Below are 122,263 nucleotides of genomic sequence, written 5' to 3'. Positions count from 1 at the left end.
ATAATTTTACAAACAAATGCCCAGTACTTCTTCCACCTGCCTTTACTGTCTTGCTTTGTTATTTTTAGTAGTACAGGCCTTGGGAAGCTATGTGTTCTCAGTGCGTCCTGGAGGCATTCAGCAGTATCATATATTCAAATTAGACACAGTGTCTGACTGATAAATACATGGATAATCAGCCATGGAGAGGCAGCCTTGCTAAAACAATATTCTGGACCCATCCACAAGTGAAGTTAATGTGGACTGGTAAAAAAAGTGTGGAAGTTATGTTGGCAGGAGCAAACCTAGAGTAAATCTGCGGTGCAGTGTGAACTGTGTATGGTCACACAACACAGCAATAGCAGGATACAGACCTATGTGCTGGGAAAAAATGTAATTTTTACTTAAGCTGCTAAATATACACGGTAGCAAGGGCTCTGTCATTCCTTTGCATGTACTCTCATGTTTCTGCCATAGGAGGTGGTAGAACTTGACATCCACAGGTACTCAGATAAACCATGAACTCGTTCATTTCAGGCACCTGACCACTTCACTGTGCCGCTGATACACCAGCCACGCCTCTGCTCAGGCGGCGAACCTGTGCCGCCGGTGCCTGGGGGCTCCTGGCTTCCCCTGGGGGGAAGTCCCGAGCGCCTCCCCTCAGCGGGGGAGTGCCGTGGCAGCCTGAGGTGCTGTGCGGGGGGGATAGCGAGGAGCAGCGGAGGCGCCGACGGGCCGGCCCGGACCGAGGCCTGTGCAGGGAGAGAGGGCAGCGCCCTCAGGGCGGCGCCGCCCGGGCCTGGCCGCAAGGGGGCGCCTCGCGGCGGCAGCGCGGGGGAGGAGGCGGGGGCGGTGTGGCCCTGGCTGTCAGCGCCGCCCGAGCCGGGCTGAGAGCGGGGCTGCGAGCGGGCTGCGACCCGAGCTGTGAGCCGAGCTGTGAGCCGAGCTGTGAGCGGGCTGCGACTGGGCTCCGAGCCGCACGCAGGCTGAGCCCCCGCGCTGCCATGGAGCCGCAGGCACGCGGTGAGTCTCCGGCGGGGGTCTCGTCCCTGCCGCCCGGAGCTGCGCTCACCCCTCGGGGAGGGCCGAGCCGGCGAAGGGACAGCGCGAACTGGGGAAGGGGGTACCCGGGACGGGGTGCTCGGGACTGGGGGGTGCTCGGGGCGGGGAGAGCCCGGGGCGGGGAGCGGGCCGGTGAGAGGAGCGCTGTGAGGGTGTCCGTGAGAGCTGCCCGGCGCCCTCCGCCTGTGGCGGCCCCAGGCTCGGCCCGGGAGCGCGGCATGACCCGGCCCGGTCCGCGGAGCGTCCTCGCCCTGCGCCCCGTCTTCCATCCCGAGCCGGGATCCCCTTGGCTTTCCTTATGCTTGGGATGTTGGCGGCCGCTTTCTCCTCCTGCTGGCTTTAGATGTTTCGCGGTCAGGTGGCTGGCTGACAACAAGTCCTTGTTTAAGTTAGTGCCATCGAGATTTGTTGGTTGGTTGAGGTATTTTTATGTGTCCCGCTCCGCTGCCCGTCCCCCTCCCCCGGTCGGGCTGCAGCCACCACCGGGGCGGTGCGAGCCGGAGCCGGCATCGCCACCCCTGTCCCGGAGACAGCCGGAGGGCGGGAGCCGCCTCCAGCGGCAGAGAGCCTGGTACCTGGCAGAGCTCTGGATCCATCGAGAGCCGCTTAAAATTGGATCCGCTGAAATATTTCTGCAGCTTTGCAAACACGGCATTCATTCACCTAAAGTGAACATTTTCTATTGCAACAGTTACGGCTTACTTAGCTGTTCCTATCTTTCTCTGGATAAAGTTAATTTGCGTCCAAAGAAGAGAAGAAACTTTTCATGCGAGTTACAAATGATGTTTGGGTCAGTTTAAGAGATTTAGCACAGACAGGTCTTGCTCATCTTTATAATCTTCATTCTGTTTTCTAAAGAACCTCAGGGCTTTGTCACACAGGACTAAGCAGGTGGTACAAATATTTCTGCAAAGTCAAAATGTTTAGGAAACATTTTAGGTCACCTAAAACAGGGAGATGAAATAAGCAGAAGACATATGCTCATTGAAACAAACTAAAAAAATAGGCTTCCTAATTCCTAATAGGATAGTTAAAATGTGCCTTAAATGCACTTAAAAGAGATAATGTTGGCTACAAATACATTTGTATGTGCAGGAATACAGTAGGAAGTTTGAATTCACAGTGCTAATGAATGAGAGCCTTTTTTGCAAGTGTTGTGTATGTGCTGTCCCAATGGATGCATGGCTGAAGATGCCTGCCGAAATAAATAGATCAGTGGCTCAGTTCTTGGGATTTTTAGAAGTCAGTATTAAGACTTTAAACTAATTTTCTGAATACATCTGTATAGGTACTATGATGGGAGTTCCTGTTCATTAAATAGGAACTTCATATGATACAGAATTTGGATAATTTCTTGTTTTGTAGAGCTGATAGAAAAGAGTATCAGATTCTGGTTAGCTGGATAGTGATAGATGTACATGTGACTCTTGCTTTCTCTGACTAGTAAGATGAGTAAATATGCATGTTTTCAGTGTGTGTCAAAAATTTAGGTCAATAAATGTATTTTGCTAATGTATATTTAGGTCAGCAACTCTGTTACTTCCCCAGATCTTGAATGAATTCTTCTGAATGAGTATCTAATTCTTGAGTCACTTTTTTCTTTGGTTTCTCACCTGTGTGTTTCATTTCTACAGTCTCCCATTACTTAAAAAAAAAAAAAAAAAAGTATTGCTTTGATAAACTAGCAGTAGAATCCAAGATTTTTGTGGTAGGTATTTGCGTGCCAGCAAACCTTTGTTTTTACCCTCCCTTTCCTTCTAGACTTAATTTAGTGCATGCTACTGCAGTTAGGGAGCCTTGCTGGCAAGAAGAATTCAACCTGTGTCTGATGCTGTCAAATTCAATTAAATACATCTAAGCACTGGTCAGAAGTCTGAGTTTTTCAATCCCAGTTACACGTTTTGCAGAGCACAGTTATAGCAGTTTATTAAAACAGTAGCAATTTGCTTGAAACACTGCTCTAATTCCAGTATCTCCTTAAGCAGCAGGAGAAATGTGTATATATTTCAATGAGTTTATTAATTGCTTCTAAAGAACTTTCAGATGCCACAGAGAAATGAGTCCTGAATGGTTTGTTCCAGCGTGCTCTGCTGCAGTATTGTATTCCAGCTGAAAAGATAAAGCTATGCATTTAAAAGCATAATTGTGTTGTTTGTGCCATTTTATATTGTCCTTAAGGCAGGCTGTGCCTGAGTAGAGCAATTTTATGTTCAAGAAATGCATGGAAGAATAAAACACAGATTTCTTCAGAGCAGGAAAATAATTTTTGTCAGCATTTTTACCTAGCAGCATGAGTCAACTTTATGAGTCTTAATGCAACTGTGGACAAAAGAAAAGTAGTATGTGCAAATGTATCAAGGTACTGGGTAGAGGTCACAGGTAAATGCCATGAGTTTCTGGGTGGTTCAAAGCACAACGTAGTGTCTGTCCATGCCCCAAAGACTGTGAAAATTAAATGCTCTGATATTTACTTTAAAGTAGTAGAGTTCATGGACTGAAACAGAATGACTCCTATGCTTAAACATATTGAATATGTCTGGCAGCATTCATGTGAATGAACTAGATGAGATGGACATCAGACAGAGGGTAATAGTAATTTGTGTTAAAATTATTTTCTAAAAAAATAACCATATGTTCCATGTAAAAAAAAATCATAGTTATAATAAAAATAATAAATTTTACATTATATAAGTTTTATCTTTAAGCCTCTGTGTGCTTTTCTCTTCGATTACTTTTCTCTTTGATTACTTTTTGTTCTTAATGGATGAGCTGATCTGGGAACGCACCAGCTAGGCTTCTACTAGGCACTAAACATTTCCTGAGAGCATATTTGGTTTCCTTCCTATGGCTGCCATTCTCAAGTGAATTCACATTTCTCAGGTGAGAAGTTTGAAAGTCTGAAGAACAGTGTTTCTCTTTGAAAGGGAGGAAGGTCTGAACTGTGTATTTGCCTCTCGTCATACACATTCTACTCCAGGTCCAGGTTAATTATCACATGTAGTCCTGCTTTCCAATTTAAAACTGTGTATGTCCTGTAATAATTTATAATAATGTATAATAATCCATGTACCATGGGTGTCTTACTCTGTCTCTCATCTGAGAATTCCATGTGACTTTTAAACACTGGAGCTTTGCTCCTTACACATTTCTCTCCTTTTGCAATAATTCTTCATGCATCTAGATATAGTTGTACCTTCTTTCCCTGTCACATCCTCTCTTGATTCTTACTCTGATAAAAAGCTTTGATGTGCAGCTTTCTGCTCCCCTTTTACCTACACAGGTAGCTCAACCAGCTGCTTGCACTCCTGGCCTCTGAAGGGGTTTTTGAGGCATTTCCCTGTCCTAGCAATTCTCCTTAGAGCTGTTCCTGACAGATGTTCTGCATGGCCAGCTCTTCGTTGTAGCCATAATAGCTTGCGGTGGCTACACCTCACCCCTGTCAGGTATTGTGGTGAGAGCTGTGGTTAGCTCAGATGTTGGATGACTCCTCAAGGCCTTACCTTGTGGGCTTGCTTTGTCCCTCTGCTGTGTGCAGCTGGCACGCTCCTTCTGGGATCCTCAAGCCAGCTGCGTCTGCCCTGTGGTGTTACAGAGCAGAGGCAGCACCTTGGCATGTGCATTTGAGTGAAGCTTGTGTTCAGAGGAGTATCTTCAGAAGTCACAGCATTAGCCCAGTGCACTCACTCTGCCACGGTGGCACCTGCCATCTCAGTCAGGTGATCTGAGGTCTCCAAGGTGAGAGGCAGTGGTGAGGAGGGCTTGTGTTACCTGCGATACGGTGTGCAAGACTTGCCAAAATGGCACTGCCAGCTTGGTCAGTGTTCTCTGTTCTTGCTAGCTACTCCTGTGGTTACTAATCCAGATAGGAATCTGGATAGTCAATCTTGCAGTGGGGAGATGGGGATAGAGAGCACACAGTGATGTTACCTCACTGCAGCAGCAGTGCTGTAGCCATCACACCAAAGCAGTGTCTTGCTGGAGAGGGCAGCATCTTCCCTATCCTTGTGTTTGGGTCTGGTGCTTTGCCAAGGGGCACTGACTCTTCCGATCTATGTTCACCTTTTCCCTAAGGACAGAGTAAAACTACTGGTTTGGAGCTGATTTAGTATAATTGTTTTATGAGAAGTGCTTGTCCACATGTGCTTTTCAAGGCATCAGGATTCGCTCTAGCTGTCCAGGGGTTTGTGCTGTCTCTGCCTTCTAGAGCTCAGCATTGCCCCTCTATGAAAAGCAGGAGAGAGGACTTTGCAAAGGGTCAGGAGGATATTAGAGTAATTGAACCAGCCAGCGATAACCTGCTTATTTCACTGCACAGTGGAGGTTTCAGCTGCTCTGCTAGTAAGACCACATGAAGAGGAGGTCAAGTGAAAAAGGCAGGGTTATAATTTATGATAGGATTCTTAAATATTTAACAAGAGTGCACAAAGCTCGAAATAATAGCTCTTTCATGCTTCTTATACTACAAGGAGAGAAAATGCATGTGTGGAATGAGTTATTTGGTATATCGGATTTTAAGCAAGTAAATGTCTGAAATCAAATTCAATGCTTCTCTTTTACATTTTTGAACCTGTACTGTTCAAGCTTCATGACTCTTGTCACAGGTTGAAATTCAGTTTGCTGAGGCTGAGAAAACTTGAGTGGCTTCATGCTATACCTGAGAACTTAAAATAGCATCCTATGGGATTCAGAAATGAGATATAAAAAAGAGACCTGATCTAAAAACTAGGGCCAGTCTTACAAGTCTTTTTAACTTAGACAGTTTTGCAGCCATGAGGACATAAAATGTAGAACATGCTAAAACAAAGACATCTAACCCTAAATCATGTTTTAAAATTCTTGCACTATTTTTTTCTCCTGTGTCTTATTCTCACAGGTCCGGTGGTATGAGCCCTACAAAGCAGCACGAGTATAATCTGAGTCTGCTCTCTGTACTAAAAGTGTGCTAGTGGAAAGATGAGTCTGCTGATGCTGTCCTGACGTGCCTCACTGACTAGTACAGTAGAGAAACGTGTGGAACTTTTGAGGTGCTTTGCTTAAGCCATGTGCTGCTTGAAGGATGTGGCAAAACCTTGGCTGCAGATTGCAGAGGGTTTGAAGGAAGGTTGCCATATATAGAAATTTATGTATCAATTGGTAGCTTATTTTAGCACAATCCTGGAATTTAGATTTAGAAAGAAGATACTCAACCCTTGGTTCAGAAAGTGTTTTGAATTCTTGCTTTCTAATTAGAAAATGTCTCTTGAGGTAATAGATAAAAGTGAGGCCTGGCCAGGCTAGTTTTATCTAATTTTATTTGTATCTCATAAAATGCACAGTTGCAATGCCAAATTTTATATATACAGTACGCTGTAGTCATATCACTGCTGTCTAAAGTGGGCCTTTCGGCTGCTGCATCCTCTAAAACCATCTTGTGTGAGAAATGGTGAGAGGGGACTGACAAGTATGGATTTTAGTATCAGATGTCAAAATGACCTTGTTCAAAACCCTTCAAAACTATGAGAGTGGATTCTTTAGGACAGAGGTAATATTACTTAGCCATCTTTGAGGTCCATGAATCAAAATCTTATCTAACTAAGCTATCATGATTACACTTCTGCATCCATGATGTGGTTAAGTGTTGCAGGTGAGTAATTATAAAAGACATATTTAGCAAGTGCTTGTATTGTACTTGAGCAGTGAATCTCCCTTTTCTTTCTCTTGTGCTCTCTCCGTCCCTCTTTCACTTCATACAAAGAAATAGAACAGCAGCAGTGAGGATCTTGTTGCAGAAGTTCTTATTAAAAAGTGTAAAACAATTGCAAGAAAGCAACAATTACAATTCTGATACTTCCTGAAGTGCCAGCCTACCATAATGATAAAACTCTTACAGTGTCTTCAATTTTCCCTCTTCTGCTTGGGTAAATTTTACTTTTTCTGTGCTTTTAGGATTTAAAATCGCCAGATCATAAAAAGGGCTTCTAAAAGGCTGCTTGTGTTAATTAATTACTTCTGTGTAAGATTTCTTGAACTTTTTGATCCTTTGTTACTTATTCGAGCAAAATTTTATTGTGCTTATATTAATGGCATGTGGTTAATGGCATGATTAACCATGAAGGATCCACTATTGGATCCCCTAGCAGACAAGAAAGATCCCACTGCTAGTTGCATAACATGCTAGGAATTTCTGTATTCTCTTCACATTACCTGTCATGTTTTCTTATATAAGCTGGTTGTTGAAAAATGCTTGTAGCTAAAACCCCAGTCTTTTACAGCAACCAAATAATAATACATCAGTAAAATTTATAAAGACAGGTTTACAGAGAAAAGGAAGAGTAATGGTTATATGTGTGTATCCCATGGCCAGATAAAATAGCTTCTCTCACTTAGCTTGCTTTCCAGCTAATGGGCTTTGAGATGCTTATGAGCCATGTAGTCAGGGATCCAGTTCCTAGATTTTTTTACATCTTTGCATTTCTAGTGACTGAAGGAGAATCCAGGGAGCTCAGAGAAGTAGTCTGCATGTGTAAAGAACAGAAGGAGGTCTAATGACTTGTGTCATTTCCAGAAATGGAAGACAATAATATGTCTTGAGCAGTCAGTTCCTTCTGAAGCAAGAAGGGCTGTCAGGAAGAGTGCATACTTCTGTTGTTCCTGTTGGTCTTCTAGGGTTTGGTTTCTGTAAAGCTGTCCTGCTCTCACCACTAATGTACTTTAACCAGCAATTATCCTTGCTGTCCACCAAGAACATAATGAAAGTACACAGGAACTAGAACACTAGTTCTAGTGTGCTTTAGGCAGAGAGAGACCTAAAGCTGCATTTGGAAAACATTTTTGATATTCATACAAGTGTAAGGTGCCTATAGATATGGTGTTGATTTTCCCAGTGAAAAATGTTTGCACAAAATGTTTATGTACCAGGCAGTGCAGTTTATTTTCATGTGCTTTCTTGATGAAAGGGTTAATTTTGTTTGTTGATCAGTGAAGTTGTTAGGACCAGATCCTCTCCAATTTGTTTCTTCCTCTTGTGAACCTTTCCTTTTGTTTTTTCTTTGCATTTATACAGTCTGATTTTTCTCTGGGTTATTAATTGTGAAACACCCTTCCTCCTTAGCCATCCAAATACAGTTGTCTCTCTTTAGTACCTGTGCCATGCTTTCAAATTGTATTTAATAATTGCCTAATAATTAAAGTTACTAATATGTAAATTGTAAATAAAAGATAATTTAAAACTATGTATGGTATGAATTTAAAAGGCTGTATGATGTATATTCTGTAAATATTTATAAATGGTTGCTGAAGGGAGGTAGGTAATGCTTTCTCTGTTTACTTCTTCAGTAAAGAGTTAGGTTTTTCTGTGTTGAGATTCTGTGTTCTATGTTTGCAATTATCTTTTCATCAGTTTCTTCACCAGGAAATTGCCTTGCCACCTGGGTGGGACTAAGGTGATGCAGGTTTGTGGTTACAAAAAGGTGGCTCATAACCCTCTAGAAGTTTTAAAATACTTCTGCATAGTTGACTCAGAATAGCTGTTTTCATTGTGCTTTAGGTGGATTTAGTAGTAACTTGTCAAGCTGATATTGGCTCAGGCATTTTAGGTGCTTATCTAATTCCTCTTTCTATGTTTCTCACTTGAATTAAAATGTTTTTAACTGCACAAAGTAGACTTCAGGTCACACTAAGATTTTTAGAGGATGATATGGAGCAAATGGGTCTAGTTAGAAAATCTTCTGAAGGCCTTAGATACTTTATATTATTTCTCTAGTGCATGCTACGCTGTTGCTGGCTAAATTTTCACTAAGAAATGATCAGAGATAGTTGTATTTAAACATACCCAGATTTTTCTTAGAGACGAGTAAAATATATGTACATTACAGAGTTAGAGGGGCAATTATGCCAGGAACAGAAGATTATCTTGTGCTTAAAGTATTTTAGGTAGATGGCAGCTATTTAACTTATTATTGTGGGAGGAAGGAATCAAAGTCATAACCAGAGAGAAGGATTTTTGCCATGTCATTATCTAACTGGTGCTGTGCACTATTATGTGCATATGAAGAGCCAGTTAAGCCATGTGCTCTTGCAAGAGAAAATCCTTCAGTCGTGTAGTAGGACAGGTGGTTCTGATATCAAAGAAAAGATGACTGTGAAGAAGGAACAATTACTTCAATAGCCTGATTAAAAAAAAAAAGGCTGCTGAATAATGTCATTCAAACATTCATATAAATAGAATCACAATACAGACTTGAAGACTTAAATAAGGTATTTGCAGAGCTAAATAACAGATATTATGAGGAAACTGGAAGTCAAATACTACAGGTGGAGGAAAAATGTGTTCTCTTGGTTTTAAATTGCTTCAGAAAATAGAGAAGCATAGATAATCAGCAATATAGATGAAGCCTGCAGTAAGCACAAGGAATAAAGAAGAGTATGTAATGATAATAGTTTGTACCCATTTAGGAGAGGATCAAAGATAGGAACTAGATATAAACCTGAATCCAGAATTAGAAGGCTTCTCAGTTGTGTCCAGTTCTGCACAGAAATGTGGAGCATGGACATGTCCTGAAAAGGGAGTGGCAGTATTTTGGTCACAGTTATGTGCTGTGCATGGGTATCAAGGATGGAGAGGGTAAGAAGGGAGAAAAATTTTAACAATTAAGTTGAGTAGGGATGAAGATGTGAATGAAACTTATTAGCAGAAATGCAAGTATTGGAGTTCTCATTTATCTCAGAAAAGTAAGTTGTGTTATGTCCATCTTGCAACAACTTCCTCAGTAAAATATTCTTACTTAAGGTAGTAGGAGAGTGAAGAGAAGACAAGGACTGTCTTGTGCTCATTTTCTTGACCTTCTTAAGGTACTGAAGTTAAAATAGGCATTATTTCACACTGGGTGATCTGTAAAGATTCTAGGTCGGAGGTCTGAATTATATTCTTGCCACTTGAGTGTGGTCTATGCATGCATGCAACTTCAGCAGCATGGTGACTCATGCCATGTACTTAGCTAAACCCCATCCTTCTCTTGCCAGTTGGCCTGCCATTGCCTATGCCCACAGCAGCTGTCAAAGAAGCTCACCCTATTTGGTCCGGGGCTTATTTTCCCAGCTGATCTTCAAGGGAAAAAAAAAACCCACACTCTGCCTGTCTCAGCTGCCATTTTCTGCTGGTGTTTGAGGCTGAATTGGGGACCTCAAAGATTGAGACTGTATGATGTAGCTGGAAGTGCCAGTCTCTGTCTCCTGGTCCAATAAGTAGCCCCTTTGAAGCATGGTCTTGGTGTCACTAGGATGGCTGCATGGGGCATGCCACCTGTTTGTACACAGATAGCCAGGGCCCTAAACCCCAGATGCCTCCACTCAGAGCCCCGCTAAACACACAGATTTCTTTGATGATTTTACATAACACTGAGCGAGCAAAGCCACAAAGTTAATGACACCAAAAACTCTGAAGGCCTTAATATGGAGCTTAACACTCGGAGCAGAATAGTAAGTGCTTCATTTCACACCTCAGGATGCTGGCAAAAATGCTTTTGGGAAAAACAAATGAACCTTGGAGCTGGACAGACCGAGATAGATGGTACTATTCTGACTGAATAGTGTTCTGTGTGGCCTGTGTGCAGAGAATTACTGTTACGCTAATTCCAAATTCCAGGTTTATCAGAGCAACCCGCTGCAGCAAGACATCCTGGCTGAAAAGCAGTGCATCTGCAGGAAGTGGTGTGGCACTCAAATGAGCTGTTTGTCAATATATTTGGAGTATTTCCTTTAAAAAATAAAAAATTGTTTGATCTTGAATACAGGGCATATGCAACAGAGCATTGCCATTGTGTCTATTAAAATGTGTTGTTTTCAAATAATATTCATATAAATGAGCTTTATTTTTATTGGTTTTAAATAAATTGAGTTGCAGGTAGATGCATCCAAGGGTGGGTCAAGTTTATTTAGGGAAGACTAGCGGAAGTTCCTACTGTCATGACACATACCCCCACCTCCCAATCCTCTACCCCATTAGGAAGGCAAAAGTGCACTGGTGCAAAGTAGCTAGTCTTAATTATGAAGGGATTAAAGGGTGAAGCAGGTGGTGCTTAAAAAATGGGGGGCTGGGAGGGAGGAAGACACAACATACAAGACATACCTGCTCTGAGAAGTGTGTTGATTCACTGCCTCATTTTGGTGGCAATGAGCTTTTACATAATGTGACATAAAATTTAAGAAAAACTCTGGGAAAAGGAACTGTGTCTTCCTCCAAACTTAGGGGGTGATGTCAGCTCTGGGGCCTCCAACTTTAGAAAGGTATGGAGGGCCATAGAGATAATGAGAGAGCTGAGCACCTGTCCTAGGAAAACAGGTTCAGAAAGTTAGTGTTGTTCAGCTAGGAGAAGAAAAGGCTTTGAGGAGACCTTACAGCACCTTCCAGTACTTGAAGGGGATCTACAGGAGAACTAGAGGGACTTGTTTCAAGGGCATGTAGTGGCAGGACAAGGGGAAGTGGCCTTAAACTGACAGGAAGAAATTCTTTACAGTGAGGGTGGTGATACAAAGGAACAGGTTGCTTGGAGAAGTTGTGGGTGTCCCATTCTTGGAAGTCCTCAAGGCCAGGTTGCATGGGGCTTTGAGCAACCTGGTCTAATAGAAGGTGTCCCTGCCCATGACAGGGTGATTGGAAGTAGGTGATCTTTTACGTCACTTCCAGCTTAAACTATTCTATGATTTATTGTTGCTAATTTGTAATTATGCTGCCTACAAAGCTTAGTCACAGATCATGGATATTTTGTGCCACAGTATGCAATAAAATAGTCCTGGTCCTTTAAAACTGTGATCTTTACTCTCCCAGTATGGGAGACTGATCACAGAGGGGAAAGATAATTTGTCTCTTTTCTCCCAGCATTCCTAAATGTGAACATTATTATATGTAACAACATAGAGACATTTATTTTGTATTAAAACAATGGGGGTAATGAATTTAAGTGTGAAGAGAATAAAGAATCTATCATGTACCCAATTATAATTATTTCCTGTGTATTTCCCTAGTACATTTGCAGGACCAAAAGTGACACATCTGTCTTACAGGTTGAAATAGCTGAAAGGGGGTATGAGGAAAGAAAGCAACCTGCTGGCTTCAGCATTATTTTGCTAGCTTTTAAATTACACTTTTAAAGATCTTGTTAGTTATGTGTTTTGTGATCTAAAGGACGCAAAATATGGCTAGATGAAGAATTTATTTTGTAATTAAAAAATATAATTTTATTACTTTTTGCAGTACAGATACATTGTTGGAAGTTAATTGAGGAGGCTTTTGAGTTTAATTATACTGCAGTTAGATTTCTATCTAATTATATTCTTTTGCACCTGGCTTTAGAAAAGTACAATAAACTGATTCATTCTTAGGAGAGAAAGGTTATTAAATCCTGCCATTAAGTTTCAGTGATTTTGATTCAGTGGAGCAGATGCGTGATCTTAATTATACAATTGATGGGATTGCCGTCACTTCTACCAGCTGAGGATGGGACCCCAGGTGCCTCTCTATCCAGAGATGAGAAATATGTACTGTCATGTATTTTTAGTAGGAAAGGGTGGGTTTAAGAAATGTGACTGACAACTTCCACCTCTGACTGCCAGCATTTCCATGTCATAGCTCTTATCTTCCCCTACATTGTTTTTTCTCTAGTTTGATTACATATGCATTATTCCTTCATTTGTTTTATGCTGTGTGTTACAGTTTCTAGAGTACCTTTTTTGTAGAGAACAAGTCCCTTTTGTGATGCAGTGTTATCCACTTTCTCATTCCCTATTATTCCATTGTGACTTCATCTTTTTCCTTTTTTTTCCTTTTTTCCTAAAGAAAAAGAGATGACACCTCTTCCACTTGAGGCATTTTTTTCTTACCATTGACATCACAGAAAGTTGTGCAGCGTGATAAGTAGAAAGCACAGAAAGTTGTACAGTGCTGTCATTACTTACTTTCAGTTTGACATAATAGAAGGAATCTTCTACTGTCTTTAAACTGTTACATTTCACGACAGTTGCTTTGTTTTTGCATAGCTACAGCTTGAAAATTTTGCCCCTGTCTTGTCCAGGCATTCAGGATTATTATTCTATACAAGGAGATCTTGCTATAGGGTAGAATGTGTAAGATCATCCTTGCATTCAGAATGTTTCAGGTGATTATTTTGTTTGGAAGATCAGTTCCCAGGTTGAAATCTTAGGCTCAAGCAAATTATATGTATTTTTTTAACTGTTATTGCTATTCTCATTTTATCCGTTGTGTTTCTGTGTTTGGCATGATTATCAAACTCCTTATCCATGTGTACAGTTTCTTGGTGCGGCGGTCAAGCTGTTGTCTCTTTTCTGCCATTTTTTTGAGTGTAGATTGTCTCTTTTCACTGGCATAGATTGGAAGCTGTGTCAGCAGTTTCTGGAGGAAAAAAAAGGTAGAGACATCCTCAAGGTATGATTAATTAATTTTTATTATAATAAAACTGAGAAAAGAATCAGCACATGGATAAACTGACTGTTTATCCGGGAGCTTCAAATAGAAGCCTTTTTCTGCCTTTGTTTGGAAATCTGCCGGTCTATCTTATAGCTATGGATAGATTTTCTTACTGCTTGGGTTTGCAGGTGTTAAGAAATTGAAGGGAAAGCTTTAATAAAGTCAGCAATAAGCTCCTCCAGAGTGACCGGGGACATCTACTGCGAGATTTTAGACTACATCCTGGAACTCTTGAATACCCAAAAGCTGTACTCTCTCCCTCTCCTTGACACTACTGCCAACCAGCTCAGTTGAGAGAGGGTGTGAACACAATTGCTCATCCATCTCTCTTTTCCAAGGAGCATACTCAGAGCAAAGAGAAGACTGAGCTCACATGGTTGCAGAAAGTAGAAGCTACATTTTTCTGTAATGTTTACATTTTTAATCTACATCACCTGTGCATCTTGAATATTTCTCTCTCTTAGCCAACATCTTGGTCTCTGAGTTTGTTTTTCAATCATAACTTCAAAATCAACCTTATATTCTCAGTTCTCAGTCCTTTAGGAGAATGGCAGGCTGTATGTAATTGTTAGGCTCAAGCCTAAGCAAATTCAACACAAGTTCAGACTTGTCCACAGTTAGAACCAGACACAGAAGGGACAATCTACCTTCACTAGTTTGTTTTCTAGGTGAATTAAATTATAACATATTTTCCTATTTTGATCTTCCAATAATAACTTTGTAGTGGAAAAAATGGTATGGAAATCCTTGCAACTTCTGGTACTTTTTTCTGATCAGCTTAGTTATTTAGTATATGCTTCTAGTCCCCCTTCTCCCCCCCTCAATCTCTACATCTGGCATTAAGACAACATTATAAAGAAGATCAAAGACGCTAATGCAGTGTCTGGACAGTTCCTTTGTTCTACTTACCATTTCATCCCTTTGAAGACTTAATTGTAATTTAAATTTGTGAACAAGTGTTCTCCAAATTTAAATAAGGAACTCTAATGACATGACAAAAGAAGCTGTAGCAAGTAGTTTTGCTTACTAGTAGGGTTATGTAATTTGTTTTCTCACTGTTTGATTTGAATGCTAGATAACAAGGTAGATATGGTATTTTTAATTAGCTGGAAAACAAGAAAGCAGAGAAGTAAAAGCACTTCAATTCTTAAATGCTTTGTTAACACAAAGGATCATCTGTATATTTCCCTGAATGAATGTTAGAAAATGTAGACAAATGGAAGTTTGGTGTTTTTAACCATGATTTTACTGTCATTATGGTTAATTCAGCAGATATCAGTGCCTATAGTGTAAGCTTTTCCTTTTGTTGGGTTTTTTGGGGGGTTTGGGGTTGTTACTCTTTTTTAAGCAATCAACATACAAGAAATAGTCTGATACATACTGCTCTAGAACATGGGTCTGAGATGATTACAGAGAAAATACATAAAAAAACACTAATAAAAACATCTTTATGTAGTTAACCTTTAGATACCTGAGCAAGTCTAAAAATCTGTCATGGACTTTATCATTAGTTATTTTAAATTTGCAGAATAGTTAAAGATCTTCTAGATTCTAAGTGGTTTATTAAATTTGTCATTCCTGCAATTCTACTGGCAAACATATGCACAGGTATTGATCAGTGCTGAAGCAGTTTCTTGCATTAAATCAGATTTAGCAGCAGGCTGTAGAATTAGGGTCACTAGTCTTAGCCACAACTACCATGAAGAGTTTTCTTTGGGAGAAAACTCAAAATGCCCATTTCAGCAAACTGGAACTACTTGCATGGTTATTCTATTATCTTGTTATATGAATCTTTCAGAACACAATAAACGTGTTCCCCCAGCTATCCACCTCCTACTTCTTTCTATATAAATCTCCTAATACAAAGGGTTTTCTGCTCATTTGTTTCATCTTGGATCTTTCTGTATGACTTGCAGTTCCTAATTACTGGTAATCCCATAGTTTTAACGTTTCATTCATATTTTATCTAATTATATGTGACAGTAAATACTAAAACTTCCTTTAAAGTAGAAGCCAAACAGCATTTTGCATTGATTCAAACCTACTATATGATTTCCCATGTTTTATGGGGGAGGGGCTTTTTGATATTTTGAAGTAACATATGTCCAGAGAATCACTAGTTTGCCTGTTTGTGGAGGATAAATGAGTTACGCATGAGTATATTATTAGTGTAATTTGCTGTAGCAACAGGAGGCTGTATGAGACCATAGGACCTGCAGTCTTGTCTCCAGTAATCCTATGCCACAAGAAGAGGCTATCTGGAAGAGATAATGAGGGAGGTGGTCTGGGTCTTGCATCTGTCTCTGGGCAGAGTCTTGTGACAGCATATCCCAGAGCTAATTGTTGATTGATTGATTGATTGATTGAGCTCTGAATTGAGCTTCATTGCAAATGGAAGTGGAGAGAAGGGGATAGGTAATGAGAACTCCTTAGTTGACCATGGAGAGTGAGGGAGGGGAAGTTCAAGGAATAGGTTCTAGGACAGTTTCTGCTCCACTGATGCCTCTTGTGTGATTTTTTTTTTTTTTTAGTGTAATAGAACTGCTGGGCAGGCACAGCAACTGAAATTAAATTCAGGAGCAACAGAATTAACTTAATCTGTATAAGATATAGTGGGAGAAGAAAACAGATGTTAGTTAGCAATAGTGTCTAGGCTCTATCCTCATGCCTTACCTGTTAGTGGACTGCTTAAATGAAACTTGGGAAACCTGTGCTTAAATTGGTATATGGAGGTCAGTGCCAAAAATACTGTTCTGTTAGTAAAGGACATAAAAGGTACATAAGAGATAAGCGTTGGTCATCAGCAATGCCATAGGTTCTTGTAAATGACTGGTAATCTACTGGATGAGCCCCTAATTCATTCAGGGAAGCTTGTAACGTCTATACTGTAGGGTAAAGCAAAGGCTGTTCACCCACCCAACAACTGGATTGCTCTTCAAAAAGGACAGAAAGTTAATTTCCAATTCCACACCTGGATATTAGTGCAATTCTGAAAAAGTAGAAGCTCTATATCTGAACAATTTAATAACAATTTAATCACAATTCCAGTTTTTTCAGATCTGTCTCAAGCTGGAAACAAGGCATGATCTTCAGCATTTCTGGGAGGAGTGGGTAAAAGAAGAGGGAATGCAACTTAAAGCAAACTTCTTTTTCTGCTACCAATGGCTTTCTGTGAGTCTTGAAAACAACTCAGCTCCTTGTACAACTCCCTTCCCAGAGTGATCAAGCCTTCATGGCTCATAACTAATACCTATGCATCTTTATGTCTTTTCCCAGAGCCATTCCTGCATGTTGTTGGGTCATATAGCTGGGCAGGAGAGGAAAATACCTCAGTCTTCTTCAATACTGAGAGGAGACCTCATAGCAGTCTACAACTTTCTCGTGAGAGGAGGTGTAGAGGCTGGCACTGATCTCTTCTCTCGTGACCAGTGACAGGACCTGAGGGAACAGCCTGAACTTGTTTCAGGGGAGGTTCAGCTTGGGTATTAAGGAAAAGTTCTTCGCCCAGAGGGTAGTTGGACACAAAAGAGGTTCCCCAGGGAAGTGGTCACAGCACCAAGCCTGACAGTTCATGAAGTGCTTGGGCAGTCCCCTCAAACGCATGGTATGATTCTTGGGGTTGGCTTGTGCAGGGCCAGAAACTGGGCTTTGATGATTCTTGTGGGTCTCTTCCAACTCAGTATTTTCTATGATTCTGTGCTTCTATTCCATGCACACCCAGGACTTGGAAACTGTACAAGAACAGAACTTGTAGGTGGGCTTAAATGAATTCCCTTCAGTTGTACTGGAGGGTGCTAGGCTGCTCTGTCTCCTGCATGCTCAGGGAATCACGGAACTTCCTTCAGTATGGAGACTAAAGTGTGAGAGTTGACAGTATCTAGAGAGAGAAACCAGCAACTGGAAGAACTGTTCTGCTGGCCTTGCAGTGTCACACCCTGCCGAGACACCCACAAATCCTGAGCAATAGATCCTGTGATCCAGAGCAGCAGCCCTAGCTCAAGGCTCCAAAGCAATGTGTTAGGATATCAGCACATCTGGGCTGATGAGAGCTGTAACTCCAGTACAAGTCTGAGCTGATGGGTACTGACCTCTGTTGCGCTCCATTATTTAATGTCCTAACTGTAAGCTCCCTGCTATTGCTTCTGCTAGAATCTAAGTATTCTCAGCCTATGGAAAGCTGTGACCCACAGTATGCTGGAGAGATGCTCAGACTGGAACTGTGAGATGACGAAAGTAAACCTTAGCGGAAGGACAGTGACCATTAGGGAGGACTCTGGTGGTTTGAACAAGAAGGTAGAGACTGAAGGATCAGACTTGATTTTAGAGGACTTAAACAAGAAGCAAAGGACAAAAATTGGGAGAGGAACTGATTGAGTTTGCAGAGGATCATAGAAAAGATTGACGTGTATTTGCTGTTTTGGAATGGATTGTAATTTCACTCCCATCTCGAAGTTTAAACTTGACCATTGGGTCTAGTGTTAAATATTATTCAGTTGTTTCTGGTGATTTTGTCCAGGTTGGCTTCCATCTCTTACCTAGCCATTCCCAAAGTAATGTTGTCCCTTGAGCACAGATCTGCCTTCTATTTGGCTTAAGGATCAGTTGCTCCAAAATCACCTCATCTCAACCTCTATCCCAAGGCTTCCCTTAAGGGTTTTCAACCCTCTTGCCTCTTAGATCCTTCCCAGCATTTCCAACAGCTGCCCTGTACCACTGCTCCTCCATCCATAAAAAAATAGACTGATTTCAAGACTCTGCAGACTAAGTTTAGCTTGAATCCCATAGCAACACTATTAATTCTCAAACAAATACCAAATAACAATTGTGTGTAGAGATGTAGGGGTGTTAATAAAGGTGATTTGGGAGTGTTCCTACTGAATAAATATGCTTTTCTTTTGACTTCAGCAATCTAGGTTTTCCTGGCAAGCTGCTTGCTGCTTTTTGGGTAATAGCTAAGATATCAACTATTTCTATATGCTTTCATGTTTTTAAAAGGTTTTGTGCTTAAGGTGGTGATATATTTCTGCATATGGTGCCATGCAGGGGTTCAGCACTGTGTTGCTGCTCTTTATCTTCCCACTCAGGGAAGATTGTAATTAACAAGGCTGAATACACTCCATTGTGTTCTGCAGGGAAGTTGATGGTATGAATTGAATCAGTTCTGCTCTGCTAAATAGAAGGAAATCCAGGTACACTGGGGAACTCTAGGTGAAGGAAATGGCAGAATACTGGAGGGAATTTAATTTCCTGCATGAAAATGCAAAGTACTTGATTTCAACAGATTTGTTTCTTGTAACCTATGTTCTTTAATGCCCAAACTTAACTAAGCTGTATTTTAATCTCTTTATAATAAAGTATACAGGCCTCTGTGGAGCTAGGAAAGAAACTGTTCTCTCTTCCATATTAACCAGTATACAGGTGTCAGGAGTCGGCAGAGATGGCTGATTACCTGCTAGGGAACTGAAATAAAGGGAAAAGTGCTGTCCCAGGTGTAACCTGGAGGGGATTTTTCTTCTACAACAGAAGAAGATCTAGAATTTTAAAACAAGTTCCAAAGTAACCAGAATGTTTTCTGTTATCTCATTGTATTGTTTTCTCTGCGGACTGTAAAGAATGAGAGACTCTTAGTGGCTGGAGCCTCATCAATCTTCTCTTCATTGAATGATTGGGAGATAGGAAATATTTTGTTTCATCAGTACCTATTATGCCAGGAAGGCCCAGGTCTTGGAAGCATTTATGTATGCACTTACCTTGCTTATTGCAGATACTGACCCTGTTCTTGGGCATGCAGAAGAAAAGTAATGAGGTCCAGTGTATTTGTCTCCCCTTCACAGGTTTAGATTGAGCAATCAAGGAATGCTTCTCATTAACATTCAGAAAATTCAAACAATAGGTGTGGCATTTGCTTCTGCAAACTGTGTGCATCTGTAAGGTTTCAAATTGCTGCAATCAGAGGTACTTTTATAGAAAACTTGGCTATACTTCCTCTGTTCTTCAGTGTACTATTGCTACTCTTTGAAACAGTGATACACATTAGCCAGCCTTCTTATTTTGAAGAAAAACCTTTCTTTTTTTCTTCTGTATTGTTAGAAGCAAGAAAATCCCTGATTAGTAGGGTCCAAGGTGATTGATTTCTGGGAATGAGTGGTGCTTACACGTATTAAATTACTCCTGTGCAGACATTACCCTCTGATATTTCCAAAACCTTTCAGAAGTGAAGCAGAATGCAAATGATTGTAGGAGGAAAAGGTTGTTTTTCCTTTGCTTTTATTTTTTTTTTTCCTAGTGGGTGATTTTATGTCTTTCTTAGATTTTAGGGGAGGCCAATACAATAATTGAAATAATTAATAATGGTTCTCTTGACCTTTTAACATTTAAGGCCTGTTGGAAACTCAGTCATTCCATGAAACAGATGAAGATGTAGTCACTGATGTTGATTTCACCAATATGATTTCTGAAGAAGAAAAAGAAGAGTTAAAGATTGAGCTAGCCAAGGTAATTAATTTTAATTTCTGTGAGTGTTACTGTTTCTACTTCCTTAAACTGGAAACTATTAATTGTAGGATGAGGTATATATCATAAAGGTATACCCTTCCTTCTTGGTAAAATTATTCTAGGCTACAATAATGTAGCCTATAATTTTCTTATATCCATTTTTTGAAGGTTAAACATCTTCTATTTGATGATTGTACTGTGAAAGTCAAATGCATGTTCCCATCTTAGTCAAGATGTGTCTTTATTTATAAACGTTCCTTGAAAAAGAATGAAAGGTGTTCTCATTAGATCTGTGGTATTTTTGTTACAGTGGTTGTGCCACCTGATAGAAAAATTTGTTTTTGTGGTGCTCAAAGGAAAAGGTAATGATGATAGTTACAGAAGAGGCTGATGACAACAAGCACAGTAATTTTATCACATTTTTGTTTCCTTTGGCACTGATGTGTTTTGAGAAGGTAGTATCTTTTTTCAGGATGGAACACTGTGAAGAGGCATAAAAATAATGAGATGGGAAGAAAAAGGTGTGAACCATGTGATCTCTTTATTACAAAAATTAAAGAGATTGTTTAGATTTGGTATACCATGGAAGGATGAATTCAGTTTTTATTATTGCTGCTGAATGCCGCAGAAAATGAAATTCCAGAATGGAAGATGAGAGAATGGGGAAAACTGTGGGTTTAATTATTTGAAATATGAGTCAAATAACAGAAATCACAGCCATATGAACATGAAGAGTTGGTTTTGCCTTAACTGGAATACTTAAATTGATAATAAGTTGTAGTACTTAGAGTATTTACAAAGTCCTCACAAAGTACTCTAAGAAGTAACATTTGTAATCACTTTCAAGTAATTTACCTGCAGTGCTGATTCAGGATTTCCAAGTGAAACAGAAGACTGTTTTTTCACTTTAATATTTTATCAGTCTTTTTGTTTCTGGGTTACTAGTTAATTTTTACTTCTTTGCTGATCCTGTCACATCTGTAAACAATCAGAAGGAAGCTGAAAGTTTACGTGTTCAGTGTATCAAATAAGTCAGGAGTTGGCATACTCATTACTGGCTTTTCATCAGGACCAGAAGCGTTGGGCACACACTGAAACACAGGAGGTTCTCCCTGAACATCAGGAAGCATGTTTTTCAAGTGTGACTGAGCAGTGTACCCTAAGATGTTTTGGAGTCTCCATCTTTGAAGATATTTAAAAGCTGTCTGGGTACAGTCCTGGAAACACGCTCTAGGTAGGGCTTGAACCAGATGTTCTACAGTGGTCTCTTCCGGCCTCAGCCATTCTGTGATTCTCTTCGCTGGTGAAGGGGACTTCACAGGCAGATAGAAGCAAGGCAGGAAAAGAGGCAGAACTTCCTGCAGTCGTCTGAGAATTATATGCCTTTCTCAACGTAATTAATCTCAAATGTTTCTGGGTGTCCCTTCTGCTTACTGATTGCCGTAGGAGAGAGAATTGTTGGTCAGTCATGCTGGAAATGCTTTAATTCCTGTACTAACATGCAAGTGAGAGATTGCCTGTCAAATATTATGATCTTGACTGACCTAGGAATTATTTTCTGAATTCCTCACAGCAGTTCACTGGCATGCAGCTGATGCTTAAAAGCAAAATAAAACTGATAATTATGCTAAGAAAGATTTGGAAAACTTGAATGTAGAGTGAATAAAGTCTAAAGTTAAATGAGGCTTATGACTCTTAGACTCCAAAAAGCATGTGATCTTGCCTCCTTCAGAAAGAAAAATATGTGGGAATTGGGTAATGTTTCCTTTTGAAAAGCTGTTAGACTTTACTTGCAAGTCCTTACTGCTCCACTATGATTTTTTGTTTCTTTTTTGTTTTCTTCAATGTCCTTACATGCTGCATAGTACCTGTTTGAGCCTGTATGAACAAGCACCTCTCTTTCTGTTGGGAGAAGTAAAAATCATCCTTAATTCTGCTCTCAATAGTTGATAAAATGGGGATCTCTTTGTGAGCACCTGTTGTGCATTTATTTAAGCAGAAAATATATGTTCCATCTCTGTGTTGAGTATCTAATGTATTTTTCTTTGTTTTCTTCTTCCTTCCCACTCTGACATTAGGAGAGGAACAAGCACTACTGTTTTTCTGGCAGGATTTTTTTGTATCCTCTATTTCTATTCTCTTGCTAATGGTCTCTTTTTACTGTGAGCTTCTCAGGGCATGGACTTACTGTGTTCTTGTATTTGTAGCCTAGCTAACACAGCAGGGCTCTGACTCTAATCAAGCCTTAGGATTTCTACAATGCAACTAAAATGAGTAACTCTTACTGAAACTTCTAACAGTCATTTGAATTTACAGAGGTCAGTCTGACTTTTCAGAATAACAGCAGAAAATTGTAGCCCAAAAGCTTTACATAAGGCCAGAAGATTGTTAGCAGAACAGATTCCCCCGCCCCCCTCACTGTGAGGAGCATTGTACAATGACTCTTGAGTCATGCTGGGGGCTGAGATTTTGAGCTACCTTGCTCACTGCTGTCAGTTGTCCTTCCATTACACTCATCAAAGCAGTCATTTACTCTTTGGTGTCTTCCCCCTCCCACACCTTCCCAGAAGGAGCTATCTGGTTTGATCTAGCTGATGCACAGGTTCAGCAGTGTGTGTTACTGCATGTTTGTTCCCAGTTTGAGGAAAGATGGTGATAATACCTTTTCCGGCAAACTTTTGGGAGAAGGGAACTTTGCCTCTACATGATGCATCTATATTCTTCTGACTCTGTTGGACTTTGAAAGAAGGGAAGTGTGAGAGCTAGAAGCTTGTATTTCTATTGACTTAAGTCCTAGTTTTATGATGGCTTTATAAACATTAACAAAAGTGGACTTTTAAAAAATTCCTAAACAGGTGATGCCTGACTTCCATGAGATTTAGGTATGTTACATGCTTAAATGCTTTTCAAGATCCTACTGTAGGTCCCTAATCCTTTCTACCTACTTCAGAGTTGTCACTGATATTTGAGCACTTGAGGGCGGCTTTGTATCTGTCATTATTTCAAAATGATGGAAGTTGAGGAGGATTTTGTCAATTCAAAACTGATTGCTGTGTTATAAATAATAAATTACTTTTCTTTAATCAAAAATGTTGCTCATACTTCTGCCATTGATCACATGGCTAATGCTTGCTTAGGCTATCACAGCTTTAAGATATCTATTCAATGGAACAGATAGATGGGAAGTAATTTTAATAGAAGCCCTGAAATGTTTATGTATCCAAGTACTTGATGATCAGCCTAGTGCTGGCTCATAAGTGTCATGGTCGTGTCATCAGTTTAAGTTCTTTAGTGATGTTGCACAGGCAGACGTGCACTAAGGGGGTTGCTCTTGGTGAGGAACAGCCAAAAGGAGCTCTGAACTGCTGCCTGAGGAATGCTGACATTTGTGCTTTCTTTCTATAGGCATTTAACCAGTTACCCTCTCAGAAGAGAGACTCTTGACACCAGCCTCTTGATAGTATTCCATTTGCAGGTTAGGAATATAGTGGAGTGTAAAGGACGTGGGAAGGAATAAAGCCATTTGGATTGTTGTGTATCTGACAACAGTTCTAGTGAAGTGTTGGCATCACACACATTGGTGAATACTAGTATCTGCTTCACTCAGGTTATGATTTTGCTTTGTGTTCATAGTCTTGCTGCTTAATTTTTAAGCTGCTTGAATATTTAGATTGCAGGTAATGACAAAAGAAACTGGTAGCTGGGGGATTCAAGGATGAGACTTTTACAAGAAAAGTGAGCTTGCAGCCAATTTTACAGTGAACCAGAATGAATGACTGTGTAAATTAAAATAATGCTGGTACTGGTGTTCTAAATATAGCCTTGGAGGTCAGCACTGTTTCAGCTAGTGCTTGCATCATTCCCTGCAGCCTATGGAGTTAAATCACAAGGAGACTGTGGTTCCAGGGAACTTAACATATGGTAATCAGATAAGTTGCCATATGTTACCTTACTAACATATGGAGGAAGGAACACAGTTGGTAAGGGAATTTCTAAACCTGAAGTGAAAGGCAGCTGCTCTGGTGTCACTTGCCCTTGTTAGCTTCAGTATCTCTGTGTGCTGCTTGTATAGATTGGCTTGGGAGGCTTCCAGGTGAAGAATGCAAATGCCTGCTCACTTGCAGGAGTGCTGCCCAAGGAGCAGAATTCTTAGTGGCAGGACAGTTCTGGAGTCCCTCTTCTTATAGTCCTGTCTTCTGGTTCTTGCCTTGATAAAACACTGGCTTTGATTAAATGCTTCAAAAAAATGTCTACTGCACGGAGAATTATATTCCTCTGTTTGGGCTGGATAGCATCTTTACAGCTTGAAAATGCAGAGTTTGGTTAAATACTAGGATCTTTAAAAAGACTAATCTGCTCCGTCTTCTGAGTGCTTTTATGCTTTGACTACTGATCACTCATGTTAATAGTTCAACTATAAACTTTTATGTTACAATTTTGAAATATGTAGGGCCTAAAATACATAAATAAAACTCATATGACAAGGATATAACATTTGATGGTATTCTCAAGTCATATATTATCATGCATTTTTTTTCTATTTTTTTTAACCTGCTCCTAAGAGTTTGCATATGTTATTTTCAGGACCAGAAGACCAAAAATCTGCAAATATGAAGTTAAAAGCCTGTGCATTCAAAGAAAGATATTTGCTTGAATTTTCCAGTCTTCCCTCATCCTGTCCATTCCCATTTTACTAGTGAATGAAAAGCTGGTGTTTAAGACTCCTAATGCCGTAAGGCAGATTTGGATGAAGTCACTCCCTTGCTGGATAATTCTCTCACTTATCAGATGCATGTGATGGTGAACATAGGTGACACAGAGGCTGCTCTGCTCTGGGCATACCTTTGTGACCTCCACAAGTACTTGACTCTCTCTCTCTCTAGCTACCTATGAAAAGCACAAGTTTGTGAGATTCATTTAGCCTCTTAACATTGTATGTGTTTATCATTCTATGGGAACGAGCTAACACCTTTCTCCTTGTTTCCCTCAGCTAGAGGATGAAATTTCAACTTTGCGGCAAGTGCTAGCAGCCAAAGAGAAGCACCTGGTTGAAATTAAACAAAAACTTGGCATAAGTCTGATGAATGAACTGAAGCAGAACTTTAGCAAAAGCTGGCATGATATGCAGACAACTTCTGCGTGAGTACTGATCTTTATACTTACACATATGAACATACCATGTTTGTCTAAAACTTTTTGGGCTGAATTAATAGCAACTTTGGTAGAAAGAACCACCCACCTTTCATCAAGTGCTGTCTGAAAAGTCATTTGCTTTTTTTTCCTCTTCGTTTGACAACTGAATTTGACACTTAAGGAGAAGGAAAAGTGAGCTTCTCCACAACTGAGCTGAGCTGGGAGTTGACAGCAAAGAAGGCAGGGGGGCAGTGGCATCATCCATGAAGTCCCACAATACCTGAACAAAGAGAACAGAGCAGGTACAATGACAGTAAAGAGGGTCAAGCCAAGAGTTCAGACCTCCAAGTGCATCTGTACTCACGAGCCAGATCCTAAGTCAAGCCAGGGAGTGAAATCTGTAAGTTCAAGATCTGTGAGGTACATGGCAGGATACAGGCATATCAGTAATATGACTTGACCTTAAATTCAGTCTAGTATAGCTCCCAAATGAAGGGAAAAGGTGCTTAACAAGGGTTCTCCTAACTCTTGCACATTTTCATCACGGTCTTACCCAAGGTTTCACAGCTGCACAGTGCCAGATCTTGCCTTGAAGTCCCCACCAAATTCAGGGGTTGGAGGGAAAAGCATTAGCAGTTCCTCTAGGTGCATTCAAGGTGCTGACAGAGACTCGTTAAAATATTTTTAAGTGTACATTTTTACATTTAAAGAACTATTCTTTGTATTTTCATGAGAAGTCAAATAAGGCATAAACCCCTTAATAAAAATACAGCTTGTACATCTCCTATCTCTCATTGTTGGACAGTTTTTCATCTAGCACTTGTTTCTCATGCCATGTCATTAGGAGGGGTATCAGTGTTGCCCTGCATGATGTCTGGCATGTGCTAGGAGAGAACAGTCTAGGGACCTTAAGCTTTAGAAGAGAGGAGGGGCACAACACATCTGAACTAGAATTACTAGGAGAGACTATCAAAATTATGAAACAAAACAACTTCCATTTTTACTTGAAATTTGGTAGCAAGTTCCCAGATACCTTTTCATTTTTCCTCCACATTGATATTTTCCACAAAGATAGACTTAGAAGACTTTTCCAGTGTGGTAGCTGCTACTTTTTATTTAAGATGAGTTTCAGAAACTACATTCCATTAGGTGGTAAGTGTCCAGAAATTGTTATGTGGAACTGAGCAGCAGGAGTCCTATTGGTGTTCCAGAAAATTCTCATGTTTATGGTACAACTGCTGCATAATTCTGCTAGACCCTCATGCCAGAACACCAGTGCTGGTACAAATCAGGGTAATCCAGCATTCTTAAGAATGGATATGTTGAGTAATAGAGGTGATTCATTGTTTCTGTACCAAAATAGCACTGGGATAGCATTATTCACCAAGATTCTCTGATTTAGGAATGATGAAAAGCTTGTTCTAAAAAAAAAAAAAAAGTTCAAAATATTTGCATGTCTGTACTTTGGGTTTCTAAATCCACAGTTACTCATTTTAGATTTTAAAATTACCTGGTTTTAGGAGCACAAATTTTGTTTCACTTAGCTGGTGTGCTTCCTTGTAAGTTAAAACTACTTTTCTTTAACAGGGAACTTTTCAAAGCCACAAAGCACCAACGTTTTTGTCCACTTATTGTTAATCTTTTTAAGTTCTCCATTTAGGGATGCATTCTTAGGGTTAGAGGACTTAGAGGAAGAGGGGTGGACTTCTCTCAGAAACAGTCCTGTACAGTGTGTTTGACCACTAGTTAAGAGTCATGACCTAACTTATAAGGATGCATGCCACCTCTACTGACTAAATTTAACTTGAGATTTTGACTGTTTTAAAGCATTTACATCTTAAATGGTTTGCCACAAGTTCCTTGTTAATTTCCTGTATTATTCAGTGCACTGATGTTTAGTATAATCTGTGTCGGGGGAGGCAAAGGGTTCTGCTGTAGAGGACATCAGTAACTAGAGAGTAAATGATTGCCTTGAATTTGGTTTGGTTTCATGGTGGTAAGGTATTCAACTGGAATGACTTCCTACACACACCTTTTTAATAATTGGGTTTTCAGTGAATAGAAGTGGGTGGGTATTCAACTTCTAGCAATGCAGATTTTTCATATTTTAAAAATAGATAATTCATTCTTATTTAGATGCTAGAAGCAGGGTCATGTTGATGGATTTTGAAGTTATTTATTTTAGTTTAAGAAATAATTACAAATGTCTTTACATGGATATTTGTAAAGACCATAATTGAGCTTTTCTAATTACTGTTATGCTACAAAAGTTTTACATAACCTGAATGCATTGTATTCAGTTGAAGCTTCTTAGTGGTACTTCTGTAAAGTTGCCACAGGTCTCCTTACCTTCCATACTTAAGATTTTCACCATATAGGATTAAGGTAGAAGATAGTACTTATGAAGATTAACCTGGTTTTAGACAGAATCACAGAATATTTGAGATGTTGACAGCAATGTCAGGAGACTGTCTAGTCCAACTGCCTCTTTCAGACAGGACCAACAGAGTGCTCAGGACTATGTTCAATCAGGTTTTGAATATCTCCAAGGATGGAGATTCTACAGCCTCTCTGGGCAACCTGTTCCATGTTCAACTACCCTTGCTGTGAAAAACATTTTTCTTAAATATTAATATATTTTAATATTTCTTGCATTGAATATGTGCTGGTTTCCTCTTGCACTTCACTAGATACCACTCAAAAGGGCTTGCCTCTATCTTCTTTCCTCCTTTCATTAGGTTGTTTATACACATTGATGAGATCCTTCCATGAGCCTTCTCTAAGGTGACCAGTCCCAGCTTTCCCAGCATTCTCATATGATAGATGCTCCAGTCCTTTACCATCTTTATGCACCTTTGCATACTTGTTCCAGTTTGTCCATGTCTGCCTTTTACTGGGAAGCACAGAACAGGACCCAGCACTCCAGGTGTGGCCATGACCAGGGCTGACAGGGGAAGGATCACTTCACTTAACCTGTACTCACTTTTCCTAACACACCCTAGGATACTGTTAGCCATCTTTGCTGCAAAGGAACGTTGCTGACTCATGTCTAATTTGCTCTCTACCAGGATTTCAGGCCTTTTTCTGCAAGGCTGCTTTCCAGCTGGTTAATCCCCAGCTTCTACTGGGTTATTAATCCCAACCTGCAGGACTCTGCATTGCCTTTGTTGAATTTACTGAGACTCCTGTTGCCTCATTTTTTATAAAGTCCCAAGTAATTGGATTCTTCAATGCAATCATAGAATTGCATTTCATTATATATGGAGAAGGTTACAAGGGTTACTTTAGCCTTTCACTAGTCCCTCATATTAAGCACTAAAGACATAGATCCACAAGATATCTTGCCCTTTGCTGAGCATTTATGTTGTAACCGTGCTCAGCTTTGTCCCTCAGCTTTTCATTTGGTGCTCTTCTGTAGTTCTTTGGAAAAAAAAGGTAAGACATTATAATCCCATCCTCTTGGGAGATATTTCAATTCTATTGAACTTCTAAGGAACAGTTTTATCTGTAAAATTACCCACCAATAAACTCACTCCAGCCTATAGATCCCACAAACTTGTCATCCTTTTTTAAAATGTTATCAACTGTTATAAGACATAAACCTCCTCTGTTTTAAATGGTTAACCTTTCAACCCATGGATGGAATAATAACTATGGAGAGAGCTTCTAGGGAGATGAAAATGCTTAGTTTTCTACCAAACCTCTCCAAAAAAGAAGTACTCCAGACATTCAGACCACTGTAAGCTTCAATACTGCCATGGCAAATAAATTACTAGAAGAGCTAGAAAATTAGAGGAAAACCATTTTTTCTTCAAGGGCTATAGTGAAATGATGTGAAGTGTTTCAAAGTCGATATGCTTAGTGTTTCTAACTGGGGGGCTGGGAAGCCTTTGATGTGATGGAAAGTGGACCCATGCAAGGTTAACATTTAGGATAGGAATCTGACAAAGCTTTTTTCAAAATGGCTTTTCATCTTTTGACCTCAGAAATTTTCACTTTTAGAAAGGGAAAAGCTCGTGAATTATAGGCCAAAATCAAGAGAACTGTAAGTGCTGGCTCCAAACAGCATGTTTCCTGGACAGAGCCCTGGGCTTTTTTTTAGTTGGTAGCTGTCTTTTCAAGCATTTTTAGGAAGGTTTCAGTGTTGCTCTGTTCTTGCATGTAGTATTTAATTAAGATTTGGTACAAGAAAATTCAACATGGACTTGGCCTTTTCCTCCAGAGATAGAATAAAGATCTATTCATTGACTGCTGGCTAAACTATGTGAGCAAGCTTAGTTCTGTTGATAGGAAACCTGAGAACAATTGCATAGCTTTCAACAACTATTGGGAACTTACTGTTTTATAGTTCAAATTTCTGCCAGGTGATAGGAAAATAGAAGCTGGTAGTTGCACTGCATGTGTTTTAGGCTTACAATCTATGGTACAGGCAGTCTTTGTTAATATAATTTTAAATTATATTTAATGTGTTCCAAAGTTTGAGAACTTTTTTCAGTAAGTCAGATATAATTTGTGGACAGCCACAGTCCTGCTGTGACTTCTAAGAATTAAGTAAACTGTGTTCCCACACACATACTTCTTTTGAGTGGTAGTAAAAGAAATGTAGGTGTTTCTGTTCATTGCAATGGATAATCACCTTTTGACATTTTCTTCTCTAAATTTGCAAGTAAATGTAACAGTTGTGTAAGTGAAGAAATTGTGTGCTGGCTTTAGCAAGTAAATTACCTGTGTGAGTCCATGATATATGGAAGTAAAATGAGCATCTCTCTTCCACTGCCTTTGCTTCCTGAATCAGGCAACCTTCATGCTGTCTTCAAAGAGAATTATTTTGCTGCTTTTCCACATGTGTCTCTGGCCTTGAATTTGGAAGGATAGAATAATAAGGAGAATAAGGAGAATAAGGAGAAAGGACTTCAAGAAGTTAACTTAGTTTGTTCTCATTGTTCCTTGTCCAAAAAGATGTATGTCCATTGTTTGCATGAGGTCCATTGTTTGCATGAGGTACAAAACTTCAGCTAATGGAAGTTCCACAGTAAGGTCAGGTGATCTGTTCCAGGTGTTCGTTTCTCAGTGAAAAAGCCACTGTGATTATCATGGGGCACCAGAAGATATTTACATGTGTATTATAGTGATCTTTATGTGTGTATATCTAACTGTAAGGATGGGAAGGGAGGCCCGAATGTAAACTGGGATCTCTGAAGTTACAAGTAATAAAAATATCCAGGAAAGAGTTAGTCAGAAAAAGGAGAAGGGAAGGGGAAAGGAAGAGAAAGGAAATGAAAGGGAGGAAAAGGAGAAAGGGAGAGGAAAAAAGAAAAAGAGAGAGGCTGGGATGTGTTTAATCTGCATAATTTTGTTAATCTAATGTACAGTACAGAGCCCACAGACAACGTTATTGATACAATTTAAGGTGTGATGAACTGCCTGTGATGTCTTAAGATCATCTGTGCTTCAGCAAACGTAATTTGGCTTTTCTACCTGGACAGTAACTGTAGCATACTTTTTCCCTCCTATTCTATGCTGCATTGCACAAATAATGCATTCCAAACATCTGCATCCCATATTTTTCTCAAGTATTTGAAGATCACAGGACAGTGATCTTCAGCCCAGAATATTTGTCGCCTTTGTCTGGCACCTTTCCTGACCTGTGACTCTCTCCAGCCTATTGAACAGTCACCTTCCATGTGCAGCACACAGATTTCTGCTGCAGCCTGCAGAGGTTCTGTTCCCTCAGTTCTCTCCTTCCTCTCTCTGTGGGAGAGGAACTACCTGGGGCATACTTCCTTAGGTTTAGGCATATGTACCCATCCAAATGCCAGCACTGTTTCAGTTAATTCTTAACATCCTCGGCAATGGAAAGGATGACAAAAAAATAATGTCTGTCATTTGGTTTTAAAGTTGGAATGAATTTCAGGAGAGTACTAAAAAAGCCCCACCAAAACAAAAAGCCAAAATAATGCACAACAATGTTCATTTGTGGCAAAAAAGACAATAAGAATGGTCTTAGAGCATGTTTTATGTACCTTTTATCTGTCATATATGCATTTATCTCATTTCAACATTAGCATAATTTAGTTAATGCTGAGCCCTGTTTCTCCCAGAAAATCAACAGAAAAATAGTTTGGTAGCTGAGAGTTTCTCAGGGATCCAGATGCTTTTTAATCTTTCTTTAGATTCTTTAGAATGACAGAAAAGTCATTCTTAAGCTGACTAGTGGTTTAAAAACTGAAAAGAAGCAAGCTCCATAGGGCATGGCTTGTGCTACCAGGCTCTGCTCTACTGTATGGTTTTGTTGTTAATTGTTTGCATTCTGTTACATCTGTGAGCCTTATCACAGGCGAGGGTTTCTCAAATGGATTAATTTTGCCAGCAAGCACTGATGGAGAGGCATAATGCTGAATGAAGATGTGTACTAATTAGCAACTGTACTGATTTTACAGAAGCTGAATTAAAATTCTTTATAGTTTACTGCAATACATCAAACGTGCAGCTTGACATGCAAAATATAAATATTGTATGTGTAGCCTACTTCTGTCAGCATGCCCTGTATTGCACCTGTGAGTGAAGGTTATATTTAACTCTGCTATGTGAAGGGCAATTCTGTACTGAGCCGAGTATGATTGTCCTGTCATATCCTGCAGATGATGTTGGCCATTTAAATGTCTATTTCTCTCTATACTGCTGCTGCTTGGCTATTCTCTCTATAAAGCACTCATTCCTTCACATGTTGTGTTTATGAAACAGTATCCCCTTATATTTCCTTTCACTGTCTGTAAAAATCACAGTGAGATTATATATAGGGAGATCTAGTTGTCACAGCATAACCTAAATGTAGTATATAGCACTGTCAAGTGAAAGTGCAGTCAAAATATGCTGCAAATCTACTTTGTCTAAATAGTATGTTACAGCACTGGAGATGTGAGTTATCTTTAAAGCTCCTTTTAATTATGTTGAGCATTATTGGAATAGAACTGCAACGTCAGCATGTTTGTGATAACCTCTGATAATCAGTTTTATAAATAATTGCTTCTGGTAAAGAAATAACCAGAATATAATCAGAAATTGATGGATGAAATTCTTGTTAATGTCCTATATAAAGGTAGAGTTCAAATGTTCACAGGTCAGTGTTATTTACAAGTTTACAATTAAGACAATCCCTCTTGTCTATGAAATACATTATTAGTATTGTTAAGTGCTGAGTCAAAGCACAGAGTATGACCCTTGTTTGCCATTACCACCAATTCTTCTATGCTACGGAGTATTTTCAGATGCCACAAAATCAGAGCAGGAATTCCTGAAAAATTAAGTAGGCTGTTTCTACTTTTGCTGATGCTACCTGGTGTAATGCTGATGGTGCCTTTTGTATGAGTGTAATGATGTATTTATGTAAAAATGCACTCCATGACTTGGATGGAAGGTGCTCTTTCTTGAATCTCTGTATCCTAAATGATCTGAGTTTTGTTTTTTTTTCTGAAGTACTTCTGCCTGTAGGTTTTGGGGACACTGGACTAGTCTGAGCTGCTGGCTGACTGACTCCTAAGATACTGTCACCTCTCTCAATGAGCTGGTGGTCAGTGCTCACATAAGGATTGCCAGCAGTGGCTGCTGAAAGGATGAGAGTGCCCAGCTGTTGTAGGTGACTTAGCATGCAGAGCACTTGGTGGTGCAAGGAGGATTTAAACCATACACAGAGGACTTTTTCCAGTTAACAAGTGTCTGTAGTTCTTACCTGGAATATCCAACTTTATTTCTGCTGGTAAAGGTTTCTGAAAATTATGTATGCTGTTCAGCGCATTAAAACAAAAGTAAAAATTGCTGAGATGATGAAAACTGCTTGGTCAGATGATTAATGTGCAATACAACTGAGCAGATTCCCAGATGACAGGAGAGTATGTTGAAGAGATACTTGTTACCAGAGTGCTTGGCAAGATATCAAATTTATGCTGTAAATATGAAATAACTACGATAAATATATCTGAGCCAAAATACAATGCATCATGCATCCAAATTTCAACACAGCACATAACTACAGTGAGGCAATGTGCTCTGTAGAAAGATTATTTATGAAGAATTACATAGTGATACATGTAATGGTAGAGAGGTGGGAATAGACAGGGGGTTTGATTTTTAAGCTATAAGAGAGCTCTGCTGAGATGCAAATTAATGTTTCTTGTCTCAGCTGACAGGTATTGCATGTTGTGCTCCCTTTTCAATTTTGTTATTTTATTGTTCCTTAAAGCTCATCTTCAGCATTGCTGAAGGGAAGAGGGGACATGTCATAGGTTGTTTTTGCTGAAGTTGGTGCTGAAAAAAGACTAGTTGTATAACAGTTTTAGCTGGATTTATGCTCTTATGTAATGTCAAAAGTATTAGGAACACAAATACAATCTCCATGTCTTCCTCACTAGTGGAAATACTGGAGGATGTTTGGTTTATGGCATTTTCAGAGAAAATGCAATATTGTTGGAATGTCAAAATCAGTGTAATTTCAGCCAATTCTCTGAAGATATGTTCTGGTCAATGTAATGTTCAGAAATATGTAGGGAACTCTAATGTTTCTCAGTGAAATTTGGGTCTGTCTGCTGTATGGCGCCTTTTGGACTGTTTTCTAAATAGCTTTACATGGTGTGAAGAACTTGCAGTGAAAAGGTAAGTCATAGAGATATGTTATCAAAAGTTAAATATGCCTATAAATAAAATTAATTCCAAGGTGTTGTTTCAAAAAACAGTTCAGAGGGATATCTGAAAAGTATTTTACTATGTACATTCAACCTGTACATAAATAGGTTGCGCTACAAAGGTCGTTTTAGATTTGGAAGTCAAATCTTGCCCTTCATTTTGTCATCAGCAAAATTCTACTTGTGCTGAATAGTTTAGGAAGCTTTTCTCTTAGCAGACTCTTTAAGACTTATATGCCATAGGCAACAGAATATTTGATTTTCTTCCTTTTCATAGGCAACTCTTACCAAAAAGCCAGGTGCTTATAGTTTGACAGTAGCATCCTTATTTTAGGGTCTCATCCCATTCTAGTTTATATGAAAGTATATCTACTGTCAGCAAGAGAATGACACATCTATTAAACTAGTTAAGCTAAAGGATGAGGCCTCAGTGAAATAAGAGTATTGTGTTCTTGCTATGTCCAAGGACAGACTGGCTAAGAAGAAAGGAGATCCAGTAAAAACTAATATTCACAATTCTCTGTATTGTACTAGAATAAATAAAACAAACAAAACCATTGCTTCTTCCTTCCTATTTATAATTTGTGTTCCTTCTGTCAGTATTGCAATGTTTTAGCCCTTTTCATTCAACACCGTGCATGTGTTTGGTTCAGCTTATCTAACTGGAGACTCCTAGAGATTCTGTACCGTAGTATTCAGTTGCTCCCTGTGGATTGCCTTGTTAGTGAAAACAGAGACAAGCACCTTCATAGAAGATGCCCTTTCACTTGGCAGTCCAAAAACTTGTTAAGTTAGTAGGATGTTGTGGTTTAGGAGCCTAAAATCAAAATTAGCATTAAACATAAAACCTGAAAGAGCAGAGCATTGTGTGGCCTCCGCCATCAAACTGGTGGTTTGTAAACCAGTCCTGAACAGAGGACTTTCAGCAATAGGTCCCGGTGGGCTAAAACAATGTGACATAAAATGTGATATGCCATACTGAAAATGTTAATTTTATCTTCTCTCCCTCCTCCACAAAGTTACTACTTTTACATACATAATAATTAGGAGAAAATACCCTGTTATAAGGACTTAGGCAGTAGGGTAATCTTTTGCCAATGTATTTTGGTACATGCTTGCAATCCTATAGTTTTTGTTCAAAGGAGAATGAGAACCAGTGGAGTTTTGTTTCTGAATTTTTCATCATCATTTCTTCTTGCCTGCCAACACACACTACAGGATAGAAGACTGATTATAGTGTGCTCTCCTTTTGTTACTAGGTCAGTACTTCTAATTCTGAGCTTGTCTGCGTCACTGGGAGTATCAGATCATTTACTCAGAAGGAAGCCTCTGACATGCTCAGAATTAGTTGAGTCAGCAGAACATCATCTGTGCAGAAAAGCTTATTGATTACTCTGAGAGTGCAAGTTAACTGTACTGAAGGGTCTGTATGGGTCAGAGTATGTATTCTAGGTCAGTAAATTAAGATGATTCTGTGTTTGAATCTGCATGCTATAAGTGAAATTAGGGACATCTTTTAAAATAATTCGGTGCTAAGAATATGCATTCACTAGCTTTCTTCATCTTTCTTTCTCTGTCCTTCCCCAAACCTTCTTCCTTTAAAGAAATTTTTAAAAGTGGGGGAAAAAAGGAAAATTGTGGCATATGGAAAGAGACTTGATTATTTTTTTCTATTTTAAATATCATAGAATCATTTTGAAGTGAATCTGTTAAATGTAACTAATATGTATATGCTTGAAAGAGCAGAGTTGTATTTGTCCTGATTTTTTTCTGTGCTTCAGACAGTAGATTTTGCCAGGAGGTCAGTGTCTGCTGGAAGAATATTTACTTGATGTAAAAATGATTTTCTGTAAACAGAAGTTGTATCAAACAGGTATTCAACAAATCACTGCATTCTGCTTTTAACTAGCGTGTGCTGGCCCGTCTGGGAGTTGTTATCAGCAAAGGGGAAGGGGAGGATTGCTAAGTGAGGGATTACTCTGGAGAACCCTGCACTTGGGAAGCTGTGCAGAAATGGGCGTCCTCACCCATGTTTGTTTTTGTGCTACTATGTTACTATGTTGAGTTACTATGTTTCTTAACATTTCAGTGAATTGGAGTTTGATGGAAATTAGTTTCTGCGGTTCTAGTCTCCCTTTTTTAATACTCGTCACTATTTCTGTTCTATTTTTTGTTTCCAGTTACAAGAAAACACACGAGACCCTGAGCCATGCAGGGCAAAAAGCAACAGCAGCTATCAGCAATGTAGGAACAGCTATCAGCAAGAAGTTTGGAGATATGAGGTATTGGCATCTGCTGCTTCTCTGGTCTCACCTAGAGGACTAAATGTATAAATCACTTGTCAGCTCTTCTTTTCCTTCTACATTAATGTTTTAAAGGTTCAAGTAGTTTGTAGTTACCGTATTTAATAACATTCATGTTTTTAACTGGAAAGAAGGCATAATGATGATCAAAGGTAAATTTTTATATGGGTCTTGTTTTTTTAAAAAAAACAGTAGAGTGAAAAATCCTTTTGTGATAACTTTGCAAACTCAAGGAAATGTATAAGTAAAATGGAACAAAAAATTGCTGTTAGATCTTTATTAACCCAATTTTATTCATAGTGCATGCTGGAGAAAAATAGCATCTGAAGAAAAGAAACATACTAAAAACTGCTTGTGATAAAAAATATTTCAGGCTATTTTTAATCTTTTTTTTTTTCAAGACGTACTGCAAAGTTTTGTTCTGCAGTTGTATAAAAATAGATATGATGGAAGCAACAGGAGCTGAGGTCAGTAGAACTGTCACTTAAAGGCAACTTCAGTGTCAGGCTTTATGTGCTGACGTATTTTTTGAGGAGTTGGTCTTAAGGTTCCTCAGTATGAGAGCTGAAATTGTGTACTGTAAACCATTATTTCAGTTTTCATTGGGTAGTAGGAATTTCTTGAGTTTTTGAAGGATTTTTTGTGATAAAATAAATGGACATGGATAACTACAGTATAATGTTTGACCTGGAGAATTAGGGTCTCATTTATTAATAGTGCATATTATCCCATTGGTATATACTCTCTTTTTTGTTATTTTGCAATGTATGATGTAACCATATCCTAAGCTCTGTGTGTGCTATAAATGACTGGAGCTTAGTTCATGGCAGCTAAAACTTTTTTTTCCCCCTTTTTATTTTTATTCTGGATCTTAAATCTTTATTAGCCCCTTAACACCTACCTTTTGCAGCTTAATAAATCCTCTATAGAAGGACTGTTTTTCTAGAAACTGAAAAATTAAAATCTTCGTTACTGTATCATATGCTTTACAGTGTCTTTTTCCACACTGCAGTTTAAAATGGACATTTAGTCAGTGACTTGCAACCAGGGTATGAACATAACTAAGATTATTTGACTTGATACAGTTAAACATTCATGAATAGTATATGCCTATCAAAGGATAGAAGAATAAGCAGGCATGCAATTATATTTTCTTAGTATATTTTTTTAGTGTTCAGAAATCTAAGAGCTGAAAACTTTCTAAAACATAAATTTGAGCCTTCCTTTAAAAGTTTCTTGAGGGTTTTTCTTCATGAATTTATCATTATTTAGAATTTATTTTAGTTTATATGAGCTTTTGAAATTCATAACACCTCAGGTCTCCCCAGATGAATAGAAATTTATGTGGTAAAGTCTGTGGTTTATTTGTTCATTCATTCATTCCCTATTTGGAGTCTCCTTGGTCTATCCTTTGGTGCCTTCTGGCTCTTCCATTATGAGAAACAGTGAGTTTGTTCTTCTTCTGATCTTCATTTCACTCATTATTTCTTGTGAATTACTGTATTTCACTTCAGTTCCCTCTTTCCAGACTCCAGTTGGATGAGTCACTTTCACAAGCCTTTTTGTTACCTTTGTTAATTCTTTGTTAATACCTTTGTTAATTTATTAATTTTAATGCCTTCCTTGCATTTATAGTTGTAGTCTGTATTTTTGAGAAATGTATAAGATGTGTGTAATGCATGTGGCACCAACATATTCCCTGTTTCATTTTATGTTCTTTTTTGACACTTCCTCTTGTAAAAGACAAGCCCACAGCTCAGGAAACAGATTTGTTGCTGTTTCCAAGCTTTAGATTCTACAGCAGTGACCAAAGGCTTTCTATGTGAATACCTTAAGCTGGCTCTGGATTATAGAGGGAAGGATGACTTAGCAATTCAGGATTTCTCAGGTCCTAATACTTGTGCTTTGCACATGGTGTGAGATTAACTGCAAAGGCAGAAATGTCTTCATTGAAATATATCATGTTCATCCTTTAGTATTTCCCTTAATTAATCACTGTTACCAAATGCTTTTGTCTTACCTATCAGTATCAGCCCTCATGCCCATGGCAGTCATGCTTCTGACATGGCAGATGGGAGGTGTTTATCCCATTAGCCCTTTAGACAAGGGCTGAAAGCAGAGGCTGAGTCCAAAAGCATTTTGATTAATCAAAAAGCAGATTTCTAGTAGCTTTCTTTGATTGAAATCATTCCCTTGAACCTGAAAATATGAGCTACCAGTGCTGCCTTTTTTTGTGAATACTTGCTGTTTTCAGTTAAGTTCTCAGTTAGGACTGAGTTTTCTTGACTCCTGATGATGAAGAAGCTAGTGGTTTAGTTCCCATAGTTATAGAGAGACAGGCATGACTTGGACCTTCTGCATCTGCTGCACATAAATGTGGAGTGATGGTCAGTATGCTTCCCTCAGCAGCAAAGCTGGCCTAAATTCTTGGCTCAGCTTGACCAGGTGTAGTTTTGTGTGGGGTCATGTTACAAACCTTATCATTTAAATAAACTGATTATTAAAAATCTTACCCCTTCTCTTTCCAACCCCACTTCTGTTTGGGGGTGTAACCTTTAAAGTGGCAGGAATTTTCTGTGTCATTGTTGGCTTTTTTTGCTAACCCAAATAATTTTATTTCAGTGATCTAGTGTATGGATTATCACCACCCCCTCCCATAATGCCATTTTAAACAAACATCAGACTCTAGCTTAATTCTCTTGGTTAGGCATTAAGGCTGATAGTCACCAATGACATCCAGATGCAAATCCCTGTTCTGCTTTCACTCAGAGCAGACACTTGAAACTGATTTCTAAAATCCAGATGTCATCATAATTCCCAGTATGTTCAGCAGCCTTACTCCCTGCCTATGGTGATGGTGATTTTGAAAGGGTTTGTAGACAGACTGAATAAATACTGAAACGTGCCTTCTTTATGAAACAAAATTCTGTTTTCTATGTTGCCTGCTATGTCAACTGTATAGAGCACCACGTGAAACACGTATTTCTGTTCTGAAGTTGTTGGGCCTTAATTTTCATCTTGTTTTAGCTCTAAAAATATTACTAAAATATCATATAACAACAACAGGCCAGATAGACTCCCCCAAATGTGCTGTTTTCCTATGTTAGCATTCAAGAAGATAAAATCTATAATAAAAATTACAAAATTCTGATTGTCTGAAAGAACAGATGCCACCCTTTGGGGAGCAAGTGCTTTTCATGCAGCTGCTGTGCTTCTCTTTCATCCCCACCCCATCTTCCCAGCGTTGCAACTCTCTAATTCATTTTGTGCATGAATAATCACTAGCATTTTACATTTTCTGAATTTTGTATTAATAATAATACTTGTAAGGTCTCTTTACAGTCATAATGCATCCTATTTAATATTGTGTTTCTAGGAATACAAGAAATGCATATAAAACCAGTGTACAGATATTTCTGCTTTAGGATACAAAGCAGACACTAGCAATATAGCGAAGATAATAGATCCTTCATTAATAGGTCTTGTGATTAATTATATTCCATCAAGATTTTTTTTACTCCTCCACCTCCAGCTCACATTGTCTCTTTTAATATTTCTCTGGTGTGAAAGGTTAAGAGGAAGGAGGTAGTCGCAGGTCACTCACAGGGCATTGATCTGAGGTTCCGATCTCTCAGTATTAGAGATTGCCCATACATTTTAACATGGCTTTTGCTAAGAAGAGCACAGATGTGATAGAGCTGAGGCTCTTTATCCCTTTCTCCTTTGCTTTCTGCTAAAGTTTGAATATTTTCATGCTATACTGCTGGGCTGCTCCGCAGTTGTCTGTATGGATCTATGTTACATCCCTGCTGATGACTTTTTTAGAAACAAATTGTGATACCAAGTGAGAGACTTTTTGGGTTTTGAATTGCCTTAAAAAAAAAAAAGAAGAGGAAAGGAAGAAAAGGTAAACTACTTAACACTACACTGCTATATGCACACTACCACATACATTGCTACCACTCAAGTAAGCGTATTTAAAGATTAAGCTAACAAAGGCATGCATGCAAATTAGGATGTCAGCAGTTACATTTTGTATAACTCCTTCATTCAGCTGTCTGGTGCATTTTCCTTAATTATATGATCACACAGACCCCTTTCAAATCCAGTGCCTGGGATGAGCCAGCTCTCAAGATGAATGAAGGGAATATAATGCCTCATTCCTGCCAGCAGTTGGAAGGCACATGTGGAAAGACATAAAAGACTGCAGGGAGGGACAGCCTGGGGGCATGACTGTGGCAGTCAGAGATCAGCACAGAAGGTAGAGGAGGCACCGGAGGGATGGAGGACAGCAAAGTTAATTCCTCTCCAGAGGGACAAGGGAAGTTCTGGGAATTACAAAGCAGATACTGGAGGAATGCATTAACCTGTTATTTTCTAAGCATCTAGAAGATAGCATGATGGCAAAAACATAAAAGGGTTTGTCAAGAGCAATTATCTTGAACTGACAGCACCTGTCATAGAGGATAGATGGAAGGTAGGAGATGTGATAGAGCTTGACTTTGATAAGGCTGTCTGTACTGTTTTTGCAGAACTAGAGAAATACAGCTTAGGTGCTATTGCTTTGGCAGGAAGAGAGCATAGGAAATTGAAAATTGTATCCAAAGAATAAGTCTCAGTAGCTGACCATAATGTAAGATTTCGCAGGCATCTGTCCTGAATATGTTACTCATCAGCATTTTCATTGCTGGGTTAGATGAAGGTGCCAGGATGGCATCACTTAGAATTCCCATATGACTGCAGCATCAGGGCATGCAAGCACTTTAGGCACCAGGATTAGAAATCTACATTATTTTAAATGATAAAATAAAATTCAGTACAGGAAAGAGTAATGTGCTTTATTGACAAATGGGAAAAAAATTCAAAAGCAGAGATGGGGAGGACTGACCAGGCAGCTCTGCAGAGAAGGGCTAGCAAGTCTAGCCTCATGGCTCACAAGTGCAGCCAAAGAGGGGTTATTTCTGAAGGCTATGAAATCTCTGTCATTTAAAGCTTTTAGAAGCAAGTGGGACCAAAATCTTTTGGTGACAGTTCAGGTCTGATTAATCTGCATTACCACTTTGGGAGTTGATTTTTGCTGTGCCTTTATTGTTGCTTTATTTTGAGGTTGGTTGTGGTGACGTAGTAATCCTTTTAGGATTTCTGTGATGTAGGGATGTTCCAGGCACTTAAAACTGCTGTCAGATCTGAATTCCCCCAAATGCTGTAGCTGTCATGCCTGAAACTACCATTCTCAAACCTTTCTGTCTTTTGATACCCCTATAAAGGAAATAGCAATACTACCTTGCTTCAGAACATAATTTCATAAGCATTTTTGCTGATGGGTGAGGAAGTTGTTTTCTCTCACTTCCTTTGACATTTTCCCCTTAATTTCTGCTGGTTTCTAGAGTTCTGTAGTAACAGAGATTTCCTTATCCTATGTCTGTGCCAGTATCTGTATTGCCATGGAGAAGGGGGTGGCTGTTACTGGGAGCCAGCAGGTAGTACAAGGAGGGCAACAGTATTAAACGGGTCTAAGCAGAAATGTGTTCTGAAGACAAACCCTTGAATGTTTGAGAAGCACCAGTATACATGGTGATGTGTATAACCTTGTAAAAAACCTGAAGAAATCAATGCTTTTCTTTGGAGCAAAGTATGAACATTGTGCAGTAAATAATGCATCACACCACACATTGAGAGGGGATGTGAAAAATAAGTATTTGAAGAGATGTTCATTAAGTGTGCACCACCTCTCTGGCTCGCTGCATGAGGCAGGTGTTCCCTTGAAGTGGTCTGTAATTAAAGACTACAGTAGTAACACAGATGAAGGAGAGGCTTGTCTGCCTCATCATTTCTCAACTTTGAAACATTAATGACATCCTTTGAATATTGTATATCAGTGTGTCTCTCTCAGTTCCTCTTTAATTAAGTTCCTCTGAGGTGGAACACAGTGTCGAAGTGTTTCAAGTATTGTTTTCAACAAGGAACAAGTATTTTAGAAAATGTTGTTTAAGGAATTAAAAACTCATTATTTTTTCCATAGCCTGTTTCAACTGAGAGATGATTAAGAAATTCATAGGGGGTACATGCTATATGCATTAAGCAAGCCTATACTTTCTCTTTAATGATACTAAGGGAGGCTATGAGAAGAGAAACCAGTTAGCATTGTTTAAATCTGTTCTAATGAAGAGAGCACAAAATTTAGTAGACAAAGCTTCTGTTTTTCAATGCATACAGAATAGGTGACTGCGTAGTGAAGGACTGTGAAAATTTTTGCTTTGGAGGGATCTGAACTGATCCACATTCTACTGTGAATTCCAGCATCTAGATTTGAATGCAAATTATTTTATTTTTCTCCTTGGGCATTTTGACGTGCTACAGATGTTTATGTCTATTTTTGTTATCTTTTCCTAATACTTTTAACTCTTGCTTTTCTTTCCTTGTGCATCCACCACAGATCGCATTCAATTGGGTAAGACACATTACTCTTCTTGAATACTGTCTCTGTATTTGACAGGATTTGTTTTATGGACTGTAATGCAGTAATCTCTTTCCTTTCCACATCATTATATAAAAAAAAGCATATGCTACTTAAACTGCTATGCCTCATTTTTACAGCATGGTGAGTGTAACAAGAAAAGGATTGGACTAAGTGTTTGCCTTTAGTAGATTAGTCTCAAGTTCAAATAATGGACGCATTCAAAAGACGTTTGTCTTGGGAAAACCTACTTATGTATAATCCCATTCTCTCAACCATATTCTTTCTGTCAGAGGTTCAAACATGAGCAACAAACAGTAAATATTCTATTCAGCTGAGTTTTGTAAAGATTATATGAAGTATTTTATTACCTCCTCTTCAATTGAGCGAAAGTATCTTAGTCATAATTCTTTAAAAGTCTTGGGAGTCCTGGGGAAATTTCCAAGTTCTGAAGATGATGAAAGTGTTCTTCATATTTATAGTTTGAGTTTATTGATTCTGTAAAGCACTTGAACATATGATGAATTAGAAGACAATTTTGTGTTCTCAAAGACTGTGTAAGCAGTCTGACTTTGTCAGTTCACCCTGAAGAGAGGCTGAACAGCCCTGAATGCCTTGCCAGTCCCTCTGGCCTTGTAGTATCTTCAGTACTGAAAAGCTCAAGAGCATTTTTTCCATTCAGCTAAATTGTCCTAACAAGGACTCAAACTTCACTGAGTAAACTTCAAAGTACAGGATAGATTTACCTTCTTAACTTGCTCTGACATGAAATTAAAATGTAATATTTACCAACCTCTGTCAAGAAGAATCTCTGTTCTCTGCAATGATCACTATCACAGATATGTATGTCTTTAAAAAAAGCTTAATGTTTCAGGCTTGTACTAAAAGATTTTGCACTGTTTCTATAACTTGCATTCTTACCTCTGTAGAGAAATTGAAATATGAACTAAAAAAATAAGCACTTAATATTTGGATTGTCTGTCATGTGCCATCTCTCAGCTGTGTGAATTTAATCTTCTGACTTAAACCTTTATATTTGGAATGTTTTGCTTTTAGAAGAGGAGCAGTCTATGCTGAAATACTTCCAAACTCTATTTTTGCCTATTTGTTGTGGGTTGCAAAACTAAAATGGCAAGGATGCTTGCTTGATTTAATGAGGATTTTTAAAGATTTGCTGCACTTGTGAAATGTTTGGGCTAATCTTTCAAAGTCTTAAAAATTATGTGAAAAATTGAGCATGAAACATTAGTATCGTCTGCTGTCAGTTCTTGTCTGCCTGATGTTAGCAGATGCCTTAAAATATATACAACAGCAAACAGTTTGTATTAGATCTCACTGTTCCACCTGCTTGCCAAATAGCTCTTCCCTCCCTTCCCCACCCCCATTTCTGAATCTTTGATCGGGCAAAACAAATCTGTATATAAGCTCAGTGCTGCTCTGATTTGGTATAGTTTAAAACAAACATGTGTGTTGTTTGTATGAGAGCTTTCATTTGTTAATGCTATAATCATGCTTTGCTTGCAGCCAAGTGTCGGTGATCCTTACAGAAAAGCTCTCACTGTTCTCAGTCAGACCAGGCTGCAGCTGTCAGTCAACACTGGAACTAGCAATGCAGGGATTTTTGGAAAAAGACACACTCTTGCATCACACACTTTACTTAAAGTGCTCAGATCTAAGTGTGCTTATGAAAAGTTCTTAAGCTTCAAATAAAGATTCTTATTTGGACCAGGCTTGATGCTTCCCAGCAGCAGGGAACAGGTGATGCTGTGAAAGCGGAGTTGGTGTCTCAGGTGAGAAAATTTGGCTCGTGTAAGTCAAGCAGTCAGTATGGGTGGCATCTGCAGGGCTAAAGGTGTGCAGCATTAGGTGGGGATCTTTGAGTAATGCAGAGGCGCCATCCTCTGCTCACAACCTTCCAATACTCCTGCTGCTGGGAAGTCTGAGGAGGGAAGTGTCACAAGGAGAGCTGGACGAAAGCTGTGGAAAATAGCTCTGTATGTTTGGTAAAGTCAAGGAGTGAAGGAGGAAGTGAAATGTCCTGGAGAGCTGTGGGTAAGTGAGAGAGCTGCCTGTCTGGTTGAGGAAACCTCTTGTTTGGGTAACCATTTGTGCAGGAGCCTTTTGAGACTGGGAGTCAGCTGACCCAGCTCTGCTGATGTGCACAAACCTGGGGTATATCCCTCCTGCCCAACACAGAGCTCGTCCTCTGTCACTGTGGGACATAGAGGTGGCTCTCTCATGTGTCTCTCATATCTACAGATAGCCAGGGTCTGCAGCATTCAAAAGGATTTTGCCAGGAGCTGTTTTGCATCATTTTTTTGAACCCCATTGCTGGTCAGTTGACATGAGAAGGTGGTGGTAAGATCTTTAGTGCTGAGAGTAAGCTGGAGTTTAACAAGCCCTTGCCATCAGGAGGGGAAGAATACCAGCACTTTTGAATATGTACATTTACAGCTAAGTTAAAAAAATACATTATATTCATATTGGAAATCGGATTTTACAGCTTTTTTTTCTTATGTTTTTCTTTCACCCCACAGCTATTCTATTCGCCATTCCATAAGCATGCCTGCAATGAGGTAATGTGCTACCCATATTCTATTTGATATGGTGATGTTCAACATAGTAATGAGGGGGGATTTGCATACTTTGATCCTGATCCTGCAGTTTTTAGTTGGATGAGTAGTCTCACTTCGATCAATTAAGGTTATTCATGTAGATGAGGGCTGCAGGACAGGCTAGCTGTGGGGTTTGTTTTTTTTCATTTTAATTGTATTAACTGCCTAATCTCTTGTACAAGCCTTTGAGTAAATTAAGCAGTTCTGAGATGTATTTGGGTAGCTGATTGTTATCAGGTTTGTATTACTGAATCTGAAATTCAGTTGTTTTGCTGTCTCTAGAACATCATCCAAAGCCCATTAACGTCAGAGATGCTTTCCACTCCAACAGGCTTTGGATCATGCTCCTATGGAGGGATTTTACATGAGTGCTTTCATATTTTAATGGCTATAATCACGCTTTACTTGACTGCAGCCAAATATTGACGTCTGTTCAAGTAAAGCTCTGACTGTTTTCAATAAAATTAGTATTCAGCTTTCTTTTTACTCCCTTGGCCTCTAAATACATGACTGTTCCCACTCTGTGCCAAGCATGCATGAAAAACAAACTCACAACATAAATGACGGATGCTCATTAATTCAACTTCAGCAGGTGGGTAGTTTAAGGCAAGAATTCACCAGTGTGACCTACAGATCAAATATAAGTTCTAAAAGTCAGTTTCTCTCTCCTTTTGACCCGTCTTGCCCTATGAAAATTTGCATCATTTTTTCAACTGGCTTCTGTTTGCCCTTCCCTTAAAATTGGGTAATTTTAACTCAGCTTGATAAGGGATATGATAGAAATGTATTTGCAGAACCAAGAAGTGTGCTGGACAACAGTGCCTGAGTTTCAGAGTATTCACTAATTATGAAGCACAACATATGCTGTAAATGAGCTCTCAGACGCCAAGCAAGAAGCAGACAACTAGAAGAAGGTCCCCTTCACCCACTGTAGATTTGTCCAAGTCTCCTTTGTGTTGAATGAACACAGAGAAAAGCTTAGCTTAGTCAGAGAGGCACCTTAGGAACACAGTTTCTCTAAAGCCTTTGTCTTTGAAAGCAGAAGTCACAACATCATAGAGGGGGAGGGGGCGGTGGGGTGGGTGGGCAGGCAGGATTCCTCAAAGGCATTTGGGACCCACTTCCCATGTGGTTCTAATCCCCTTCCCAGCCTTATGACATTAAACTTGGCATCTTTTTAATAATGTAGGTTATGGACTTGCTCATCAGCTAAAAAAAAATGTTTATTTCTTTACCGCAACAATACAAATGGATAAGGCCATAGAAAAGCAGCATTTCAGGCAGCATTGTCTGGTTGTTCTTCTGAGAACGTGACAAATATATCATAGAGTAGGCAGGCCAGTTATCATCATTTGGTTTCAATTACTAGGCAGGTTCTGCTTTTGAAAAATTGTAGCTAAAAAATACTCATCCGATTACTATAATTGGATTTGACTGACAGAGCAAAGTGAGTGTTCATAGGCCTGTGCTGCCCGCCAGCCTTCATGCTTTACTGGCAGTGTTGCCTGGTAAGAACTGATCAAATTATGGAGTTATCCCATGATGTTGGCAACTCTTTTTCCTCCCTTCAACTTTTTCTTTTCTCCTAGGAATTCTCCAACTTTTAAATCATTTGAGGAGAAGGTTGAAACCACTGTCACAAGCCTTAAGGTAAAGGTTAGGGGCAGAGTTTGCATGTATGTGTGTATTAAAGTGTGACAGCTTAGTTGTCCCTATATTTGTACAGGAGACTGACTGAATTTGTTGTTCCATCAAGAATTTCATGGTAGTGCAAGAGCACAAATGGAAAATTAAGGCAATATGCAAAGAAATTGTTTTCCTTTGCTTTGTTGCTAAGAAATTATTTCTGATGCTTGCCAAAGTAAGGAAGTGGCCAAAAATAGTCAAAATGCCAAAACTAGTGGTGGTAAGGAGTGTCTGTCCCAGTCATCTCCAGGTGTCATTCAAAAATAGAAAAAGGTAATTCAAACTGCACAGCTCTGAAGACCATTTCCTCTCATTGATCTGCTTGAGGAGTCTGATCTTATTTTGTTGATTAAGCAAAGGTGTTCTAGAGGAGAGTATTTGTCATGCCAGCTCAGCCTGTTGTGTTCAGAGTGCTCTTAGATCATCCTTTAAGAAATCTGTAATTAAGCAGGACAACACGGTAAGCTTTGAGTCTGAAATAATCCTCCACATCTCATGAAAACCTCCATTGTCTATCTTTATGGGCAAACTCACTGACATTTTCTCAAAATATTTTCTTTCTGTATTTTCTTTCTTTCTTCCTTTACTTTCCTCGTGTGAATGGGGAAGGGAAGCTGGAGTCATGGATCTAAGGTGCCACCAGGGTAGACTGTGGACAAATGGGAATGTCTCAGCATTGCTCCTCCTTTTTCCTGCCTCTGTTCCAAGGCTTGCAAGATTAGGAAGACTAGGAGACCAGGGGATGGGGGGAGAAATCATGGAATTATCCTTCAATTCTAGGGTTTTGTTGTGGTCTCAAAAAGTGGAGAACTACACAGAGGCCCCTGAAAAAAGAACAGCAGTAGTCTTAGCATCTTTCCAACCCCCATGTCAGCTACAAATCTTCAGTGATCCTACAGTGTTCTGCAGTTTGCCAAAACCAATATTCAGATTTCATAACATTTACAAATCAAATTTCAAATTAAATTTTATTTGCTCTTGGAGTTTGGACTTTGGGTTGCAAAGTGTAAAATACTTTCTTGGGAGAGTATACAAGTTCATTTTCCCCTGGAAATCAAACAGGACCAGGGTGCCTCATTCTTTTCAACTTTTCTGAAAATCTGAACTCTGATGAATTAAATGTTTTATTGGACTTTCAAGCTAGGTAAGATGCTGTGCTAGCAGTTAGTGCTAGCTAAAGAAACAGGATTACATAGGATTAACCCTTTGGAAACTTAGAACACAAAGTTCATTTAATTAAAATAATCTTCCTAAGCATTCAGTGGCTGAGAGGTTGAAAAAATGTCAGCTTAAGTTTGGCTGTAATTCTAGGATGGAATAAAAGGTTTTGTCCTATTTTCAGGCTTGAATCAACTTGGAGCGGGCATATCAGCAAACAAAGCCACAAAAGAATGTTCTCTTACCAAGACAACCTAGTCACAACAGCTTTTTCTCTTTGTCACTTAGTCTTGATGACTTCCAAATCTTTAGATACAGCCCTATCTTTGTTAGGAAACTCCTTTTCCAAATATTTAGTCTTACTGATTTTAATTTTTAATATTTATTACAAATTCAGTGACCTGAAGCATCCTGGAAGCAGATGAGCATGTACATTGGATATGTTTGGTTAATGTATTTTGGTGTCTCTTCTGTGCCTTCCCCAATGAAAATGCTGCTTTATATACCAGTATCTAGGCACTAGAAGTGCCTGATGAGATTCAGGTTGCTGGGTTTGTCCTTGGCTTACTGCATTCCTTCTGCTGTCCAAAATCTGTTTGGTTTTATGGTTTATGTATTTTCTGAGCATGTGTGTTGCCATAGCTAGCATGTGAGCCACTCAGAAAATGAACCAGTTCATTTTAGTATTCATCTCTTACCCAGCCTGCACAGAATTGGAAAAAAACAGTGAAACCAGTGTGAGCTACTCAGGTTAACAACCACATGGAGTTTACTGCTAGGGTCTAGGATCCTATCTGGGATCTACTTAGGGACTGGTTCCTTTAAGCATATGAGACATGCCACTGTCAGATTTTATGATGGCAGCCTAGTTTGGAAATTGTGAAGAAGTTGCTTTATTTGTCTGGTTTTATAGCTGTTGTTCTAAGGAAAAGCCCATTCCTACGTATTCTCTGCCTGAACATTTCCCTGCTCTCCATGGCCACGGGGTGGGTAGGAAATGGATTTGCTTCAGTGTGAGCAGAGGAACTTACTGTTCTCTGTTTGCCTTATTTCAGACCAAGGTTGGTGGGACAAGCCACACAGGAGGCAGTTTTGAAGAAGTTCTCAGCTCTACAGCCCATGCCAGTGCTCAGAGCTCCCTTGCTGGCACCCGACTCCCTGAAAGTGAAGAAGAGCTTCAGTGTTAAACAGCAGGCCCTCCTGAGCTTCACATGCCTCTCTTCAGAGACTTGCCCAGACAGTGATTTTTCAGCCCTCCCTCACCACACAATTTGTGCAACAAGGTTTTGTCAGCTTTGGAAAATTGCTGTCCTGGCCTTGTGTTGGAGAAATGTTTCCTCTCCTTATTTCTATTTTAGATGGGCCATTTTATCAGTAGGTACTTTGTACATCATCAAAACCACACGCAAGTCATTGGCTATAATGCACTAAATTATGTGTTAAGTGACGAAATAGTTTTCAGTTACATGTAACTTCCCTCTAACAATCTCCCAGCCTCTGTTTCTTATTTATTTTGGTTTACTCTTTTCTGTCTGCTGGTTTCTGGCTTCCCTCTCAGTGCCACATCAGACAGATGGACCTAGAGCTGTGCAAAGCATTCAACTGCCAGCAGTAGCCCATACACCAGCTGTCTACCATCCATACCAGGTGCCCTTTGCTCAGGAGTGCCTGTATATCATCTATTTCCTAACAGAATTAAAATCACTTACTGTCACAAAAAGCTGTTTCTCCTTCAGTGGTACAGTCTGGCATTGCCCTACACCCATTAGGCAGCAGAGTTAAGGAGGGCCAAAGGAGACACCTGGTTATTCATTCAGAAACAACCTATCACAGCTGCTGATGTCAGATGGTCATTTTGGCTGGAAAAGTTTCAGCTTCAAAATGTACATTGCTTGCTCTCTTTGGTTTGGTAAGACTTGGCAGTGATATTAATTAGAAAATCACGTGGAGTGGAGGGAAGCTCTAATATTTTTGCCTCTATATCTTCCCCTCAAAACCAAGGGAAGATATATTTATGAGCCTCTGTCAAGATACAGCCTTAAGTGAAAGAATACAAACCCAACATTTGGCTTCAGATGTGCCACAGGTTAGAGAGCCCATGCCTTCAGAGCTGCTAGTGTAGACCCTGTTACCTGACAATGCACAGGATGAGTAAGAACTTCACTTTTGGTGTCAAACTTTGTTGTGCTTCGCTCCAGGATGTAACTCCATCAACTGCATTATCTCTGCTCAATCACCAAGAGCCAGACATATCTCAGCTTTGATTCAGCATGCTTTCTGAATTGCATTCTTTTAATGTTTTCTAAGGAAAGAGCAGCACATTTGTGACACGATCTTGCTGTGTCGTGAGCGCGTCAGTCCGCATGTTGCGTCGCTCAGCTCACCACACAGTGAGGTGGGCACAACAGTAAACAGGATGGAAAAGAGCCTGGCTACTTTGAAAATCGATGCAGTTTTTGAGCATATGCCAAAGCTTCTGATCAGTGTTAGCGAGTTTGACGTTACAGACTGCTTAAAATTTTGTGAGAAAACGTGGCTTTAAGTGATTTTCATTTTTTCTTGTGTGGCTTTTGTTAGTTTTAACAGTCGAAAGTCCTTTTGTAATGTTCTACTGGACATAAGTTAACTTTGGACATTTATATCACATGCCTCTTTAGTGTGATTTTTAGCATGGAAGCAAATCTAATAATTTTTCTAGTATTCTTGTGACAATTTTCTAGCTTATTTTATGTGGTTTTGTGCATAAATGTGAATTTATTTAATTAAAAATGGAAGATATTGACAACTTAGTTTGTGTAAATGAAGTTCTTGATATTCTTATTAAAAATAAATTTCTCTCTTACTCTTTTACCCTTTGTGATGTTTTAATTGTTTACCAGCAGTACTGAGCAACCTAGTGGAAGGCGTCCCTGCCACTGGGAAGGGAATTGGAACTAGATGATCTTTAAGGTCCCTTCCAACTCAAACCACTATGATCACTGTACATGGGGTTCCACGCTCTGTCCGCTCAATCCCCTGCAGAATGGAGAAGCCTCCTGCTGCGCTGCAGGAATTAACTGTTCCTGCTTAGGGTAGAATTTGTGCTGGGTGTGTTTCTACCAAACATCTCTTCAAGGCCACTTTTCTGGTTTGTCAGGAATGTTCTCAGTTCTGCCCTTCCACGCATCTGTGGCTCTTTCACACTCAGCATTCAATGCAAACTGATGGAGACTATAATTTGTGTGCACCTAGGTGGAATAAAAACACTGACAAAAGCTCGGTGGGCCCTGCTCCATCCCCCTCTGCAGTATGACAATCTGTTGCCAAGAACCACTCAGCAGCTCAGCAAAGTGCAACCTGTTCTTCAATGGCTGCCACAGGGCATGACTGCTGCCCTGGGGGGTTGCTGAGCAGAGCAGGCATCTTGCATCTCCTCTCAATACACTCAGACCAATACACTCTGCAGATTTTGTGCACTGTGCCAGCCACTGAGGCAGGAAGTTCCCAGCATCTCTGCACAGCACTTTGTGCTCCAGGAAAGCCATCAGCCTCCGAACGTTTTGTGAGTGTCAGTCAGACCCCCGAGGTTTGCATAAAGGAAGCATTTCCTGAGCATGGTGCCTAAAAATGCGTGTTCAGATACATTATCTACCTTTAAAGGGTATGACAATTCAATTTAGTTTTACGCTGCTGCATTTGACATGACGCAGAAGACAGAGAACTTCGGGTCTCTGACATGTAATTTTTCCTAATTTTTCCAGGTGCAAATTTTGCTTATTTGGTAATCATGGGTTAATTAATTAAAGGGTAATCATGGCACTGCCCTTATCAGTAGCTGCACAAAACTCAGCAGTTGGGCCTGACACTTGCAGACACTGGCCTCATTATGGCATTTACCACCACGACAGCTTTTCTTCCCAATCATTCTGTACTTCTACACTAGTGTCTACTTCTGCCACAAACTCATTTATGGCAGAACTGGTACCAGCGTGTGACAGCCTGAAGAAGGGAGGTAGCTTTTACATGGCTGTACAGGCTTCTGCATCAGATTGCACAAACTCCAAAGGTCCGTCCAACCCCAGGTATTCTGTGATTATCAATTACCTGTGAAGGAATCTGTAAAGCTGCTAGTCTGGGAGGAATACAAGTCAGGAATACAGACTTTATGGAAATACTGGCACCATTCCCTGATACAACACATGGACAGGGGAAAAGTTGTATGGAACGAAGAAGATACTGAGAAAATGTGATTAATGAGATTACCAGTTTTATGTACCATCACTTAAGGCTTAGGCATTCCAAAGAAATCTCATCTCTAAGCTCAGTCAAGAGCTTCTACAAACACATGCTCATTGGTCTCGTTTCTGTGTAGCACCAAGTGGATATTAACCCATTTTGAAGGCACTTCAATCCATACATTTTTAGAAATTCACAGAACAAGACCACCAGCCCCACAGAGTGCATTACATGAACAGATTAGATTGCAATCAACTAATTTTTAAATGTACCTAAATTTCCCCAGTGGAGAATCTATTTGTAACTGAGACTGCATTAATCAGAGGCTAATTAAAAAGAAGGAAAACCCTAAATATACTAATTCTTTGTTCCCTGACACAACCTCTGATCTGGGAGGCAACTACACCACCTGCTCCTCTCTAAATGGTCCTGGGATTCTCAGCAGTGAATGCACAGGAAAAAAATCTGCCAGCAGAATCAGTGATGTTAGAGAAGAAAAAAAAATGACCAGAATATAAATCAAAGTATTTATTATGGCTGCAGCATTTAGGAACACCTCAGGAAGGCGGGTGAGATGTGGCAGCTATTCTTTTTTTCCTTTCTGTGTTAATCAGAGATACAAGCTGGAGTATTTCTGGGTGAACAAACTTCCCTGCAAAACAAAAGAAAGGGAAGGTTAATGAAAAATGCTCTCATTTTGCCATGTGTGAAAGGCAGAGATGTCATTTTAGGCTCAGAATAAATGTCAAATTATTCTTTTAAGAAAGTGAATGCTCCCAGTTCAATCCATCTATGGAGTAAGTGTAGTTACACCCCTTCTTCACAAAAAGCTTTTATTTTGTGCTCTATTAAGACACTTAAGAGCTGAAAAAGGGATGCACCCTGACCAAAATAATCTGATACTACGTACTGTGCTACAGGAAACAACTGCAATTACAGCTGCATTTAGGCTATGTGCTGTAGGCTCTACTCAGACACCAGCCCAATTTAAGTTGTTAAATTCTGGTAGGGGAGCAAAGATGTCAGTTAGAAAATAAAGCATTACGAGCTTCATTCATGTTGTCCTTTTTTTATTCTTCACTAATCAAGGTCTTATATTTTCCAGAGAGATTATTATTTCCTTGGGGAGTCATCAAAGTATAAATAAGTCCCTTGTCAGGGACTCTGGTGACTGCTGACCCTCTTATCCCTAGAGTTTGTCTATCCCTAGTGTTTTTCCCAGGACAGGATGAGTTAGTTACAGTCCTCCTCTGGTCTTCAACTACCCCACCAAAATGATAGAGATTATTATTTTACCTATCTCTGCTTTCAACTACCAGTGGATTTTGCAAAGGATGAAAAGCAGTGGATAGAATGAAAATAATCACAGTTGCAACTTAATAATTTCACTGAGGTTGTTCTCACAGGAACCTCGGGCAGGTCACTCAGCTCACTTGGGGATAACAAATTCTACTTCACTGGTTCCAGAAACATTGACAGAGTACAAACAAGCTGCTGTCAAAGCATCACTGAACACCAAACACTCCTTTATGAAGACTCTGATGTTTCAGGGAGATCCTTACATACATGAAAGTGCAATGAAAGCTGAGCCTCTCTCTAAGGTAAGAAGTGATGTAAAAGGAATTTAGCATTAATGAAATTAATAGAGATAAATGTCAGGTATTTTCACATTGCATTAAGTTTCCCCAGAAATATTAGGGGACTTGAGCAAGGAGTAAAATAACTAGTTCTCACTTTCTCTGAATGTCTGTCAGAATTAAAAGGCAATTTATATATTTCATTTATGAAAGAAATAAAAAGAAAAGCCCAAATATCATACCAGCAGTGGAATCAAAAAAATCCTGCAGTTTGCCAGGTGTGTTTTCCAACTCTTCGTACTCAAATGCTTGCAGGATCATCTCACACTGATCCAACTGCTTTACAAACTTGGCCTCTGCAGTAGACTGGTTTTCGTAATCCTGAAAAGATTTGCAGTTATAAGAAAATAATTTTGCTACTCTGAAACAGAACATTAAAATCTCTCTATATATCTAGAATTTTCTTCCTTAGTACAAGCCAGTCCAGAAATATTCAGCACAACTGCATCTTTCACTTAGTTTTTACAAACACAACAGTGGTCAGCAAAACACTTGAAATATGTGCCAATTTTGTAATAAATGCAGTGGGACATAAAATACAATCTTTTGTATAATCTAACTCTAAACATACCAATTGTTTTGGCTGAATCAGGGATGATATGGAGGCAACTCTGCATGACATACAAGTTAAACAATAGGTTTGATTTAACAGTATTTTACGTATAAAGATCATTTCGGGCCTGCCTAAAGCTATGAATTACCACACCGTGTGCCTATGCACTGTCACCACCTATTTTTAAGGCCTATTTTGCACTTTTCTCACCACCTGCTGTTTCTATATGGAGTTGTTCTTTATATTTCTCTTGTCATTCCTGCCTAATCTTTTTGGTCTAATCTGTCTGAGCTGCTTATGTCTTTATGTCTCTCCTAAGAGATAGGAAGGGGGTTAAGGGGTTTCCTCCCCTTCAGAATTTAAGTCCTTTAATCTCTCTGCTATCTTTTTCCTCTCTACAGTCATCATCAGTATATATTTATGAGTTATTCACATTTCTAGACAACTTGAACAATTTTGCTGTCATTTGCTTCCAGTGATGGCTGCAGACAGGTTTGGCACTGCATTTTCTCTTTTCCAAATCTACTGCATTGTCTGTGATGTCTCATGAGTAGGTCTTCCTGACTCTCCTGACTTCCAAAACCAACCCCATAAAAAGGGGTTTTCTTCTGTGCAGGTTACCATTACCTTGATACTATTGGCAGGTCTGACCCTATTCATCATGCCCATGACCATTAATCACACTGAAGTACACACTGGGCCCATTTGTGCTCCCAGATCCACAGAACCAGTGGATCGTAGTATTTCCACAGAGAAGAGCAGAATGAGTGCAGGAAGAGGTTTGCCTGCTGAGCACAGAATCTGGCATTCTTTTCTGCATCTTAAAACAATAACTGTGGTGTGAGTGTCATTCGCAGTAGCAAGATTCAGGCTTTGTAATTCCAGCACACTGATGCTCACATAAGTGTGACAGTCATTTCCTTGTCTTGCATACTATTAGGAGTCTGTTCTTAGGCTTATTACTTTATCTTTGAAGTCAGAAACCCAGATTTTGATAGGCATGATTGATTGGCTTACTATTCCACTATTAGATTTCAATGGTACTTTGAATTTTCAGTGACATCTTCATCATTATTTTAGTAATAAATTTCATTTCAGTGTTTTTATCTTGTTTTTTACTTTTCAACTTGAGCTTTGCCTCATTTTTAAAGTACTACTTATTTTCTTAAATCTATTTACTTCTAGTTTATTTTCTTATAATCTATTTTGCAGGGGGGAGGGTCCTTCAAAGACAACAAACTCTTGGCAGCATTACAGAGGAGAACTTCAGGAAAAGGAAAAGGTTCACCTGTAAAAGTTGGTCCCACCTCCAACAATTAGGTGGGAGTATCAACCTGTTGCCAACTTCTTTGTGCTATAGAGCCCACCAGATGTTATTCACACCTCAGCTCACACTGCCCTCAAGAAACATCAGCTATGACATGTGCAACTGTGCACAGTGCTGAAACAAACACTTACTGCTTCCTCCCCGCAGGTGGTTAAGACTCTGAAATAACAGTGTACTTTGGAAAAACACTGACTGGTCTCTCCAACACCACAGGCCATCTTTTAAAAATCATCCTCGTGCTTTTGCACTTGAGAATAAAAACACAGGACAGAGCTGAAATGTGTTGACTCATTTACTTTACTGTTTTTTCAAACATATTTTGGATTAAGTTATAAAGTGAAAATATATCTGAGGCATCTTTCTGCTGCCTCTCTCTCCTACAGTACACTCGCCAAGTACCCACCACCACCATCCAAAGCAGCAGTCCTTGGAAAGCTGAAAGGCAAAGGTAGACAGAGACAAGGGCAGGGCAGTGCAGGAAGGACTTGCTGAGAGAGTTGAGAGATCTTGTCCTGCTCAGCACTGTTCAGCTCTGGTCCATAATCACCTTCACTCAAAAAAAATCATAGGGAAACGTCTCTGGCTTGCTGAGAGCACAGCACAGAGCACAGCACACCAAGTTATCCCTCTTTTTTATTTCTTAAGGAGCAACTAGTTGTTCCACTTAACACTAGAGGGACTACATGTGAATAGTAGATTTTTAGGGTACCCTCTCTGCCACGTGGGTTGCACTCATGCTAATGAATTGCAGACACAGTGCCAATAAATAATCCTGAAGGAAAGACCAAATTATCAAAAGTGCGCAAATGTTAAATTATGGTTAATGAGAATGATGAAAACCTAACATGCTTTCAGCATACTGAACCAGCTCTTACAGTGTCACAGGAGAAGACTGAGACCAACAAAGAAAAAGACCAAATTATAGAGAACAAACCTTATCTATCAAAACCTCATTTTCCTCAATTGTAACAGTTTCTCAAGGGAGAAGGAACTAGTGCTCCCTAAAACATACACATATTATTTCCCATATCTGATGATGTTGGTTTACCCCCTTTACCTTAAAATACAGCTCTGAGTGCCCATTCCCACTGCCTGTTCAACCACACAACTACAACAGGAGAAAAAAAAAAAAATAACCCTAAACCTAAAGCAAAACCACAAACAAGGTGTTGTAGAAAAGGCAGAAATCAGATGCAAATACCTGGAATTTAAATACACTCTAAGTAGAGTATAATGTGAATATAAGACACAGACTCAGGTCATAGAATCCAAGAAATGCAGAATGCATTGTTTGAAGGAAAGGTTGAGGATACAATTCCCCCCATGCAACCATATGGCAGGAGGAGATAAAGCACAGTAATTATAAATTTGAATTGTCTGGAAATAATCTAATCATCCCTCATTTGCAAGTATAAAAGATCTTATCAATTAACAGCATGGGTTCACATAAAAATGGTTACATCACATTCAAATACAAAAGATACTTTCCAATACAAACTTTTAAGAAACCCAAGACCAGAAATCTCCAATGTTTGTAGAAAAGCATAGTATTTTATCAGATTTAAGCTTAAACTTTAGTTTAGTTAATCATTTTAAGTTACTACTAAATATCTTGGTCTAATGGACATTATTAGAAATGAATGCCACAGAAATTACTTGCATAAAAAGAAGAAAATAATCCATGGCACCATCACCTACCATTGTTTTTTTTTTTTTCCTGAATTAAAAACTCTAAATGGCCAGACATGAACAAAAGTGATAATGTAATAAAAAAATCAGATTTATATCCAGAGGGCTGGATGTACAGGACAAATGCTTCCTTCAGCTGTACAAACCAAGCCCTGGATAGGTTCATCTGGAACTCTGAGAGGCCTAGGGGTAAAAGACAGTTATTTTACCAAAGTCCAGGGTTTCTGTTTGAAAAGCATCCTAAAATGACCTTGATTCATACTGTTAAGCTTTATCTTTTAAGCTAATAAATCTCACTTTCTTGAGGTCAAAATAAGAGATGGCACAATTTCACAGGTACATGGGAAGAAGGGAATGAGTAACCCTGAATTTTAACATGGAATTAAAAGAACGCAAACTTACGTCCCAGAGTTCATAGATTTCTTTTCCAAGGTCCTCTGATAGCAGCTGGGTCAGTTGTTGCATAGCTGTCTGAAAAAAATAAGCCATTTCCATTTATCTATTTTCTGAACAACATTTTTACCAATGTATTTTCTGAATTATCTAGTTGTCACCAAGCTAGCAGAAACATCCACTACACAGCATATTACTGTATTGTTTTGACATGGCAAGGTTTGGCTACAGCTAAGGCCAAGGCAGTAGCACCTCTGGAATAACGTATTTAAGAGGGGAAATCCCTGTGCAACTCCACCCAGAGGGAGGAGTGAGAAGTGAGAGGAAGGACTCTGCAGATAAAAAACTTAGTGAAGAAGGAGGAGGAGGTGCTCCAGATGCCAGAGCAGATTCCCCTGCAGTCGGTGAGGAAGATCATGGTGAAGCAGCTATGCCCCTGCAGCCCTACAGAGGAGCAGAGATCCATCCACCTGCAGCCCCTGGAGGTCCCTGGTGAAGCAGATATCCACCTGGGGCCCATGGAGGATTCAAAGCAGGGGGATGTGCCATTCCAAAGGAGGTTGTGACCCTGTAGGAAGCCTGCACTGGAGCAGGCTCCTGGCAGAACTTGGGACACCAGAAATTGTTCTGCATACTCTTGGTGTCCTCCCAGCTGATCAGTCTCATTTCTGTCCCATCTCTACTGTTTGCCCAGTAGGGCAAACATGAAGGACTCTTCTGAAACAGCCAACATCACAGGCAAGATAAAGGTTTTGTGCCATGATTGTTTCTCCACTTCAAATACAGGATATAGTATCATAATGTGGTTCCCCATTGCTTGTGACCACTGAAGCATCAAGGTCTCATTCCTTCTCACCTCCTTCCAGCTCTGGAACTCATCAGATTTCAAGGTTAGGTGTCTAAAATTACTTACCTGGCAAAAACCCCTACTCCAAACAATAAGCTCCCTCCTCCACAAAAAACCCCAAAACTTTTTAAATCAGGTTTATTTTCTGCTGCCTTACTGTTGGTGAGACTCACTGGTTAAAGTTACTGCACAAGCAGCAAACTTCAGAGTCAGATCAATGTTGTCTTTAGAGCAATCATTAAAAAGGAGAACTCTGCAGTGGAAGCAGAGTATTGATAACTCACCTCAAGCCACCTCCTGAAGTGGCTACCCATGGTCTATTTTTACAACAAAGTATTTCAGAGTAGTCCCATGTTTAATGCTTTACTCTCCTTCCCACAACAGAAAGTCAACAGAAAGTCCTCACTGACTGAAATGGGAGCAGAAGCAGCTGAAAACACTTAAGAAAACTTAAACATACCCAGGCATCAAAATACTTTTTCCTTGACTAAAGTCAAATGAGAATTCTATCTAGACCAAAGTTGAAGGCTGATCCTCAAGGCACAACAACCTTTAGAGGCTTCCAGAAAACATGTTTCTTCTGTTCAGTGTTTTGAAGCTCTCTAAAGAGTGTAACAAATACTTCAGTTATTATTATCTCTCCCCCCACTTTTATGCTTATCTGGTTAAAACTAGGGGCTGGGGGGCCATGACAAACTCTAGGAGTAAGCCCTTTGCTAAGTGGAAATTAAAGAACTAGGGTGCATTTGGCATTCTTGAAGTACTGTCTTTACTGACTGTAATTTTAGTGTTTCTTTTTTTCAATATACTTCTTACTGTGTTCTTACATTGAACAAAAAAAGGCTTTGAAGAGTTCCTGAGGCATGACATTGCCCTCTAGCTGTGGCTACGGAAATGGTTTACATTTTCTTCAAACAATGCCACAACCCAAAAACAACAAACCAACAGTTTGGATAAGTGCAAGGCCAAAAATAAAGTGACTCTAGGCATGCTGCAATCAAAGAATCACAACAACAACAACAAAAAAGACATCTGCATCTGAGGTTCTGTGGAAAAGGTTTAAATGAAGTCTCTGTCAATCTCACGATCTGGCACCACGCACACAATCTGACATGAACTGTCATCCATCCTACTCAGTGCATCTACTCCCTGCTCTTCACCTCTTGGCAGGGCTGCTGAACATGACTAATTCAGGCTACCTAAACTACAACTAGCTCAGGAAGAAATGACCAAGGTGAAGATTACTTCAAAGATCTTCCATAATTTTGTATTTGGTGATGTTACAGGTACAAAAATCACTGAAAACTCCACTTGGTTGTGTCAGGTTTGTCCAATGCCTATGACAGTATTATATTGCTTGGAGTGTTCCCTCACCACCACCAGAACATCAAAACACACAGAATGCTCTGCAGCTGTGGCTTCACACCTTATGTTCATACCTCTTCCCTTCTGTGTTTCTCCTCTTTTGGGATATTATCTGCAGGAGCAATATCTCCAACGATGCATTCAGCCATATCATGAACCAAAGCTAATCGTATGCATCTGACAAGGAGGGACAGAATAATTAGTTTTTCAGCATTTTAAATTGAAAACTTATGCAAAAGTCTAAGAGACTGCAGAATTTAACCCCCTTTATATACTCTAAAGGTTGGCTGGAGCTTTTCTTAAACTTTATGTAACATTTTTCACTTTTTTACGGGGAGTATTTTCCACCTAGACATGATTTTGATTTCTGATTTCTAGTCCCTACTGCTTGTAAATGTAGATTTAAGTATAAATACACAGTGCACCAGTACCTAATATTCAAAAGTAATATACTTAGCTTTTGTATACTTGGCCTTTGGAGATGCTGTAGTAATTAACTACATTATACACCTCACGTTATTCCTGCAACAGGTAGAAGGTAATCTGATTGGAGCATTCCCTAATTCAGTACATAATCTGTCACTGACAGCTCTGCAGCTATGCCAGTCTGCAGCAGAATACTCGAAGAATTCTTCATATCGGCTCCTAGAGCTTTGTCTGCTATGCTAGAGGATTTCTATGCTTCCTTACTGCTGCAGAGTGCTCCTTCAGTCTGTCAGAATCCACATGGTCTACAGCACTGATATGGCTGTCTGTTGCTTCACATTGCTTTTTAGCAAGGGTCTTCAGCCTGCTTATTTACTGCTTGAAAGAAGACCAGCTTTGAGCCTCTGCATTAAGGACTTGCCTCAACACTCACAGCTAAGCAATGAAGTTTTAGCCCCTTTCAACTGTGCAGGTAAACAGAACCCAGTCCAAAGGATAGAGAGAAAAAAGGGGCAAGGATTTCAAATTCTTTCAGTGTGATTTAAAAGCTCTTACTTGGGACGACCGCTTCTTTTAGCATTTTGTTTGCAGCTCTCCCGTTAACATTAACATCCGGTCGTGATAAGCAGAGGGAGTCTCACCTGTCCTTGTTAAGGCCTTTGTCCTCAGTCACCAAAGCCATCATCGCCATCCTGTACATATGGTCGGAGACGCTCTCTGGGTTTGCCACGTTCCTGTACACCCATCCTGTCCGCCGTACTCTCTGCGCCGTGCCACACAATCACAGAATCAGTTAGGTTGGAAAAGGCCGCAGAGATCGTCGAGTCCAACCTCTAGGGGGATGGATATCACCGTACCCACCAGACCATGGCACTGTAAAGGTTAAACCCCTTGGTTTTGCAGGCCCTCGTTTCAGAGACACCGGCAGAAATTCCGCCCCACCATGGCTTCCACGCTCCGGAAAGCTTTGATGCTCGCAGCGAACACCTGCCCCAAGGCCCAGCCGGCCCCCAAGGTTATACCCGGCCAGGATCCCGGCCCGGCCGACAGCCGAAGGGCCGGGACGCGGCGGCACGCACGAGTCCCCGCCGGGCCCGCTGCGCCGCCACCACGCGGGAGGAAGCTCCGGCTCACGCCGGGCCCCGTAGCCGCGGCCCCGCGGCCTGCCCGGGCACTGCCGGGGGAGCCCGGCCCAGCCCCAGCCCCCGCGGCCGCCCCGCCCCGCCGTGCCTAGCCCTTGTCCTTTGCCCGAGCTCACCTTGAGCTGCCCCAGCAGCCGCAGGAAGGGCAGCAGTCCGGCCCCGCCGCCCGCCATTGGCAGCACGGCCTCGGCCCCGGCTCCTCCTCCCGCCAGGGCGGGGGGCGGCGGTGCCCGCCCTGCGCCCCCGGGGACGCGGCCGCAGGGCCCGGGGAAAGGTGTCAGCGGGGGCGGAACAGCGTCCCCAAAGCTCTGGCTCCTCGGGCTTCATCAGCCACAAAAAAGAACGCCACGGGCTGCGGCTGCAATGAGGAAAGCAGCAAAGGAAGCTGGGCTGCCCACGGCCATGAGCGCTGTGGCGTGGGGAAGGGAAGGTGGCAGGCGTATCCTCTCCTCTCTTCCGCCGTGGTCCAGCAGGGAGGAGGGAAAGGCAGCCTCGAAGGCAGGAACAGCTCATACCTCTGTCAAAACTGAGCGTCCCGGTGAGCTTTGCCGTGCCTAGAAAGAAATAGTACAAACTCATGTTATTGTTCAGAGAAGAGCAGATAGTCCAGGGTTGCTGATGAGTTTTAAATTATTCTGTGGACTCCCGGCATATTGCTACAAGTCACTTTTATAAGTTGAATAAATAACACGGTGATTTTTCTGACAATTGGTGGATTTTCCAAATACATTGCGTTTCTTTTCTACTTTTTTATTGCCAAATGCAATAGCGGATAATGGTTTGAATGTAGTGATGAAATAGTCTGTTTCAGGAAAGAACATCTGCAGTTTTGCCAGCTATCAACAGATAGCAAAGTATTTTTATTTTTATTTGTGCAAATATTTAAGCTCTTAAATTAATAATACAGCCCAGAAAAATTTTAGTGACCATTTTAAGGCCATCTTCCCACAATAAACAAGAATCCTAGACCAGGAAATTCATCACCTTTACACATGTGTATACAATCATAGATGCGTTGGGTGTTGCAGTACAGCTTTTCTGATGAAAGCAAATAATATCTGTTACAGATTTGTCTTGATAGCTCCTGAAACCATCCAAAATAAAAATTTCATGCTTTGTCCAGGCTGTCTGCGTTCCACGTGAATAATTGTTTCATAATGTCCTCTTTGGACCTCCTTGTGCCCACAGTTTTGCCTTGTATTGCATGCCACTCCTAAGGGAAGTTTAGCTCCCCTGCATTGTAGTCCCCCCTCAAGCAGTGGCAGGCTGCTGCTGTATGGGCCCTTATGCTCTTCAACAGGCAAGGCAGGCCTGGGACACCTCAACACCTCCTTCAAGGTGATGTGATTTAGGTCCCAGCTGTCTTGGTAGCCTTCACTGGCAATGCCCCATCTTGATCTGAGAAAGCACCAAAGTGAGCCTTGTGTCCAGCCAGTGTCTTGGCAACACCAAGCAAAGGGGGACAGGACCTTTCCTCAGTATGGTGGCTGTATTCCTGATGTAGGCTATGGTGTGATTTTCTCTCTTTGGGATCAGTGTGCGCTATGAGCTTGTGTTGGACTTGGCTTTCATATAACCCCAGGTCATTTCTGATGAAGCTGCTAGCCAGCCTGTTTCTTCACAGTTGGTACCAATAGAAGGGCTTACATGGCCTTAGGTCCAGAACTGAACATTTATCCTTGTGTTTCTCTGCTTTAAACATTTTGAAACTTCTTCCAGCCCAGTCCAGAAGCTGCCTAAAGTCCCTCACAAATTAAGCTCCACCATTTAGTGTGTCAGCCATCCCTCCTAACTTAGCATTACCTTAAAATAGCCCGAGTGCGTCCTGTCCTGTGGTCCAGGTTTTTAATGAGACAATGCTCCATATGGACCCCTGTATCAACCCCTGGAGTATTCAACCCGTTTTGGGCCTTCACGCACATTGCCAAGCCACCAGTGCCACCCACTGAGCCTGTCAGCCTAGGCAGTTTTCAGTGCATTTATTAGACAACTTGTTCATGCCATAGTTCCTCAGCTTGTGAGTGAAAGTGCTGCAGGAAATAATTTCAACCACTGTAATAAAGTCAAGATCTATTGCAGCCAGTGCTCCATCCTTGTCCACGAGAGCAAACCATTTCATTAGAGGATGCAGTCAGGTTGGCCAAGTGGGATTTGTTCTTCCTAAGTTAATGCCAACTGTTCTTGACTGCCTTCTTGTCTTTTACAGATCTCTTTCTAGTAGAGCTTCATCAACATTCTTTCTGTATCTTGCAGCCTCTTTCTGGTTTCATGAATGGTTGAGAAAAAATCCTTCAGAACGCAATCATAAAAATAATACAGAGTAATAATTTGTGTTTTGAATAAGATGCTGTATCTAGCTCAGAAATGCTATTGTTAAGGCTAGCTGATAACAGATGCATTGTCTTTTAACCCTTCTTGAATGTATCTATTCAATGTACATGTTTAGTATTTATAGCAATTTAAATGCAAACTTTGTTCTTGCAAATTGATTAGTAATTCTTTAATATGAATAAGTCTTATACATCTCACGTATATGGAGGAGGTATGATTTTCAATTTTATTGTCTGATAAATTCTTTGCCACTGATGTCCTTAAGGTACATTTTCAGAATGAACACTTGAGCAATAATCACAAGGCTGGACTCACAGGCACTGGCCTCAGTGTAATTTTTGTTAATATTTGTCAATTCTGTAGCATTTATATGTGTATAGTTTGTCTGCATGCACTTTGTCTGATGTTTTGTGCATATCGCTTATTGACACTGGTTTTCTACCCCAGTTGTTCTTCGACAGTACTTGGAGGCATCATTTATGTGTTTTTCCAAGTTCCTATCAAACACATCATGTGTACTGTTAAATGCATGAACTCTCAGGAGGCTGGAGGACCACAACATAGCACAAATATTAGCTCTGTCAGGATTTTATTCCTGAGGAAGTAGCCTGCAAACAGAAACAAATCAGCTCCATACAATTTTAAGCAGCTTTTAAATGTAATTCAGAAACTTCAGCAAGGATTAGGAAAGTCTCCCTACAAGGTATTAAGGTAGTGCTAAGGCTTAAATCTCAATCTTTCATCAGTCTCAGCTTGCTTTTTTTTCCATCTTTTGCCAGAACAGATGGCAATTCCAAAAAAGAAATCCCAAATAAGCTGGTTAGCACAGAGTAATTATGATTTATAAGCTGGAGATGGCGCTCTCTGCCCACAGATTTCTGCTTCAACCTCATTTGCTGCTACCCGGTGCCAGACTGAAATTGTGCCTCCATTTCTTTAAGAAATAGAGCTGAGAGCAAGGGGTTGCTTTGCATACCTGGTGCAGTACTGTGAAAATCATCTCCCCAAACGCCAGGTGGCTGGAAGCAGACCCAGCTACTACTCCTAAGGTGGACTGTAATCAGTTTGTGGTTTATATGATAACACATCAGGTTTTGAAAACCCTTATGTGTTCTGCCAGCATGGGCACAGTAAACCTTGTATTTGCAAAATATCTTCAGGAGAAATAATTAATTGATGGGATTCATTTGTTACCATCTGGCAGGAAAAGGAAAAAAAAAAAAGAAAATGTTGTGTAGTTCAGTGGACAGGGCAAAATGGTTGTGTATCACAGACTCATCAGGAAGGAATAACAGCCTTGATGCCCTCCCTAATAGCAAAAAGATTGATGAGCACCTGCCAGACACTATAAATGGTCATTTTAGTTCTCCAGACTATAGTATCTTCCTTTGTCTGAGGCAATCTTGGCAACTATATAGAGTTAGCTCCACTCTCCCCTGTGTGGACTGTCAAAGCTGGTGAGAGGCACCTGAGAGAGGCACCATGCACTGATATCTGTGCCAAGGGCTGGACATCTGCTGAGACTTACTTCATAGAATTATGGAATGGTTTGGGTTGGAAAAGACCTTAAAGGTCATCTAGTTCCACACCACTGCAATGGGTGGGGACACCTTCCATTAGACCAGTTTGCTCAAAGCCCCATCCAACCCAGCCTGGAAGACTTTCATGTATGGGACATCCACAGCTTCTCTGGGCAATGTGTTCCAGTGTCTCACCGCACTCACAGGAAAGCATTTTTTCCTAATATTCCATCTAAACTTAGTCTCTTTCGGTTCAAAGCTATTCCATCTTGTCTTGTCACTACATGCCCTTGTAAAACATCCCTCTCCATATCAGAAGGCTGAGGAGAACTTACACTTATGGTAGCATTTCAGTAGTCAGCAATAACTGAGGGTTATTAAGTCCAGAGGGTCCCTGTTCAGTGTAGCTAACCATCACTACCAGAAAGAAAAATTAATGTTCCTGCTGTTGTTGCATAACATCTTGAGCTTTCAGTGATTAACAAAAGATTTTCTATCAGAACCCTTAGGATTAGCCTATCCAAACCTTCAAAATGAAGAAAAAGTTGTTTTACCTTATATGTTTAACAGATATGCAAAGCCAAGAGTAGAACTTTAGAATAGTACATTTGGGAAAAAAAAAAAAAAGTCAGTTTAAGAGCTAATCAATCTTACATGAGCAGAACATTTCTAATGTAAAAAGGCAGCTGAATTAGAGGATTAGGTCACACTGCCTGATTAACATCATTTGATCTTTTGCTATTGAAAAGTCACTGGTCTTCTCAGAGAATGGAAGCATTCAAACTTTAAATGACACCACAAGCCTGGCTTAGAAAAAAACCTGTTAAACTGAAAACAACTTGCCTTGCTTCAGTAATTGTTGGTTTGTCTCTGCTGGGGGGGTGGTGCGCATCCAAATCAGGATTTAGAAATCCCTCACATTTTGCTATAACAAAGAAGGACTGCAAAACTGAATGAGGGCATCTTGGGCACCATGTGGGAGAGGTCTACAGCATGTGAATCTTGCCTTGCTTTGCCATATCATATTTTTTTTCTTGTTTAAAGGCAGAAGACAGACACTCAAATATCTGTTTGACGTCTGTTTTCTTTATTACATGTTCCCAGTTGGTTTTGCCTTTTTAATTTTGCAGGGATAGGAGGTAACAAAAAAAAAAAAACAAAGCTGCTGAAGTTTGGACCACAGAACCTACTCAGAATCTGAGAGGTACCTGCTGATGACATTTGATAAGAGAGCAAGAGAGGGAGTTCTAGTTACAGTTTTTATTGTTTTTAAAACTGAATTTGTTTTGACTAAGGAACATGTTTAAACAAAGAAGCTTTTCTTAAAATTATACCTCTTTCTCATGAGCCTCAAAGTGAAATTGTAACAGATTAGCCTTGGTCTTCTGAAATCTTCTAAGGTAAAGCAAGAATGAGGGAACCATTCTATGATATAATTAAGCCTTTTGTCACTGGAAACACCAAGAACAAGAATAAATCCCATGTAAAAAAAAATCCTCTGGATTTTTCTGCTTTCTCTTAAAAAGCTTATACTGTTTTCACTTATTTGTACTTAAATGGGTTTTGAAGGGATTTTAACAATCACCTGCCATTGTCAGTCAGCACTTAGTAAGGTAAACAGCAAGCAGACAGATATCAAAGAATTTATTTCCTATCTCTAATGATCTGATGATGAGTTTGCTCAAAGAATTTTTCTGTGCTTTTTTAAAGTACTAACCAGTTTCCACAAGCAATGTATTTTTATTCTTTTTTAAAATGCTCATTTAATATTCATGATGTTATTTTCAGTCATAGTGTTATTTCAGTTTCTAGAGATGGAGGAAAGCAGTATTTTAAGATACAGAAAAGCTGTGAATATTCTTGTTATTCCCCCAGTCATGCTTTTAAGCACTGCACATTCACATAATGAGCACACAGATCCTGCTCAGACTTTTGCTTTTCAGCTGTATCCCAAATGTCAGCCAAGTCAGACCCTGCTTAGCTTCCAAAATCAGATGTGATCGGGCATGTAACAATGTAAAGAAAAATAAACCCTGAAAGGCACTCTGAATTATAATGTACATTTTTTTTTCCCTGACATGCAAGAAAGAACAAAATGGAAGTTTTATCACAACTCTGCTTCCTTTTGGGTGCCCCCACCCTCCCTTATTACTGTGAGCAACCTTTTCTCAAAATAAAGGCACACTGATTTGTTTGTTATTTTAGGCTCTGAGAAGCAGGTCAGACTGGAACCCTGTCCAAATACATGCCCCTGGTCCCATTAAGGACCTCGGAAGGCACTTATCTCCATCCGTTGCGGAGCAGTGCATTGTCTTCCAGAGAGGGCCGCTGACACTGCCCCGCTCTGTCTGTCGCTTCCCGATGGACGTGCTGGTGCAGGCCGCCCCGAGCCGCAGCCGCTCCGCTCCTGTCGCTTCTCACACAGGCGGAGATGCACGTAATTAGCCGCGTTAGCTTCCTGCACCCCCACACACACACTGCTCGGCCATTATTTTGACGGCTGGTGACAGGGCTGTGGAGCCTCCCTTCCCCTCTGTCACCCTGCCCGGCAGCCGCAGCTGGGCGGCCTGGTTTGTGCCCTGCCAGCCCCGGAGGGAGCGGGGGAGCAGGGGGAGCACCCTGGGCCCGGAGCGCCTCGCTGCACGGCCTTCACGGGCTCTTCCAAGGGCAGGGTCGCTGGCCGCAGCTGGGGGCGGCACTCCCTCCCCTCTCGTGCGACCGATATAGTTCCTACACTAACAAAAAAACTCTGCTTTGCTATTTTTTTAAAAAATATTTGAGCCCTTCTGACATCCCTTAACAAAGCACACCAGCCATAGGCATGCTCCTGCTAATCTGAGGGAACTTTTTGCATGGGCCTCTGCCTTCTAACCTGAGATTGACTTTAATTATCCATTATTTTTCCTTCCTCCCTGTGAGCCTCTTGCTGAATGCATTGTGCCACCCAGCATATTAGTCAATCATCGCAGCTTACGGAGCTCTATACTTCACATCTTGGCTTCGGCGTCATTCATGTGCACGGAGTGAAGACAGCAACCACTTTTAAGATGCTGGATAGATTTAAGCATGCTAGGGCCTGTCCGTCCCTATAGTAAATAGCTTTACTGACATTTAAGCTGCACATGGCTTGATGTTAGGTCAAACAAAAATGTCACACTATAATCACTTTTTAAATAGCTGTTTCCGGCTCAGTTAGTACTGTATAGTTCCAGAAGAGAAAGCACTTACAAACTGACAGACAGAAAGGGGAACCGTCTGTATAGGATGTTTGCCTAATCCCATCCCCGCCCTTGCCTGTCAGGCTTGGAGGCTTTGTTTGTTTAAAAAAAAATAAATTTGCGTATACAATTTAATGCCACTGTACTTTTCATCTGGGCAGACACTAAAGCAAACTCACAAATGAGTTCTGGGGAGAACTCACAGCTTTGATGTAGTGAGGGGGTTGGGTGGCCCAGGGGGCACCCAGCTCTCAGCAGTTTTGGGGCTGATACTGTGTACTGAGGCACTATGCTTCTGAGATTCTATTGCTGCAAGAAGGCATGTAGATAAAATCCTAATGATCTCTGACAGTGGAAAATATGAGGGTTTTCATATTCCCTGATACCACTCCTTAAATTTGTCTGTGCCTCTGGACCAGCCTGTGAAGGACATGGACTGTGGCAAGCCAAGCCAGACTTGCTTCCTCTCTCAGACACCTTAGTTTGTGTGTGATGGTCTCCATATAGAATCACAGAATCATTTAGGTTGGAAAAGACCGGTATGGTTTCACTGAGGCTCTGGCATCCTGCCCTACCCTAGGGAGGAGGAGCCCCATGGGGCACAGCAGTGGCTCACCAGAGGGCACAGCAGGTCCTCATTCCCCATTAACACAGGCAGGCGCTGGGTCAGAGTGCCCTGTGATTGTGCTGAAGTGTGTATGTCTTTATTCTCCACCCCAAATATGGCTGAATGGAATACTTGCATCCCACCACTCAGACCCACCGTCCCAAATGAGCTACGTGTGCAGTGCTGCCCACCTGCAGTTTTGTCTTTGCCCCACAAGTTCTCCTGGAGATTATCAGCAGTTTCTTTGGTGTCAAGAGACAGCTGTAATCAGAAGGTGGATCAGTGGAATGCAAAGCATTTGTAGAAGGCAACACATAAGAGATTTTGTCTATAAAGATGAATAAGAGTGCATGATCTTTTTGGAGGAACAGAAGCCTGTGAGGGAATAAAGCAGTTTGTCACCAGCAGTTTAGCAGCAAGGAGAAAACCAGCCTTTCTTGGCTTCCACTGTAGCCTTTTTAATCTAATTTGATCTCTGGCTTTATTATATCTAACCAAGTGGCAGTCTGAGAAGATGGTGTAGATGTGACTAAATGCCACCATGAGAACTGAGCCCAAGCCTTGAACACCCCTGGCTGCTGCTTCACAGAGGCTGCTGACCCCTGCTTGTAGGTCTGTTGTAAGTCATTTCCTTTCCTGATTAGGTCAGAACAGTGGCACCAACCTGAGTGTGTCAACATGGGGATTTCCTGCTGTGTTGATTTTCCTCGATCCTGAAGCAAGCTGTATGCTATACTTATTAAATTAAAAAAGTAAATTTATTCCTGTGAGACATATATTTCCAAGCTGAATTTAGACAGTAAGCAGTATATCTTAACACATTCCTCATTTCACATCATAATTACAGCAGGTGGTGGCTACTGTCTGATCCCATAATAGTGAACATGATGGAAAAACAAATCTCTTCTACATTCAGACTGTGGAAGATAAGCTTTTACCAAATACAATTGCAAATTATGGGGCATTGTGAAGGGGGTGCTCCAAGAGGTAGGACAAGTTAAACTCTTGTTTACAACCATCCAACTTTTCTTAACCCAGATGCAACTCTTGTTGCACCTCAGATTTGTATCAGCAACCCTTTCTTTTTAGGTAGTTTGCTGGGAATGGTTGTGCCTTTGCTCAACCCCTGATGTGAGGGTGAGTGGTTGCCATTGCAAGCGCACTGTGGGGAGTCACTTTGGGGCTGTTGGAGAGTTCCTCCTTTCCAGGAGATGAGCAAGGAATAAGCAGAGGGATGGAATATATACACAGTGCACAGTAAATTTACTAAGAATGACCATGCATTTCAAGTCAAGCCGCTTGTCCCTGTGTTACACTCTTTGCCAGTACAAAGAATGAAACAGAGCTAGAGGAGCCAAGAGTGGGTGAGCATTCCTGAGAAAGCACAAAAAATGGTATGGACTGAAAAACAAATGCTGTGATTTGGGATCTTAGACAGATTCACAAGCCAGGGAAAAGGAAAGGCCCCACTGATGATAGAAATTGAGATAGAAACTTTCTAAATATGAGTTTACATTCTTGTGTTGTTGAGTTCTTCCTTGTAAAACACAGAGTAGGGGTGGGCAATGGCAGTTTTGTTACCAGCTACATGTGAGATTATGTATGCCATGATGAACCATCAATTAAATACAATGTTTAAAGATATAAGCTACCACCTTTTGTTTTGTCTGCTCCTCATCATCAAATAAAGACTTAGAGAACTCAGGCAAAGAGAATATTTTCTTTAGTCTTACAACATTTAAAATACGTTCAGGCATTCAGCTGGAAGACATTTCCTAGTAAATAAAAATTTAATAAGTAAATATTATTTAAACACTCCCAGTTATTTCTTTGAGGATTTTTTTCTCCTTGTTAAAAATACTTAGCTTCCTTTTTATTGTACATCACATTCACAAGATTCAGTTGTAAGTGATTAGTAGCACATTCTTCCAACATCACAAATCATTCTTGTTAGTGAAGACCACAGAATGATGGAATCATTGAGGTTGAAAGGGATCTCTACAGATCATCTGGTCTGAGTGCCCTGCCCAAGCAGGGTCAGCGAGGGCAGGTGATCTAGGACCATGTCCATACAGCTTTTGACTGTCTCCAAGGATGAAGACTCTGCAACCTCATATTCAGTGACAAAATATCATCCCTTTGTGGCAGCCTTAAAAGGAGAGGAACTTCCCATCAGCAGCAGCTTAAGTGGGGAAAAAAAAAATACACTAAATTGACAACTAAAAAGATGCTAACATTTCCAGTTTTTGCTTTGCTGACTCCACAATCTTTAGTTATATGTAGAAATTTACGGAAGGATTTTATTAAGTGATTCTTTGCACCCACAACATTACTGTTTCTTCAAAAATGGATCATAAATCCTCCCAAATTTTTAAAGCTAAAACCTGCAGCCATATGCCATTGAAGTTCCCAGGGATTTTTCAGTATTACAAATTGTCTTCTGAGGTACTACAGCTTTTCATATCCTGAATTTTTCATATGGGAAATCTAATACAGCAAAATCAACCTGAATTTCTTCTGTGCAGAAAAATACTGATTTTAACTTACCTGCTTTCTAAGCCATGTTTTTTTAGAGGAGTCAAGTATTTAGAGTGTTTATTTTCTTATCTTTATTTTTTTGGGGGGGAGGGGGAATTTGTTTGTTTGTTTTTTGTTTTTGGAGAAAGACTTCATTTGAACATTTGATCTTGAATATATTTTATGTTTTAATGCAAATTTTTAATGCAAATTTTTAATCAGTCTATAGGTTGTGTGGACATATCTAAACAAAAGACACACTTTTTTATGAAGCTGTATCTCAGTTTGGCTTTTTGGCCAAGTGCATTGACAGAGGTCATCCATACGTGCCTTCCCAGGTGAAGTTGTGTATCTGCTCTGTGAGAATTGTGTATTTAGTTTTTAATTGTTTTGCTAAGAGTAAAATTACTGAATGTTTTCACAAGCAGTGGAGTGAGATGCCTGCCAGAGAGTTCTCTGAGTGTGAGAGTAGCACAGCACACATATGAAGACTGAAGAAAGCATTTCAAGACCGCTGGAAGTTGCAATACGCCTGTGCAGGGCACCCTTACAAACTGCTGTGCAAAAGTGTTCCAGTGCAGGGCACTGACAGGTCAGTGCAGCGACATTAGGAGGATTAGGACAGCAATGATAGAACGATGATTCCTGAATGAACAAGAAAAATCCTCCTTGCTTTCTGACTGTTTGGTGGGTCATTCAAATTAATGACACAACGGCACAAAAGAAGGGCATTATAAAATCGTTGGGGTGAAATATGTGATTGTCTTGGATAAGGTAGCTGGCTGGCCTTTGTAAACTGGTAAACTTGTAAACCGAGCAATTCACAATTCACAACAAAAGCTATCCCAATAAAACATTTGTCTGCTGGCTTCTTTGTCTAGCTACTTTTTTTTGTTGTTTAAAGGTTTTGTTGTTAAAAGGTTTGATTTTTACACAGCTTGTCAGAAAGATTCTTGCACTCTCAAAGTTCTGTATTTTCTTTTTCTATGCGAGCATTTCTATCAAACCAAATATGACAACTTAAAGATGTGCAGATGGCTTTTGAGCTGGAGAAAACTGGTTGTCTAAACTAACTGGTAGAAAGGGGAATCTTCTACTTGGTTGACTGAAATTTGGCTCTGTTAATTTAGTAACAACCCTTTCCTCAGCATTTGTTCATATCTTAAAGATTTTTACCTTTCCTAATATGGATCATGATTCTACTAATGGTAAGCACTTCTTTTATTTTTTTTTGTTTGTTTGTTTGGAAAGTCCAAAGGATAAGTATAAATTCCCCTCAAATTCCCAATTTAATAAATATTTTGGTTTTTTTTTTAATGTGGTTGTTTGTTTTGTTTTTGTTTTTTTTTTACACTGGAGTGTGTCCATTATTCCTTACTGTTACTTGACTTTCTCTTGTGGACATTTTGGTATAAAAATTTTAAAAATAGCAAGCATGTGCCGAAAGGTGAAAGAGAAATTCTTCCTTTCTCACAAAGCCACAAAGCTTCTTTTCCATTATTGAATACTTGTTTGTTTTCTTTTTTTTATTTCAATATTTTCTTTAATATTTTTCTTTTCAATTTCCTGTTCCCTTGTAACTTAGCTGTGTTATAAGGTAAGTAGTCTAAGTAGATATTAATCTGAAATAAAAAAGTGTTTTGCTCAACAAAAGCTGCAAGACTCAGTTTGTTGGTAGAGGAAAAAGTGTTGGTCTCGCCCTTCCCTGTTCTTACTAAGGAATGTTTTAATGTCCAAATTAGAAGATTAAAGTACTATCAAGCAATAATATTTCAGGTAATTGAATTTGGGATTTGTGAGGTTTTTTGTGGTCATTGCTTGGTAATTAAGGGCTGGTCGTGGATTTTAACTTTTCATTTTTGAAATATGAACTCATTTTTTTCAGATGGATTAATCAGACGTTTTGTGGCTAATGGCCAAGATGCTCAGTTACAGATTTAGATATAAAGTTACAGCTCCATTTCGTGCAGCTTTTTGCTTTGAATTTGTGACTTACCACATGCACATTAAAAGGGGAGACCAACAGTGAGCAGCTGCCACACGTCCCCTATTTCACTTGCGAGCAGTGAAGTGCTTGTGCGACACCGTGCATCATCCCTGCGGGAAGCCCATTCCTGAGCGGGGAGTCCTTGGACCCAGCAAAATGTTTTCCTCACCTCTGAATGCAGCTGTGAGCAACAGGCTGTACCGTACCAAACACAGTTTGTTGGCATCAGCTTGAACTTTATTCTGGTGGGGGTTTTTTACCTCTTTTCTGCATGTAAACATTTCAGTAAACCTTTCTGTTGGCTTCTTGGCTGCAGTATCCCTGGAAAAAAAGGAGATCTTTTGTGACCTACAAAACGTGGAAATGGGAGTTTCAACAAGCGGTTGGAAGGGGTGCCTACAAAATCTTGTTTGCAGGTGTTTTTTTGGCCATCCAGCAGAGCACAGAAAATGCCACAATCACACTGTCTGTGAGGAACACAGCTGAGATACAGGCTGGACAACACTCTAAGCTTGTTTTAAAGAGTTTCCTGGCCAAAAAATATTCTGTTAAAGAGGTCATTAGTAATTTTTAATATTAAATATTTTCATTACTTGAACTTTTTGCAACAACAAAATACAAATGTGTCACTTTTAAAATATAGTTACTGGAAATAATTTGCAAATAAGCAATCTTGTCAAAAATAGCCTACCGAAACAATTCTGTAAAGCACTTTTATTTAGGGAATTACATTTACTGCTCCAGTATCAGATATTCTCAAAAACATGTTGTAAAAGATGATCCCATGCCAAAATCTTTGGGATTCTTCTAGTCCCACTAGAGTTGTGTGAGTTTAATCCAGTGCTGTTCTGTTATCATAATCAATGTATTTTTGACAAATGAAATAAAACATTTAAATGCTTTATTCAAAGTATTTTGAAAAATAGGTAAATTCTTTATCCAAAGCGTTTTCATGTATTTTTATTTTCTCATAGGATTCCTCTGTTTAAATTTCTCCCTCATTCGGTCCTTAAAACCTTTTTATGTTCAGGGGGAGGATGGACAATGCAAGCATGTGCTAACAATTGCTGTTATACTGAGTGTGAGAACCGGGGAAAAATACTTATCTTCAAATCAACAGAGTAATCTGGACAAATCAGTCATTTGTTTTCATTTTTTAAATTAAAATAGGAATACCAGGTCACAAACTGTCATTCAAAATTTAAATAAATCTTTCTGGAAATATTTTTTCACAATTTTAGTTCTATTTTTCATCCAAAACTCTTTTAAACTTTGACATAAATTCTTGCATATTTTCAGCCTCTGTCTCCTTCTACTGACAGATAAGCCACATAGGTAAAAAAAAATTACTTGCTCCAAAGGTACCACTTTCATATTGGATAAGTATCTGTTGCTTAAACAACAGCAATGGTTAAAATTACAAAATTTAAATTTATAATCCAGTCCTATGAAACAAAACCACATTATCTTTTTAAAGGAGAATATATATATATATGTATATGTGTTCGACTGTTTGCTTTTGAATCAGCCATGACTGCTGCTTGATCACAAATTTGAATTATGGAGACAATCTTCCAGGGCCTGCTGGTAATTAATCGCTGTAACTTTTGTGTGCCTTTGTGAATCCAGCAGTGTGGCTGCAGATAAACAACTAATTAGCACTTTTATACAAGTGAGGTGGATTTCCAATTACTGCTATCTCCCCCCTCCCCCTCTTCTTCACATGCATTTTTCTTAGGCATTAGGGATGCCTCATGGCTTACCAAACCAGATAGTCTTGTCTTTCTCCCTTTCTCTCTCCACCATTCAGCAAGGGTTTAATCCAAGCCGAGCTGCTGTGCCTGCCCTCATGCTGCTGTCCTGGTGGGAGAAGCCTTTTGAAGGAAAGAGTGAACTTTTTAGGTAAAACAAGAAAATGTAAAAAGCATTTTGACAAGAACAGTGGTAGTAGTTTATAATCAGATGTAGCACTGCCAGAGAGCTCTACTGGGAAGAGGCTCTAGAATTATCCCAGGTCCCTAGATTAGCTCAGGACTAAAGGGAAAAAAATGTGACCAGCAGTATGTAGTGTATATGGGCACAAACTAGGAAATCCAGAGGAATCTGTAACACAGTGTATTACAAGCGGCAAAGAGGTGCAAACCAGTCCTGTGACCTGCTTATCTACAGAAAGCTGGGACTTGATCCAGCTACTTTGATCCTCCGAGAAAGGAGGGAATGCAGCATCATGTACAGCTAATTTGGTAGAGTTCAGCTAGAGTACAGCTCCAGCCCTAACGGGGCCAGATGGCGTGACCCCGTGCTGTGCTGCCTGCCTGCCCAAAGCACAGCACTTCCCTTTGGCTGACAACTGCCTTTCCACCACGTGGGAATTCTGTCTTCAAGAGTTGCTTTAAGAAAGAAATAAATGCCTTGCACTTCTTTTGCTCTGAAGAGGGGCCCACCTCTTGAGCACAGTAGTCCTCTGTTTCCACCAATGTATTTGGAAATCTTTACAGCATTCCACCAGAGCCAATGCAACTTTGATGCTTTATTTCTCAGAGGCAGAGCAAGTATGGAACATATTACCTTGCTGGGAAAATTCTGACTTGGATTATTGCTTTGGCACTTTCCAAGTGGCCTTCTCACTCTGTATCCCAAAGTGTCTCACAGGGTAATAAATTACAGTACTCACAACCAGTATGACCTCACTCAGTAAGATCCACCTATGGCCAGGAATAGCTCCATCTTGCTGTCAGTTAATTAGTGGTGTCATTCATTAACTGAGGAAGTGAGAGCCAGGAAGCAACCCTTTACTCCTTATGGCCAGTGTCACAGCATGGCACAAAAGCCATCTAACCAGTCACCATCAGCTGACTGAAGGGAGGTTAGATATTGACAAAGAGTTTGTTCCTCTGGTCCATGGGAGAGGCCTTGCACACACAGAGTCACCCTTGCATGCACACCCCATGCATGGTAACATTTGGGGTTGTCATCCCACCTTTCTGCAAGCAAGGCCTGAGCTGCTATTGCCTTAAGTTTTACTGCTCTGACCTTAAACCTTAACCCTGTGTAATCTGATGGGGGTGGCTTCCCAATCCTGCAGACTGGTGCCCTCTAAATCCAGGATTTGTAACCTTGCTCCTCTGATGACAGAGACTGGTGTATCTAATCACACACAGCACACTGATATAGGATTAGGGGAACCCAGTGTGGCTGCTTGCTGCTTCTCTGTGGCCATCCAGGGAGCCTTTCTGGGAAAAAGGATCAAAGAGTCCATATTTTGATGTGGAGTGAAAAAGGCATCTCTTCTTCTGCACCCTAGCGTGGTTAGTGCCCAACTTTGATTTGTGCAAGCCCAAGTGCTAAACTGAGGCACAGTCCCATGGAGACCTGGAGGAGCAGAACACAGCTCCTTGTGCTCCAGAGGGAAAGGTCCACACTACCCCGCTATCTGGAAATGCTGGCATGGGTGCTGCTGGCAGCAAGCAGAGGCTGATGCTGCTCACACGACCCCACAAGGGCACAAGCAGTGCCCAGCCCTGCCCTTCTCACTGAAGGCATTCTTCCTCTGCAAACAGAGTTCAAGGTGAGGCCTTAGGAGGATTTTGATCCATATGAAAGGCGTGCAGAGAGCACTGCAGAGACATGTATGAACCTGAATGCATCTGTAGTGTCAAGATCCCATAGATATGCAGATGTGCTATGATGGGCTTCTCCCTGAATGCTGGCATTCTTGGCCTTTCTGCTCCTTCACAGACACCTCTTTGACAGCCTACAGAGCTCTTTGGTATCACTCCTTATTCCATTCAGAGTTCATCCACCTCTCTTAACCCCCTTTACTCTGTCAGCAACCTTCCTCACCCTCCCACAGACAACAGACATCCAGTTCCCCCCTAGAACTTTTTTTTTTAACAAAAGTTCCTTCTTGCTTTTCCCTTTCCTCCTCTGCTCTGCTCCACACCGCATATTCTGGAAGTCACCTTCAGACCACACTGGAGTGTTACCTCTATTGCCCAGGGCTTGGATCGTGTTACAGCTTTCCTCTTCTCACTAAAGATGTGTGCTCTGATTTGAACTTCACCAAAGTTCAGGGATGTTTGGAATCTGGACTTCTGGCTTGGACCCCTCTCAGTGCCTCGTGTCAGCTTCTAGGAGTTGACAGAAGTTGTTTGCAGCTGAGGCAGCCAGATCTGCAAGATGCAAATGACCAGGAATAACAGAATTAGCTCTCTCATTAAAGCTGGTCCCATGAGGAATTGCCTGGTTTCTGGAGACATACCAACATATCTTTCTACCCAGGCAATGCTCCCCTGGCTACTGGAAATCTCAACAAGCAAGGAGATTCCAGGAGTCTAGGGTCATACATCCTGGCCTGGATGGCACACACCTTCATATTCTTGCTTTCCTTTCGAGGGACTGGGCTAGGAGAAGGTGATGGAGAAGATCCTTGCAGTTAGGTAATGCCATTTGGCACATGGCTGCTTTCCCTTTGCAATGGCTTTGCAATGTCTGCAATGGAAAGAACAAATGTTCTTTTGCTTTATATTTATTTTACCAGAGTAGGCTTGGCCAGCTTAGCTTTGACTCCATAACAGGACACAATGTGCAAAGGATGGTGGGGGTAAGACTTGTTTCAAAGCCCTTGTTGAAGTGCAGACTGAGTTCCTCTGCTGGCACCTCACCTCAGCAGCGTGGCACCCGTGGGGTTATGCCTGCTGCTGCTGGGGGATGTGAGCGAGGCATTCCAAGCCTGTGCTCTCCATATGCCCTCAGCCTGCCCCTCAGGGAGGGGACCTTACAGCACCTGCCAGGTGTCTGTGCAAGCCCAGGGGAGCCTGCACAGTGTCAAAACAAACAGGGTTGTCATTTTCTCTTCTTCTGCCTACAGGAACTGAAAATTTCCTTCCTGCCCTTTCCTCCTGACAGAAAATAGGCAGCTGAGAGACAGGCCAGAGAGGCTAGGGAAGACCAGTGACCCACACACTCCCGGGATAGGAGGGAGCTGTTGCAGCCCAGGCTATTTTTAACCTGTTTTTGTTGCACACTGGCAGTCGCGTCTCTCATTGCTTTCTTCCTTCTCTGTGTCTCTGTGTGTCTTTGCAGCTCCTTCCTGCTACCGTGAGATGTGTGAACTATATATGGCCTGGGAAATCTGCACCAGGCAGTATTTTTAAACCAGGCCTCCGCTTTGCAGGCTGCTGTGACGCAGTTCATCCGACTTGCGAGTTTCTCATGGGAATGCAGGGTGCCCGGCAGCAGCCCGCGATACTCGGCTGTTGAGTTTTTTGCCTGCACGGTGCAACCCTTGGGGCCCAGGCTAACATCTCAAGACTTGGGAAGCAGCAGACCTTGTGTATGTGCAGGGGAGGGTTTGAGCCTGGCTGTCATCACAGTGCAGCTTTCTGGATGTCAGCTGCAGGTCTCCGAAGTGAGGTGACTTTTCCAGCTGGCCAAGTGTTGCCATCGAATCTAGGCACAGCGATGATCTATCTCCCTAGGTACCTGCCCTCCTGCAGAGCCTGTGTCTCTTTTCAAAGTCCCTGTTCATACCCTCTGTGGAAATGGTATGGGTTTTGTTATATTTGGAACAGGTTTACTGTGATGAAACCCTGGAAAATAGACATCCAGTGTAGAAAAGACTGATTAAAAATACATGAAGAAATATTTGTGAACAAATAATTTCACCTGTTTCACATGCCAAATAAACTTCTGTTCTTTCCTCTTCTTCCACAACTAAAATTCTACCCAAGTAAAAAGGTACTACTGAGGACAAAATATTTCCTTATGAGTTGTTTGCTTTTTTTTCCCATTGCTATTTTAAATTTCTGCTTTATATTCAACATAGGGAAAATAAAAGGTTTCTCTGAGACTCTTTGCTGGAAACGTTCTGTCCAAAAACATTCTTTGAGCATTTTCACTCTGAGAAAAGACAGGAGACACTTTTGTTGTTTTGTTGAACATCCATTTTTTTCATTGTGTCAGCTTTTTACTGAAATTCTTGAAGAAGATAAAAAATATGTTTTAGTCACTCAGAGCCTTGTAAATTAAAGAGTCAATCAGATTTTCTTCTGTGAGAAAAGCTTTTTTTATTCTTCTTTTAATATTTATGATGCATATAGATTTAAATTAAATAACCACTATCTGAAGATTCTCTTATATGACTCTACTGCTGTTGCAGAATGAATCATAGAACCATAGAACTGTATAGGTTGTAAAAGACCTCTAAGATCATTGAGTCCAACCCTTAACCCAGCACTGCCAAGTCCACCACTAAATCATGTCCCTAAGTGCTACATCTACACATCTTTTAAAATCCTCTTGGGGTGGTGGCTCCACCAGTTCCCTGGGCAGCCTGTTCTGATGCTTGACAACTCCTTTGATGGAGAAATTTCTTCTAATATCCAATACAAACCTCCCCTGGTGCAACTTGAGGCCATTTCCACTTCTATTATTACATTATAATACATGTATTACATGTATTATAATGTAATAATATACATGTATTATAATACGTGTATTACATGTATTATAATGTAATAATATACATGTATTATAATACATGTATTACATGTATTATGCTTATTACCTGGGAGAAGAGACTGACCCCCACCTGACTACAGCCTCCTTTCAGGCAGTTGTAGAGAGTGATAAGGTCTCCCCTGAGTCTCCTTTTCTCCAAGCTAAACATCCCTGTGCTCCCTCAGCCACTCCTCACAGGTGGTCCAGATGCTTCACCAGGTTCATTTCCCTTCTCTGGGCTCACTTCAGCACCTCAATGTCTTTCTAGCAAACAAGTGTTGAAAATTGAACGCAGGATTCAAGGTGTGGCCTCACCAGAACTGGGGATCATGGCCCATGGCCTTCTGGCCACAGGATTTCTGATACAAGCTGACCTTTCTCACATCAGCTAACTGGGCCACTTTGTCACAGAAGGAGATCAGGCTGGTGAAGTAGGACCTGACTTTTACAAATCCACACTGGCTGGGCCTGATCCCCTGGCCAGCCTGCACACTCCACAGGAATGCACACAGTCTGATCTGATCCATGAGCTTCCCTGGCACTCAGTTCAGGTTGATAGACCTGTAGTTCCCCAGATCTTCCTTCTGACCCTTCTTAGAGATGGGAATAATTGATGTGCTTGTCTGCAAACATATATTTGCAAATATATTTGTGTTCCTATATAAATACTTTTATCTACTGTTGTTTATATTCTTTTTCCTCAGTAGGAATCCTAACTCTAGCAGTAAAGAAGTTATGTCTTTGAGATACAATTGATTTTTATAGATTTCACTGTGTTTTGGACCACACCCATCTATTTTTTCTTTAAATGCTTGATTTTAGATTCACAAAAATACCTGTAATTTGTGAAGATTACCCTTTTAGATGTTAAAGAATTACACAGTTTAGGGAATGCTGATCAGTGTTTATACAGTAATAATTTGACCTCTACACCACTCCATCCAATTTATTTTAACTTTATTTATTTATTATTTAATTATTTAATATTATAACATTTTATATTAATATTTATATTAATAATGTTAATGTTTAATAATAATAATTTAATATAGATATTTAATATTAATATTTTATTTATTTATTTAACTGCTAATAAGGCACAGCATTTCAGCCAAAAAGTGAATGATTGCAGATGTTATCAGAAAACCACAGGGTTTGGTACCATGACACTAGGCACCGTTATGGAGAAGACTAACTTCTCAGACCCATCTAGACCAGTGTAGTCTCTGTGCCCAGGAATTTTTTTCATGCTTTTTTTCATGGTTAACTTCTTGGTTTTATAAACATTTAGGTAAAACAACACCAAGGATGTGAGTTTAATAGTATTAAAAGAAAGCATGGGATATGGTAATATAATAGGTAAGACAAAGGAGAGAGATAAACCCTCATTACTTCACTGGTGATAACCACCCCCAGGAATTATTTAGGAGCCCAGTGATGTTAGTAAAGATGCATTCCCACTTAGTAAAGAAAATATGGGATAAAATTCTGACAATGTGGAATATTAGATTATGACTTTATCTTGCTTGATGAGTTTTATTTTCCAAGTAGATATTTGCTCATGGTTTATCTTAACACAGTATCAATCAAAACTTGGCTTTAATTGTCTTCTTTCTATTAGAAAAGGTCTTTGTTTAAGCACACCCATTACTTCAGGATCAAAATGGTTTTATCATTCCAGAGATGCTTTCCAAAATGTTCCCATGACATGAAGTGGTCAGTAGACTTCTAATTCTGCAGATGCCAATTAGAATCCAAGGTCTAAGAGGAAGTTCATTTCTGGGCAGTGAGAGCACATTGTGGGTGGTCAGAGACGCCACAAAGCCTATGACTTCAGCCACCTGAGAAATTAAATAATGACCCCTGACTGAGGAAGCTTGCGGGCATTACATCATTTACACATAAAAACAAAAAATAGATTTATAGGGCACATGGGTGGCTGGGAGCCAGCAGCCACTCTAGAATTCTCAGCTATATCCAACAGACTAATGCCCTTTAATACCATTCTTTGTAGAAAGGGATCCCACAAACCTACTCCTCCTCTACTTTGGGTTTCTGTTTCTCAGTTGTCGCTGCAGATTGACTGTGACTCTCAGATGTGTTGCCTAAACTACAGCTGTACAGGGTGTGATTTGCACTGAAGGAATAGGATGTGTGCCAGGTGTTTTTCCAAACCAGTGTAGCCCTGGAAAGATGAACTGCTGCTGCAATTTTAATGGGGATTTGGAACCAATTTAAGGGATTTCTAGAGATCTGATGTGTTTGAAATATTTTATTGTGGTGATACTGGCTATTCAGAGGTGGGAATAGGGTTGTTCTGTTTCAACCCTTTATCCTAAAGTGTTACTAACAGTCTGAAAAATAATTATTTGAAAAAAAAATTATTGCCCAATACAGAAGTTGGAGAACCAATAGCTTACAGTAGTAAGCAAGCAGCAACAGAGCTGCAGCCAGAGGTGTCAGAGGGCATAGCTCTGGTGGTCTTTGTTGGGAATGGGGAGAGGAGGTCCTAAAGTGGCTTTAAATGAAGAACCACAGGAAGGATCAAGTGATTTTTCAAAGAGAAGGGCAGTGAGGCTGATCAGTCATGGGAATAGCTGCTAGCAAAACGAGAAGGCACACAGGAGGCAATGGTTACTCCTCAGAGTCTGGGCCTCCATGTACACAAAAACAATTACAGGGTCTTTCTGAGTGTCATTGATCCTGATGCTTTAGGCTCTGAAACTCCTCCCTCACCCCAAAACACACCCATCACCTCAGGGAGCCTGTTGGACCACAACCAGCTCATATCCCTGAAAAAGCATCCTCTGCACACTGACCCTGGGCAGTCTTGCTGGAAACATCTCTGAGATTTCTTTAATTAAAACTTTGATTCGTGCTCGAGCAAGAGAAAACAAACATTGTCCGGTCCCAGTGTTCAGATTCCTCAATGGAAGCCAGATGTCACAGCTGGTTCCTACAGCTGCTCTCGGTGTGGCAGCGTGACCTCCTGCCGCACGCCACACAAGGGCAGCAGGCAGAGACGAGCCCAGTAGCTGCCTGCCCCAGTGTGTCTTGATTTCATATTTAGTCTCAAAATATATTTCCTGGACTTTATATGCTCACTCCTCTCCCTCCTTTCTTTTATCTTTTCTCCTTGTTCTTCTCTCTCACCTTGAGACTTGGTGCACAGCACGCTATCTGAATAGCAACATGAAGGGAAAAGAAGAATGAAGAAGGAAAAAAGGACCCAGGCCCGTGTCTCATTGTTTGTTTCTAAGGCAACAGGTAGGAGCTGCAGAGCAGTGCTGCTCAGTGCCCTGGGAGGCTGTCTGTCTGTCTGTCTATCTGCCTGCCTGCCTGTCTGTCAGCACAGGCACCGGGGAAATGGTGTGAAACAAATAAACCTCGCTTGTGCTCCCGTGTCAGCCCTTGGTGCTGCGGCTGCCCCATCCCTGGTTCCTCTTGCCGGGTGACTGGAGACCAGTGAGCAGGCAGGCAGGTGAAAAACATCATCTCAGGTGGCCTTGGATGACAGCCTAAGAGCTGAGACACATTTAAAATAACAGGGCCAGAAATAAATTACTTCCTCCTCCCAGGGTTACAGCCAGGTCATACAGGAAGGAGGACAGGATTATCACTTCAGGAAAGAGAGGATGCATTTGGCAGTTAAAAATTTTACTGAAATAGATAAAAGAGAAGGTTTTTTTAATCTGTTTTCTTTCCTTTGGTCCCTGGACTTCCTTCACCTGCCTCCATCCATCGTAAGCAATCATCATGGGACAACACATGAAGCTGGGGTCACAGTCCAGAAAGGAGGACACTCAGGTCAAAGTGAGTGGAAGATGAGCAAAGCTGAACCCAGCTGAGCTGTGTGGCCACTGCTGAAAGAGCCTTGTGGGTGCAATTAGGGGCATGGGCTAAAGCAGAAAAAGGCTTGGGGAGGGGTTGGGTGATAGCAGCCTTAGGAGTTACATGGACAAAAAATCACGTTGCAGTGGTTGGCACTGATGCTTTTCCTGCCAGGTTAGGGAACTTTCATGCCTAGGGCTAGGAAACTTTCCTACTGATTGGTTGCTACATTTGGCATTGGAAAATGCAGAAACATGGCAGAGAAAGATAGAAGTTGTGATCAAAATGTAACAGATGTGTCTGAGACAAGAGGAGATTCACCAGAGGCAGACTATGAGAGCTTGGCTCCTTCCCTGTCTTTCCTTCTTTCATTGGTGTTGGGGACATGCTCCTGCACGGTGGGATGTGGGCCTCAGCCCTACAGGCTGAGGTTGGCATTGTGGTCTGTCTGCAACCCTGACTTTGCCTGAGGGTTTTTGAAGGCTGCACTTAACTTACTTGGAAAGGCTTCACTGATCTGACCTGTCTCCATTTGCTCAAAAATATCAAACATTCAAGTTTCTATTGCCTTCGAAATGAAGAAAACTTGCAGAAAGCTCTGCAGAATTTACTTCTGAGGTTTTCTGAAATATCAAGCAGCTGACCTGTCTTTCTAGCTGTTGCACTAAATTTCAGAAAAAGCCCAGGGAGTATTCTGGATACTTTTTACAATAAACTTAACTTCATCTGACTTTAGTTAATGCCAGCTGAACCACTGGTGTCTAAAAAAACCTCATGTTGTTTGTAGGACCCTCGGAGAGTGCAGGAATAATATGCTCAGCAATAGATAATTAGTATTGCTGGATAATCTATGAAAAAAGAACTTATGCCAGAGTTCAAGATGCCTGTCTCTGTACTTTCAGAGGGGACAATAGAAGTTTCTCTGCAGGCAGGTATGTTGCAAAGCTAAAATTGTTAGAGAAATCCAGAGTAACCCTGTTGAAAAGAATGACCATATTTCTTTCCTAGATTATGATGATTAAATTTAAATATGGGGCTAATAAATCACCTCTTGCTCAGTCTAGTTGAGCCTTCCATATGCAGTAATGACTTTTCCAGGCAGAATGGGCTGGGTATAGGCAATGAATAGTGGGCTGTGCATTCCCTGCATCTGTATCTGTGTGTGGCTGTGGCTGTGTGTCTGGAAGGTGTGAAGCATGTGTGTGAATGTTGTAGGGGATATTCACTGAAAAAAGTGGCAGTAACAGCAAGAAACAGAAATAGTCTCTCTCTGATGGTGGCAGAGATCCACCAGTGTAACTGCACGTACCTCCTTGTTCTAAAAACTGTCTGTCATGTACATCTTACCCAGATTAACAACATGGCATTGCAGCTATATACCCAAATAGCCTCAAGTGAACAGACAAAACCTACAGGATTTCTTACTACACCTACTTACCATTTTTGATTCCTGTAGGATGGTTAATAAGTAATTTTTGGAGCAGTAAAACTTCGCTTGTTTTAGAAAATTTTTCTTGTCTTGGAAGTGTAATGGCTTGTATTTCTAAATTAACACTAAAAAGACATACTTAAAAAGGCATTTTGAAGCCCTCTTAGTTACCTGGATTTAAAGATTCTAAGCAAGTACACAATGTGACTTAATTTGAGCTCCAGGCAGGGTTTAGGAAGCATCTTGAAAAAGATCATAGTCTAGAACTTCCTTTCATTGGTATGTTAACATAAAATGTTTTGAGTTAGGTTTTTTGTGGTTGTTTCTTTTCTACATTTGGAAGTTAATGTGTCCCAGATCTGTTGTACCTCATCTTTATTTATATCCAAGTCTTTTTTTTTTCTGTGCAACTTTTATTTTTTAGTGTAGCTCCTTTTGAAAAAAGAATGATAAAAGAGAAAATTGAATCATACCAAAAAAATGTGCCTTTCAGCTTGTCAGAGGTAAAAAACTATAGCTTGTATTTTACTACAGGGAGATGATTACCAAAAAAATTACTTTATTTTGCAGCACCAAGCTTTCTTATATTCTTTATCCCTCTGTTTTTCACTTTCTGCTATGGGATTTTTTTCAAGATTTCCCATTCTATAAAAAAATCTGCATATTGCAGACATGAAACTGCTCACTAATAAAAAAAATATCAAGATTAAATTTCTACACACAAACATTTCTGGGACAGATGTGATGGGCAATTACAGCATCGTAACAGTGGGGAGATAACCAAAACCATGCTCTTTGCCCTAAACAATGCACACTAATGACACATGAAGAACCACTCTGATTACAGCTTAATCACAGTCCAGGCAAAGAGGAATTCAGGTCTGTGCCATCCCACACTTGAGAGTCTCCAGACTGATCTGGGCAGCACAAAGTTTATATTTTCCATGGCAGGAGGGAACATAGTAACTGCCTGTATGACGCCAAACTCAGGAAAATGATGAAGTGTGTCTCAGCTGAAGCACTTGAGTAATCACATGGCATGTCAGACATTCATATGGAACTGTCTGGTTCATAAGATTTGGTGTTTGGCCATATGCATGAATTAAAAATAACTTCTCCTGACTCTCCTAACAGCACTGGGACTTTTCTATCAAGGGAAATATCATTTGTATATCACATATCCTTTGATTGCCCAAAAGGCCTGTACCCAGACATGCTGTTTCAAAATGTGGCTTCTTTTTCAAAAACAAGGAGATACTGGAGAGCAGCTTATGCATTCACTGCACAAGCACCACTGCATTTAGGTCAGTGCCTTTACAATGATTGTAATGGAAAAAGACTATTCTCCAAGGTTTGGGTAGAACAATTGCTTTCTGACACAATTCCCCTTAAAGGCAGTTGGAATGAAAACTTATCTGCTGGTCTTTTCACACCAGCTAGGGGTGCTCAAAATTCTGGGCTCAAGAGCAGCCCAGAAAGCGTTTGTAGCATCTCTTCTGCTTTGGGAGTTTGCATTAGGGGTTAGTAATGAGTGTTTTGGCAATGCACAGCTTAAACACCATTACTGATAGTGCTAGTTGTGATTGTGTGGAGACCCTATGGCCAGCATGAAGGTTACTCCCCTAGGGATGCTTCAGCTAAGGCAGGGAGCCCTGAGCAAACATTCCCAAACTAATTCTTTCCTAGGGAAGGCAGGGCCTTGGAGGCACAGTACAGGGTATCACGTGCAGAAATCCACACCAAGAACATCATTCCCATGAAAACTTAGTGGCCTTTAGAGCAAAATGAGTGCCTTTGACAGGAAACACCAGCAAGTACCTGAACAAGCAGTCTGCTCCCACACCAGGTGCTGGTAGAAATGACAGACCCTTCCTCCTGCCCCCTGCATGTCCTGCTTTAGGCAAAATAACTGTAACCTTTAAACTCTTGTAAGAGTTAAAAAAAAATACAGATCCTGAAAGATGTGACATTATCTGATGCTGTAACTATGACTACTGAAACAGCATTTCCTTTTTTCCCCTTTCTTGCCCTTGTGGTCCCACCTGAAATGAAGGGAACACCTCTGTGAATTAAAGCTCATTTCTGTTTCTTACCAGCTGAGTTTTCTCTGAGGAGACAGGAGGAAGGCAAAGCTCCAGCTAGAATTGTACTTGTTACAGGGATTTTTAGAAACTTCAATGGCAGTTGCTTGATTTATAAATTGCATCCCATTGCCAGCTTATAATGCTTATCAGCATTATAAGTTATTGTATTGTAAGTTATTATTATTGTACCTCTCCTTTCAACATTACCCATACTCTTTGCCTGCTGAAGGGAAAGATGGAAAAATAGGAGGAGACACAAACACCACTTTCCAAGATTAGTTCTTCCCAGAATTTTGTGCCCAATAGCTTTCTAGTCAGTGAGGCATTGAAATGCTGAGCTTTCAAACCAGTAAATGGCAAAAATAATCAGCTGGTCCCCTCGACACAGATGGAAATCTGCTCAGCTGGTCTGTTTCTACATATGCTGTCAGGCAGAGAAAGATGTCCACCAATTGTCACCTCCTCCTTTGGCTTCAGAGGCGACTCGGCATAATTCACTGAGTGTGCGTAGATGTTGCTGGCACGCACGGCAGCGCAGGGAGGAAGGCAGGCACCACCAGAGCAAACAGAGCACAACAAGAGCAAGGTTTAGCACCCCCCCACATGTGTGTATGCACACTCACATAGTGAAATATGAGAAGGAAGGGAGAAACTGGGGAGCAGTGAAGTGTAGCACGTGTCCAGGGAGAAGGGGCTTGACTGTTGTGGCTTCTTTTCAACCACATGGATTTAATGCAACATTAATCTCTGGTGGTCTTGACATCCCTGATCACAGTCATCTGATTCCATGTGGGTAGGCATTTCCAGCACAAATGTCTACTTTTCGTGGGAGACTTGATTCCACAGGAAAAAAGAAACCCTACATCTCAGCTGGATACTGATTTTTATTCTCCAATTAATTAAAATAGAAAACTCTTTCCACCCTTGAATGATGTGAAAGCAAAGAAGCTCAGGGATGGCTGAGGTTGTTTTTAATTCACTTAATTTCTGGCACTTAAGGGGAAACATGAAAGTGATGAACTTAAGTATATTTGAAAAGAGACATTATTTGAAAACAAGTCAAAGATTTCAAGTAAATTATCAGCAGGTGCCTGAGAATCAGCATTTTGACACCAGTGGCAAAGCTAATTTGGCTCAACAGCAATGGGCAGCAATCTCTGCATATGGTCATAACCTGATAGTTGGCACTGTGGTTACATCTCATTCTCCCAATTTACCCTGGGCTGAATAGAGCCAACTTTCAAAAAAACCACCAGTGACCCCTGAGGCTCCCCTTTCACCTTGCCATGCAGCCAGTCTCCACCAGCATCCAGCTTGAGCTGTCAGGGCTGTGTGTCAATGGAATTTGCACAAAGCACAAGCAATCCTACTTCAGAGGAGAAACTGGGACATTTCTATGCTTGAAAACATGGGACAACTGTGGCAGCATCTTTGCAGTTGCAAGGACACCAGCCCAAAGTGTGACCAAAATAATATCTTGGGCTTTCTGAATTGTTTTCCAGAGCAACAGTAGTTCTGTAAGGCTGCCATTGCTATTTAAATAAACAGATCACTGGGGTCTAATTAAAGAGTGGGCAATGTGTATATATGCTGAGCTGCCAAAGGAACTGAGGGACAACTGACTGCTGTGATTTTGTCTGCCCAAAATGTTTTTATGTGATGACTTTTCAGAAGGCTGTAAGACAAGGTGGGGAGGGGGCTGAGTTTGTGGAAGTGATTTGGGAGCTTTTATCTTAACCGAGGGATATAATGCTCTTCGACCCTGTTGTTTTGGGATTTTTCTTCATGTGACATGGCTGCCTACTCTTGGACAACCAAAAATTTCTGCTGCACATGAAAACCAATGAGCAAATGATGCTTCTTGACACCTCTGAAAAAAAATACCAATAAGGGGAATATTTGGAATATTATGTGCTAATAACAAAATACTTATGCTCTTCTAAGCTGTAACATACTTCTTTGGTCCAAAACCTGTCAAATAAATATAGTCCATCTGTCAATATAGTTATCATGCAGGGTTGACACTGGGAGTCCAACTGGTAGAAAATATGCTCTGTGCATGCTAAGTGGCAGCTTTGTTTATGGTGAAAGTTTAGCTAAAAAGAGTCGGGGGAAAAAAATGTCACAATACAAATTTATTATACAAACAACTGTATTTACTGTAGAGTTTAAAGCCATTTTGGCATGGTTCTGTGAATTGGATTGAAATCCACATGGAAAAAAGTTCAAGACAAAAAATAGTGACTTTAGAGAATAGATTGGGAGTGTAAAGTCATTGTCTTCCTCCAAGCTGTGGTTTCTCACGGCCTTCTGGAGCAAACTAGTAACCTGAAATCTGAAAAAAAAAAAAAAATCTGTGTACTTGAAACATGTATCTGAACACGGGGGGGGAAGGGGTACGCTGTCCTTTGTGCCAAGATTTTTTTTCACATGTGCTGTATGAGAATTGATTGTCTTTGTGATTTTTATCCTAGCTGAAACAAATGCACATGTTGCTCTTATTTGTATGAATAGCTAATCCATTTTAATATTATGTTTGACACATGTACATGACTTTTGCAAGTTAATAGAGATGATTTGCATCATTCCTTCCCTTCTGTACATTTTCCTCTATGTTAAATGTTATTTATGTTAAAGATAAAAGGGAAATATATCCTTGTGCCAATGATAATGACATGAATTTTTTTAAGGGCTGGTACAGTACTAGTAACCCCAACTGGCTTCCCTTTTGGGATGACCCTCTACAAAATCACCAGTGTATGAAATTCCTTTAGGCATTTTGTCTCTCTTCCTCAGCTTGCCTCAAAATGCCTTCTTTCAGGAACACTCTGTGTAGAGCTTAGAATAAGGACAACCTTTTGGTACAAGGAATAGTCAGGGAGATTTGTAGTATTTTTGGTATTTTTTCTTGCCAAAAGGCAGGCATCAGTAGGGCACAAAGTAGCAATGAGGAGCAGTACTTTTCTGCTTTATTTGTACATGTCTAAATAATTTATCTGAATATTGACTGTTATCTCTGAAAACAAACAGATGCCTCAGCAAATATCCCACAAGCTGGCCCATTGGTCATCAGGAAGAACCAAAGAAAAGAATTCACTTGGCTTCACTTTACACACCTAATTTTGGTGTCATTGCCAGATTCAAAGTAGGAGCCTGAAGTGGGTGCTGTGAATCATAGTCTGGAGAAGCAACTTTCATTCCACTGATCGTAAATGGAAGTCTGTGGAGAGTTTACTTTGGGCAAGACATGGGTTTCTTCTCTAAAGAAATCAACAGTTCTATTGAGTTCAAACCCAAAGTCCAAGACTTGTAGTCAAGATGCTCTTAGGAGAAGAGGATAATCTTTTGCTGTAACAGATTGGAGAACATGAAAATAAGAGTAGTGAAACTCTAACCTTTGAGGAAAAAAGTAAATCTCCTATGGAAACTGAATATTTTCCTGATTATTTCCATCTGCTCTACACCCTGGCTATCCCATGTGATTTTAACCGATTAGCAGGGAGGAAGAAAATAATTTTCCAGAAATATTTTGCTGCACTCATGCAATAAGTACGTTCCGGTTCAAAATTGCTTCGTATGTAAAAGCCAGGTCCTTTTACAGTATGTGTATGAAAAGAATTATCTAAACAGGGGCTGTGTACATTGTAGCTGCCAAGGTGCTGGCCACAGGAATACTCTGTGACATAGACTTGGCAAGAATGAGATTAACTTTGTTAACTTGGCCAAATTCCAGAATAAGTAACAAGAGTTGGATAACCTAATTTTCTCTCCATTTTAGCAGGAGATACTGAGTGTGATGCTGCTGCTTTATATAAAGGTAGTTGTTCTCTTTATACAGTGCGGATATAGAATATTGCCCTCTTGACTTCACATTTACCCCATCACTCCAGAAGTAGAAATGAAAATGAATTATACCAGGCAACCACATCTTTACTTGGCTCTTCTAACTCTTTCCTAGTGCTGCTTAATAGCTGCTTTCTCTCAGTCACACAAGGGGAATATCCCCATACCCTCAGCAGGTTCCAATCTGTAATACTTTCTTTAGACTTTCAGTGAATTTTCTGCTTGCTTTGCTGAAAGTGTCTCAGGAAAAGTTTGTCCCAGGACCATAAAGTCAGAGAAGTAATGTGGAGTGTACTGAAACTCACAACTATTACCCACTCTACTCAATCGGGGGTCTCCATTTAAATTTTCCTTAGTTCTCTTGGGAAGCACATGGCATCCTCTCCTTGCAGGGTGAGTGCTGAAGCAAAGAATTGATGTCAAAAAAGCTAAGTAGCTGCGACTGATAATAAAGGACTGCTGATGTCATGGTAGAAAGGCCCAGATGTCCACAAGAGAGATCTGGGGTCCTTGAGGCAAAAAGTCTGTTCCCAATGCACACCCTACATGGCCTTTGTGGAGGCAAAGGCTCCATGTGAACAACACACATGACACTGTCAGCTGCTTCAAGAGAGCTGCTGGATAAAGGGAGCTGGACTCAAACAAGGGAGACTCTGCGTTGGTCTCTGATTAGAATCAGTGCTTGAGACAATGCTGGTCTTGCAGAGAAAGCATTGACATGGAGTTAGGATTCCTAGGAGATGGAAATTACTTTTTCTCCCAGGGCTAACACTCCCACTAACTGGAGACATGAGACCTCTCCCTTGCTACAAATTTGACTTGATATCAGACTCATTACTCAAGTTTTCTTCATTCAGGCAGTGTGACAGGCAGCAGAATACTGGCCAAATATCAAGAAATGGACATAGCTGCACCCTGCAGCTAAGACCCAGAACTCACTAGTCACTGTCTCTATACAAAAATACTTCTAAGATGTAGTATCATGTGTTTGTTAAAATGTTATGTAAATGGTGTAACATTTATATACATTACATTAGTGTATGTAGTAGCCACTACACTGCAGAAATAGTGGACTACCAAAATATCCCCATCATTGCTATTCCTGCAGGCATTTCTAGCTAAAGTTATGGGTCACTTTGGGCTAACTAGGTTGTAGACCACCTGCTTTCGTTGTCCTGTCAACATCGACAGTACCTACATTACTCAGCTTCTTTGCTTAATGCAGGGTTGATAGCAGCTGACAGGCTCCCTGCTGGAAGCCATGTACCATTTTCCTGATCAGGAAAGCCCCAGGTTATGCCCCAACTGGTGTTATAATGAGCTGGGGGGTAAACACACCCGAGATGAAAACACAAAGCTGTGCTATTTGAAACCCAAGTTGGCATTTCATGTAGAGTTACAGCACAGCACCGACAGGCTCATTGTGCCTGCCCATGGGCCACTGCTCTCTCCAGATCCCTCTGCCCTGGGGGAAGTGCACTCAGGGCAGGTCAGCAGTGGTTCTGCTCCCTCCTCCTGTTAAACACTCCTGAAGGGAAGCGCTGTGCTCCTGCCAAGCCTCCCACACAAAGCTTGCGCCTGAACCTGAGCACGCACCTGAGCTCAGCTGCTCTGTGCTGATGGCTACCCTGGGATCAGCAGCTGGGAAAGCCGGGGGAAAGCTCAGGGAGCTGGAATCGTGCAAGAGTCACTGCTCTGAGTGGTCCAGTTAAGCTTCATGTTGACAGGGAGCTTTTTAAAGTATTTTTTTCAATATTATGACTAAGAAGTACAGTGGTACAAGTTTACATAACAAAGTGAAAGAAAAAGAGGGGTTCCGTTTTAGCATTAATGATGATGTGTCACAATTTAGCATGAAACTTTCCTAAACTCCCTCTGACATGAAAGTAGGTATTGCAGAATAATCTCTATTTTAAATGCAGGCTCTAAAAACTTGTAAATGGCTCTAAACCACTATGTTCTAGAGTATGTTACAGGCTTGCAGTAAAAAGCTTCTGCCATTACTGTAGGCATTTCTTAATATTAATTCAGTCTACACTCAGTCGAGGCTTTCATTGATATCAGTGGAAATTTTCCTGCAAAGTGATTTTGCAAAGCCTGTAAAGGCTCTTTCATGTGATTCATTTTTAGTTACACCCTCCCCTCCAAAAAAATCTGCTAATTTCATCTTTGCCTTCATAAACCCTTAGTACTTCTCAATGCTGCTTAAACAGGGATCTAGACGAAAGTGCTTAGTGGAATATGGCTTTTGTCAGGGTTAGTAGAACTGTTAAAATTCCACCCTTTCCATTTTAAAAATGACATTTCTTTGCAGGCTCATACAAAGTACCAATACACACATGCAAGTACATGGGAAAACAAATGAAACAAACCCCCAAAACTCAAACCAGAAAACAATGCAGGGAAAATGAACTGGATTGGAGATTTGAAAAATGCCATAGACTAACCCTGTCAGTTAATGTCCGTTTATTCTCCCATCCATTTTCATTCATGTATTCTATTTGTTGTTCAGGCTGTATCCACTTATTCTATTTAATTAAATTGGATATTTTCTTCCAAAATGTTCCATGTGCCAAAAACTAACGAGAGCCAAAGATTTCTCAGCTATGGACAGAAAGACCCCATTTTCAATGGAACAAATTCACCTTCTATTGGAAAGCCATTACAGCATCCTTCCAGTACTTAAAGGGGGGCTACAGGAAGTACAGTAAAGATGATAGAATTAGATTAGATTAGATTAGATTAGATTAGATTAGATTAGATTAGATAAAATATTAGGAAGAAATTCCTTCCTGTGAGGGTGATGAAACACTGGGCTGTCCAACCTCCCCTAGCCTCTCCTCCAAAGTCCCATGCCACAACCCACAGCCAGTTTGGTGCCCTTTGCTGGACTGGCTGCAGGATGTTCCTGTCTCTCATGCAGAGGGGAGGCTGGGACTGGACCCAGCAGTCATCAGCACTGAGCAGAAATGAAGGATCACCTCCCTCAACCTGCTGGTGATGCTGCCTAAAGCAGCTCTGCACAAGGTCAATACCTACAAAGGCAGTTATAGAAGGGAAAGAATCTTTTGTACTGTTTGCAACACAAGTGAAATAACTCAGGAAGGGCAGAAAAGGTAAAGATGAAAGATGACTTCAAGAACAAGACAGGCCAGGGTTTCTGGAAAAAGATGCAAAACTGCATTTTCATAAAAAATGCATTTGGAATACTGCACTTCAGAAGAAAAGTAGTGATATGTAAGAGGGATGCTGTGGCAAGACTGAGACACACTGATTTTATTCTGATTCAGCATGATATTACAGGAGATCAAAGAGTGATACTCTAAAGAAACTGAGATGACATTCACTACAGCTGCAAAATTCACCAGTGTTTACGTGGAAAATAAGGGCCAGCAAATGGGGGAGCAAATTCAAAGCAAAAATGTATAAAGCAAACCTGAAAAAACAAGAAATAAGAAAAGTGTATTTTCTAAATATAAACAAGAAAAATACATGACTTTCCTTGTGAGTTTTACATGGATGTATCAATTTTTTTCTGCTTCTTTTCCTGCTTTCATATAATAACATCTTCTGGGTCATCCCATTCGACTGTTTATGGGGTGTTTGCACTGAAGAGATGTTCATAATAAATAAATATACAGAGTTGATTAAAATCTTCTTCCTCAAACTTCTGAATCTTTGCTCAGGGAAATCTTACAATATTTTTTTCTCCATTCATGCATATAAATCTTCAGGATGAAAAATATAGTAATGTGAAAAATGGACATATGTAAGGAAACATATTTAACAAATATTTTAATGTTAATTCAACTATTATTTTCTCTCTTTGCCTCAGACTATGTAAAGGAAGATGACAAATGTCTTCATCACACTACACAGTGATCACTTCCAACTATGTCTCTGATGTCCTCCAAAAGAAGGCCAAATCCTATTAAGGCTTAGATAACTGAAAATCAATTAGAAGTATATAGGAGTTATTGAAATTGCTGGTAGAATCACCACACAAGTTACAGAAGCTGAGAGTTCTCCTAGGACAGCTTTCCTACTTTCCATGAGATTTAACACTTTAACCAACTGTCAATGTCAATTACTTGCCGTTGCACCAACATAAAAACTGTTGGAACAATGTGTATGTGTGAGGCCACTGGGAGAAGTAAGGTCAGAAATTATATAGCAGATGTCCCTTATGAGGACAAAGCTTCTGTAAAGGGAAATGACTTGCCTGGGGTTAGGTAAAAATCAAGGGCAGCCCAGCTTCACTGCTGGTTGGGCCTGTGTGCAAGCCTCAGACACATATTTCTTGCTGAAGCAGCTCCTCAGCTATGGTCTAGAGACTCTCGCAGACTTTCTGATTCAACCAGTATGGTTACCCATGACAATTTCATTAAACTATTTCTGTACAGACTTTTGCTTGTTAGTCTTTCCCCTGGTAGAAGTCTGTATGTTCTGTGCTCCACTCCTAAAACAAACAACATGCAGATAAATATGGTGCAAAGCACTTACCACAACTGAAAAATAAACTTCTAACCACAGTGAGGGAGAGGAAAAGAGCTGGGTGTTTTGTGGTCCCCAAAGGAAATTGAAATCTGCTTTTTGGTGGAGACATACTTCAAAAGATGAAACCAACCAAATGGGGAAAATGTCTCTTTTTCTCGGGTGTGTGTGCAGCACATATTAATGGTTGCCAAAAGTTAAATGGGAAGCACTATTGATATTATTGTCTGTTTGTTATTAAATAAAAATCATTCAAGCTTTGTTCTCTTCTCTAGTGGATTAAAGAAAGACATCACCCTGAATCAAATGTGATCAGGTTTCCTTTTAGCATATCATGCCTTGTTGCAATACGCTTCAGACAGTGGCTGCTGCAAAACATTTTGTTTAGTGCCATGTTTATTATTGTTTTTCTAGTAGACTAATGGTCCCAAACATATTTTTTTTCCTAAAATTCCAATGGTCTGCTATAGTTTAAAAGAAAACAGATGATAAAATCTTCCTTTTAATTTTTATGTCTTTAAGTGATTTCATAAGTAAATTGAAATAATTCTTTAGAAGGAAAGAAAGAGAGGAGGAAAGAGAAAGAGAGAAAGAGAGAAAGAGAAAGAATGAGCAGTGAAAGAATGACAAAATGAGAGAAGAAGGGAAGGTGCGGGAAGGGAAGGTGCGGGAAGGGAAGGTGCGGGAAGGTGCGGGAAGGTGCGGGAAGGTGCGGGAAGGTGCGGGAAGGTGCGGGAAGGTGCGGGAAGGGAAGGTGCGGGAAGGGAAGGTGCGGGAAGGGAAGGTGCGGGAAGGGAAGGTGCGGGAAGGGAAGGTGCGGGAAGGGAAGGTGCGGGAAGGGAAGGTGCGGGAAGGGAAGGTGCGGGAAGGTGCGGGAAGGTGCGGGAAGGGAAGGTGCGGGAAGGGAAGGTGCGGGAAGGGAAGGGAAGGTGCGGGAAGGGAAGGTGCGGGAAGGGAAGGTGCGGGAAGGGAAGGGAAGGTGCGGGAAGGGAAGGGAAGGTGCGGGAAGGGAAGGGAAGGTGCGGGAAGGGAAGGGAAGGGAAGGGAAGGGAAGGGAAGGAAGGGGATGGGAGGGGAAGGAAAGGGAAGGAAGAGGAGGGGAAGGGAAGGGAAGGGAAGGGAAGGGAAGGGAAGGGAAGGGAAGGGAAGGGAAGGGAAGGGAAGGGAAGGGAAGGGAAGGGAAGGGAAGGGAAGGGAAGGGAAGGGAAGGGAAGGGAAGGGAAGGGAAGGGAAGGGAAGGGAAGGGAAGGGAGAGGAAAGGGAGGGGAAGGGAGGGGGGGGGAAGGGAGGGGAAGGGAGGGGAAGGGAAGGGAAGGGAAGGGAAGGGAAGGGAAGGGAAGGTGCGGGAAGGGAAGGTGCGGGAAGGGAAGGTGCGGGAAGGGAAGGTGCGGGAAGGGAAGGTGCGGGAAGGGAAGGTGCGGGAAGGGAAGGTGCGGGAAGGGAAGGGAAGGGAAGGGAAGGGAAGGGAAGGGAAGGGAAGGGAAGGGAAGGGAAGGGAAGGGAAGGGAAGGGAAGGGAAGGGAAGGGAAGGGAAGGGAAGGGAAGGGAAGGGAAGGGAAGGGAAGGGAAGGGAAGGGAAGGGGAAGGGAAGGGAAGGGAAGGAAGGAAGGGAAGGGAAGGGAAGGGAAGGGGAAGGGAAGGGAAGGGAAGGGAAGGAAGGAAGGGAAGGGAAGGGAAGGGAAGGGAAGGGAAGGGAAGGGAAGGGAAGGGAAGGGAAGGGAAGGGAAAGGGAAGGGAAGGGAAGGGAAGGGAAGGGAAGGGAAGGGAAGGGAAGGAAGGGAAGGGAAGGTGCGGGAAGGGAAGGGAAGGGAAGGGAAGGGAAGGGAAGGGAAGGGAAGGGAAGGGAAGGGAAGGGAAGGGAAGGGAAGGGAAGGGAAGGGAAGGGAAGGGAAGGGAAGGGAAGGGAAGGGAAGGGAAGGGAAGGGAAGGGAAGGGAAGGGAAGGGAAAACATGTATAATTTGTGTAGTTAATGAGCTGGTTTGTTTTAAATGAAGATGACTATTATTTTGTAAACTAGTATTTGTATGAACATTCAGAAAGTCACAGAATCATTGAATATGCTGAGTTGGAAGGAACCCACAAGGATCATCGAGTCCAAGCCCTGGCCCTGCTTGTGCATCCCCAGAAGCACTCTAAGAAAATAATTTATATATGTTATTGAAGCAGACATTTCCATGTCTCCACAGACTAGGGAATAATTTATGTCCTTTCCTATTGGCAATAATACAGTAGGCTTTTGACCACTAGTGAGCAGAGCTGGCTTGAGCTGGTGACCTGGAGATGAAATGTTTACTGCCAATCTCCTGGGCAACCATCTCCCCCTACAGGCACCTTTCAATAAATCTGCCCTTCCTTATTTTCAAAGGACACTTTGGAAATGTGCCATTTGAATCTACTGAGAATACTTCAAAAAATCCTTTTGTTTAAGACTTGTTTTTGTAAGTATTTTGTGTAAGACAGGCAAAGTTTCTTTCCTTAAATTTTAAGTAACTTGCAGATTTTACATGGTTTTATTCCATTCATTTCTCAATGTCTTATGCTGTAGCCTGTGGCAGGGCACTTTGCTGGCTAGCATTCCTGCATTAGACACTGCTTTGGCACACAAATCCCAGCTGTCATCTCTGCTCCTGGGAGGAACCAAAAATGCCCTACATGCTTCCTTCCAGCTCACTCTCCCACATTGCCTTACACACCCCAGGTACCTCCACCTCTGCAAACCCTTTATTAAAACTTTATTAAGATAAAAAAGAATGATGGCATTATAGAACTGGTCCTGATTTAAACTAAGTATCATTTTAGATAACAAGTATGAGAGTAAATTACTCCACCACAGCCCAGCACACATATGCAGTATTATGTGTAGAAGCAGAGAAAATAGTACCTGACACATAGCTGTGTTCTTGGAGATTATCTTAAAATCTCCATGTTAAATATTCCCAGAAGGCAATGCTTATTATTCCCATCAGTTTCATTCAAAGACATGCCCATCTCTTTGAGAAACTATCATATAAAAACTATGGTTCCTGTTCTCCATGCCTTACTCAGGCCTTTGTGAAACCAGTTACTAGAATTTTTATCTAGGTCAAGGAACTCAAAGCAGGACAAAATAAATTAAAATTTAATATAACGAAACACTCAGAATGGAAGAGTAGGGTTTTTTTTTCATTATTTTTTTTACTCTAAGTGCTAAGAGGATATGTCCACCATATTGGTAAATGCTGTATTGTAATATTCACAATGGATAGTTTCTCTCTTTATATTTCCATATGTGCAAAGTAAATTATGTCACTCTGCCTTCAGATTTTTACTGGTTTGTATCTTTTAAAGGCATGGATGGAATATTTAACTGGGGTGCAGACTCAGATACCTTGTGTTTTGAATTTCAGCTACAATTTTAGTAAGCTTGTATTCTGTAACTAACGTAACAAATTCATTCTATAGGAGCGATCCACTCACAGCTTTTTCTCTTTTTCTCTCTTTTCTTTTTTTTCTCTTGAATCTTCTGTTCCACAGATGTCTAAATCAGACCAGTCTAACTCAGCATGTCTATGCTGAGCACTGCAGCAATGCTCCTTCTGCCATGTGTCGTGAGCTAATCCCTTGATGGAACAGATAAGACACTTCTCCTCTATGCTACACACTTTGGCTCCCATTGCATTTCCTTTGCCAGGTCAGGACCTGTGGTCTGGTCTCATCAAATCACTTCATCAGACTTACCCACAGCCACATCTCGGTGTCCTGGTCAAGCTTGTCTGGGCTGACGCAGCTCATCAGCCACTCATGTACATGCCAGCTCCACACTTAGAGAACTTGGGCTTGGCTGGTGCCTGAAAATCAAAAAAAAATATTTTATTTTCATTGCAAACAACCACCAGAGTGGTTCCTCTCTGAGGAAGGCAGGGTCTCGTTTTGAGGACATTTAAACTAGATCTTTAAAAAGATCTGACATTTCACCTCACATTCCTGTTGAGATGGATGCAGCCTCCCATGGGGAAGAGGAGAGAGCTTTTGTTCTCCAAAGCCTCTTGGTAACCTGGTGCTCCTTACTTGCAGCTGGAGGCTAAAATTGCTAGCCCAAGACAGCCAAACTCAAAACTTACCAACCGAAGTTAAGAGTGCTGTTGCTACGACAGGCAAGGGTTTGTACCCTATGGTGAGTAGGAACTCAGAGGGACCAAGGAGCAAGGGAACCAGGAGAACTGGGAAGAAGGGAAGGGATGAGGTAGAGCAAAGGGTGCTTGTTTTGTTGCCAGCAAGTGGAGACCAGGGAGAGCACCTGGCAAATGGGAAGTAATTTGGATGATCTGATTTTCCTGGAAAAATGCATTTCCCTCTTAAGAAAGCGTGCAGTGATCTCCACCAGCATTTTTATATGCCAGAAACGTATGGCATAATAGCTACCATTGTGGCTTCTTTCTGGCTTCTTTGTGGCTTTCTTCCCCTGCAAGGGGAGCCATCAGCACAATAGGGGATCTACTACAGTTTGGGTGCTGCTTTCAAGAGGTTACAAAGCCAGCAGTGGTCTGGAGCATATGGTTTTTAGAATATGAATTGGATTTCTTGGTTTTGGAATAAGAAAATGTACCTAATGCCTTTGATAATAAATATTGAAATGGAGAAAAGTGGAATACATGCAAACAAAAATTTTCATTCTTGACTGCATAAGGGTTGTTTCCATAGTGTCAGGTGACCAATCAATGAGCCAACTGCAACTCTTGATCAAGGTCCCATTTTGAATGAAATTTGTCAAACTTGGAGGACTTTTGCAGGTACAATAAACTGTGAATGCTGCTGAAGGAGAGAGTAGGGGACAGAGAGCAAGGAGGCAATGAAGAGCCCTGAACAGCTCTAAAATGGAGAAGATATACAAGCTGTTGATCAAGAAAACAAAGAGTAATATGGGAAGAAGTTTCCACAGGGAAAGTGTACAGAAATCTGAAACACTAAAGATGAATGGGTGGATTACAGGCAATTCTTCATCTTGACATACCCATTTTCATATATGACAACACAGCCCAAGGAAAAAAAACAAAGAAAGAAAATCAAGGAGAACATGACTTGCAGTTACTGGGAGTAATTTTTTAGCTACAGTGAGATGGCAGTAAAACAGCAACACAATAAGGACTTTAAAAAATTAAATGTCTTAAATGTAGTGTGCCATGAACAAGAGCAACAAAATGTGCTGGGATGCCAGCTTTGAAAAAAAGCAATAAATTTGAGAGGAGAATCAGGTATTTCATGGAACTGCCTATGTATATCATGATCAGATGAGGAGTTGAGCAATGTAAAGAGCTTTTTGCTCCAAGCCAGATTTAAGAAGCTGGGGTTGTTAGAAATCACGTACTTGATTGCTCAACAACGCAGTTGTAATTAGAAGAGTAAAGACAACTCTATGGAACAAGAAAAAAATTGAGAGTTTTATTCTCCCCAATGGGATGATGAAAACTGATGAAGCAGAGCTTGAATTCCTTCTCACAGGACATTCATATATGCTCTATTACAGTGTGGGACTGCAGAATCTTTTGAGGCATCCTCACAGACCCATCAACGATGACTCTCTAAGATGGTGATGGAAGGGATTTAATTTTGAATAAGAGAGTTTGGAATCAGTCACATTAACAAGGAATATGAGGAACTCCTCTGATCAGGCAACTCAGCAGGGATTGCTAAGCATGGAAGATAGCTGAAGGATTTTGAGTGAGCTGCACTTGTGACAAACCATTTCTTTTCCACTTTTGCCTTTCTTTTTTTGAGCAGCATTACAATTGCTTCAGATTTTGCTAAGTAAAGAACAGGTCTGATTTGAGAGGCTATTAGAACCAAGAATTCCTACCAAGAAAAGGCACAATTTTTAAGAACCATCTTTGTGTTCAACCCTCAGAATTTAATAGATAATTTCTTTGGCTCCAAATTTAGATGTTTCTAGCAGTGCAGTAAGCAGACACCTAAGATTCCTCCTTTCAACAGGGCACTTTTGATATTTTTTGGCAAGAAGAAAAAGGATTGATAAGACAGCAGAAAAAAACCCTGAAATTTTAGGCAGAAGCTTGGGAAAAAACAGCAGGGAAATATTTCTCTCCTAGCTGGACAAATCTAGTCAGGGCCTCAAGAGTAATTGCTAAGGTTTCCAAGATGGTAAACAGGAAGCATTAACTTTGTTCTTACTTTGTGTCCAGCCATGACATTTGTATATTAAGACTGTAAGGTTCTGGCTGATTGTCTTGCTCTTCTATCCCCATGCATTCTATAAGATGTCTGTGGATTTTTTTGTATGTAGCCTTTTGTAGGTGGTTGAGCATAAGACAATACCAGACTCTTCCAGGGTGAAGTAGATAATATTGGTTACCTATTAGCACTTTCTCTCTGCATCCAGTAGACACAGCAAAGTTCTGTGCTGTGGCCAAGATGGAAAAGGGTCTCTGATCCAGCACCACATGTGCCATGGGTTTTCCAAAGAGGTGAGAAGGCTGCTGAGCAGCTTTGGAAAGAGCAGGCTGCTGCTAGAAACTTTACATGTCTCCAAGAATGGATACAAGAATCACAGAAGAGCAAAGCTGCAAAGTATCACAGGGAATCATCTATGCCCTCCTTTTACTCAGAGGTAGGATAACATTTGCCAAGACAATCGGAATGGGAGGATTATCTTACTTCTTCCAAAAATCTCTGGTGAAGAAGGACTTCTACTCACTCTGGTACCACCTGTTTCAACGTTTCTTTAATAAGAATTATTTTTTCCTAATGCATAATTTAAATGTCCTTTACTTAATCTGATTACTTCTTGTCCTAAGACTAGTGAGCATAATGAACAGCAAATTAATCTTTTTTATAACTGTTTACATATTAGAAAACTGCCACCATGTCATCCCTCATTTTCAAGCCTTCTAGACTAAACAAACTCACTTCCTCTGACCATTCTCATTGGTCAAATTTCCCCACCCTCAGCTCCTTCTTCCTTCCATTCTTCTTAGTACATATTTCACATGAGGTAGTGTCCTGGGGTCCCAAGGTCACTCCACTTCCCTAGGTAAGGTTTGAACTACTTCTCTTCAGAGGAACAGGAGACAATAACCTCCTACATTTTACAAATGAAAGTTCTGAAGCTGCACTCCAGAAGTCTTCCTTCTTCTCTGTTACACTGTACATCTGCAATAAGTGAAAATAAAATGCAGGTGTGTATTCCAAGGTCCTCCTTCACCTTGCCAGTGGATGTAAGGATCTTGGTGGACTCTCCTCAAACTGAACTGTAACTGCATAATATATATTGGTCAAATTAACGTTTTGTTTTGGTTTTTTTTTGACTAATCTTCAGTTTTGGTTGAGGAACAGAACACTACTGTAAAAATATTTTTGCCTCCAGATGGGACAAGATGACAGAATGACACAGATAGGCTTGTTGTACTTTGACAAAGTCAGTCACTCTTGTACTATGTAGAATCATAGAACTACTAAGGTTGGAAAATATCTCCAGAATCATCAGATCAAATCTTTGTACAAATACCAGCATGCCCACTGAACCATATCATGCAGTACCACATCTGCTTGGTTTTCTAACACTTCCCAAAAGGCTGACTCCACCACTTCCTAGGGAAGCCTTTTTCCATGCTTATTATCATACTCTCCTGTCCTATGCACAACCATCATAAACATGCTGCCTGGATTTGCAGTGATTTTGATTTTTTTCCTGTTCTGTTCAGCAGTAAATTTAACAAAGAAAAATGCAATCTGTCTGTCAATTAAGACAGGAATGACATGAAGTGTGGACTTCAATTTTCAGAAAGCTCATGTGTCAAAGAGCAAGAAATGGCCACTGATCTTTCAGAGTAACTAAGTAGCACCACAAGAAAAGAAAAAGGATTTCCACAAAGAAAAGCCCATAAAAATTTTGTAGTCTTTATGCAGCTCACCAGGCTACTTTTAGAGAGTTTTTTTTGGTAAAGGTTTCTCTATTGGAAAAATTCAGACAATTACACTCTAACACAGGAAGCAAGTTCAAGATATAGCTACAAAGAAAGATCCTCAAGGAATATTTTTCAGAACATCATCAGGCAGTCTTATATCGATTACTTGGCTATCTCAGCAGAGTATTTTTTGCATTAAGAATAAAAGCACTCCCAATAAGTACAGGGATAATAATGACAGATATTTTTAAGGCAAACTGTTTACCAGAAACAGCCTATGAGAAAAACACATAATAGACAAAACTGCCCCTCAGGCAGTTGCTGTGGATTGAAAGAGACACTGAAGTTTTGGGTGGGTTATTTTTGTACTATTCTGTTCCTTTATTATCCAGGATGAAACTGAGAGATCCAAGAAAAAAGTTGTAATTTTTTTTACTTTTTGAGACCTCAAAGGACACCTTGTCTTCCCATTTAATGAAAGATTTTTTTGCCAAGTAATTTTTTTCAGACCATCATAGGTTTTACAGAAGTTATCTTACCTATGGCCAACAGTTCAGGTTGGTTGTTCAGTTACTGGCTGTCAAAGCCTAACAAAATGACAGCTCTGAACAGGTTGGTAGACACAGAAACAGAGGAAGAGAGAAGAAATTCTTTTTAAGTATTGGGGTAAAAACAGGAAGTGTTTGACATTCTGCTCTGGCATCTGTGTAATGTCCATTGCTGTTAGTTTAATTTTGGACATTTTGGTTCAATGAATTTTAAAAAAGGAAAAGAGGGAGGGAGGGAGGGAGGGAGGGTGGGAGGGTGGGAGGGAGAAAGGAGGGAGAAGGGAGGGAGGGAGGGAGGGAGGGAGGGAGGGAGGGAGGGAGGGAGGGAGGGAGGGAGGGAGGGAGGGAGGGAGGGAGGGAGGGAGGGAGGGAGGGAGGGAGGGAGGGAGGGAGGGAGGGAGGGAGGGAGGGAGGGAGGGAGGGAGGGAGGGAGGGAGGGAGGGGAGAGAAATACTCTAAGCAGAGTATCTTGAAGTAGTAGGAAAGTACCCCAGAAATGGCAGGAAAGCAGCATATTAATGTTTTAAAAGCAGCATATTAAAATGCACAGGATGGTGCCCACTTACTGCAGTTGATACTGGGTCTTGTCCTGAGCACACAGACACAAATTTTACTTTGTGTGTGACCTACGAAATTTCAAACAATGTGAACTAACTCACCCCAGCAACACATTGATGGAGGAAGAGGGGGTTTTACCTCTTGTTCATAATTAGCTGCTTCGAGAACCTTCAGTAATTTTGGGTTTAGCTCTACAACATTGAAACCAGTAATAGTTTTATCATTGCCATTAGTAATAAGAGAGGGGTAGAATGATTATTCCATAGTTCTGAACTTGGGCAATGCCTATGTGTAATAGGTACATTGAACAGGATAGAAAGAGGACAATCTGAAAGCTGTAAATTATTGAGTGCTATCTAATCCTGCACAATTGCCTTTTATTAGAAGCACCTTCTGGAAACTCAGGTATTTGTGATCTACTATGTAAAGGCATTAATTTAAAAGACATGAGAGTTGAGAGACTAAAGATAAGACCTTCAAAGGAGGTTGTATAGTTTTTTCCTCTGTACAAGTTGCTCTCTGAAAGCAAAACTTATGCAGTTTCATGAGCTGAGTCTTCACTTCGAAGTCAAACATATTTCTCACATTTTTCTGTGTTAGTCTTTTATATGTGTTATAATGATGTTTCTCATGGATGTTATTTATTAGTAGACAAGCTGCCCATAATGTTCTCCTGAAGAGACCAGCTCACCCAGTAGGAGCCCAGGAAATTCTAGAACCCCTCATGTACATCATCACTGTTTTATCAGAAATTCACATTTGCATGTAGAATAGCAAGGGTGTGAACCTGAGTTTCAATGCTATGTTCAGGTTTCCTTCCACACTCATTAAATTTGCACAAAGGAAACACTGGTGTTCAGACTTAGACAATTCTGCTTTCGCCACAGACATAATACAGTTACTAAGATTTAAGGTAATGTTATTGAGAGACATTTAACACCAACTGATTTAAAACAGGGTATGAAGGGACTACTAGGCTTTCATGCATTTTTAAATGCAGTTCATAGCCTTTTCTCTATGAAGAAACACAATGAAAATATAAATTATTCCCCCAGGGAGAGATATAAACAAAGAAATACGGCTCAAGTATTAATTACAATGGTAAGATTAAAAAATAATTAGTGTTTGTAAATCAAGGGTGAGGTTTCATGACTGGCTTTGCCCAGTGTGTGAGCAAACCTGTGCCAGAACCATGGTCCCTCCATCAATACCTTCTGTTGGGCTGTTCTGGGGCTGTTCAGCCTGGAGCAGAGAAAGTTGTGTGGAGACCTCGTAGCAACCTTCCAGCATCTGAAGGGGGCCTACAGGAAAAGCAGAGAGGGACCCTTCATTGGGATCTGTAGTGACAGGACAAGGATTTGGGTACAAACTGAAAAAGGAGGAATTTAAGTTAGAAATTAGGAGGAAATTTTTTACTGTGAGGGTGGTGAGACACTGAGACATTGCCCAGGGAGGCTGTGGATGCCCCAAGCCTGGCAGTGTTCAAACCAGGGTGGACAAGGCCTTGAGCAACATGGTCTAGTGGGAGGTCTCCCTGCCCAAGGCAAGGGGCTTGGGATCTGATGACCTTTAAGGGCCATTCCAACTCCGTAACATTCTATGATTCTATAAAATCCCTTTGGGACTGCTGGTCTTCTCCGTGTATCATGATTCTAATGTGCTTATTCCGGATGTCTTTCAGAACATCAAGGTCATAAAGTCCAAAACATTGTGTTTGGCTTCTAAAGGATAACAGCGGATTTCTGGGGTCTTTTTTGTGTTTTGTAAGGAAGTTTGGGTTTTTTTAAGTTGGCTGTTTGGTTTTGTGGCTTTGTTTTGGATTTTGGGCGTTGGTTTGCTTGGTTTTTTTAAAGAAGCTTGTCAAAAAGGAGCTAGAAGATGGTGCTAAGAATGTGATAGGGATAACAGTGCAGAACTGAGTGCTGAAATCTTGCTGTTGGTTCCTTATTTATCATCTATTAGGTAAGCCTTGAAAAAGGTTAACAGGAAGCTAAAATGATTAAATAGAAAAATTGGGCTCTTTATTATAGACAAAAGATATTCTTCTGAAAAGATGAAGTTGTATCCAGGTAAGGAACATACGCTGTAATATGCATTCTAGCTGATGGAATTCAAAAACATAAGTAAGCCAAAAAAGAACAAGAAGTAAATGCTGAAGGACTCAAAACCAAGACAAAATTATTCTAGCCTATCAGGAAGGCGCAAAATGCCCTCTAGAGAGTACAGAAGCTAAATTCCATATCATTGTGTGATGTACTAGTCTCCTTTTGAAAAGGATATATGAAAACTGTGAAAGTGCAATAAAGATGAGAATGGAGCAAAGCATCTTCTCCAAGAGGAACAACTGAGTAGCAGTAGTAGCCCTGAAAAAGAGGCAACTCGAGTTGAGGTATGATAGATCTCTACAAAATCATGAGTGGTTTAAAGGGTGATTTAATTTTATATTGTCTACTGCTAAATACAAGATAGAAGCCATCATACAAAGGCTGTAAGATCCAGGGTTGGAGTAAACTAAAGGGGATGGTTTTTCATGGGACAAAGATCTACAGCTTTCTTGTCTGAGGAAAGAGTTCATATGAGCACAGACTGGAGAAGTAGTAGGAGCAAAGATCCATTGAAGGCTATTGAGCAAACAAATTGCATCAGGTTCTACTCACTCTAAAAAAAGCTGGACATGGCAGAGGACTTAAAGAGGGAAGAACCATACATTCTTGTCCTGTCCTTATTTACCCTTTACCATCCATTTATGGGCACTTAGGGAGAAGGAAGACCAGGTAAAAGGGACATTTTCTGTCAACTACTACAGACATTCCTGTGGCTGCTCCCGCATCCCATGCCTGTAGAGTCATATGAAAGTACTCCAGACAGACAAAGAATTTTTTATTTTTAATTTTTTTTTCTACACTAGGTAAAGTGCCTCTTCTTGGATTCGTAAGATGCAGAGATCTGATTATCTTTTCTTCTTGTGATTCTTTCTTGAAAAATAAGTTGATCCTTCTTCCATTTTCAAGCAGTTCACAGGGTCATAGGGTCTTGGACAAATACTAGTTCCTAGTTCTTCCTAAGTACTTTCCTCATGTTTTCTTGCCAGGCTTTTGAAGGGATTGGGATGGGGGGGTGGGGTGGGGGGGTAGGTGTATCACATTGTTTTTGAATTTCTCAGGAGAGCAATTTTCTGTTTCCAAATTTTCCAGTTCCAATTGACAAATGATATTTTATCCAGTATCATTTTAACACATAAGCCTGTCTTCTGCTATTAGTTTCTTAGCAGTTAAGCCCTAAAGATCCTAACAGCATAGTTCAAGAGGTTCTTTGAATGTGTTCCTCCTCTGAATGAAGGTTTGAGTGTGTGCACACATGGCTACGTAGCTCCTCAGGAGAATATACACTTCCACTCTTGCAGTAGCAGCTGGTTAATGCAGAAACATTTATAAAAAATGTCAAGGTTGTAGACTGTGAGATAGCCCTCTGCCATTCTATATTTTAAAAATAATTTATACACAAAATTCAGTGTATTAAAGACATTTTTCTCACAGGTTGTCTGAACAGAAAATACCAACTACTCAAACAGTGTCAGTCAGGATGTGTATTTTAGGCTAGATTTGTCAACAGCTCATAAAATATAATTCCTAAGCCTGATGAATTATACTGTGGAAAAACACTAATGAGTTAACTTGGTACACATGTGTAGGCAGAGTACTACCAATGTACACTGCAGGTAGGTCATGAAGAATACAACATGACTATAGTGGCAAATAAATGGAAAGGGCTTTTAAAAAAATTGAAAAGGATTCCAGGTTCACATAGTGGTTCAGGTGGTTTTGTTTTCCCTTTGCTCTTGTGTGTGTGCATGAATGCATATTTCATCAGTGCTGGAGGAATTATTTTTTAAAACAGAATACTCTAAGTCATCAATAAAAGAACATGTATTTTCCAGGAAAAAAAATGAAGATATGTAGAGCATTAAATGAGGGTGCCCTGCCATTCCTTCTCTAGCGCTAAAACCCTTGCTAAGAATATCAGAGTTTTGCCACAGAGGCAATGACAGTATAAACTAAGTAGTGTCAGTAAAAGCCTATGCATGCAGTTAGTTGACATCAGCAAGAGGTATCATGCTGAAAATATGTGCAAATAACATGTATAAGATTGCACAGACATCTGGTAGAGAGAAATTTTTTTACTGAAACCCGGTACTGACACAGACACTAAGATTGCTGTCTTCAGAGCTATAAAAATGCTCTCATAAGGTTATGCTGAGCATGTGGCTGCTCAAGGAAGATGTTTCTCAAGGACTCGCAGGAAAGGGAAAACACAAGCAGGACTGCTTTCGTATTTCCATGTTTAGTGGTTTACAGCAGCAGAATTCAGGGCCTGAGATCTATTATAGTGGGAGGGAGTATGTAAGTCATAGCATCATCTGGTTTAAAAGGCCCATAGCTGTTGTTCTTTTCCATCTAGGATCAGACAAAGCGGCATGAGGCTCCACATAATTAAGAGCAACTATCCCACAGTGGCAAGGAAAGCAGAAAAGGTTTCATTGGGAAGGAGGACTGACTACAGTACTTTAAAGACATGATTGTAAACAGAAGAAGCAAACCAGAGCATGTTTAACAGGAAAATAACACTCTGACCCTCCCTGGATTAAATGCTATCAATCAAGTTTAAATTTAGCTCCTACATGGTCCCACATGAAAAAAAGGCAGTAGGGGCAAGGAAAGCTTAACGCCTGAGAATATTTGTATTGCCTGGCAAGGAAAATGAGCCTAAAGTCAACAAAGAGCAGCCTGTAAAAACAAATAGTCCTGATGAGAACAGCACTGCCACCCGAAAGCTCATTAGCAGCCAGAAACAGAAGAATTGTCTCTCTGCTCTTTCTTTGCTGACTGCCCCCAGCCCAGCGCTACCACAGCGCTTCTGACTCAGCTGCTGCCTCCCTCCTGGCGTAACCCCTGAGCACTTGCCAGCACCCACACAATGCATGCCCTCAGCATGAAGCATGTTTCCCCAGGGTGGGCTGGGCTGGTCTATGGTGGGAGGCAGGAATGGAAAAAGAGCAGGAGATATCTGAGGGTTTTTTAAAAATAATAGTAATGTATACATGCAAGTATAGTAATTGTCTTTATCTGTTCTAAGATAAACCAGCAGAGGGAAATTTTGGGTGTAAAATGATGAGAAGAAATGCTGCCATGCCCACCAGCAAGCACATGGGATTTCAGAAATCATGTGAATTCCAAACCCAACGTCCCATCTGTCATCGCCTATTCACTGCTGGTGGAGTCACAGCTGTAGGGCAATGAGACGCTCCATTTCCTCCTGGTGCATGGGAAAACACAACCATGCATTTGGACAGAGCTGAAATGTCTGGTGATCAGTAAGGAGCACCAAATACATTTTTTAACCTTGAGAGCCAAGATGTAATTTTTAAAAACTTGCACTTAGGTACCTGGAAAAAAGAAGTTCAATAATATCAGAGCCCATTTTAAGCCACTTTGAGATTTTTGTGCCCATAGGTTTTACACTGGTCACAAGACTCTGTTCTGTAGATTAAGTTAATATGGCAGAGTTTAAGGTCTCCTAGGAGACAAAGTTATATCTCCAAGTGTTATAAAGGAGGTTCAACATTGCAGTTTTATTTGCAAGTGCCATTTTTTCCTTTTCCCTGTTCAGACCACCAAGCTGCAGATAAATGGACAGAAAGGAAAAAGGAAAAAAAAAACCCAAAAAACCATGTGGGATGTTCCTCAAATGTAGCAAGTTGAAAGAGGATATCAGTCATGCACAACAATCTGATTACTTTCCTGCATTCACTGTAGCACCTTTCAGCTTCCCCATCCTGCTGCACTCTTTGACTCCTTTCCTCTTCCAAACCTGCAGATGCACATCAAGCAGCAGGGCAGTGCCCTGGTGCCCTGACTACTGGTACGTATTTGGGTTCCTGAATATGTGACCACACACAGTGTGTTTATAGGTTTGTCTGTTTGTCTTCTTGTTGTTTATGTATTTGTCTGTCTGCTTGTGGAAACTGAGGTCAGTAGATGCATTGCCTACACCAAATGCATTGGCCAAGTCACTATGTATTGCCCCATGACAGAAACCACTGGATTGTGTATAACTTGGAATATGTGGCAGAGCTAGACCCTGTGCGGTAGGAGGGTTCAGACATGTTGCTTGCAAAATCAGGAGCAAAGTTCCAGTCAATTCAGCAGAGAAGTCCTTGCTCCAAGCCTGACTCTTCAGTTCCTTACCTGTTACCATCCTCTCAGGATGCAATGGGAAGATGATGTTCAAGACTAAAAGTCCTGCATTTAAAGCCCCTGTATTTGTATAATATACTAATACACAGCTTTGAGTTGGGTTCACTTCCTGAACCAGTGTTCAGTTTGTCCAGTTACATATATTCAAAGTAGAAAGGATATCCATCAAAGTAGAGGACTCATATGCCATATACATGAATTTGGAAATAAATTGTAGTACTCAATTTAAGAAAAAGCAGTAGAATTTAACAGCTTGAAAAACACATTTAAAATGAAATAGTAAGAACATAGATTGATCTTCTGTATGCAGTTTTCATTTTTTAGAAGACATTGAGCTACAACAGTAAAATTACAATTATGCAGGTAAAGTATCTAGTTTTTCAGACATAAAATAATAATGTCTGGTTTTCAAGAATTTTTAATTATAGGCATAAATCTACCACTTCAGATCTTTAATTTCATAACTCTCTAATCTCAAATTGGATTTTCTTAAGAGTAACTTTACCCTGTAGATTCTGCTGTTAAACAAGTTTCTTCCTCACTCTTTTCATGTTCTGTTGGGTTTTTGGTATTGCCCTCACTTGCAATTGGAACTGTAGCAGAATTGCATTTTCTTTTGCAAGAATTTTGGGAAAATTCAAAACAGACAGAGGTACGTATTATGCTTCTTATATTGAGATTACTTTTAATGCATAAGAAAGAAAAAAACCTAGGTCTACAATATTAATTAATTTGTTCATAAAACAACCTGCCTCACAATATTTGCATACCCTTGCATCAGGTTTAGAACAACATTTCCATGAAAATTAATTTGAGGCTCTTCCCCTAGAAAATGTTCAGAATAAAATATGAAATTAACAGGGAAGAAAGGTTGAAGTTTCCCTATTTTTCTGTGAAGAATGTGGGAAAATCACGGACACTTTTAGACTGACATATTATTTTCCAGAAGTATTTAAAATAAAGTCCCGTTTGAATCCCATAAGTCCCATAAATACCCTGTCCTTGTATGTTTTAGTAGAAGGAATGCTGGCAAAAGTCTTTGAAAAGTCACACAACTGGTAAAATGTCCATAGGTAAAAAAATTGAGTGAGTCCATATCCTCCTTTCCAGCTCTGCAGCATGACAGGTATTTACTTTCAGAAAAGTGCTCTTCTGACTCGGTAAATATGAGCATGAGGAGGGAAGAAAAAGGTTCCATCTACAAGTTGAGTTTACTTCAGCTTCTGCATGTGTTCATCCTTGATTGCTCAATAGAGGCTGTGAGCAAACGTGCTGGCTCATCTCAATGCTGGTGGCAAAAAGGGTGACAAATGCAGAAAAGCATCTCTGTTTTTTCAGGGTTGTGACCAAGCTCTGACTGTCCCGGGTTGGGCAGGCACTGCAAGATATGGTGTGGAACCACAAGAAGCACCCCCCGCCTCTCTGGCTGCGTGACATTGCAGAGTGCCCCCAAGACAGCTTTACTTTCCTCTCTGCCTGAAGACTGAATGGGAACAGAGGGATAAAAGGGCAGAAATCTCAGAAAACTGGTGGCAGGCATTCAGGATCTCACACTGTTTTACCAATGTTAACCAGCCTTCAGACAGGCCTGCCAATAGAAGCCTTTGAAGGTCATTTTGGGTGGAGGTGTGCCTCCATGGGGTGCCTGCGACCAGCTGCAGGAGCTGAGCTGGTGGGTCTTGACCTCCCTCTTCATCCTTCTCCCAAGGGCCTGAGCAAGGCTGCCTGACTGCCCTCAGGAGCTGGGTGGCTTCGGGAGCATTTCTTGTATTAAACCCTTGTCACAGGTCAGCTGCTTCCCTGAGTTGTACTTCCTCTAAAAATACCCATGTCTTATGGCTTCTGTAGTCACATAACTTCATGTCTCCCTTACTCCTTCCCCAGAGGAATGAAGAATGTTGAGCTGCTGGCAGCTAAATTGTATTTAAAGACATTTTTATTTTCTGAATCATATTCAGTGTGATGCTTGTTTTAATTATATTTTATGCCGAGTGCTGTAAGATGCATGCATGAAAGCCTGTCCATAAATAAATGTCTTTAAAAGTCCTTATTTATTTTCCTTGAGTCAATTCCTGCTCCTCTACCAAGGTGCACAAAAACTGGGATATATGATCTGCAAAGCCCAACCACGGAACCCAGACACCACACGATGCCAAACAGCCTCTTTGCACCACTTGTGTGTGGGCTCGCCTGTGCTGTGGCACCAGGGGACACCTCCCCTGGATGGCCACTCCTGGGGCCCAAAATGGCCATGACAGCCTGGGGAAATCAGCTACTGTGCCTTCTGGAGAGGCAAGCACTCTCCCAAAGCCTCTCTTAGGGCAGTTGTGGGGTGAAAGAGAAGAAACTCACCAGGAGGTGCTGTGACCTGGCTGTGCCCCTTCTCGGGGCTCAGATCCCCTCAGGGCACCTGTGGGAGGAGGGAATGTCACCTGCCACTGGCAAAGGGTTGGCTCAGCAGCGGGGGATCAAACAGTGATGGCAGGCGTGGGCCTGCCCATCAAAGAACCCTTTTGAGGCCAATAAAGAAGGGATTCACGTTCTGTTCCTGGCTGGATTCTGTGGACGAGGCGAGGCTGAGAACAGGCCTGTGAACAGCGTGGGTTGGAGGGCGGCCAGGGGAGGCTGTCCTGCCAGCTTTCACAGGACCTCTCGCTGCCACCGGTCACCCGCACTCGGCCTCAAGCGCAGCTCCTGCTGCCCGGCCATGGCAGCCCTCCCCTGCCCCGCACCCCAGCACTGCCGGCAGAGCCCCTCCTTGCTCAGCTCTGCCAAACCAGATGTCTCCTGACGGGAGAAAATAATCTGGGATCAAGGACAGGAAACTGGATCCGCACACGCAGGCGAGATGAGAAACTCATGCTTTGTGGCAACCCCCCTCAATCAAAGTGCTCCACCTCCCTTTCCCACCTCCAAGCAATGAGAAATCAAAATGAAAGGAATGGAATAAAAGCAGGTACACCTTACTTAATTTTTTTCTAACCTTTGTGTGGGGAAAAAAAAGGAAAAGAGAGGAAAGTATCTAACCGCGGGTTTTTTTCTGGCATCAGCATGCTCTGCTGCTCCCATTCCCATGACAGCTCCTATGCCCTCACCGCAGACACATGAGACTGTCCAAATACCTAGGGTTTTATGGAGAAGTGTCCCATACAGAAAGCCACTGGCAAAGACCAAGGCGGGTAGGGCAGCAGCTCTTTATGGCTGCAAGCCCCAGACACCGTCCGCCTCTTGCTCCTGCCCCTCACGCATCTGCGTTTCAACACCCCTGTGATCCCTCACACTGCTGCTGCAGCCCTCGCTGCCTGGAAATGTTTCGAGTGACTGAATGTGTTGCTTAGAAGAGGAAAATGGCCTTTGATATGTTTCCCAAAAAGAGGTAATTAAAGAAAAGCAGCCCACAAGCCTTCTGAACTGGCTGTCCGTCTGGAAAGCGGCTCCCAGTCAGCCCTGCACAGAGCGGTGGCCAACCGCTGGGAATGAGTGGAACCATCTGGTTCTGCTGCCCTCTGTCCCCATTGCCCTCGGGGGGTGTTTAACAGGGATGTGTTTGCTACACCAGCACCATTGCCTTAGCAACACAACCAAAGTGTTTGTCAACATGCGAGCGACATGAATGACGGCGCCTTGTCCGGAGAGTCTGGGTTGCATGTGTGGTTCTTCTTCACAAAAGCCAGTTTCACCACTCGCCTCACAAAAGAGCCTGAGCGGGAAACTGGGAGATGGGAGGGAAACTTTCCTGGGAGTCAAAAGCATATTTTATTTCTAATTGTGTAGGAACTGCCTTGGCCTTTTGGAATAAGTGGCGTCTAAACTAATAAATAGTACCAGTCTAAAGCTGATGAGAAATAGCTACATTTAACAAGTGTTTGCTACTTTTAAGTAGTAACAGATCTTCTGCAGAAGTGCTGGGAGCCTGCTATGACCTGGCACTGGACTGCATCAGCCTTCTGAGGGCCTATTTCCTTCAACCTTTACTGAATTAAGTCTAAGGAAACTGCTTATATCTCCCTATTGTACTGCTGTCAGTAGGTTTAAATGGAAATCTATTCACTGAAATCCTTTTTCTCATCAGCCACTTTTTCCCAGATCAGATGTCAATACGATCTTTATTGGGAAAGTGCAGAGTTGTGCCTGAAGAATGTTGTGTTCTTTTAATGAACAACGCAGTTTACTTTTCATGCCCTCCTGTTCTCAGGAAAAAAAAACTTCAGATTCCTTAATGCTATCACTTATGACACTTTCCTCTTCTTCTCTCCTTTTCTTCCTCTGGTTCATGTCAAAGTGTACGTTCTCCCATGACCAATTCTTCTTGACGCACATCTCTGCCAACTAACAGTGCAGTTGCTCTCTGTAAAAGAGATTGCAGAAAAAACTCTTCCCCAAAATGGTACAAATACATGAAACCTTTCCATTACCTGGAAGAAAAATGGCACAACGGATGAACTCTGCAAAACTTAATTCCTTATGCAAGGCATATCCCAGTATTTCCTCATTCAGTGAATAAATCTAAAGTTAACAGATATAGGGGAGAAAATAGAAGTTGAGACAAAATTCATCAACTAAACGGAAAGATAAAATCCTAAAAGTATTTTTGCACTTTTAACCTAATCCAGGTGGCTCCTAAACTTAGAGAAATTTTATATCCTAAAAACAGGCAGTCAAGTTCCAATTGACTTCTAAGAGTGATCAAGCTCTTGAGAGATGCTCAATCAAAAAGTTTTCTTAGAAGAGTCTCAAATATCTGCTATGTCCAAACTACTTTAAGACAGCATCACTGATTTTCAGGGTTAGTTGCTTTGGTTTGGTTTTTATCAATCCCTTTAAATAATAACTTCACAATGAGATTATACAGTTAAACAGTGGAGGACCTGAGCTTGGCTTTTTTCCTTTCAAATCCCCATATCCTATGAGGCTGTTCTGACTGCCAGACTATATCTTAGCGTGAAAGGGGCTCTCTCTACCTTTTATGTTGGTGCTGGATTCAGAACACAGGAAAAAAACAAAGAGCAATTGGAGAACAGCTGCTGGTTGCTGCATCAAAAATTGTATTTTATGGAATGGATTTCCAAGGCAGGCCCTCTCTCCTCTAGCTGTAGTTGTAGGCAAGGTTAGCATGCTAACTTTAGATTGATCCTTTTTTTGGGTGCCACAGGGTGGGGAAGCCAAGGTGCTACTCAAGTGTCTTGCACCAAGGCTAATGTTGAATATGCACAGTATGGGGAGCCTGAGGGGCCACACAGGGATTCTGAAATTCCTGTGTTGTAGAAAATATAGGCATTATGAGGCTCAGATTTTTATGTATGTAAGGACAGGACTTATGTATGGACAGGACTCAGTTATAATGGGCTAACCCCAAGGGCAGTTTAATATCTTCTGCGAGGATGAGTGACCCACCAGCTTTGCCTGTTTTTATCTGTCTGTGGTTTTATCACTCAGCCATAGAGCTTTCTTCCCCCACCTTCCAGACTGATACAGCCCTGTGGTTCACAATGAAGTCACCAAGAGCCAGGAATCTTGTGCATAAACAGCTCCTTTCCTGCAAAGAGCCCCGAGTCTTTGTGGGTCCTCTAAACACTCCTCCAGAAGTTTCTAGCATCGCTGTAATTTTACACTCTAAACTCCCTACAGTGGAGCAGAGAGCTGAGCTGAATGCAGAGGGAGAGAGGTCAGAAGAAAAGACTGTCAGTAGTATTTCTTGGTAGTCACCAGAGTGTGACATGAGATATTCTCCATACTGTCCACACCAACATCTGTGTACATGAAACGGGAAGAGTTGCAACCGCAGAGGGAGGCATGCTTTATGTGATGTACTTCTGGTTGGAGTATGCTGTTCTGGATGACTTCAGTGCATTTTCACAAGCAAACAATGTTCTTGTGTTTGTATTAAAATGTTAATTCTTCTTTTTCAAGTTTTAAGCTACAGTTTTAAAGATATATGAGAAAGACCTTGCCCCCTGCAGATGTGTATCAATCTACAAAAGATGTAATATGACTTGCCAGTAGGGCTGGTGTAGATTCTTTGATGCTTAAGCATGGGAATTTGTGAGGCGTATTTAATGTTCTCCCACGTGGTCTGGTAGAAATAATGTCAAAAGAGGGATTGAAAATGGGATTTTGGTAAATATGAGCACAAAGGAGACTCAGGTTTTCAGGACCACCAAATTATACAAACACATCTCAAAAACTGCTGCAGTCAAAAAGTACTGTAGAAATGTTGAGGGGAAGTGTTGAAGGAAGGAAGCGCTGTGTATCATGAAGTGATGACACTGATATAGGATGAAACAAGAGTAACACAAAGTCTTTTGATGCATCCAATTTATTGAGGCTGAAAAATAAGGTGTTATCAAGGCATGGAGAAAGCACAGTTTCAAAAATATTTTACCCTTCATGTGAGTGGGCAATCTGTATATTACCTCTCATGTGAGAGGTAATAGAGCAGCTGGAAATTTCCAAACATTATCTTTCAACTGAAAAATAGAATGATAAGTATATAGCTGCATGTAAAAAGTGTATTATTCTAAAAATGTGAGCATTTTGTAAAACAAAAACAAGGTAAAAACCACAAGCATTGTTATGGTTGGGACAAAAATATTTGCTAATCAATACTTGAATAATTTTAGGCCAAAAGTGCTATTTCAGCAAAAGAATATTTTCTTTAAATTTTAAAGTTTTAAAACTTGGTGAATGTACTGGAAAGCTGCCACTAGATTTTATTAAATCTTGTATAGAATTCCAGGCTAAATAGAAGGAGGTGAAAATAATGAAAATGCCATCATGTTCTATTTGTCAGTCTTGCTTTAAGTGGTATTTGTCAGTGGTGTATGTAAACTGAGTACATCTGCATTTCTTGCTTTGTCCAAATGTTTTTCCACAGACAAGGTGCAAGTAGAAATCATACTTTTGGATGAGTTGGCATATGCTTTAGGAGCTATGCTTCTGTGACTGAAGCATTGTAAGCGAAGAACCAGATCATTAAAGGTTAATATAATTTTGTTTTCTGTGTGCAAAGGATGACTAGGGCTGACACTAGCCATGACTCACCATGAGAAAGATAAAGAAGCATTTTGCTCACTCTCTCAAGGGAAAGACAAGGAGAAGTAAAGCCTTAACTAGGAATGGAAGTGCTGCTAGAGAGATGAGTCAAACCAAGAACAAGATGATGTCACTATGTGATCAAGAAACGAATTTATTATGAGTCCTCATGAACAGCAGCTGAAGATACCTCTTTGATCAGAGAAGTACCTCTCTGCTATCTCCATACCCTACACTTTTTTGCCTGGATTTTCAGCTTCTCTGTGTACTTTATTTTTCTGAATGAAGCTATTTTCTCAGTAAAATGTTCCGACACTGAGACACCAATTCTACTCTCTGTATCTCAGTTTTGAACCTCTGAAGCTACAAATAATTTTAAAATATAATAAAAAATCCTTGTCTTAAAATCCTTTTCTTAAAATATAATAAAAAATCCTTATCTGAATTTCTGATGCTTTTTCTGAAATATTAACAGGTTTTATCTTTGTAAAAATCCTTTCTGGTCACACCAGAATTATATCCTGCGTCAGCTACTGTAATTCTCATTTTAATGGACTCCTTAAGTCATACTCACTGAACTTCAAAGTGCCTAGAAAACTACAGTCAGACCACATGGTATCTGCTAAGAAGCTTCATCTCTCTTAACTTTATTCACTTACTATCTCTCTGCTCACAGAATTCAAATCGAATTCTAATTCTTTGAATTCACTTTTGCCTCACTCTATATTCAGCTCTTGGCCTAAACACAATTCAGTTCTCCTCTTCCAAATTTTGCCTTTATTATCATTCACACAGATCAATTTCCGTGAAATACCTACAAGCTAAAGTTAGGAAAGTGGAACTTTTCAAGAGTTTTCTGTGAATTTTCCCAGCTGAAGAGGCAGAAGTTAGCATTTGGCCTTTGAAGAAAGACTTCAATTTTGAAAAGGAGGCTACCAAAATACTCTACTTTTTTTAATTCTTTCCTGAATTTTCTGTAATTCCCAGGTGTAGAAAAAAAATCAGATAAATGTGTTTGAACTCAAGCACTCTTATGGTTATATCTTTCCCTTTTTTTTATTGGGCCATTATCTTGTAGAAGCGTAGGAATTAGGTCTTATTTTCATCTTCCTTTTATTTCTTCCTTTTATTTTAACACTCCCAAGCTTTTTAGACATCTGTATTCCTAGTTTACGGTTGTCCTCAAAACTGCTGTCCACTTTTTGTGCTCCCAGGAGAAAGTCCTATCTTAGCAGAATTGTGTTTCTCTTTTTCCAGGTGGAAATAAACCCGTATACAATAAAATTTGTCTTTTGTTTTTCCGTATCCTGTCTTAACCCTCTCATTTGTACCACACCTAATCTTGCACATTAATTACCGTCTCAGCTTCTAATGCATGGCATAATGAAGACTGCTGTAACCAATCAAATCATTCTTTTTAACTAGTAAGTATCTATAATCAAGAGATTGATTTCTGGGTGAACCACTTAACAGTGGGCTCTTACGTTTGCTAATGTTCATGAAATTATAGCGCTAAATTCTTATTCTTGGTTTCATTGCTCCGGCACATCAACCATATGTGGTTGGAAAACTTTAAACTTCAGAAGAGTAAGGGAAAGAAAGTTTCCTTTTGCCTCTCAAGAAAATGCATTGTTTAATTCATTCAAATACAAATGGAATGCACATTCTAAGCCACTAGGATGTGCTTAATTTCTTAAAGATGTTTTTTCATCTGATGAAGTATCATCTGACCCAATAAAACAACTCTAGCCTGGGTTTGTAGGTTCACAAAACATAAGCATTGCCCAACAAACTTCCCACTTCCTTTTCTTTTGGTTTCTGTATGAAAGAGTCCCTTTCAGGGGAAATGTAGAATGATATTTTCAGATATCCAGACAATATAAGACCAGACCACAGAATTAAAGTATTTTCTTTGTCTTAAGATAGTTTTCTTCTCTAAGTATGAATAAACATTTGGATCAGATCAATTGTTTCCTTTGAATTATAGTAAAAGAAATTTAAGTGGTTAAGCATACAGTTTACTGGTATTATTATAAAAGGCTAACATTTTCATCTGATCAGTCTTTAAATTTTACGTTGATTAAAACACATTCTAAAAATTACTGCTTATAAAGAAGGTCGCAATGTGCTTGGCGTTTTATGTAAAATGTCAAGTGAACTAATAAAATGTCCTTTATGTAAGCAGTGCAAATGCTGTAATTTATAAAAAACACCCCTAAAAATATACATTATCTTAAATTTTATCTTAAATTTTACGTAGAAAACAGAAAACCATTCAAGTGACAAAGAAATGCTGTTATTTGAAACAACAGCATGTATATTTTAATGCACTGTGACTGGACAAACAGTGCTTTCCTAATAATGCAGGTAAGTTAAATTGCTTTGTTGCTTCCATTGTCCTGCAGCTCTTGTGTCATCGGCCGCGGAAATAATGAATGCTCAAATGCATCTCACCACTTGTGTAGCTTTTTTCTTTTTTATTAGACAAAGGTGTATCCCTGACAAAAAATGCCCAGGAGGTACTGGCCTGGGGAGACCAAAGGGATCCAAATATTTTAGAATTTTTCATTTATAAAAAAAAGAATTTAATATAATTCATTCTCAAAATACAGGCCCTGATTTTTAATATCATCACTCTAATGTTTCAATGAACTTGTACCTTATTTAAGTAGATAACAAGAAGGTGAGTTCCTAAAATCAAGATATCTGAACTCAAGAAACATTTTTGAGATCTAAATGGTGAGGCAACCTTTCTACTAATTTGTGCTTCTCTGTATCATCAAACTAATGTGCCCTCTTGTCTACATCAAACATGCTTTTATGTTGCCATCAGCCTAAAAATCATACAATGTAAAAATAGTGACCTATAGAACTGTATATTAGATATCATTACTTATTCATCATGGCCCATATTGCTCAGATTTTTTATTAAAAAATAAACTTTTTGTACCTAACTTTTGGCATGAGGAGCTTGGCCTCTGTCTGGAAGCCTGTCTTCGATGATGGCACTATGCACAACCCTGCAGCAAATATAAGAATCACCCCAGTAACACCACCAACAAGAGCTGGGGTTATGCTTCTTCTTATCACAGTGCTCCAGACCCAAGAAAATATGGGGCTTTCAATAAAGCAGGAACTCCAGAACAAGGACAAGTCTCCTACCTCTGTGCCTTAGTAGACCTAAAAAGGATCAAAAAATCACAATGTGGCCAGAGTTTGGGGGAATTTAGCCTTTATTTCACCTCCTTGCTTCCTCAGCAGCCCTGGGAAGGAGAGTTCTGTGGCTGGATGGGACCCCCAAATGTCTCTCCTCGTCTCATCCTAACTCATGCAAGAAGAACAGACAACTTGAAAGGACAGAAGCATAATGGCTACAATTGCTTCCCTCAGGAAAAGCTTTCTGTCATCTCCTGCCTCTCTGCTTGTGCCTGGTTTGTTCTTCCTCTGGAGGCAGAAATAAGAGAGATGAACCATAACAAAGAGTTCCTCTTGGCCACCTTAGAACTGCTTGAGATCTAAATCAAGAGCAAGCCACCTCAGGTCCTCAGGAAAACATGGTAAAAGCTGGCACCAGTGTGCATGGGGATCTGGCAAAAGCTTCCATATGGGTAAGAGGTGCCTACTCCAGCAGGTCTGCCTGGGTCACATGCTATTGGTTTTCTGTGCTCATGAGGACCAAATGTTGCTTTAAAACTGGCAGAGGAACGAAGAGTATTTAAAATAAGCCAATTTAAAGCCTGGGCTTTTGCTGAGTTTTTATAATCTGCTATTTACTGAAAATATCTCTGTGTGTGAGATCTTTTCCCCTAAGAACATATGTCCTTCCTGCTTGTTCAGACTCTGATCCTAATCTCAATTGTTTGATGTCATAATCTGTAGTATGGGAATGCAGAGAAATGCCTGCAAAAAAAACCCCAGTGCTAATTGAGAGAAGGTGCCTTCTGGGGATTTTCTGTGTGCAATAGTTTCAGGAATTATTGGAAAAAAGCA

The 122,263-nt window shown here is 40.6% G+C and overlaps 2 protein-coding genes across 5 annotated transcripts; one reads left to right on the top strand and one right to left on the bottom strand.

The window, feature by feature from the left end:
* Positions 1-858: 858 nt before the first annotated feature.
* TPD52L1 (TPD52 like 1) lies at positions 859-50,876 on the top strand. Of its 3 annotated transcripts, none has more exons than XM_014263393.2 (8): positions 859-1,002; positions 19,881-19,996; positions 24,987-25,135; positions 35,988-36,089; positions 42,547-42,561; positions 45,105-45,143; positions 46,772-46,832; positions 49,082-50,876. In XM_014263393.2, exons 1-8 carry the CDS (start codon positions 984-986, stop codon positions 49,211-49,213), a joined length of 633 nt encoding a protein of 210 aa, XP_014118868.1. In that variant the 5' UTR covers positions 859-983; the 3' UTR covers positions 49,214-50,876. The 3 variants fall into 3 exon arrangements, with proteins under 3 accessions (XP_014118868.1, XP_005518387.1, XP_087908594.1); XM_088052468.1 differs by lacking the exon at positions 859-1,002 and adding an exon at positions 19,324-19,456; XM_005518330.3 differs by lacking the exon at positions 42,547-42,561.
* Positions 50,877-52,754: 1,878 nt separating this feature from the next.
* On the bottom strand, positions 52,755-62,025 carry HDDC2 (HD domain containing 2). 2 transcript variants are annotated; one of them, XM_088053173.1, is made up of 7 exons: positions 61,830-62,025; positions 61,737-61,795; positions 61,120-61,241; positions 60,127-60,229; positions 57,850-57,918; positions 54,061-54,199; positions 52,755-52,893 (listed from the first exon to the last, which is right to left on the bottom strand). In XM_088053173.1, exons 1-7 carry the CDS (start codon positions 61,945-61,947, stop codon positions 52,799-52,801), a joined length of 705 nt encoding a protein of 234 aa, XP_087909299.1. In that variant the 5' UTR covers positions 61,948-62,025; the 3' UTR covers positions 52,755-52,798. The 2 variants fall into 2 exon arrangements, with proteins under 2 accessions (XP_087909299.1, XP_014118763.2); XM_014263288.2 differs by having other exon boundaries at positions 61,737-61,892.
* Between the last annotated feature and the right edge of the window lie 60,238 nt (positions 62,026-122,263).

The sequence above is a fragment of the Pseudopodoces humilis genome, chromosome 3 (assembly GCF_049639895.1).
Source record: "Pseudopodoces humilis isolate 2021_Gansu_Grassland_sample_001 chromosome 3, ASM4963989v1, whole genome shotgun sequence".
Taxonomy (NCBI): Eukaryota; Metazoa; Chordata; class Aves; order Passeriformes; family Paridae; genus Pseudopodoces; species Pseudopodoces humilis.
This window is presented reverse-complemented; position numbering and strand designations above follow the sequence as displayed.

What these genes read in the sequence shown, in the direction of transcription:
- TPD52L1 (XM_014263393.2), top strand. An exon ending in GATATGCAGACAACTTCTGC is followed by an intron (nt 25,136 to 35,987) that starts GTGAGTACTGAT and finishes TTTTGTTTCCAG; the next exon opens with TTACAAGAAAACACACGAGA. An exon ending in ATAAGCATGCCTGCAATGAG is followed by an intron (nt 45,144 to 46,771) that starts GTAATGTGCTAC and finishes CTTTTCTCCTAG; the next exon opens with GAATTCTCCAACTTTTAAAT.
- HDDC2 (XM_088053173.1), bottom strand. Translation starts at nt 61,947, where the DNA reads ATGAAGCCCGAGGAGCCAGAGCTTTGGGGACGCTGTTCCGCCCCCGCT. An exon ending in GGCTGCTGGGGCAGCTCAAG is followed by an intron (nt 61,242 to 61,736) that starts GTGAGCTCGGGC and finishes GGCACGGCGCAG; the next exon opens with AGAGTACGGCGGACAGGATG. An exon ending in TTTTTTTGATTCCACTGCTG is followed by an intron (nt 52,894 to 54,060) that starts GTATGATATTTG and finishes TTTGTTTTGCAG; the next exon opens with GGAAGTTTGTTCACCCAGAA.